The sequence below is a fragment of the Anoplopoma fimbria genome, chromosome 5, assembly GCF_027596085.1.
Source record: "Anoplopoma fimbria isolate UVic2021 breed Golden Eagle Sablefish chromosome 5, Afim_UVic_2022, whole genome shotgun sequence".
In the NCBI taxonomy this organism is placed as follows: Eukaryota; Metazoa; Chordata; class Actinopteri; order Perciformes; family Anoplopomatidae; genus Anoplopoma; species Anoplopoma fimbria.
Genome location: NC_072453.1, coordinates 1,783,115 through 1,912,244, shown reverse-complemented (window position 1 = coordinate 1,912,244; position 129,130 = coordinate 1,783,115). Strand labels below are relative to the sequence as shown.

Here is a 129,130-nt window from a genome sequence, read left to right as displayed (position 1 = left end):
TAATTGTGACTTCAGAGATTAGATTTTCAAAAAACACGTCTCTCCCCAGCCACTTTTAGCCAGACCATTGCTGGTCTGTATCTCCTGTTGCTGCCTTTATAGTATTTATAACCATATCTCATTTTTGATCTCAGAAATAAAGGAGGATTTGGGACTGCACAGATCTTTTTCGAAATAAGATTGCAATGTGAGCAATATGTGATGGTCTTTGCACCCAGATCCCTCTGATAATTTGTTCTGGCATTATGGGGTGATACAGGCTGATATGATAGGACATAGAATAGGGAAAACGATGAAACTCCTTGCAACCGCATTATGACTTTCCCTGACTTCACATTTCAATGGAGCCTCCTGCTGTTTCACACTTTGGAGGAGTAATGAATTGCATTGTGATGAGCTGCAGATGTGCGTTCAAACCCACCAGAGAACAAAACATTTTGTGGTGTGTGACTAAAATCCTTTCACAGCCTGGAGGAATGTTTTATACACACTCAATAAACTCACAGTAGTGCTTTTAATAATAATAATAATAATTAAGCCTTTATTAGTCCCACAATGTGGGGAAATTGCAATTCTCTGCATTTAACCCATCCCAGAGGGAGCAGTGGGCTGCTAAGAAGCGCCAGGGGGTTAGGTGTCTCGCTCAAGGACACCTCGGCATGGTGACTCTAGAGGGGGCTTGAACCACCATCCTTGTGGTTACGGGACAAGCGCTCTATCTTTGTGTGCCAGCTGCCCCCATTTGTGTGTGGAGACTGAGCAGAGACACATCTTTATTGAGACCGATATCTGATGGCGGGCGGCTGTGGCGTAGTGGAGAGCAAGGTTGTTCTCCAATCAGAGGGTCGGTGGTTCAATACCCGGCTTCGGCAGTCGATGTGTCCTTGGCAAGACACTTAACCCAAGTTGCTCCCGAAGGCTTGCCATCGGTGTGGACTGGATGTTGCATGAATGTTAGTTGGAGTCTGATGGTGGCACCTTGCATGGTAGCCTGTCATCAGTGTGTGAATGATATGTAACATACTACTGATTGTAAGTCGCTTTGGATAAAAGCATCTGCTAAATGACTGTAATGTAATGTAATGTAATGGAAGGATTGACTGTGATGGCCTGTCAGCGTAATGAATGAACTGCAACTGCCGGCCTTACTGGCAAACTGACACTTACATAACACCAGCTCTCGTTTTTCTCTGGCATTCTCTTTGCTGTCTCCCTCTGAAAGCAGCTTTGATGTGGCCAATAAGTCAGATCCAGTAATGAAGCGGTTGGCTTCAATCACACTGGCAGAAAGCCTCATTTGGATATGATAACCCACCCACACAGTAAAGCGGTCCAGCCTGAGGTTGAGTAAGGCTTTCCAGCCACCAATTTGTCCTGAGGTTCACACTTTGCATAGAGTATACGAAGAAAGATCAGGTCAAACTGTAAAAATGTGTAGTTTTTATTCTATTACTGAATAACAGTGTTCATTTAGGGTTGGACCTGTGGTTTGACACTTGGTCCATCAAGAAGTTCCAAGTTGTAACACTGCACTCTACAGTATCTTGATCTACTTGGGCTTTGTTTTATCGTATTTTCACTCCACTATATTTATCTGACAGTTAAAGTCCTCTCTGTTAACCCATTCAGCATTAAGACAGTGTGAAAACTCTTAGCCTAAGGTTTTTTTGTGTGTTTTTGTCGTGTGTTACCTTTCTTGTGGGGATATAAATCTGATTATAGTCACGTTGTGAAAACTCGTCTTTTTTTGCCGCAAAATTGAGACAATTACAAGTCTCTATTACCTAAATAATTACATTTCGGGTGGAGACTTGGTTTAAGGTTATGGTATGGATAGGTTAAGGTTAGGGTAAGTCTTCAAAAGATTAATGTCAGTCAATATAACGTTCCCAAAAGTCATGAAAACACATCTTGTGTGTCTTGTGTGTGATTGGGAAATGTACATATAAATACACATATACATATATAAATACAAAAACTTTTACTGAACCAATATTTTGGATCCTGGACTTTTTGTGAAAAGAATATATGAGTAGGCCTAGTACATTGTGAAATTGCTACTCTTACTAAACTCAATTATCTGAACCCCTCCCCAGGAAGGAAGCAAAAGAGCATCCCAAATGTATTAGTTCTTTCGATCAAGGGCGTATGTCCCTGCCAATATTTTGGAAGGACAAAATTGTTCCTACTAATATTGAAGCAAACTTCTCAAATAACGTACGCGTTATCTTTGGAACGGAAAGAGCAGGATCCCTTGTTGACCAGCGTGGAGTAATGTGTTTCTGTTGTCATCAATTTTGCTGTAGCCAGCTATGAGATCACAGAGGTATTTATTTCCTTAAAAGCCCATCCTTCTCTACATCTGTTTGACAATAATTGGTGATCTGTGCACATTATAAGAAGATATTATCAAAAACTGTTTGAGTCACTCTGTTGTGTCTCCAATGCTACATGATGTAATCCTGGATTTCTACAACTAATGACTATAATTTCATCAGATGCTCCCCAGCTGACCACGAGTGTCCGCAGCAGACAATTGGTGTCTAAATGTTAATGTTAAATTGGTGTCTTAATTTCTTTGCACAAATTAAGATAATTCCACCATAAATTGATGTGGAAAAAATCACCAAAATGCAGAACATTGCACATTGTCATTGCACACACACACACACACACACACACACACACACACACACACACACACACACACACACACACACTGAATCACACTCCACCGTGATTGTCGGTGAGTGCACTTTGAAGATGCATTTATGCATTCAGTCAAATTGCTATTTATCACAGGCTTAAGGCTAACAGGATAAAGCGTGTGATTTTCTGAGCGGCCGATTGATGCAGCTGCCCCTCTGCAACTGGCCCGGCATTCAGAATGCTTAAAGAGGATAAACACACATGTGTGCAACAGAGCTGTCAGTGGTAGGGATAATAATCTGCACTCTCTTTCGTTTTTTCCTTCTCTGTTCTCTCTGTGTGTGTGTGTGTGTGTGTGTGTGTGTGTGTGTGTGTGTGTGTGTGTGTGTGTGTGTGTGTGTGTGTGTGTGTGTGTGTGTGTGTGTGTGTGTGTGTGGGATGGCTAATGAGGTGGAGGCGGGTGTCATAAAGTCTGACATGGTTGCAGAGATCTGTGACAGGCAGTTGCACTGCATCATTTGCTGTGCAAGCAGCCGATATTCCGTCCAGATCTGGTTTAACTAGCTGCTAATCAGTGCTCCCTTAATCCCTTTACAAATACTCTCTACTTTTACGAGCATAACCTTCAAAACACATAGGCAGCATGCAGAAGCTATGTGACCCCTGCTGTGATAAGATCCCAAAGACAACCCTTATAAATTCCGTCCACATACCGCGTAAATCCTCAGACACACACACATTCTCCTGCAGAACAGTGTAACATAACAGCCAATGATTTATTTTCAATGGTTTGTAAAGTCTGCAGAGAAGAAGAAGAGATCTGCTTGCTTTTCGACTGACATGTTTACACCTTCTTGACTCTGATAGGAGTTCTTTGACATTTAATAAGGACTTAAAAGCAAATGCAAGCTGTTGGAGAGATTTGTGTCCCTCATATGCATTCCAAGTGTCTCCTTCAACCATTAATCATTTCAATCCTATTTCCAATATGCTGTAGTTTCATGAATACTACATGGGGGATGGTCACTATGTGGTTAAGTGGCTAAGCGTATTGACTTGCAACAAAGAGAAGCTCTATGGTAGATTATGGAATTCTGTGTTCAAGTGGTGACAAAAAACATTCCACAGAAAAGTATATTTTTACCTTTAAAAACTGAGATGTATCTACCACAGTATCTTTGACAACAATTTGGCCATTAAGATAAGTTGTCAAGTAAAATGGAAAATGTGAAAAAGATTGTATTGACTGTGGCTGTGTCCCAATCCAGCGGATTGTAGACCGATTGCATCACAGCAGCCGTGACATTTTGTTTTGTTTTAGGGAGCAAGGAGCAAACTGCTCAGTTTATAAAGCTGAGGGGAGAGAACGATGGCCTCTTCAGCGGGGCCAAACATTCTGCCAGCGTAGGTTGGAAGTAAGTCATTAGCCCATTTGAAATGTTTCCATTTGACCGTCTTGTACCTCATCCTATATAAAGCCTTTACTAATTACACAACAATACCCTTTTCATTTATTTATTGTATTGCTGTCACAGAAATGCAAGTCGTGACTGTCACCTTTTTTATCTTATTTATAAGTAAATGATTTCTATGTGAATTTGTGTGTATCCTGCTGTGTCAAATGTGTCCGTCTTCTAAGGTTGCACCCTTATGTTAACATATTGATAACTGTTTCTCTTTTCATCAATTTCTCAATGTGATTAGGACAATTTTGGGGAAAATGGGCCTGCAGGGGAGTGTGACTCCCTTATGGGATAACCTGAAGAAAAAGTACAAAGTATGTGCATATGTGTTACTACAAGTTATTAAACATGTTTGTCGACATTTGTTCTGCTGCTGTTGTTTTTGATAACTGTCTTGATTTGACTTTTGCCTTAGGATTGCAAGTATCCAGGGTCAGGAGTGAGTGGGAAATCCACTGCTGCAACTTGGCCGTGGTTTGTCCTCATGGATGAGGTGTTGGGACAGAGGCCGTCTATTAACCCCCTGTCCTAATTGCCTCCATCCCTGAGGACAAAACAGGGCCAAGTAGAGCAGTGGGTGACCAGGAGGAGGAGGAGGAGGAGGAAGAGGAGGAGGAGCAGAGGTGGAAAGTAACGAATTACATTACTCGCGTTACTGTAATTGAGTAGCTTTTTTGTGTACTTGTACTTTTTTAACTACTTTTTAAAATGTGTAATTTTACTTTTACTTAAGTACATTTTCTTTGGAGTAATGTACTTCGGTACATTTTACAGCACAAGCGTTACTGAGTAAAAAAAAATCTCACTGAAACAAAAAAACGTGTTCTGGTAATGAATTATGGGATGTAAAAAACTGAACGTTGTGCCCCTGCGCGCCGGCAGCTCTAGAAGCTGCCTGCTTTTCACCCCGAAGCGCGCTAGGATGAACGCAGTGAACTTTGAGAACCAACTCCTGCTCAAACTGAACAGGAAGTTTAGAGATTAATTCATAGTCCATCTAGCGTCTCTCTCTCACACACACACACACACACACACACACACACACACACACACACACACACACACACAGAGCTCCCTCTCTCTCTCTCTCTCTCTCACACACACACACACACACATAGAGCTCCCTCTCTCGCTCTCTCTTTCTCTCACACACACACACACACACACACACACACACACACAGAGCTCTCTCGCGCTCTCTCTCTCACACACAGACAGCCACAACAGCCAACAAGAGTATTTGTTTGTTTTCTATTTCCATTGTTTATTTATGGAATGTTTTGAAACCTGTTCTTTTTTTTAAATGTCTGCACTTTTGATGAGTCTCTTTAGGTTTTTCTATGAAGATGTTCTGTTAAGATGTTAGATGTTTCTGTGGAATGTTTATTGGCGAGTTGAAACTGAAATGAAACCACAGTCAGTGCACAAGCACTTTTTGCTGAATGTAGCACTATGTAGTTTATGTAGCACTTTTTTAAATAAAAAGAAATGTGTTTTGGAAATGATTTTACCGTGAGTAGTCATTTTGCCATTTGCATGGGTGAGGCATGAATGCAATTTTGTTGTGTGCAGTGAGCACTGTGTGCTGTGTCACAATGACAATGGGAATTTGCCAGGTGGGCTTTCGATTTCCCAGGTGGGCTTTTGCACATCACAGTAGAGGCAGAAAACACTGATTGTAAAAAAGTAACTTTTTACTTTTACTCAAAGTACATTTTAAATTATTTACTTTTTACTTTTACTTGAGTAGATTTTTTGACCGGTAAATTTACTCGTACTTGAGTACAATTTCAACAGAGTAACAGTACTTGTACTTGAGTAATATATATTTTAGTACTCTTTCCACCTCTGAGGAGGAGGAAAGCCAGCCAGGGCCAAGCCAGAGAAAGAGAAAGAGAAAGAAAGAGAGAAAGGATGAGCTGCTGGAGCTAATAAAGGAGGATATGAAGTTGCAGAGGGAGTCACAGGAGAGAAGAGCACAGGAGAGCAGGAAGAGGGTGGATAGGCTCTTTTCTGTATTAGAGAAAATGGTTGATGAATAAAGATGTATAAATTATTGAAATAAAATGTTTTTGTTAAATACATTGTTGATTGTATTTACAAGAACTATTATTATTACGATTATTAATTATGAAACAGTATTTATTAAGAAAAATAACTATATAAAATGAATGAATTATTGAACATATGATTAAAAAACAAATTGAAGACCTATACAGTATGTATTTACAAATAAAATTTGGCTGAGCAGGGATTCCCTGGTGGTCCGCTGGACCTGGATGGGGTGCCACAATAAAGACCCTGGTGTTGCTGGTCATAGGAGACGGGAGGGCAAAAGGGTGGGGGCGGGAAAAGCTGGCGGGGGCACGAAAAGCTTGTGATGCAAACAGGAAATCATCTGTGGACCAGACCGTTTCCTTTCGGGGACCGCTCGGTCGAGCCTTCGCGATATTCAAAGGACCCGGCCGACGTAGACCGCAAAGGCTGGGTCCTCCGAAGGATGCTGCCGCTGGATTGGGACACAGCCATAACTGCAAGCTACCCATGGTTATTGTCCATGTTAGCTTCCCATGCTAAAAGAAATTAGGATTTTGGGATTTTTTACTTGTCTGGTGTGAACTGTCTACTGTTTTTTTAAACATTTGCAAACAATAAACCAACAAGCAGTTCAGGATGGTTAAAAAATTGACCTTTTGATATATTGACACCACAGAACAAAATAATAACATTAAAAAGGCTATTATTGAAATAGCTCATGCAACAAAAGGTAGGCAAGCTTTAAAGCCCTTATGGGATAAGATATGAAAATGTCAGACTTTGGTGCCCAGTGGAAGTATCAAAAAGACAGCTGAATGTGTGATGTGTGTCTGTGCATCTGTGCTTTGTTTGATTAAAGCTTTGCCTTTGATTTAAAGGTTAGCAGGAAATCTATCTCTCTCTGTTCTTCGTCCCCAGACTACCCCTGACAGTCTTCAAGTTTATGGAAGCGGAGTCATTAAGCCTTGTAATACACCCTCATTTTTATGATAAGGTCATATAATCCTAACGATTTCAGTTCATTTTGATTCGTCTTAATATTACAAGTTCAAGAGTTCCATTCAAAATGACATAAATGAGATAGATGAAGGAGACCTAAGAGTGCAGCAGGGATGACATATATATTTTTTAGGGCAACCAGAAAGTAAGCATCACACTGGTTCCTTTGACAAAAAAGCCAATGGAATTTTAGATTATTGCAGAAAAAAGTTCTGTGTCAAACATAATTTAGGAAACTTACACATATTGATCAGCAATATAATCATAAATGAACACTCCTTTTATGATATTTGAAGTATAAATTAAATCAACAGAGGTAAAAAGCTAACATTAGGCTATAAACGATCTATACCACGATCGCTTGAGCGTGAGTACGCACAAGGAGGCTGGGAGGGCGGACTGGTCGATTAGATGATTTTGTCTCATTTAGCCACTTCATTTTAGAGCGTAAACGCAATCGGCAGAAGTATGAAGCTAATTTACAAACAAACTATGATCTATAAACAATGTCATAGAACAAAACGTTATAATCTCTATAGCTTGTGTTGACCACAGACCGTATGTCAGCCATCTAACCCAAAATCCATTCAGAAACACCATTGACTTTAAGACAAGGGACTTGAAAGTGCAAAAAGGCTCATCCATCTCTAGGTTTAGGAACTTATTCATGCATTCTATTGAATAGAACTGGATACCACATTCAAAGATGGCGCCTCATTCCTTCCAATAGAAATTACGTATTGAGTGGCCTCCGTACACTTCCTAACTCTTCCTTTTTGGGGCAACATTGAGCATTTGCACTAGAGAACTTCAAAAGCTTGAGGCGATTGAGATCATGCGTCGGTTATTCCACTGGTCCAGCCAGCTGACTCCATGTTGGCTCCCGCACACGTCAGATGGATAAAATAATTATGATACGGCTCTTTTGTATCGTCCAAATGTTATTGAACAGATTGTATCGAATTCAAATAATAAGAAGACTAATTGTGAAGGGTTTGTTGATGCTCACAAAAATGATAAATTGTTTCACAGCTGGTCTTTTCTAATGACTTTGTGTGGAAAAAATGCATACTTGGCCAGTGTGCGTCATACAATGAACACAGAAATTGCAAGCCACTATGCCAAAATCACTTCACAGCACAGCCCTGTGTCTGGGGGATATACTGAAAGAATAACACCTGCCGGTCCTGTTAAGTTGAAAATTTTTCGACTCACGTGGACACATCTTAACTACCTTGCATGAATTTAAATCCATTCACATCCACTAACATCTTTACATTAACTTCATATGCAATCACTTTCCCTCTAAAATTCACTTTACGCTCAGTCTTAACTCAAATACAAATCTGTCATCATAATATTTCAAAGATGCTTTTCTCACATGGATGTATGATTATTTTTCATATAAAATGCCTCTGTCAGTGAGGAGGAACACAAGCGAGAAAAGGCTCCCATACACTTTATAAATGCTCTGTCCCTCTGTGAGTAGCAACAGAAGGCCACACACATTGTTTAGCTTGCCGAGCCCCCCCCCCCCTGCAGCAGATGATGTTTGATGACCAACCTTAGGTGAATTGGTGCAGTGGTAGGTGGCATTGACCCTGGCACTATCCATTTGAAGTAATGGATACTGGATACACCAGGCTGGAACAAATGGGCAGTGTTGGCTTATTGTGTGTGTGCATTTGTGCCAGCAGGGTTGTTCCGTCGGTGCGTAATGTGTCTCAAGTCCCAGTGTTGCATGTCAGTTTTTGGCACACGCCCCCGTTGCATGGAAATAGATGGCACAGAGGTTAGAGAGAGAGAGAGGGAGAGAGAGAGAGAGAGAGCAGAACACATTTCCTGCATAGCTCTCTCTTGCCCCTTCTCTCCGTCTTCTCCCTCCCACTTTGGGCTTCTGAGCGAGAGCGCCTCACTAGCAGTCTCTCTCTCTCTCTCTCGCTCTCTCTCTCTACTGCTACCTCTCTACCTCTGGCACTCTCACTCTCTCGTTCACTCGCTCAGTCCGAAGGGGGATTCTCCGTAACCAGCTGTAGCTTAATGTGATCCTCACTTCTCAACATCCTTTCATTGATGTTCTCTGGTTTATTTGTTTTTACATTCTGTCTTCTATATTAAATTACTTTGCTGCCGATGTAACGGCTGACGGTGTTTGGATGCTCCCAAGGTGCACAAAGAGTAGAGGGAATGGAAAATAACTTTAAAGCTATCAGTGTACCTTTATTTTGAATCCAGACACGTTGGATTGGTTTATTTTCTATTTAGAGACTAGTCAACAATGGATGGATTTTTCTTATTGTAGTGGATGACTCATTGATGTTAATCTACCGCCTTGAGACTACTGGATATAGATTTTTTTCTTTTCCTTTTGTTCTACCTGCGTGTTTAATCCCTCAACGACTCTGAAGAATCAGTTGGGACTTTTATGGAGTGTTAAATTTTTGCAGAAAGTGCGAACTTTGAAAGGAGCCAAGTGAGACAAAGCATGGCTGATCGGAGCACAGCTGAGTGTTGAACACTTCTGTTTTGGGAGGCAGTCCAGGTAAGAATCTAGATTCTAAGACTTTAATTCACTTGCATGGCCAGACATGATCGTCCGTAAAGCTAGATTTACATGCATGCATGCATCACTGTTGTCGCGCTAAGCGGAGCAGACAGGTCTATTAGTGAGGACTGTAATGTAATATCAACCCTGTCATCTCTGTCCCTGGTGCTTTTGGAACAGCATGTGTTGCAAAGGAAGAATACTTCTTGGGTTATCTCTGTCCAGTCTAATCCCAACATCAGACAAAGGGAGATCTCTGTGACTGAGTAAAAAGTTATCTGTGTTCGTTCAACAGTGGCAATAACTGTGTGGCTTTTTTTCAAACAGAAAAAACCCGGGTGTGTGCATCACAAAAGCTTGCATCATAAAGTAAGGATAAAAAGTAAGGATGCATATCCTCATCAGTACTCTAGCGTAAATAAAACTCAGATTGAATAACTCTCATATCTATAAAATGTTATTTTATCTGCATTAAATGTTCAAAATGCAACGAACAGAATAAGTTGCTGTCATGTTATTTCTTAAATGCTTTTCAAACCTATCTTTGAATAAGACTGTGGCACTTTTGTTCACATTTACCCCAGACACTTGCCATCTGAAAACTTGTGTAACCTTACAAGAACATAGGTGTTTTAAAATGCTGTAAATAAAAAATGGAATTTGATGAGCTCAGAGCTATTTTCAGAATGGCTCTCTATGCCACAAGTAAAGTCAGGGATTTCATTTTCCTCTATATGAGTGAGTTGGTCATGGTTGATTTCCACCTCTGCAAACATGCAAGCAGTCAGATTTTGCAAATGACTAGTAGAGATGGAGCCTGAAAAGGAGCTTTGCATTGAAAGCAAGCTCATTAAAGCCTTCCCTAATGACTGCTTCTGTTACTAAAGGAGATTGTGAATGAAATGAAACATGCCAGCATAGTTTCGCTGACTATATTAGCCCTATATAAACCTATACAATACTATAATAATACAATAGTCGGTCATACAACAAGGGTTGATTACCAAAAGTTGATTTTCTGTACAGTTGCCACCCTCAACCCTTACATTTCTGTCCCCAAGCATCCAGATATGACTACAGTGTCCATGGAGCCTGTGGGAGTCCTCGTGGAAAGGGCGCCAACGCCACCGACACTCCTCTGAGCACACATGAGGACACAGCCGCCACCTTTACCATCGGCACCATCCTCTCCATCATGTGCCTCGTTGGAGTCTTGGGCAACATCTACACCCTGGTGGTCATGTGCCACTCCATGAGGACTGCAGCCTCCATGTATATCTACATCATAAACTTAGCTTTGGCAGATCTGATTTATCTTCTCACCATACCCTTTGTGGTCTGCACACACTTCCTGAAGGGGTGGTACTTCGGGGACGCAGGGTGCCGGATTCTGATCAGCATCGACTTCCTGACCATGCACGCCAGTATCTTCACGCTGACAATCATGAGCACAGAGCGCTACTTTGCTGTGCTCAAGCCACTCGACACAGTCAAGCGGTCCAAAAGTTACCGGAAGGCCATCGCTCTGCTGGTCTGGGCCGCATCTCTCATCCTCACCCTGCCAATGATCGTGAGCATTCAGCTAATGACAAAGGACAACAAGGCTATGTGTCTGCCCACGTTGTCGCCACTCTCCTACAAGGTTTACATCTCCTTCCTGTTTTGCACCAGCATTGTGGCTCCTGGACTGATCATTGGCTATCTCTACATCCAGCTTGCACGCACCTATTGGGTCTCACAGACGGAGACATTCAAACAGACGAAGAAACTTCCCAATCAAAAGGTCAGTGTATCACAAGATAGTGTATTCCAAGGGTTACAAGTGTTTGTACTTCACTCAAGATTTATTTCTTATAGTCCTTTTTGGGCTTTACTGCTCGTCTTCAGAGATGTACGCAGTGAATATTTGCATGTATGTGTTCAGTCATGTATAACAACCCTACTCCAAACCAATCAATTCGACGACAACATTATTAAGATTTCCTTAGGTTTGGGCTTTGAAACTACTTGGTTAGGGTTAGGGATAGATTGCATCTGGGTAAAAATAACTACTTGGTTTGGGGAATGATCAACGTCATGTTAAAAAAAAAAATACCTTGACTGTCGGCAGGAGGCAGAAAACAAACCGTAACATATGTGAAAAGGTTTGACCTTTTATTAACCCATCCCACTACTCCAACTTCCTCCCTCTGTGGAGGAAAGACAGTCCCTCTAATCCAATCTGAGGCCCAGTTCTTGGTTCTCCTTTTTTGGTGTGCGGCATCACCCTAGTCCATGTCCCTCATGTTTTACCCAGTCTGCAACTCAGCTGGAGATTAATCCAGACACATTTATCAGGTAGAGTCTGATAAATAGGCAGGCAGTTGGGCAAGACGCTGTGCAAAGTCCCGCCTAAGACATTCCACTCACCAAGGCGGTTGATTTAGTCACTTTTCTCAAAGCTATGACCTTCTGTTTGGGCAAGGGTTTGCCAACCACACAACCGCATTATAAAGGATGAAAAATATTTTAGAGAATATTACTGCAGCAGCATTAGTTTGTTTCACTGCTTAAGGCATTCCTTTATCAATCTTACTTACTGCTGCAGGTTTTCTATTGTCCATTTTCCTCTTGCTCTCAGCTCACACTGGGACAAAACCCGTTCTAATTTACTTCATTGCAGGGCTTAAGACAGGTTCATTTTGTCTTATCAGTGTGTTCAACAATGTGGCAAATGCTGCCATTCACTTGCATTAAAAGCTGTTCATAAGTTCATTAATTTAACCTCAACCTTGGAGCAAGATAGAATGCAGACTGCCTAACTTTCAAAAGTGCTGCTACTTCCCACAAGAAAAGTTAGTAGGCTACGCTCTGTCCCTACCAGTGCTGTGAGTAATTATGGATATCTTGCTGAGATCATGCTGGGGCAAAAAGGTTTGATATTCCGCCCTTGGCTTTCATAGTCATCTGTTACTATTATAATAGTAGGGCATGCTTTTTGCTATATCTCAGCCTATAAACACGCACATTGGATCTTGTGAATTCAAAGGAAAGAGTTTTTGTGTTCATTGCGTAGTTTGGTTAGATACAGTTAATCAAATAATTAATCCATCACTATCTGGTGCATCTCTGATTGTCATTAATGGTTCAACTCTTGTGTTCCTAAAGGTGCTGTACCTGATCTTCACCATCGTGCTCCTCTTCTGGGCATGTTTCCTGCCCTTCTGGATCTGGCAGCTGCTGTGTCAGTTCCACCCCTCACTGCCCCTGTCAACCAAAGCCAAACGCAACATCAACTACTTGACCGCGTGTCTGACCTATTCCAATAGCTGCATCAACCCCTTTCTGTACACGCTGCTCACTAAGAACTACAAGGAGTACCTGAGGAAGCACAAGCGGTCCTGGACAGCTGGCAGCTACTTCAACCGGAGGAGTCGCTTTCAGCGTTCGCCACGCAGGTCGCCATCTTCCAGCAGTCAGCAGTGTACTGAGAGCTTCATGCTCACACACACAGCCTCCCTGCGAGCACATAACAGCAGCTTGTAAGGTAGGAGCAGATTTTTCTGACGAGTAAACCAAAAGTACTAAACCAAAAGTACTAAGCTGTGTTCCCTGAACACAGCTTAGTATTTTCAGTAATTTCCATCTTTCCACTAACAATTATTCGTAAACCGCCTGAGAGCCAGTGGATGATTGAGGCTTTGTGGATTTGTTGGAGTTTTTTCTCAGATGAAAGGCTTCTGATGGGTTATGTGATTACAGATGGCATTGATTTCTGGCCCTCTGAAAACTAGCAATACCACTTGATGTTTATGTATGGAACTGGTTGAGTCGCGAAGCATGTACAGCAACAATAAATTGCAAAGTGATTCTCTCAATAAACTTTTTTTGCCCTTAGAATTGTTAGTGCACAAAGCATGATTGAATCAGACATATATTTCCTTCTAAGGAATGAGATATGAGTCATGAGATAGTTCCACCTTTGCGTATATGGAAAGGAAAAACTATTCCTCCATAAAAGGTAAAGCAATCAATTTTATTCAATTTAAAATATAAACAGATCTTCTATCTTGGTTAATCCTGATTTCTAAATGGAAGTATGATGCCAACCGGCACTTTACTGCTGTGATCTGACCATTTATTACACTGTCAAACTCAGTCTAAGTTAAAAGGTCCACATACTCACATTTTAGTTTAAATTAAATAGTGGTGGGCCATAGCGCTGAAAAATGTATTGTTTATATATCAAAATCCTAATTTTACATGCACTCAGCTGTAGCTAATTAGGATTTATTGTGACTGGTATATCACCAAAAATACAATCTTGATTATTGTATGGTTGTGCTTTTTCTGTATGCTATTTGCATTTGGCTGAAGATGGTTTTGTGGAAGAGAAAAACAATATGCATTTATTATGGTTGGAAAAAAAAAATTGTTCATAAAAGACTAACAGAATGGCTACAAAAAAGAATTAAATCACCCCATGTCAATTTTTATAGAGGAAGCTAGCAGGTGGCTTGGTACTTGTCAAGGGTTTAAATGAGTGAATGCTAGCAGAAGGTATTGTCGGAACATACCTGTTAAACACTTAAACACATCAGAGCATCATTATAGGTTTGTCAAGGTAAAAGCGCTGGGACTTCTGGGATTCAGAGTTGTGAAGCTGGCTGTACTCAGCCTGCGAAGCTAAAGTTAATGCTAACAAGCCTGCTAAGCTTTTAAAGTAAATATTGCACCACTTTTGAATACAATAATGATATTTTGATAATAATTCGTCATGTAAGTTGCATGATTAGTTAGTAATAATTTACACCGTATAACATCACCTCTGCTGAACTACCCATCTCGAACCCGTCACATGAACAATGCTCTGCTTTTCTGAAGTTTTTCAACTCCAAAACCACCTCAATCCATAAGCAGCTTGCCTCTGCCAACATCATGCAGACCGATTTACCGTCTGCAACCACCATGAAACTGTCCCCTTCCACTGTTTTAAATGACTTCTGCCTCCCAACAGAAAATCTCATTTTTGAACTGATTGATAAGTCCAATACCTCCACCTGTCACCTGTATCCAATCCCCACAACCCTAGTTAAGGCATGCTTGCCCTCCATCATCCCCCTGATAACCTCCATTATCAACTCCTCTCTTTCCACTGGTATGGTCCCACCATCACTGAAAGTTGTCATAATCAGACCAACCCTAAAAAACCAGGGCTGGACTCACCATAGCACCTACCGGCCTATCTCAAATCTACCATACAACGCCAAGATTCTGGAGCGGGTAGTTGCATCTCAACTTCAGAACTACCTTGACAAGAATAATCACTTTGAACAATTTCAATCGGGCTTCCACCCTAAACACAGCACAGAAACAGACCTGGTAAAGATCACCAATGACCTCCTCCGTGCAGCTGATTCCAGTCTACTCTCCATCCTCATCCTCCTGGGCCTCACCGCAGCATTTGACACCATATCCCAGCAACTCCTCATTGGCCGTCTGGCAAGCATTGGAGTTGGGGGCACTGTGCATCACTGGTTTTCATCCTACCTTGCGGACAGGACCCATTTTGTACAGATCCAAAAATACAAGTCAGAAAGCTCCACAGTTCATCATGGAGTTCCGCAGGGCTCAGTGTTGGGGCCACTCCTGTTCATTGTCTACCTCCTCCCTCTTGGCAACATCTTCCGGCACTATGGTATTCAATTCCATTGTTACGCAAAAGATACACAGCTGTATGTGTCTTCGAAGCCCACTTCTACTCTCCCCTCCAGTACCCTCACCGCCTGTCTCAATGACCTACAGACATGGATGACAACCAACCACCTCACTTCAACAGCAGTAAAACTGAGCTTCTCATCACTGGCACCAAATCCACACTTGAAAAAAGTAATATCTGTTAACTCACTGGAATCACCGTACCTGTCTCTACAAAGGTTAAGAGTCTTGGTGTCATCCTGGACGAGACTCTTTCGTTCTCCAGTCACATAAATAACATGTCCTTTTTCCATCTGCGAAACATCTCCAGACTACGCCCCGCTCTAACACAACACTCAACAGAGATTCTAGTCAATGCTTTGGTCACATCACGCATTGACTACTGCAAAGGATCCTGGCAGGGATTCCAAACAAACTCACTCAGCGACTACAACTCATCCAGAACTCTGCAGCACGGATTATCACAGGCGCAAAGGCTACTGACCACATCACTCCCATGTTGATTCAACTTCACTGGCTCCCTGTGTCACAAAGGATCAACTTTAAAATCTTATTGTTAACATTCAAAGCTCTTCACAACTTAGCTCCCACTTACCTCACAGACCTCCACCAGACCTACACCCCTTCCCGCGCCCTGCGGTCTTCATCTGCTGGTCTACTGGTTCTACCAACCATCAACCTCAGCACAGTTGGTGCCAGGGCCTTCTCCTACGCTACACCCAAACTCTGGAACTCACTTCCCCTCACATGCGTATACTCAACTCCACTACAGAATTCAAATCTGCTCTTAAAACCCATCTTTTCAAACTAGCATATTCATTTTAACTGCGCCAGCTGCATCTTTTCGCATTCTTCCTTTCGTATATGTGTTTATGTATACATGTATAAATATATATATGTATATATTTTTTAAACTTATTTCCCAGCTATGCTCTGGTGCTGAATGTACAGATATGCTACTGTTGTTTTATTATTGAGATGTTTTTATTAATCTGTTATTTATTGTGCTTTACCACTGAATTTATATGCTGTAAGGTGACCTTGAGTGCCATGAAAGGCGGCAACAAATAAAATGTATTATTATTATTATAATTATTATTAATCCATAGAAAATAATTACGGTTTAAATTGCAAAGACAAATTCGAGAGAAGATTTCGCAATTAGATATTTTCCTCAGTTATATTGTTAAACAAACTTTTTGTGAAGGTAATAAAATGAACTTCAATGCTCATATATTAAACAGTATATCTGTGTTCTTGCTTTTCTGCCATGATGTCATTTCTGAATATTTCTAGTTTAAAAAAAAAAAAAAAAAACATTATTCATGGCACACTTCTAATATAATAATGTCCAACAATGTTGTTATCAAATTAGATAGCTAAACTTTACCTGGAGTTTTTATTGCCTCAAGATTTAAAGTAACTCTATGACTGAAATATTAACTGAACTTGTGGCTTGAAAACGGTAGTCCACAAATCAATGGGGGATGTCAAGATGACTTCATCCACTTCTTATATACAGTCTATGATTGGGAGCTGTATGGAGGCACTAGATATGCTCTTAATTTCATATTGAGCTCATTTTAAGGCACCCTTTATCAAACTGTACTGTGTAACAAAAGTAAATTAAATATAATGAATTCCCTTTGCTGTTGATTAATGAGTAAAGTAACGTCTATAGCCTATTGCTTACCACTTAAGAGTTTGGTTGCAAAGCAGTATATCTATCATCCAGGATAAATGCCAGCTGAAACAAAACACAAAGGATTTTGTTATTTTGCAGATGATGGCATCTGTTAAATAAATAACACAAATGAATATGGATCATAACTCATTCCAGATTGGCACAGCAGGATTTTATATCTGAGTGTTTAACGTTTCTCCCCATAAGCTCTCCATGGAATCTATTTTATGTTCTACAATAATATCACTTTTCATTCCAATTCATCCCATAAGAGGGAAAAGGAAGGAGAAATCCAATATTTACAATCCGGTTCATAAATTTGCACTCAGCTAATAATGCTCTACCCTTGATTACAGTGTGGTGTGTTTTTCCAGGCTGCCTGCAGAAACAGAGTAGCAGTTAGTCATATATTACTGCTCTGCCTTGGAATACAATGTGTTGAATGACACCTACCATAATTCACAAGGGAAGAGAATATGGCCCAGTATTTGTGTCTGCACACAGGGAGACACACACACATGCAAAGTATTTCACCAAAACACTCAGGACAACCGTGATTTTATTCATTAACTAGAAGGGTAAGGGATTATTATTTGAAATTCCGTCATTAAATTACAGTCACCGGGAAGTTGATGGTGGACTAATATTAATTTTGGTCCTTGTGTGTTCAGTTTAAAGACTGGATGCGTTAGCTTAGCGCAAGGGCTGGTAAAGGTGGCTAGCGTTTGGCAAAGGCCATCTTAGCTGGCTTGCTGATGTTAGCAACTAGTTAGCCTACATTTAGAAATCAGCTTCATTGACTGTGGTTACAAGCATTAAATATTAATTTATTTGCCGTTATTCTGAAATAGACAATATGCTGTTAACATGACTAATGAAATTCAATATTACACTAATATAATGTGTACATGCAGCCGTGCAAACACCAATTAACCTAAACAGTTAGTTAATCCGTTGTTAGACCGCGCAAACACAGTCTTCCTCTTTCATTCAGTCGTCCATCTTCTTTAAAAGGTCGGCGCTGCAATATTTGCGCATATCCCAAAAAACCTATTGGTTATAGCTGCTTCTTTAGCCAAGATTTCTGGCTTTCTACTGTGGCCCTCGCCACTTTAAGAGCGGTGTGAAGGTAAAAGATGTGCTCTGAATGTCATATTGAGCACCTTTAAAAGGCACCTCTAATAGATCCATACTGGTCAACAAAAGTCAAAGTAATGTATTGAATTACCTGAGTGATGAGGAAAGTAATGTCATTATTTTTTCAATGAGTAATATGCAATATCTAATTAACCTACTTTAATCAAATTTTCCAACACTGTTGATTTTCTAAAATGGCATTAGTCCCATTTAAACTAAATATGCAGCGGGACATACACGACCTGTCGTGTACAGCTCACAAACAACTCTGAAGGTCGTGGTTCAGCCCAATATCTCCTCTAAGGAATCACAGTCTGGCCTAATGTGTTTTGATTTGAATCAACAAGGGGGGAATCAAATCGCTGTTTTATTTCACTAATTACAATATAGTGTGAGATATTAATTATAATAACATTATACCCTGTGTGTATGTGCCCTGGAGAAATAGCGTGATTTTACAGGTAATGCATGATGACAACCCACTAGCTGGAAAATCCAATGATTTGCTTTCATAGTGAGGGACAATTTGGGCAAAACAAGGAAGCCATGAAATCATACTGAGAGTGTGGATTGATTCACCCTACTGTGGACTGTGGTTAAATGACCTGAGGAGACAGCAGCAAAGATAAGACTGGATTCTGTGTGCATGAAACACATAATATAATTTGCTCTTTCTCTGCGAAGAAAAAAAAATGAATTATTATCTATGTCTGATTTATAAATGTTTAGCTGACTATTACACATCTATAAAACAAAGCAACAAATCTTATCGATTTCCACACTGGCATTGTATTCATTATTCATTTCTTCATCACTGGATAGCAGCAGCTACCCCTCTCTCCCTCAAATGCTCTGCTGACGTTTGGTAACTATTTGGAAAACAGTGCATACGAAGGCAGAATCAGACTTTACCACAGCACCTGGAAAGTCAGTTTTGGAATAAATGAGCTTTTGGAAAACTCATTGGCTCAATTGTATACTTAACATTTAATTGACTCTCTTAAAATAATTTAAAACATACACCTTTCCACAGACGTCTTTCATTGCCCATTTTGGTAAAAGAGGCCATTGACAATGCATCATAGCTGGCTAATACGTCTCAGTGCTAAATTCTGATCCATAAATGTTTCCTCAATGAAAAGTTGCAGACTAGACTCATGACTCCACATGGTGACAGCTGCCTGGCAGGCTATGTGGAAGTGCCCTAAGTCTTAATGAATGCTGATAGCGTTGCATTTTTACTGGAACACAGGACACAACAGGAAGCAGCCAGTGGACGAAGGAAATGGTAGTAACCAGACCTTTTTTTTTTGCAGTTACTGTGGAAAACACATACTGTATAGCCCAGTTTTATAGAGCAGTGGTTTAAAATGCACTGCATCAGCAAGGGCATATGGAATTTACCCTTCAACATGCGTAATTATTCAATACATTTAAAGGACGAATATTACACACAGGTCTGATATTGCCCTGAAATGCGCTTTTAAAAAGTCTCAGGAAATTAACTGGAATAAGAGGGAATGAGGACATTGGTTCAGTTGCTTATATATTGCGTCTTCCCATCCAAGGTTACTTTGTGCACTTCATCAATTATCTGTAAAATAAAAGTCTAAAAGAACTGTGTCTGGATAAAACCCCTAGCCAGGGCTATTATACATGGTAACACACAGAGATATACATTCACATAATCTCTGTCTGAAAGATTATAAATAACCCCTTCCGTACGTAGCGTTTTCTCAAAACACAGTAATATATCACACAATTTAATTGTCATAGTGCCATGTCTAAATATTCACTCTTTTCCCCCCAGACAAGGAGAGGAAATTAGTCAGCAAAGGAAGTAGGACTTTTGATAAAAAAAAACATATTCAGTGTCAGCTGTGTCAGAAAAGAAAAGCTGAATAATTCAAAAGAAACTAAATAAGCTGCTACAGTACATACTCGTATGCGTACGGCATTATCTTTAAGGTATGTCTTTCAGTGTTTTGAAGGGAATAAATGTTTATGGTGCTCCCATTGACAAACAAATAGTTGGTTATCAAAAGGAAAGAAATAAAAAGACTGCCCAAGCAAACCCTCAACAATACTTTTAATGCCAGAGAGAACCTGACTTTGCTTTTTTAAGCCCTGATAGAAGCATAACTATACGAATAGCAATGTGGGTTTTGTTGTTCGGTCCACTACTTTGATCTAGGCTGAAATATCTCAACAATCACAAGATGGATTGCCATGAAATTGAATGTCTGACTGTTGAAATGAATCAAGGCCATCAAATCACACAGCTTTGTATATGTGCATAGCGGTTCCATGCAGCTATGCACAAACCCTGCCCTATGTATTCTACAAAGATCAAACGAGAGAAATTGACCGCTATTAGAGCTGGCTATGCAATAACCATTCCCTCACAGACCAGACATGCGCCATCTTTCATTTTAATTGCTTTAATCCCATGTCTTGAGCTGCACACTTTAAAGTATATTTTGTCACATGCTGTGCAAGGGCATGTTATAGAAATATTAATCGAGGACTCATTAACTTGGTTCATCATCTTACTGCCTTTTTACCATAGAGCTGCCATCTCAGCTGCCCAAATGAAAAGCAGTTGGACTCAGGCTCCTTTTGGCAGGATTGAGCAGAGGTCACCTCTGCAAGGGTCATCCAGAGACACACACTAACTCATTCTATTTCACTCATGATAGTGAAAGGACTATTGATCTCCCAGCCGTATATCTGAAAGCTGATTGCATTGACTCGGCTCATTTTGGGAATTGGAACCGGGAATTGCTGTTGTCCTCTCATCATAGGTGATAGGAAAGCACTACCTGTAACTATAAGCTGTATTGTCTGGGAAAGTCCCCATTGTGATCAATAAGCACCGTGACTCACCCTCCACTGCTGTCCTACAAGATTAGACAGAGACGGGGATTGATCGAGTGCCCCCTTATGTTAGCAGGGTCCACGTTAATGCTCCAACCCTCATTTAGAAAGATCTTAAGCTGATGAAACATGGACCTCTCTGATGATTTGATGCACATAAATGCATAACATACAGTGGGTACGGAAAGTATTCAGACCCCTTTAAATTTTTCACTCTTTGTTTCATTGCAGCCATTTGCTAAAATCGAAAAAGTTCATTTTTTTCGCATTAATGTACACTCAGCAACCCATCTTGACAGAAAAAAACAGAAATGTAGAAATTTTTGCAAATTTATTAAAAAAGAAAACTGAAATATCACATGGTCATAAGTATTCAGACCCTTTGCTCAGTATTGAGTAGAAGCACCCTTTTGAGCTAGTACAGCCATGAGTCTTCTTGGGAATGATGCAACAAGTTTCTCACACCTGGATTTGGGGATCCTCTGCCATTCTTCCTTGCAGATCCTCTCCAGTTCTGTCAGGTTGGATGGTGAACGTTGGTGGACAGCCATTTTCAGGTCTCTCCAGAGATGCTCAATTGGGTTTAGGTCAGGGCTCTGGCTGGGCCAGTCAAGAATGGTCACAGACTTGTTCCAAAGCCACTCCTTTGTTATTTTAGCTGTGTGCTTCGGGTCATTGTCTTGTTGGAAGGTGAACCTTCGGCCCAGTCTGAGGTCCTGAGCACTCTGGAGGAGGTTTTCTTCCAGGATATCTCTGTACTTGGCCGCATTCATCTTTCCTTCAATTGCAACCAGTCGTCCTGTCCCTGCAGCTGAAAAACACCCCCATAGCATGATGCTGCCACCACCATGTTTCACTGTTGGGATTGTATTGGGCAGGTGATGAGCAGTGCCTGGTTTTCTCCACACATACCGCTTAGAATTAACGCCAAACAGTTCAATCTTGGTCTCATCAGACCAGAGAATCTTATTTCTCATAGTTTGGGAGTCCTCCATGTGTTTTTTGGCAAACTCTATGCGGGCTTTCATATGTCTTGCACTGAGGAGAGGCTTCCGTCGGGCCACTCTGCCATAAAGCCCCGACTGGTGGAGGGCTGCAGTGATAGTTGACTTTGTGGAACTTTCTCCCATCTCCCTACTGCATCTCTGGAGCTCAGCCACAGTGATCTTTGGGTTCTTCTTTACCTCTCTCACCAAGGCTCTTCTCCCACGATTGCTCAGTTTGGCTGGACGGCCAGGTCTAGGAAGAGTTCTGGTCATCCCATACTTCTTCCATTTAAGGATTATGGAGGCCACTGTGCTCTTAGGAACCTTGAGTGCTGCAGAAATTCTTTTGTAACCTTGGCCAGATCTGTGCCTTGCCACAATTCTGTCTCTGAGCTCCTTGGGCAGTTCCTTCGACCTCATGATTCTCATTTGTTCTGACATGCACTGTGAGCTGTAAGGTCTTATATAGACAGGTGTGTGCCTTTCCTAATCAAGTCCAATCAGTTTAATTAAACACAGCTGGACTCCAATGAAGGAGTAGAACCATCTCAAGGAGGATCAGAAGAAATGGACAGCATGTGAGTTAAATATGAGTGTCACAGCAAAGGGTCTGAATACTTATGACCATGTGATATTTCAGTTTTTCTTTTTTAATAAATTTGCAAAAATTTCTACATTTCTGTTTTTTTCTGTCAAGATGTTCACCATCCAACCTGACAGAACTGGAGAGGATCTGCAAGGAAGAATGGCAGAGGATCCCCAAATCCAGGTGTGAGACACTTGTTGCATCATTCCCAAGAAGACTCATGGCTGTACTAGCTCAAAAGGGTGCTTCTACTCAATACTGAGCAAAGGGTCTGAATACTTATGACCATGTGACATTTCAGTTTTTCTTTTTTAATAAATTTGCAAAAATTTCTACATTTCTGTTTTTTTCTGTCAAGATGGGTTGCTGAGTGTACATTAATGCGAAAAAAAATGAACTTTTTCGATTTTAGCAAATGGCTGCAATGAAACAAAGAGTGAAAAATTTAAAGGGGTCTGAATACTTTCCGTACCCACTGTATACTTTCTTTTCTATGTCACAATCCCTTATTCTCACTATATTAGAGCACATACATTTCAGCACTTGACTCTTAGGAGCTCATGCATCATTTTTTTTTTCCTTTCCCAGATTTCAGTCAGAAAATTCATTAAAAATTGGGAATGATTGACAGTTTGTGCAAAGTTTAGCAAAGCCCCCCACTGATACCAACAACGTCCCACCCGCTGTAGTTTGTATAAGCACTTCCAGTTCCCATCAAGTATAGGAGTGCACTTAACAGCATCATTGTCAGGTTTTGGTAAAGAGGCAAAAGGAGATGGACCCAAACGCAGACACACGAGAGGAGCAGAGGGATAATTAAACAGGGATTTTAATAAACAAGAGTCCAAAACAAAACTTAGATGGGGTGATGACAAAAGTAATAACAGAAAGTCCTACACGAAAAAAAGACGAGAAACAGGAACCCGGAATATCCACGGGAACATAGACGGAACAAGGCAGGAACACAGCAGACATAACAGACAAACCAACAACTAGCAGACAAAAGACAGGACTATAAATACACAAGAAACTAATCAGACAACAAGACACAGGTGGGTAGACATGAGGGCAGGCTGAAAGCTGATAGGTTGTAGAAACACAAGGGAACAGAGCAAGGCTGACAAGACTAATACATTACAGGTGTATTCAATCAGGGGCGGGGTAGACAATTACAAAAGCTGGAAAACATACAAGGGCAGGAAGTGAAATAAACACAAGACACAAGAGGCAGGGAACTTCAAAATAAAACAGGAAACATACTAAAATAAAAGCAAGATCGTGACAATCATGGGAGCTTAGTTACTTGCCTAAACCAGAAACCAAGTGCTCGTATGCTGAAGTAACCTAATGTTAGTTAGTCATTTTAAATAAACACACATGTATTTAGGAATATGCACCATGTGAGAATAATATGGACTCACTGTTCATTTTCAACATGGGTCTTGTTCTTATAATAGCAGCTATTCTGAATATGTGTCATGCTAACTTTGCTTCTTAATTGTAGAGATTCAGGAGATGCAATTTTGGCTAGTTGACTGATGCAAGCAGAAGGAGCCTTCTTAAGCTTTCTAAATAAACTTTGAATTTAACAAAGGATTTCAAACGCGTCTAACTGAAAGAAAACACAAACATTAGCCACCTAGGTTAGCCATCGTAGCTAACTGCTTTGTGATCTTCCTGGACAATTTGCTGTCTAACCAAACAAAGCTGTCTATCAATTCTAATTACATAACATGTATTACCTTCCATTTCATATACAGTATTCTATTTCAACAGAAGGAAAGCATAGGCTACATTTTGCAAGACGAGAACCAGAATGCTAACATGCTCAAAATTATAATGTTAGCATGCTGATCTTTGGCAGGTTTAACATGTCCACCATATTAGTTAAGCATGTTAGCTTGCTAACATTTAATTAAATATAGCACCAAACACACAGTAATCCAGATGGGAATGGTATTATTGCCGCTGGTATTTGGTTTTCTTGGTCGGCTACGTTGTCTTGCTAACTCAGCCTCAATTTATAGTTCCTCTTCAATTTGATTCAACTCCTTAATGTGAAATCTAAACTTATTTGGAAATCTTCAGAACAGCTGTTGCTCCTTGCCCAATTATACAAACGTTTTGCCAGAGTTGTGTCTTATGCCCTCCAACGGAGGTGGTGAGTACAGCAGAGAATAAGATCAGAGTTGAAAAAATATTGAGTTGATTCTTTAAAACAAAAAAGCACCCCTCTACAAGACAGGCCTCATCAGGAACTAATAGGCGCCTGTCGTAGTTATTGTGATGTTGTAGGCCTACTTTATAGGTGCAAAGTCTTTCTCAAATTTACATTTAATCAAATTACATGCAACTTATTTATTTAGTTATTATTGGGCCCAGGTGCAGCTAGTTGGAAGTACAGCTTTGGTAAACTGTTATCAGTCAGAAAGATAAGGCTGCTGTTTAAAACCACCCTGCCCAGACTTTACTGAACCTTAATGGAAAAACTCACTCCACAAATGCAGAGGGAAAAAGATAGCTAGCTGCTGGCTCTTCAAGAAAAGAAAAATACTTGGGGACACGGTGGCTGTGGTGATAGCGGACCATTTCTTTAGAACCTTAAACTGTGGTTCTCACGTCGCAGGCTAAATGCCCTCAGACACTTTAGGCGTTACACGCTGTTTCTACAAGAATTTTGAGCTCCTGGGCTTTGCACTGAGCCAAATTGAAGGACAACATAGATAAGGGTGAGGAAAGGAATGATAGAGAGGGTCAGAGATTTACACACATTTTAACAGAAAATGAGGACAGATGAGCTCTTTTTTGTTTTGTTATGCTGTTCTCGTGTCATGAAAAAGAACTTTGTAAAGCGAATGGATGGGCAAAAAAAAAATTGATTTATAAAGAAGACACAAAAATCAGCTGGCATGCTTGACAAAGAATGAAACTTTTGAGTGATGGAGCAAAAGAGAAGGTTTACAATTGTTTGAAAGTATTGATGTTTGCGTGTTGAACATTGTGACTGACCCAGGACAGCTGTGTGTGTTTATAGTCCTCAGGTCCTTGGCTGCACACATGCTTGTAAATACTTATCCTCTGACCCTGGACAAAAGTGTCTGGCATCTGCGCGCAATTTGGCATCCCAGTCTGAGAGGGGGTATTAAAAATCAGTCTACTGTGTTTTCTCATAATGGAAATGTTTGTGTGTTTTTTAGCAGAAGAAGAGCAGGATACAGGCCAGTGGAAGGTGTTACAGAATGTTGCAACGCAGAGAACCGTGACTTCAATTTAGCATTTTAACACGTTTCTTTTGCTTTCCACTGCTCCCTCTCACCTATAAACACAATTTGTGTGTTGTACTGTGAAGGTCCCTCGCTGCAGCGGCGTCAATCAATGTGAATTGCTGTTGGACCTCATAACTGAAGTAAATGGAACTGCAGAGCTGTCAATTTTTCATGTTCAGGCCGTCATCCTGGGGTGGATGCTGACCTTGTAAAATGAGTAATATACCTTTTAAAACAACTGAATAGGATTGATTGGGCGGTAAGTTACGAAGCTAATGTCATCCTGACAGAAAGCATGTAGCATCCACTCTCATCTCCCAGCCCATCCGTCAAACAGGAAGTCTGTAGGCCTAATAGATGACTGCAGAATCCCTTGTAGTGAGAAGAGTTACAGTTTTTCTCAGTTGTTAACACACAAAAAGCGAAAATTCGGCACACTTTGCACAACCTTCACTTCATGTACCAATCGCTCGACCCAATTTGGCACTACTTCACACTCCCTTATCTGCATTAGACTCTGACTTTCCTTCTTTACACTCTGATGTCAATTACACATCACCTTGTTGTCAAAACACTACACACAATGTTCAGTTGTTGCACACACTTCTCAAGTAAAATCTCAAAGCATCAACCTACAACACACAAATATTCAAATCTCTAAACATTCAGGTCTGTTGAGCAATTTGCAATCAGGACTGCAGCATAAAAGTGCCTCGAGCCTCTGTTTTGTTTGGTGAACAATGGAGAACTTTGAAGAGATCGACAACCAGAGAAGGAGAGTAAGAGTGAGAGGAGGAGGAGGAGGAGGAAGAGGAGGACAAGAAGGAGGAAGAGGAGGAGAAGGACAAGGAGAAGAAGGAGGAGGAGAAAGAAGAAGGAGAAGGGTCATCTCTAATGAGATTCGGGCCACTGTGGTAGACTATGTGCTCAACCATGGTTTGAGCATGAGGGAGGCTGGCCAGAGGGTCCAACCAAATCTCAGCCGCTTCACAGTTGCTGCCATCATTAGAACCTTCAGGATGGAGAACAGGTACGAAATCTATTTGCCTTGTGTGCTGTAATACTGCATATCAATAGAATACAGTGTGCTCACAGTATTTGTTTTTTTTGCAGGACTGAAAGAGAACCACACCGTGGAGGAAGAACACACACTTTCACAGCCGAACAGGAGACTGAAATTGTAAATATGGTTCGTGAGAACAACGCTATCACACTCCGACAAATACAAACTAGGATCCTGGCTGACCATGCTACATTCAGGAACGTCCAGACCATCAGGCCGGTTTACAGTACTGTACTGTTCTCTGTGTGTACCGAAATAAAACTTTTTTTTTTATCATTTGTGTGCTGTTTTATGTTTGACTATGAAAAAAGTAGGCCTACACTGAGACATTTTACAAAAGGAGAAATGGCTCAGTCTCCAGAGTCGTTGTCATTCATATGGTGTGTTCCATTTCTCTGATTGTGTTTTCAATTTTGCACTTCAGTGTGCTGTAAATGCTTGGTAGTGTGCAGCAAATGCTTAGTTGTGTGTACTCAATGAATGGTATGTGTGTGTCATTTGAAAATATGGCTGTGTGTACCAAATGAAAACAAAGTTCCATTTTGTGAACAGTTAAGAGATTTGATGGCAAAGAGTCATCTTGCAAAGGGAGTGTCAGGTTTAGCATTTTGTGTGTCAGGTTTTCAGTGTTGTGTGTGCAGTTTTGAGAAAGCCGTTATTGTTTTAAGAAACGTGTGTTAACAATTGTGAAAAACTGTAACATCAGGTGATGAAAACTACTTGGTTATGGGTAGAGATTCTGGTTGAAGAACCGAAGACATGGTTATAATAATAATTACAGTTTTTCACAATTGTTAACACACGTTTCTCAAAACAATAACGGCTTTCTCAAAACTGCACACACAAAACTGAAAACCTCACACACAAAATGCTAAACCTGACACTCCCTTTGCAAGATGACTCTTTGCCATCAAATCTCTTAACTGTTCACAAAATGGAACTTTGTTTTCATTTGGTACACACAGCCATATTTTCAAATGACACACACATACCATTCATTGAGTACACACAACTAAGCATTTGCTGCACACTACCAAGCATTTACAGCACACTGAAGTGCAAAATTGAAAACACAATCATAGAAATGGAACACACCATATGAATGACAACGACTCTGGAGAATGAGCCATTTCTCCTTTTGTAAAATGTCTCAGTGTATGCCTACTTTTTTCATAGTCAAACATAAAACAGCACACAAATATGCAGCAAAAAAAGTTTTATTTCGGTACACACAGAGAACAGTACAGTACTGTAAACCGGCCTGACGGTCTGGACGTTCCTGAATGTAGCGTGGTCAGCCAGGATCCTAGTTTGTATTTGTCGGAGTGTGATAGCGTTGTTCTCACGAACCATATTTACAATTTCAGTCTCCTGTTCGGCTGTGAAAGTGTGTGTTCTTCCTCCACGGTGTGGTTCTCTTTCAGTCCTGCAAAACACAAATACTGTGAGCACACTGTATTCTATTGATATGCAGTATTACAGCACACAAGGCAAATAGATTTCGTACCTGTTCTCCATCCTGAAGGTTCTAATGATGGCAGCAACTGTGAAGCGGCTGAGATTTGGTTGGACCCTCTGGCCAGCCTCCCTCATGCTCAAACCATGGTTGAGCACATGGTCTACCACAGTGGCCCGAATCTCATTAGAGATGACCCTTCTCCTTCTTCTTTCTCCTCCTCCTCCTCCTTCTTCTCCTTGTCCTCCTCCTCCTCTCACTCTTACCCCTCTCCTTCTCTGGTTGTCGATCTCTTCAAAGTTCTCCATTGTTTACCAAACAAAACAGAGGCTCGAGGCACTTTTATGCTGCAGTCCTGATTGCAAATTGCTCAACAGACCTGAATGTTTAGAGATTTGAATATTTGTGTGTTGTAGGTTGATGCTTTGAGATTTTACTTGAGAAGTGTGTGCAACAACTGAACATTGTGTGTAGTGTTTTGACAACAAGGTGATGTGTAATTGACATCAGAGTGTAAAGAAGGAAAGTCAGAGTCTAATGCAGATAAGGGAGTGTGAAGTAGTGCCAAATTGGGTCGAGCGATTGGTACATGAAGTGAAGGTTGTGCAAATTGTGCCGAATTTTCGCTTTTTGTGTGTTAACAACTGAGAAAAACTGTATTAAAAAGCAAATATTCTGAAAAAAATAAAAAAATAAAACCAGGGCTCATGAGTATTTGACAGCTGACTCCATGGCAAAATTACATAAATAAATCAAGGCTTTTCTGTTCACATTGTCAACATTCTCATACCGCTGGAACACATTTCCCTCAGCTCTTTTTTTGTCAAGATATTTACTGCTTGATGAAAACCTGCTGGCAAGCAGGCAAAAATCCCAAATAAATTTAATTCCAATATCTGCTTTTTGCCCCGCTGCATTGACAGTACACAACTTCACTCTCATGGTTTGGGGGATAATGATGTTGTTTGCTTATTTATAATACTTATTTTGATCTTGTTTTTTATTTATTTGTATTTACTATGTCTCTTGTTTGCACTATATCTATGCTGCTGTAATCCTGTAAATTTCCCCGCTGCGGGACTAATAAAGGATTATTTTATGTTCTGCTGGTCCCATCATTTCGGGCTTTAAACATGAAGCATAATGTTGCAATGAGTCAGTGAGTCAGCTGTGGGCTTCCACCATTTTTAAGTCCATATTTAGGACAGGATAGTCCACTTTTTGACCTTTTGCCACCATTAAGAGTATGCTCAATAAGCTTTAGCAATTCTTGTCTACAGAGTACTATTGTTGCGATATGAGACAATCGGAGATCTATGCTTACTGAATGATTTCTAAATGAAAAGTTGTTGCTAGAACAGCAGCACGAACGGCCGCAAACAGACCTAGGCCACCTTAGACCTCCTGGGTTCAGATGGGCCAATCACAGCCGTTTACCATCATGCATGAGGAATTGAGGGGGTATCGCTGATATTGGTCGATTTCGAGACTGGTGGGAGGAGAGCTCAAAGATCATTTTTATTTTTGAAACTTTGAACAGCAGCAACAGTGAGTAAAACCACTCTAAGTAACAAAGTCAGAGATATTGTATTCTGTTTCTTGTTAAGCGAAGTGTTTACTGACTAAGTTGTTAGTCTATCAATGTCCCCTTGGACGTTATATTACTGGATTACTATGACACTGACGTGTCCTTTATTCAGTAATTTCTAAAACGGATTAATGTCTATTTATGCACAATGGACATCGGAGATGATATCCCCGGCAAGTGAAAGTCATGATGAAGTCTGAACTTATGAGATCGTGTCTTGACAAGACTTATGACTGTGAGAAAGAGTGCATTTTCCCGCTTATTGTGGCAGTAATTGTGGCTTATTGTGGGAGCTAAGGATTTTAAAGTACCTTAAAACGTCTTTTATATAGTAAACCATTGAGTGTTTATAACGTGTGGAATAGTGAACGAGAGATTGTTTCGGACACAGATCTGGTCTTTTTCATGGGTACATTTTAATGAATACAACCAGCAGTCATGTTATTACCTTCATCTATGCTTTCGAGACTTGACAAGTCAATATGTCTGCAATGCAAAAATCCCTGTGTTGTCCTTGAAAGTGTATCATACTCCAGAAGTAGGAAGCAGACTTGGCTGCTCGTCCCCGAGAAACCACACAGTTGGCATTGGACCAAGATGTGGAAGTCTCTCTGAGATCATGTCAAAATGTTTGCATTATTTATTACGGAAAAAGGATTCATCTAAATCAAGTGCATTCTGCTGCGATGGCTCCTCCCTGAAGGAGCATGTTTGATCATGACACCAGGAAGACTCCAAATGAGCCGGATTCATTATTCAAGCCTACCTGAAACAAAGTGCCCTCCTGATTCCGATCTTCCGAGCTGTTTACCGTTTCGCTGTCTGTTTTCTATCAATCTACATCTCTATCTCTCTTGTGTGTATCCGTCTCCGCGTCCAAACAAGGAAAATCAATCCCTGTGAAGGGCAGGTTGAATAGGGATATCAAGCAGCCCCGTTCACATGTTTGAGCTCTTGCCCTAATCACTAGTGGGGGAGGAAGTGGTATCCATGGGAACAAAGATTTCTGCTATTACAGGAAACCAAAATTAATTGGTTTCTTTATATTTTTCTGCGTGGGGCTGTTTACTGAGGGGCACACAGGTGCAGGCTAATGTGGCGCTTAAAACACCTGTAATCGTAAACTTTCTCTCTCTCTCTCTCAACCGCTCACTCCACATGGCCAAAAGTGTGTGGACACACAAACATGGCAAACTGTAAAAAATTCATAACCTGGAAGTGACTTGGGAGAATCCCCCCGGACCCCCCTAGAGGGTCTGAAACACTGTATTATGTCATCCAGACCTGGTTGCCACCACCACTTCAAAACTCCACCTGTCTTCCTAGTAACTGGTGTTACAGGTGCCTTTGCCAAAGCAATTTATTCAGTATGAAGAAATCTAGTTACTGGCATTAATGAGAAATGAAAACACACTGCGCAAATACCAAAGGTATTTGTCATTAACACACTCTTGTTTGCCCTATTTGACTTGGGAGAAGCCAAAGGTCGAAATCAAAAAGTAATCACACAAGAGGCTGTTGGTGACTGCATTCACTGATGCAATACACCAAAATATCCAAATTAGGGACTGTACAGAATTGATTGTGTGCGGAGGGGGGCTGAGCCTTGTTTTAAACTTTTTAAATACTATAACTACATGATCCGTTACTAGCAGAGGCAAAGATATATGATTGAGGAAGGTCAAAACTGTAACCTTAACATTCAACCTGAAAAAGATTTCATTATTTTTGTATGTCATCCACTTTTTGTACTTTTTATGCCCCTAGGCTCTATCTCTGTCCTTTTTACCCCTTCACATCATGCCGGTATCTACAATCGTTGAATAATGCTCTGGTCCTCTAGCTTCGTGATGTGTTAGATCCTCAGAGACAGAACACAAATATAGCACTGCCCTTGCTATGTCACCTTTAGTCAGCAAACAAAAGGATCAAGTGATCCATCACTCGGAAACATCCAATGTTGTCGGTATACTGAGAGTAAAATGGAAACATTTACACCTTGCCCTGTTTAATCTAGGTTTAAGAAAAGTCCTTTGAGGATTAATCTGATGCTGCTGCATTTACTTAAAGCACTCTAAATGTGTGTTCACAGTCATAGTTTTCAGTTTCCGGTGGAAGTCCATAGTATTTGTCTTGCTGCCGAGCCAAAGCACGGGCAAGCACTAACAAGTTTACCTTGTCTGGGTATCTACTCAATACTTTTAAGGTGTTAACCAAAATAACTCAGTACCAAGTAGTATCAAAATGATACCTGCGTTCCATCCTTTTTGTGCCCAGATCGAGAGAAAAAAAATACTATTTATAGGATTTTGCTCGCAGCTGATTACCGTAACATTTCTCTGATTTAATGCGTTGTGTGATTGGCTCACTACCACAGCAGCTACACTCCATACATCCGGGTCTGCCTGTAGTGCACACCGCTGTTAACATGGGGAAAAAAGTATGAAATTAGGTAGTATTTGTATCTGTATCACTTTAAGGGTACTGTTATGTACTGGTACTGGTATCGTCAATGTTTAAATGATACCCAGCCCTAGTTAATATCATGAAAGAAAGATTTTTACAACATCCTGGACATCTTGAGGCATGCAAATGCTGGAACTTTAACACAGGGCTGTTCTGACTAAATTGCAGCGTGCAGCATTCACAGCCAACATTCTGGTGCTCAACATTGGAAATGCGTTTGTTGTTTTCAAATCTAGGGACAAACCTGAGGTCATGTTTCTGAGCCATCATGAGCACAGTATCCTGCTGAAAGTCTCCATTTGAAAAGCATGGCTAGGAATGATTTCTCTGAGAGTCACTTATGGAGGTAATCAGTTGGTATTAACATGCAAGAAAGAAGTAGAAAAGAAAAATGTAGTTTGATAGCAAAGATTTAAGGAGGTAATGTGAAAATGCAATTTTAATGTGGTGTGAAATTGAAAGCCTGAAATAGAAAACTAAAATGGTTATATTGTCAATCGTAATTAGTAGGTAGGAAAGCGGAAATGGAAAATGGACTGTAAAGTATTGCAGTATAAGTCATCCTTGTTCTTTTTCTTTCCCAATATAAAAATCCAGGCTTCCATCACCAGACCTCCATTCAATAAAGCAATTATGAGTCTTCCCTTGATGTATACATTATGTTCAGTCAGAGTGATTCCCCCACACTTGACGACAGATGATAGAGAGTGATTTCCATCAGCCATAATTTAAAAACCATGGAGATTAAAAAAAATAACCTATAGAAATTGATTTGGTCCATCGCCATTTGAGCCATGCATCGGATCTTTTACATAGTAACATAGTATAGTAATTCATTTTACACAACAGTGTTAAAGGTTAAAACATGAGATGCCATTTTTGCTAAAAAAGAAAGTTAAAAACGAGGGTACGATGAACCCAGGGAACCGGATGTCTCCTTCAGGAGTACTTCCCATGGAATGACTCCACACTGGCAAAAAAAAAAAAAAAGAAATGAGAGCAGTTTTAAATTTTCTTAAAATGATGCCCATCAGATTGCTATCTCAAGCTCAGGCCTGTAACCACATTTTGGTGTTTGATGAAGGTAACACGGTGAACGGCCGTGCGTAACGGCACTGCGCTCTGCCGTCTGGCTCCGGCGTGGCACTTCTTAGAAGCTGCAGAATTTATTAGCGTATAATAGATGCAGTGGGGATGTCATGACTGGAAGGATAAGCTTTTATCCTTCCAGGATTTCATTTTAGATTCACGTAGGGTCAAGAACAGTCAGTCATAAAAAAAAAAAATGTATATTTAAAAAAAAGACGGCAGGTTTGCAGGGCAAGTGTGAGCCCCTTAGAGACGCGAGGCCGACTTAGCAGATCCCAGGTGACTGGTCTAAACTGACCTGAAGGGTGACGGGGGGACTGATAAAGAGAAGGAGGTTCTCCTTTGAACACTCTCTCTCCCTTTCTATGTATGTGTGTGTGTGTGTGTGTGTGTGTAAGCGTGCATATGCCTATATTAGGCGTGAGAGAGATGAATATTTGTATACTTTCTGGTGACGCAATTTCTGTATGGTGTATGAATGCTTCACGTTGGGAATATAGTGATCATATGATTTATGACTTAAAATCAAAATGTAGTCATGAGTGATTGTTGATGTTTTATGCGAATAGTGATAGTCCTGGGGCCCACAGTACTTTTTTGATACCATTTATTGTTGTTTTTCATGCTGTGATCAAGTTGTACTGGTTTTAATATATAACAAATATGGGTCTTTTTTTTATTTTTATTACTGACTTAATTGCCGCTATTGCATATAATTCCATGAATCTACTGGAAGCCTTTTCACAGTTTTTACTGAATTCTGGTTGTCCCTTCCATTTGTAAATCTGCCCGTGTCTCTCTTGTCTGTAGAATCTGAATGATCGTCACCACTCCATTAAAGTAAGATGAAACAGATGAAAGTTTTAGCTCTCAAGTCTTTCAGGCTAAACGGGAACAAATAGAACAGATGGTGAGTTTGATGAGCTTTGTGCTGAACTGCTTATCTGCCTTCCCCTTTGTACCGACATGTCGGCTGTTGAATACTTGTGGTGTCCACATTGGCCTTTTCACACAGTCATCGGCGAGGCATTTTGGCAACGGGGCTGCAGCACAGGGATGTCTGTTTCTCTGTGAGACACCAGCCGAGTCAACGTGACATGCATTTTCCATCTCATTAGTGTTAATGATCAATGCTTTTACATACGTAACATATAGTAATGTATGATAGTATTTTAAATACAAGCTGACTTTGCTGGATTGCATAACATGTGTTCCAACATTCAATTCAATTCAATTCAGTTTATTTTGTATAGCCCAGAATCACAAATTACAAATTTGCCTCAGAGGGCTTTACAATCTGTGCACATGCGACATCCTCTGTCCTTCCCTCACATCGGCACAGGAAAAACTCCCCTAAAAAAAAAAACCTTTAACAGGGAGAAAAAAGGAAGAAACCTCTGGGAGAACGACAGAGGAGGGATCCTTCTCCCAGGATGGACAGAATGCAATAGATGTCATGTGTACAGAATGAGCAGCATAACATGTCCGGATTCAGCAGGATTTGTACACATATGTGCGTATCCTGTTCTTGCCTTAACATCTCATAAGCCATCCGACTGCGATTGTGAACTTATTCCGTGCCAAAACAATGACACTTAGAAGTCTTGTATTGTATCCCCAGCTTCACTGCACTACCTGCACTGCCTTCCTACTCATGCCTTATTTATACATGAGTCACTGTCTGGGCGGTTGAGGTGATTGAATAAATTAGTAGATACGCCTAATTAGCAGATGCTGAGTGTGCAGTACAGTGTTATCCGTACACTTTGGACCAACACAACAACATCAGTGTCACTGAGGTTACAGCGGTGCAGGCAGAGAACGTAAGGACAATATCTTTATTTCTATTGCTCATGATTAGTTCAAGGGCAAATCATTTTTTATGCAGACAAAAACAAAAGTCCATTGTCACCCAACATCAGACATTTGCAGTGTTTTAACTGGAATAATTTCAATAGCCTATGGTTGATGGAATAACAAGACAGAAGTTAATTCATTTCAAAAATGACATTTTGCCATGCAACTTGTTTTGTCGGGTATTACATTCACCATATCTATAATTTTAGTTTAAAATGGTAAGATATAGGAATATCATGTGTTTTAGGTATTTGGTCATGAACCAAAGTAATTTAAAGCTGGATATATTTTTATTTTATTTTTTAAAAGAAATGTGTTTGCTATTTTGTTTAAAGCAGACGAACACATTATTGACATATTACCACCTTGAGAAGTTGATCGGACAAACACGCTAGCAAAGATTGAAAAACAATTCACTTGAAATTGTGATTTCTGTCAATTCCTTCCGTTTGTTGGGGGGAACTGCAGAGTTGAGAAACAATTATCTGTGGGTGCATCTCTACATGTGCCCCTTTTCACATTACACATCTTACACTCTTTTCAGCCGAGTGCAATATGACATTATGGATTAGTGCATCATTAAACCTGATATTAGCACTAGATAAAAAGTCCAAAGTCCTGCGAGGCTTAAAAGTTACCAAGTTCAAACTTCTATCAAGGTTATTGTGAGTCCACTTTGGAAGATAAAGCCAACTCTGTTTAATTTCAAAATTGCATTCCGATTCAATTAAACTGCATTCTGATTCACATTTCATGAGAAACGTCTTTTTCTCCCAGATTACTCTCTTGTAATGTTATAAATTGTGAATTTAATTTATATAATATAATATAATTACCTAGCTCATTGGTTATAATAAGGCAACAAAACTTGTTTAGGTTTCTAAATACAATATGGTTTGTCTTGAAGTAAAGATGTTTTTTGCCCTATCCATCCACCCCAAGCTCAGAAGAAATTTATTAGAAATATATTTGTGATAAGCAAACGTAATCAGGGAGAAAATACTTTTAGACAGAAACGTTATTCACAGCAAAGATTAATAGTATGGAAACCTAATTTGTAAGAGACCAGGCTGATGTAGAAGTGAAAGGTGTATGTATGTCAGGAATACAAGGTCAAGAGAGATGCCAGTATCTTTGGAGGTCTGAGCAGTGAACACGGACTCGGTGCTTTTGACATTAGGGGCTGCTGAAAGACAACAACGACAGATGGAGCTTGAGCCAATCTGGAATGATGTCTGAGGACACTGCAGACCCTCGCATGAACCTTTTGACCTCATAAAACACTCACACACAAGACTAGCAAAGAAGGGGAGATAGAAATACAGATGGGGGAGGCAACGGAGAGAGACTGGACGGAGTAATCGAGATATTTATATTGAAATTCTTCATTAGGAACAACCCCTTAAAACGTTACCAAATAGGACCAAAAAAAAAATGAAACAATAAGACATACAAAATCAGGAGGTCATACTCAAACAGAGCATGTAAATGAGAGAATATTTAAAGTGGTTAGGGATGAAATAGGATATCTGTCCAGAACAACTAACGAAAGCTAAGGGGGAGCGTCCACAGGATTCGATCCGGATGATTAACAATGCTGAATATTTTAATGTTGAGCATCAATCAGAGTCGGAGATTAAATGTCTCTTACTGAAGGTTCTCACAGACTAATTGTGCTGTGACACCCATTTACTCTGAGAAGGCCATAACAGCAATCAGCATGCCGTGTCCATAAATACAAATCGAGGGCTTTCCAGGCCAAGAGTAAATGGCTCTTATAGTCAGACAGGCTTTGTCTACCACAGGCACACACACACACACACACACACACACACACACACACACACACACACACACACACACACACACACACACACACACACACACACACACACATACACATTAAAAAATCACCATTGGACTCATGCAAGCCTTGAATTCCACTATCATTAGCCTATTTGATTAATATGAAAACAAGAAAATGACAATTTAAACTCATGTCCCAGAGGGTGGGAAATTATTCACCTCAACAAGTACATTTTTAGTTGTTTAGCTCCAATTGTTTTTAGTGGTGCCTGCAGGTTCAGATATTTTCATTTATTTCCAGCACAAATAAAACATATCGCCTGGGTCGATTTTCTTTTACCAGAAAAAAAGACTTAAAAGCCTTGAAAAATTGAACAGGATGTTGTCGATCATGATGGGTCTCCCTGGTGGAAATATAAAGCATCCTAATTTGTGAGAATGTGGCCCAGGTTTACTTAAGTCAATGTGGATTCTGGCACGAAGCAAGCAAGCACCATTCCCAGAAGTTTCCAGGACATTCACATGAGTAAAGCTGCATGTTGAGATTTCCTTTTTACCTTTTAAATGCAATCTACCTGTTTCCTTTGAATAATAAGCATTTGGACAACAAAAGTAGCATAACTCATAGTGTTGCCAAATTATATTTCATGCCAGAGACCAAGACTGACTGATTTGTAGTTACTAGTTTGGTTTAAAGAGTAATACAGGTAATATTCATTACAAAAAGATTAAAACCAACAATAAATGTATTCTACTAAAAAGTACTGATATGTCTTATTTGTATAGCCCAAAATAGCTCCTTCCTCTGGACCTCAGAGTTCCATTGTTGTCCAAAATCTATTCAAAATCTATCTATTCAAAACTTATTAATGAGCCACAGACGGAGAAGAGGCGTCAGAAGCTTCAACAATCCCAATCCCCACTGAAGATGTTTTTGACATTCATCACTCCACCTCTCAAGGATCGGAAACTCCTCAATGTATCAGTCCACACTGACTGTGAGACACGCGTCTGACGGAGGCCCCCTTGCATTTTTTTACGCTTGTTTTTAAGCGTCTAGGAAAGTGTAATCTGTATAGACAGCTGCTTGAAATGTTGTTGTTAAATCACACAAACATCCTACTGTATATGTGTTTGGAACTACATTGATTGATTGAGGCTCCCATTTTGCAGGGAAATTAAATCAATTAATCATGTAGGCCTACAAACATTGTTTATTCACATGGATCTGACATGAAGTTGAAGCATTGGTTCAGTCAATGTCCAAGGCTGTTCCCACTCAGCTACCCAGGAGCTGCTTGGGACAGACGGGCAGAGACATCTACAGGAGACAGAGTCAGTGTTGATTGGATGACAGAGCTCTTACGTGCTGCTCACGTCTCGTTTCCAGCAAAGCTAGCAGTACTGTGAAGCTGAGGTTAATGCTAATTTCAGCATTCTAACATGCTCGCAGTGAAAGTGCTAACATGCTGATGTTTAACAAGTTGTATTTACCAGGTTGAACTATCTTGCTTTAGCCTGTTAGCATGCTAACAACTGCTAAACACAGAGTACACCTGAGGCTGCTGCCAGGGCAAATTGAAATTTTGACCCTGCTGATGGCATTAGATGTAAAGTTATGAGATCACTAAAATTATCAGAATCCAATCCTCTAGGAACCTGGAATATCTGTCGCAAATTTCTTATTTCCCTCCAAACCTTCATTTAACTGGGATCATAACATTTGGATGGAAGTTTCTTTTTGATAAACAGCCAACTGTGAATTACAGAAAGGCATCAAGGAGACAGAACACTCATTGCTGTTAACATGCACTTGAGTTATAGGAGCTCTGCAATCCGAGAATTTTAATTGGTCCAAAATTTGATAGTGCAGTTTAATCCCATATTATCCACTTTGAGGCAGTTCTGCTGTTTCATTAGATGCCATAAAGCATCAAGTGAAAGTGAGAGGGAATAACATTCAACACAGAATGTGTGCCATAATTGAAAGGACGTTTCAGGAACATACTGCACATCTTCGCTTGCTGAGCCAGCGGTGTCCTTAAGAGTTCAAGTCCTTTGGAGATTAAAAGTCTTTATGGGGCCTGATTACAGCAATAACTCCCTGACACTGTGGATTACTGGGAATCAGACTCGATGCATGTGCGCCACAAGCTTTGCATATAGATAAACCTGTTGCCATGCAGCTTTTTGCATTTCAATAATGGCAGCACAGATGCTGCATTCCACCGAAATATTCTTGTTGTCAACCCAGGCGTGATGAAATGTCACAAGCCTCCTGCCAGTCTTCAACTCTCGCCCAGGTAAATAGATTATCCATGGGAATTAAGTTGTGAATCGAAGCAGTGTGGCATGATGGGACCATACGCGCGAAGTGGACCGAGCCCATTGAAAGATGAGTGCACAGCAGGAGAGAGAAGGGTAGGTGGGGGAGATGGATATGGTAGCCAGATGCAGGGCTTATTAAAATCAGCTTGCACAGGGTGAAGGTAGGGCGGACATTGCAGTTTGCCTAATGGGAACTTTTCCCAGCTCCCTGCAGAGATTGCTTCAACACAGAGCCAAAACACAAACAGGAACACGGCGCAGATGCATGCCCCACATTCAGGCACACACACACACACACACACACACACACACACACACACACACACACACACACACACACACACACACACACACACACACACACACACACACACACACACACACACACATCAGACGCTTCAAAACTGTACTGGACTTGAAGTGACTGAAGAACTTTAACAGCAGCTCTACCTTGACAGCAGCTCAAAATAGCTTTGCTCAAACCATTTGAAGCTTTTCCACCTTAGGTCATCTGTTCACTCTGTAGCACAGCCTTAAAACATTTAATTCATTCAATATTTGCTCTCTTTCTTTTGATGATTTTTTTCTACAGTGAGACACATATGGGTGTCTAACTGCTTGAATTGCGATCAAAAAGGGAGCGTGAGACCCTTAGATGGGTGCGTTTAAGGCCTGTGGGACCTCTGTGGGTCCTTTTCCTCTCTGGTTGTCCCTGATGCCACCTTAACAAGACTTAACAAAACGCCTCGTCGCCTGTCTAATGCTCAGGGCTGATGAGTCAGTGCTACAAAGGTGAAGGAAATCTTGTGATATAATTGAATGTGGTTCTATTTATACCTATGGAAAGGTGACACGTTATGTGTGGAAGAAATGTGTGGGACAGATATAGAATGCAGATGCCTCCATGCAAGGCACCAATGCTCGATGAAATGTTTTATAATGAAAAAGAGGTGAGTCATATGCTGTAGCCTTCACAGTCACCTGTTTCTGATGATGATGTTGAACCCTTTGAATACAATGACGATCCTGGTCTGTTTTGGAAGGTATTTATTTTAAGGTTACTGTAAAAAAAAATCAAGCTTTAGTCTTTAGTTGCCTTTCCACTGCATAGTACGGTACAGTTTTTACATTAGCAAAAGTTGGTGGAGGTTCCAAGTGAGCTGAGCTGATACTAGAGAGTTAAAACACTACAGACCGCTGGTTGGTCATGGAGTTTAGGTCAACAATGGACATCTTGCACAAACTAGCCAATTTGAATTAGCTAAACCAACGGCAATGGTGACCACAATTTTTTGCAATCACTCAACCCAGATCTTTTGAAAAAAGGCAGTCGTAAAACTAAGTCGTACAAGCTGTCACATCAGTTTTTCTACGGCAATCAGCTAAGAATCCAATCTGCACTTGGGCGTTACTATCAGCAGTGGAAAACGAAATAGAGAAAAGCTCCAGCACATTCAAGTAAGTGGGCCTTGAGTTGAGATTGTTCTTTCAACTGCAGTTTCCAAGGCCAAGAAGGAACTGTCAACTCAACGAATTACATTGGCTTTCTTCATCTGAACATATGAGTTCTGACCCCTCATTCTCATATTGAATCAATTTTATAGTAAACATCAATTCAGTCTTTCTCAATAGAAGCAGAGTAACCTGGCTTCTTCCACCGTGATTTTATTTGTGCAAAAGCTGGATATACATGAGTGACATGACGGATAAAAATTCAACATTATCTTTGCTGGCACAGTCAACAACCGAGCGAGGAAAGGCAGCTTTTGACAGCTATCTGATGGTATTACAGTAGGCTGGTTTAATCCTGTTAACTCTTGAAGTCTACAGTCAACTTTTTCCATACAACTTTGATTGTAGAAAGAATAAAGCAAGTAAAGGGTACACTTTGCACTGCGCTACAGGAAGTGTCAAAGATGCTGAGTTCAATGACAGCAGGCGTTATCTTTTATTAACTAGGTGTGTTAATGATATGTCACTGCCTCTCTTCTCCAGGAATACACAACCCACCCCGACATATATGGATAGAGATTAACTGTCAGCGGTATGGACTGTATTAAAGGCTGTGAGCATGGTTTTAGAGTATTCGTAGTAGTAATAGAAGTAGAAAGAATATAGTAATAGAAATAGTACCTCTACTGCTTGTAAGCAAGAAGCTTTCAAGGTTGATCAGTGATATATTGTTTACACCGTCATGAACACTCATTAACATCCACCGTTCTGACCTTGCACCTCTGCTAGCTTCTCTATGCTAAGGGTAAGCTAGCAGTTCAAATGTTTCAGAGTGTCAGCTTTCATTGAAGGTAGAATCTGGGGTCAGGGGCAGGGCTTGAATTTCATCATTTTAGGGGCAAGACTACAGGGCCTCTTGTGTTTTGGGGGGGATATTTGGATTTTAAGTACTCCAAAATAATGATTTCAACTTAATGGTTAATGGTGGCTTTATTTTTTTAATCCATAACAAAACCATCATTGAAATGAATAAATAAAAAACCTTTTTATTTAACAAAATAATGTATCGATTAACAAAGGTAAAATATTTGTAAGTTGTTTATTATTGTTGTGCTGTAGCCTAAAAAGTTAATTTCGTCAAAAAGTCCATTTGTGAACAACATGGGTCAAAGAGTTTTGTAGTTAAAAAAAACATTCATCCTCATTGCTATTTTAAATCTATATTTAACATACAATGCCTGTTAGCAGGAGTAGAACACTTGCAAGCATCCTATTTGACAGGCTACATGGTGGGGGTTGAAGGTGAAGGAGCCTGTTTTGGGTGAACCCCATCAATCAGCAGAGGAGACACTAAATGTAGACTAGGCATGTATTTTTAACGTGCTGTGGTGCGTCAAAATCACAAGCATTGTCTAGAGGGTCCGCAATCAGCTAAAGCAGTCGCGGCGCAGCCAATACACAGCACAGCTTTGCCTGGTATGAAACGAAGCGTCAAAAATAGGAAAGTTCTCCAGCTGCTCCTAACAAAAATCAATCAAACGTAGCACTGTTTATATGTGCAGGGTTTCACTTGATGTTGCCCAGAAATAATTCAGAATCCCAAGAACAGACACTGGTGTCTAAAAAACGTATTGACAGAAAATAGGCAAAGGAGAAAACTGCGGAATCAGCAGGGGCAGTCCAGGGCGGGACATCAAGACCACTGTGGCCGCATGGCATAAGATTTTCAGAAGGGCATCAAGACCAGACACAGGGGCCATGACTGCCTGGCCATTTAGGCCACCGGTGAAACTCCTGCCCATTGTTGTATTCTATTGTTCAGAAGCTTCCCCTGAGTAGCAACTACCTTACGTGATAGGCAGGAAAGTTTTTGAGGACGAACATTAAATCCATCCCAACGGCAGGATTGGAATTTTATCAGTGAGGAGCATACTGCGGTGTGCCATTTCAGACAAGAGCAAAGTCACCGGTAGAAAAAGACCTCATATTAATTAGGGATACATTCTGCAAACACACCCTGACATGTAGGCTACACACGATATAAACCTTGACATACACACATACCTTGAGGTACCAACATAATTAATTGGAAATGCAATCAGTTCATGGTGGGAAAATGTCATTATTCATATGCACATAGTCCACCACTTTCATTATAGGCTACCCACCAGATACCACAGAAAATGGAAGGCATGTATTTTCTTGTATGACAGCGGATTTATGTAAAAGTTATATACATAATTACCATTATCATGCCAGCAAAGAGGAAAACGCTCCTGTAGAGATAAATAGTAAGGACAGGAAGTGTGTGGAAAAACATACAATTTCTTCTCTCTACTGGTAAGGTGGAGACACAAAGTTTTAATGAAAGGACCCGGTTGATAGGAAGAGTAATGTCCAAAGTAAATATCTGAAGGCTTCAGCGAGAGCAGCCCATACATTATACATCAATTACAACCTGTGCTAGACTGACGAAAGAAAAGGTAAACAAGTGGATGCAATCACTTGTGAAGCTTTTTACAGCTACGCATGTAACTGCAATTAATCGCGTGCTTTGTTGTTCAGTCAAAGCAGGAAGTGGGATGCACAGGATGAGCTCTGTGATTAATGGGTTGACGGTGAGGCTAAAGCCTCAGGAATTTGGAACGTGAAGTTGTTTTCCTTTGGTTACTAATTCAGACGTTGGCTCTGTTCCCTCCGGTGAGGGAGCTGCATCCTCAGAGCTGGATCCTCTGCCGTGTGAGAGAATTTCTACTGATACTCATCCTTTTCAGTTCTGTGGATAAGACGTGATCTCAGTCCGGTATCTGAAGAAACTAGACTGAACAAAATAGTATAGAGGAAATGTCTAGACTTCATAGCCACTAGTCACATCACACTTCATTTTTCCTAATGTCAATATGCATATTTTAGTTGCAGAATTCCGCAAGATCTAACTTTACGCTATCCTATGTCCTCTACCGCAGGAGGAGAAATGTGTGTTCCAAGTGCTGGTTTTCTGAACTTAGGATCTGAAAAGACCAGTGGGAAAATTAGCCAAAGCAAACATGCACAAATCATTTTCAGACAAGAAAAAATTCATAAAAGGGACCCGAGGACAGTCAGAACAGTCATCCAAACTGTGGTTTAATCGGACAGACCCAAATAGGGAGAAACCCCAACATCGACAGCAGGATACGCCACCAATTATCAAGCAACCAGGGTTTTTCATGTTAAAAAAAGATCAACTATGCATATATTCATGTCTTCCCACATACATAGTTATAATGCTATCATATAACTCATTCCGTAACATTTAAAGAGAAATTAACCTCCAAATTTGAATTCTCAGGTTCCAGTACTCTTCAACTTAGAAGAAAACTGCATTGCATTAAAACATACCATGAAAAATATATATCCCATCCTGTTCTTACCGCTAACCGAACTGACCAGGTTATGCTTAATTGATGTTAAGCTTTTAGAGCATATATGGTAGGCTAGTGGAAAATGCTCAGAAAGCTGCAGGCAGCTTTGTTCCATTAGAGGCACCAATGCTACTGTGACACAGACAAGAAATGATGAACACTAAAAGGCAGAATTGGCCCATTGCATTAGAAATATGCTAGAGAGGTCAGAGGAGAGTATAACTCTATAGTGCATAATGGAAGTGAGTTCATTGGCCCAACACTGTTCAGAGATTGTTCCCCAAGGACTCTTCAGTAATAGTTCATATCTCAAAACCGATTACAGCATGAAGCCAGTCAAAATTAAAAGGCAATAAACAGATGGAAAGATTCCCCCTCATAATGGTACTAATGTTAAACATTAAATCTGAATGGGAATTTTCGCAGACCCTATTTCTTGGATTTATCTCCTGCATCCGGTCGTTCTGCTTCCCAATGCTCATGCTGCAAGGAGCTGCTTTGGTCGCCATGACCCATGCACAGTACAGAGTATTACAAACTCAGCTCAATCAGCATCCATTTCCTGAAAATTTGGCCTGTGTTGATCTGAAAGGAGATCAAGGTGTCTGAAGTAGTCGCGCTGCGCACCAAGCCTTTTTTGCATTTAGTCGAGTGAAATGCGACACGGACATATAAAGATATCCATGCTATATTCTTTCACATTGACACGAATAGCCAAAGGGAAAGCCATGAAATGAACATACACACACGCACAAGGGAGAGTGTATGATAGAGCAAAGAGGGAAAGGGGATAAAAGAGAACCAATAAACCCAACGTCTGATCTCCCGAATGTGAAATCGGAACAAAAGAACTAAAGAACTAAAGATTTTTCAAAAACAACAAGGACAAATCACAATCAGGACATGATGGGAGTCACTTTAGAGTCGGCCGCTCACAGTTTGGCAGACCCCGTGGAGACGTGGACGCAGAACTGATAATCTTTAAAAATGCTCACCTACTTTCAAACAAGGTTGTTGAGAGGTCAAGAGCTCCAGTTTGATATTCTATCCGATATTGTAAAGGGAAAGGATAATCTCAGTTTTAGCCCTTCATCACTGACTGCGTGACTTGTGGGTGTGAAGGTGTGGGGGAACTCAGAGGACAGGGCTGAGGTGTGAAGTTGGGGGGGTTTCGGGTTGGAGCACATGTACAATCTAGAGTGAAGGGCAGAGGAGGTGATAAAGTGCGCAAGACTTAGAGCAGTCAGTGATAAAGAACATGTGTTATGATGTCATCATTATAACTATAAAAATTGTCAACGCAGTAATAATTTTTATTATATTATTTTATGAAGACTACCTAAAAGTGCAATAAATAGCATTAATCATTCACTGCCATTTTTCTAATTACAATATTAATCCAGCTCTGACCAAATGACAACTGATGTTATCAGGTGTAAACACAGAAACTTAAAACCGCTACAAAAAAAAATAAAAAATAAAAATATATATATATATATATATATATATACAGCGGGTAAAATAAGTATTGAACACGTCACCATTTTTCTCAGTAATAATATTTCTAAAGGTGCTATTGACATGACATTTTTTACCAGATGTCGGTAATAACCCAAGTAATCCATACATACAAAGAAAATCAAACAAATAAGTTCACAAATTAAGTTATGTGTAATAAAATGGAATGACACAGGGAAAAAGTATTGAACACATGAAGAAAGGGAGGTGCAAAAAGGCGTGGAAAACCAAGACACCAGCTGAGATCTATCAGTAATTAGAAAGCAATCTAATTACTGATAGGTGTCTCATTACCAAGGTGTCACACAAGAAACATCTCATGATGGGTAAAAGCAAAGAGCTCTCTCAAGACCTTCGCAACCTTATTGTTGCAAAACATACTGATGGTATTGGTTACAGAAGGATTTCTAAACTTCTGAATGTTCCAGTGAGCACTGTTGGGGCCATAATCCGGAAGTGGAAAGAACATAATTTCACCATAAACCGGCCACGACCAGGTGCTCCTCACAAGAGGAGTGAAAAGAATTAACAGAAGAGTTGTCCAAGAGCCAAGGACCACTTGTGCAGAGCTTCAGAAAGACCTGGAATTAGCAGGTACAATTGTTTCAAAGAAAACAATAAGTAATGCACTCAACCGCTGTGGCCTGTATGCACGCTCACCACGCAAGACTCCATTGCTGAAGAAAAAGCATGTTGAAGCTCGTTTAAAGTTTGCTGCACAACATTTAGACAAGCCTGTGAAATACTGGGAGAATATAGTCTGGTCAGATGAGACCAAAATTGAACTCTTTGGATGCCGTAATACACACCATGTTTGGAGGTCAAATGGCACTGCACACCACCCCAAAAACACCATACCAACAGTGAAGTTTGGAGGTGGGAACATCATGGTGTGGGGGTGGTTTTCAGCATACGGCACTGGCAAAACTTCATATAATTGAAGGAAGGATGAATGGAAAAATGTCAGCAAGACAATGAAGTATTAAATACATTTCAGTAAGTGTGTTCAATACTTTTTCCCTGTGTCATTCCATTTTATTACAAATAACTTCATTTCTGAACTTATTTGTTTTGTTTTCTTTGTATGTATGGATTACTTTGGTTGTTACTGACAGCTGGTGAACATTTCATGTCAATAGCTATAGAATAGAATATATTTACTGAGAAAAATGGTGACGTGTTCAATACTTATTTTACCCGCTGTATATAAATACAGACTATGTGAAAAGGGTTACTCGTAGTGATAAACCCACAGAGAATCATTACCCAACTTCCCCCATCTCAATGGACCTTTATATTGTCTTTTAGTTCAGTTCCTAGCTTTGGTTCACTATCAACATTCATTAGCCGTTAATGCTCTTAAAAAAAGAGACACTCTATGCCAGTGGTTCTCAAATGGGGGTACGTGAAGGCACTCCAGGGGGTACGTGAGATTTTTTTAAAATATATTTAATATTAGCATCCATTCAAAAATCCTTTAAAAATAGTTATTTAATAAATATTCAATAAAATATAAGTGTAAGTTAAAAAACTGAATTCAATGCAACAATGCAATCTTCAGTGTTGACAGTTTAATAAATCAGACACTGATAAATCAACCAAAAATGCTTTGCGCTGGTTAGGGGGTACTTGGCTGAAAAAATATTTCACAGGAGGTACATCACTGAAAAAAGGTTGAGAACCACTGCTCTATGCTACCGGCCCAGCATGAAACTCCACACAGACAAAGTTTGTGACTTGCTACTGAACATTACATTACAGTCATTTAGCAGATGCTTTTATCCAAAGCGACTTACAATCAGTAGTATATTACATATCATTCACCCATTCACACACTGATGACAGGGCTACCATGCAAGGTGCCACCATCAGACTCTAACTAACATTCATGCAACATCCAGTCCACACCGATGGCAAGCCTTCGGGAGCAACTTGGGGTTAAGTGTCTTGCCAAGGACACATCGACTGCCGAAGCCGGGTATCGAACCATCGATCCTCTGAATGGAGAACTACCTTGCGCTCCACTACGCCACAGCCGCCCACATGTTGGAACATGTTGGAAAATGTAGCAGTGAAATAACCAGATATGCCCCTCAGGGGCTGGTGGAGACCGATACCATTGCTAAAAGAAGAGTGGATAATGGACTACATTCACCAGGTGGCCAAAGAATAAACTCAAAGTGAATGATACTGGATCTCATGGATGTTTAAATAGGCAACAAGTGCTAACATTTTTGCCATATTGTGATGATATGCCCCAAAAATATGGCCCAAAGAAAATTGTGAGCCAATGTTCATTTGAATACACAGTGTCATACAAAAGAAAGGTTGGATTTTCCAAGAACCGTTTACATATTCTGTGCACATAATGCTTCAGCCTTACCCCTACTTATTTAGATAGCTATGATCAGTGGCTAGCATTAATGTTGGCTAGCTTTAGGTAGATATTACTGGCATTTCTTAGTCGTCTAGCTGACATTATGTGCTTCTTAAACACTACTTCTTATCATGTCACATACAAACATTAAATCTTCATCAAGAGATCAAACAATAAGCAAAGAAATGTAGTTCACTAGTAGACGTTTGTGTTTGTGTTTCCTGTTGTTTCAATTTCTCACCGTCCCAAAATTCCTAACTGTGGCCACAATGGGTGCTGTTTAGAGAGAGGAACATAGCCTTGAACAGTGATTGAAATCAAGGCTTTTACATAAACATAATAATAATACCAATGTGCTCAGTTTGTTTTACACTCACACAAAAATGATAAAGGTCTGTAGGGAGCCTCATCCATTGCTTAGCTTGGCTAGTCAAACTTTATTTGACTCCCGGTTCTGCTCTGGGACACATACATTCAAAGCGCGAAAAACAAAGTCTATGAAAACTTTGAATTTATACAGGCAGATGTGTGTTGAGATTCCCTGTTGATGTGCCAGAGATTTGATGATGTGACATTTAAATATGCTACGGAATCAAAGAGTTGCCCTTGCTGCGACATCGAGGGTTTCTCTTTGACGTATCCCTGGAGTGCAACAATACTCGGCTCAGTCCCATCTTCCTGTGATGCTGGCGTCATTACAATTTCCTTTCCATCCTACTTTTAAAGGACGTTTTTCCAGTGGCCTTTCCTTACCTCCCTTTGTTCTCCTATAGAACAAACCGTGTGAAAGCACCCAGGCAGATGTAGACATGTCGACAGGGTTCCTCTGATCTCTACTGCTTTTATAGGAACTCTTCAGGCTCATGGAAGAGACATTATAATGGCCCTCTAGTTAGTGACTTGGAGTCTCATGAGAAAACCTTGGCACACTCAAACGGGCATATGTAGCTGCACAGAGACATTACCTCATTGCATCCATAAGCAAAGACAACCTACTGTGACATCTGCAGTTTATGAATTATTATCCTTTTGATATTTCAGTCCTGGGTGATTTGGCAACGCCCATGGTCACTGTGGTAACGGCAAGTGCAGTTTAATTCCATAGCAAACACTTGCTTCTTGTCAGAAATATAACAGAAGAGCAAGTGGTGTTACAATGCAGCCAAACAAACTCACATTGTTTTAATACAGAAGTCAATCGATAATTGTTTAGTAAGAATGATGTTTCTTGCCAGTCCCTTTCCGGATTAAATTTAATTGCTTGCTGAATGCTTTAATGTGGACTAGAAATCTCTGGTTTGCTTTAGCAGTAACTTCATACAGCTCTGATTTGGTGTTAGGAGAAAGGCTTGAATCTTCTGCAGTTAATGCTGAAGCTGCTCCCCTGGGCCATGTGAACATTTGAATTTCCTACTATTCCTACACAGTATAATGGGGTATTGGGCAGGATGTGCTAAGAGTGAAACATGTTATATTGCTTAAGTTTCTAGTTTATAAAGTTAAAGTTTAAATTACACATATATAATATCTGGTTATATTCAGATAGTATAAAAAGTATTTTAACAAGCTATTTGCAGCGGATTAATTTAATATGACTCAATGAAGGTAATAAAAAAAGATAAATCCCATTCTGAGTAACAGCAGATATGTGTAAACATGTGTCCGCACCCTCACCATTGACATAGTGTCAGTATTAGTGGTCTGTGTGCCTTGGTGTAATTGCATGTGTGGATGAGGCCTGCAGTGCTGCAAGCTGAAGATAAGAACCATCCAGTGTGTTAAACCAGGTGGGATAAGCCAGGTCTGTATGTCCTGCCAGAGAGGGAGTGAGCAAGAGGCTGTAACCGTTGGCACCCAAGGGAACCAGCAACACGCAAGACCTTGTGGTGCAAGAACTGGAACACAAACTTACAACCCAGACACTCAGCCCTTTAAACACCCAGACACACACACACACACACACACAAACAAGATTGAACTCTGCACCAGACATTTTTCATCCAAATGTAATTTATTTCAAATTCAAATTGGCTGCCACCCAGGTTGTTATTTCCCAAACCCTGTAAAACATTACAGGGTTTGGGAAATTCACAGTGGTGTATAAAGTACCCAAAAGCCATACTTGAGTAAAAGTAAAGATACCTTTACTGGAAAATGACTCCAGTAAAAGTGAAAGTCACCTATTAGAATACTACTTGAGTAAAAGTCTTAAAGTATCTGATATTTACTGTACTTAAGTATCAAAAGTAATTTTCTGATATTAAATGTACTTAAGTATTGAAAGTAAAAGTACAAGTAAATGCTGTTAATAAAAAAGCAAAGGGTCAGAATTTTGAGAATCGTGAAGTTTATTCTTTTAAGTGCTGTGGCCACCATGACCAAGGACAAGGAGTTGTGTTGAAAATAATTGGGTTGGCTGTGATCCATCCAGGAGCAACAATGTTCAACATAATATATTGTACATAAGTATACTTTTGTATCTACTATGAACTTATCATCATAATTCTCCGAAAAGCAATATGACACTATGAAGGAGTTGTAACAGTGCGTTTATAAGTATGCTCATTCCGACTAGAGGATGTAGAGGGGATAGAGAGGATGTTCTTCATTCCCTTGGAGGCGTCATCAATCATGGAGCGCAGGGTCATCATTTTTGCATTAGGCTGCAGTTCCTTCACAAAATCTCTAAATGGTTCTTGTTCAACAACACAGAATGGCTGGAGCCCTTGGACCACATACTTCACGACAGCTTTGTCAATGGACCTCTAAGACACAGTCAAGGTGTTCACTAATGTGGTCTGCTTGCTGGTGGAGGGAGTCTCAGGAGCCCTTTTTCTCTTTGTTGATGTCAGCTCTCCATATTTTTTAAGGTGGTGTACATGCTTTCTCTGAAACAGTGAGAGAAAGACATTTTGTAAGCATAACAACTTTAGCTAGCCCCACTTGCTACACACACTTGCATGCATCTCCAACTCCGACGCGGTTCAAATCGTAATGCTGCGCTCTCGCGGCTCCTGTCAATCCTATGGTGTGGTGGTTAGCTAACTTAACGTTAGCTAACGTTTAGCTAACGCACTAGTTAGCCAACTAGTGCTGCAATGATTATAGCTAAGATGACTCAAATCAACAAAATCTCACAACTGTCAACACTTCCTCAGCTCACTAACTCGCTAGCGATCTGTCTACTACACTAATTGTCTCATTTGATTTACGATAGCTAGCAAACGTTAGCCTAACATACACCATGTATAGCTAAATTAGAAGATCAGACACCTGTCTCCCCCCCTCCCCCGCCAAAGATATACTCCAATCCTGTGGGAAACACTGCTAGATATCGTAACAGGTTTATGCTAATTATGATAACTAAACATTAACGTTGCGGTTTATGGGATTAATCTTAATTTACCTCAATGTGTTTCCTGAGGTTGGATGGGGAGTTTTTGAATGCCAATATTTCAGTAGCTTTGGGTAAGCATAAGAGGCACTTCATCCGGTACGAAGAATCTTTCACTCCAACATAAGAAAACATTTCTCGCAAATATGGCCACGGGTGTTGGTCTTTGTCACCACCGTCGTTTGTTGCGGGAGTAGCAGGTGCTTCCGTTTCTGCTTCCATCATGAAATCAGTCATCGTAGAGTGGAATTCTACTCATGTAGTCGCTCGCTAGCTGGCATCCTGGGCATCACTGGGAATCAAAAAACCGCGGCTTTGAGAGCACTTGTTTGCAATTGCGCATTAACGTGATTAACCAATGATTTAACTTGCAAGCTAGGACCACTGATTCGCCAAACCTGCTTGCTTACAGTCTGTGTTCCACCACAGTCCCCGACGTTGGTCTCATGATAAAAAATTTTTCTAAAGATAGATTTGATTTTGTAGCGAGTAACGAAGGTTTCAGGGGAAATGTATCGGAGTCAAAGTATCAGTTTTCTTTGCAAAATGTAGTGAAGTAAAAGTGAAAGTCAACAGAAATATAAATAGTAAAGTACAGATATCCAAAAACGACTTAAGTACAGTAACGAAGTATTTCTACTTCATTACTATACACCGCTGGAAATACATAACAATATCAGCTCCGAGAAACAAAATAATTACCCTGGGGGAGGTTCATACCACTGTCACTTACCTGTTACGAATGCTATCAGCCGACTGAATGGCTGTAGTCAGTGGTTATCACTACCGGACTGGACGACCCGCACCTACCGAGTTGTGTAAGTGAAATTAACATTTGTTAATTGAAACCAAACTATTTTGGGTTAAGGCAACAAAATAACTTGGCAGGGTTTGGGAAAAAAAATCTTGGTTTGGGTTAAAATAACTATGTAAATTACGTTACAAAAGTAAGGTCAAATAATTCAACGTTGGCCTTTGGTTTCACACTAAACATGATCAGAGGCCTTCTGGGGGAGAGTCCCCCCCAACCAGCATACCATATTTTGTTGCTTGTTATTCTCTGCCATTCCTCCTTTGCCCCCGTCATAACAACTACGGCCACCAGATGCCTTCGTAGTCTCCTGGTTTTCCTGTAGGTGACCAACCATGCGAAAAGACGATAACAGCCTTCTGAACTTACTAGTAGGTGTATTTCGCATCTTCTAACCCACATCTTTGAGGCTGATAATCGCCGATGGTGCTTGTTCAATCGGCTAGCAGGCTGCTATAAGGTTTCTACTTTGCAGTCAACTGAATCCCTGGTAGCTAAACGCTCCTCTCAATACTTCAAATACCATAATTCAATTATTTTAGGATGCAGCATGTTGCAGGCAAGCACACTGAATGTTGCTTGTTTTAACATCTGTGGAGTTACAGGAAACGGCAGAGAAAAAAAAACAACAGTCAATGAACCCTCATTTCCCCAGCATATTGAGAACCACTTATGGTCTCTGATGAGCTCTCGATGATGAGGCCTTGGCAAATAAGCACCTGGCCGCATGACGGCTGCTGCCAAGTGGTCCAGAAGGTGTTTTGGCTGCCACTCTGGGAGCAAGGGAGACCTTGACGGAGCAGGACAGAGGCAACGTGAAATGGGGTAATGGAGGAGAGACATTAACAGTATGGCTCACGGCCAAATGCATAGCAATCTCAAGCCAACAGGTGGTCAGTGAACAGCTGGACCGAGGGCAGGGGGGGCATTCAGGAGTCGTTCAGGTTTCTATTTTCTGCCCAACGCTATGCAAAACAGCAAAAGAACAAGGCTCTATTACTGCCAGCATTAGTGAGGATATGTAACTAGCATTGATGATACAGCCTCTAGAGGCAGTATAGAGTTTGTGTTCCCTTGCCAACCCTACGAGCTAGTAAAGCAGTCAATGCAACAGACAGGTAAATTGCTAGGTAGTCAACATTGAATGTTTTATGGCGGTGCCACTCAACCAGCCAACTGAAGAAGCTGTCCATTAGTTTTGCAGGTGTTTGGTGAAAAACCAAAGCGGGAAATTTTTAAAATGTTGACCCAACCATGGCTCTAGATATAAGGTTTAGGCAACAACAACAACAACCGTGACTTCCATCCTGAGGAAGCAGATAGGAAATGCGTTCGGGTGATTTAACCAGCAGGAAGAAATACAGACGCTGTGGAGGGACACGCAGTGCAAAGACGTGCCACGTTAGACACAACTGTCAGAAGCAACTGTGCACCTGCTCAAACTGCTGTAATAGAAAGCGTAAAAAGCGCAAATTTTGAGTACATTAAACTCATTTCGTTCTCCGTTTGCATCTACTTATCTAACACTGGCTTACACAAGCATGAAAGGCAACTCAGTCTAGAAAGTTGCATCAGAGTAGGTGTCGGCGTTACTAACATTTTACATTTCTTGCTATGTCCGATCAGGTGAAACGCGCACAAGGAGCATTTTGTAATGTGCTATTTTGAATGCTATATCAGTGCACATGTGCAGCCCATAACCCTTAAAACCTTATTCAACATTTTTCAATTCAATTCAGTTTATTTTGTATAGCCCAGAATCACAAATTACAAATTTGCCTCAGAGGGCTTTACAATCTGTGCACATGCGACATCCTCTGTCCTTCCCTCACATCGGCACAGGAAAAACTCCCCTAAAAAACCCCTTTAACAGGGAGAAAAAAGGAAGAAACCTCTGGGAGAACGACAGAGGAGGGATCCTTCTCCCAGGATGGACAGAATGCAATAGATGTCATGTGTACAGAATGAACAGCATAACAGGATAAAGGATAAATAACATTGACAATATCTTCATTTTTGTTGTTGCTACAACCACAATCATCCTTAAGCATAACCAAAGTAAAACATTCCTGGATATTCAAAATATATTCATGTATGAATGAATGTAATACAGGGGTTTGCAATATATAAAATGTATGTCTGGCAATATGATTGAGCCATCTGAATCAACACTACTGAATATTTTGTCAATGTTGACTTCTATGTACAAGCCTACGTGATGTGCATTTGGATCACTGCAGAGTCTGCATGGAGTCTGATGTGGTGTGACAAAAATCAATGGTCTCTTTCTATGTTTGTGTGTGTGTGTGTGTGTGTGTGTGTGTGTGTGTGTGTGTGTGTGTGTGTGTGTGTGTGTGTGTGTGTGTCCTGCAGGCTGAACTGTCTGACTGTCAAAACCTCAATCCGATATCGTTATTTGAAATTCTCTAGATAAAACTAATACCAACAAAAGGAGCAAAAATTATTAAATGTGAAATGTATTCATCAGAATAAATGTTATACATTTGAAATTGTGCAGACACCATCCTCCCACTTTCATCCCACTCTCCTCCAGTTCAACTAATTGGAATGTATCAAGTTTTAATTAACCCCTGAAGTGCGGAAAAACTGAAACATCACTTTGGCTCTTGAGTAAGAAGAAATACTGAACAAAACGGATCAACTTAAAACAGGCAGCACATAAAAAAGAAAAACACTGTTCTTAAGAACAATGCAATTAAGAAAAATAGACAAATAGAGTAAGCAGGAAATTAGGGATGAGTGTTAGTAGTATGTCTGTAGCAGAGCTGTGGTGAACAAACCTGTTTAGTATTTACAAGGAGTAGAAATATAACAAACTAACAAATCCAGTAGGCCTTCAAAAACTACTGTGAAGCATGTTACTTCTTTTTTTGTTAAAAATGTGTAAATGAGTCACCAATATAACCCCTTTTCTCTTAGTCTGAGTAACTGGATCTCTCGGAACAACATATAAACAGCAGGATAAACAATACATAGCAGTAACTACATGATACTTGCAGATTATATCTTGTCTAAATGAAAAATCCATATAAAAAAAGGGCAAGAAAAATGTCAGTCTTTTTTTAGTTACATCAGTTGGAAGCACTGGCACTAGCTTGATCCTTTTGACCTCTGACATCCTGGGTCACCTTTTTGAGTAAGATAAGATGAAAATTATTAATACAATGTATGTTTGAAGTACAAGAACATATGCATATCATAGGTAAGTCAACTTTGTAGGTGTTTTGTAATCAACAACTATTTTCCGGGTTCATAATATGCCTTGTTTTTCTCTTCCTGGCTGTCCTGCAGCACCTCTTCTCCCCCTCTCTCTGGCCGTTTCTCAATACCAAGTATGGTCAAGTGTGGACTTGCAAACTTGCAAGTTCAGACTTGGATAGTTCGACTCAGGAGTACAAACTCCCGAGGATGGGAGGACGCAGTACGGTCATTTTGCAATTGGAACAGCAGCGAACTTGATGACGTCACCAACGTCACGACATCACCAACTCAGCTCGTCGGTCCCGCCTACTCCGGTTATCTTCAGTCATATATATTGACAATAAAACGAAATATGATATAAAACACAACCCTGCCTTTTTTCGTTTTCATTTAGAAAATATTAAAATATTAATATGTATATATTTTGTGTTAAATCTGCAACCACAACCACAGAGACACCGGAGCCAGCGGCACATCTGGAGAGGCCTTGCCGAGATCAGGCTGCTGTCAGCGGGCTACATGAGCATCACCGCCCGGTCTCCTCTCTGGTCCTCTCATCTCCGACAAACGTCGGCGCTGTTTTCAAACAGGCTCTATCTTGATAAATTGACCGCATATTTTAAGTCTTAACAACTACATTCTCGCTTAAAAACATCTTAAAACTAAATTCCGTTACACAACAACAGCAGTATTTAGACAATGATAACTGACATTGTCGTCTCTTGTTTGCTGGTGAAATGCATTCTGGGATACTTGGCTGTCCAAAGTCCACACAAGTCTCCTCCGATGCATCCCCGATATAATGGGCGGAGCAAGGACACTTCCGGGTATTTGGACCGTACTTGGCTGAATGCGAACTTGTGTATTGGAACAGTACTTGGGCCGCGCTAGATGACGTTTCACAAGTTCAGGAGGACACAAGTACAGAGAAGTTCACTTATTGAGAAACGGCCTCTGAAATGCTCCATTGCAGCGCTTGCTCCTCCCTTCAGAAAGCAAAGTCTGCCCTGATTGGTCAGCTAGCCCGCTCTGTTGTGATTGGTCAATGTTTCACATTTCAAAAAACTCTTCTTCCAGAGCTCCAGCTCCGTCTCTCTCTTTTGTTGTTTGAGGGCTGGCCAAACTAGCGGCAAGGAGTTTAAGTCACTTCCATAACATAAAGTTACGGAAGTGAAGGAGATAATTCAATGGAGCCGTTTCAGGCAGCTCAGGAGCTTCTGAGGGGGAGGGTAACTCCCTTTAGGAGTGGACTTCAGGTTTTACACTCTACGGACCTTCTCATGTACAAATATATATATAACACACTAAAGAAGAGGGAAAAAGTGGAAAAGCATAATAGGGCCACTTTGAGGTTTGTCATAAATTACACGTAGATTCTTTTCATGCCAACCCTCAAGAGCACTTAATAGTGGAAAAAAGGACTTTAAGTGCCCCTGTCTTGTGCCAAGTTTTGCGTGTGTTGGTGTGTATTGGCTACGATTTAATGACGGAGCTCCCACATTTACAGGGCAGCGGGATACTTGACGTTCCAGTGAAGGAGTCCTGTAAACTGCATGTGGAAAGAGTGATGAGATAGTAGCTTCAAACAGGCAGACTGTCTCTATCGTACACACAAACACACTTTGTGTAAGTTGAAAGATTTGCTACGGCCCAATGCTATCAGCTGGACGTTACAGTGAAATCAGCACTCAAGAACATTTATGTTTGTTTTTTTTCATCATGTTCTAATCTTGTGGATTTCAAGCCATGCCAGTTGATTTCTTCCGGACTGAAATAGCTCAATAACTATTAGACTACCATGAACATTTGTTTGTACATTCATGGTTCCCACAGGATGATTTCTACCAGCCTTGGTGAACGCCCAAACTTTTTCCAAGTGCCAACATCAAGTCAATTGTTAACATAAACAATACTACAAACAAATTAAATTAGTTTTAGTTTAGAGCTAATTAATTTGTGTCAGCATGCAAACATGTTAATTAGGATGTTGGGCATTATTCATAGCTATAAAACCTTCTGTGTTTGAGCTGTTGTCAAATGACTTAGTGCCATCTTTGATATCTTGATCCTATTCTCTATAATACATCCATGTGTCAGGCACATAAAAATTGTTTTTTTGGGCCGTGATGGATGTTTGTTCTGCAGTTCTACCAGTGGAGTGACAACAGCAAGGCTGAGTGGCAGAACGATCTAGCTCTCTCAACACATCCATGGCCATGATGCAAGACTATTTCTCCATCTCTAACAGTAACTTTATGGTTGCCTTACAACTCCCGGAAGAGAAATACTCCAGCACCCCTCGTAAAACTGCAAATTACACTTCAGATTTATTAGAAAATTTTGTCAGCTAAGCTAACCGCTGCTGCCTCCAGCCACTAATTTAAAGCGCAGACACAAGAATGGTTCATGGTAAGGTTAAGCGTACTACCGGAATTATACAAATATGGCTTTAAATGTTTCAGTTTGCGTATACATAATGTTATCTCGTGTTGCTATGGAAATGGTTTTTCAAGTTTGCACATTTGTATGCTCAAAACTCCATTACAGGCATCTTTATTCAACTGGGGAAAGTCCTGACTTGAACCACCCTGGAGGAAGTATAGCCAGAATTGAAATGGGTGCTAAATATAACAAGCAGCAACACCTCAAATGACCGCTTCATTTGCCGTCTCATTTGTACTTTGTACCAAGTTTTCCCATTGATCTTTGCAAACTAATGTTTCATTAATGAAATAAAATCCTTTCTTTCACTCTGCAGTCTAAGTGAGCTAAATTTGAATTGAGTAGTGAAATCAAATGAGTAGTATTTAACTTTTTTATATCAAGGATACAAATATTATTATTCAAATGACATGGTATATATTATGTAATGATTATCAAGTTTTTCCTTAGATTTTTCAGTCCTTTATGATTAAGTATGGATTATGTTCTCTTGTTTTTTGTGCAGATAATTAAAAAAAGAACCTTTTTGAATAATGTATTACCTCATCATAATGCAGCAATCGGCCACTGGATTCATATATCGGTGGTTTCCTTTATTGCATTGAGATTGTATTCAGCCCACACCAGAGGAACAACCCTGGCTCCTACAAAATGATGTACCCACACAACTAAAGTGTATTCTAAATTAATTCAAGGGAAATGTTCTCCTGGGTTACAGTCGCAGTTTTGAACACATGTTTAACTTTGTGTATTGTAACAAAACAAAAGCATAACATAACAACTTGGTGCATTATTTACATTACGGACTAGAAAATATCATACTTTTGGTTTACACAGGACTCAAACAACAGCCTCCCGGGTGAAAGTCCTGTGTTGACACAACTTTAAACCATGACCTGCCCACAAAGGAGACACCAGCAGACAATAATTCTAAACATATTAGTTTAAAAATATGTTTCTCTTGAAACATTATTGATTCCTTGTATGGAAAAGTATTTTTTAGGAGACAAGGCTCAAAAGAAGTAAAACAAGAACAAAGATGAAATTAGAAATGACTTAGCTGTAATGTAAATGAGGTCTCTACCTCGATGTATTTCCAAGTCCAAAGTTGACTGAATGAAAAGATGGGTCATAGATATACCCAGCATTGTTACTCAACATGACCACTGTCACTCGCAATCTCATAGTCTCATCTCAGAACAACTCTTGATTGAAAACTGTTAATTTGTTGTGAGATTAATAATGGCTGGTGGGAAAATGAGGTCTTGTATGCGTGACGTATTGTGTGTTCTATAATAAGACTTTTGTGTCATATCAGATGGAGTTAGTTGTTTATTTAATGCCTGTGCGGTGGGAATAAATCTTGTGAAGCAGATGAGTAGTTACTGAATTAATTAATCTGCGGCTGACCCACTTCCCTTTGATTTGAATAAGCTCAGGGGGAGTTGTAAAATGCAGATACAGTCAGATACACAAGACATTTCGGTGGGAACTGCTAAGCTACTAATGCTGCGACAACCGCTTAGCTTTGCTGCAGCTTAACCGCTTCCAATGAGAAGTAGCTTTTGGAGACACAAACTAAGTGTTGTTTCCCAAATACTGTTATACGCTGTAGTGAGTAGTAGAAAAAAGAAAAGGTAAAGAGAGCTTTAGAGAGGTCTAAACACTGCTTACTTTCTCGCCTCCACCCGCTTGGCCAATCCCTGTGTGAAGTGGTCGTGCTGGTCGGAGAGGTGTGCTTCGTCTTTTTCAATCCAGTCATCCAAAGCCATAAATAGGAGCTGATCTTAGAAAATCAGCCTATGATCCAACCTGTGTGCACAGAGGTAAAATAACTGTGGTTCAGCATTTTAAGTTAAAAGCATAAAATAATTAGTTAAACTTTCTTTTTGTGGTGACCGCGAATAGTTGACAATTCGACTATTGGCTCTAAGCCTGACTGGACATTCGATTCCATTCATACATATTTATCCATCGCAGTCGCAGTAAAAAATAGTTATAAAAAAAGCATCATTCCATTTGGGTTATGTGGAGGTGCTGAACTGACTCACTTTTTATGCATTTACTTGGTTTCTCCCAATAATTCCTGATATATATAGTCTATTTTGGTGTAAATATATGCTTTTCAATAATACAGTTTTCAAAAATCTGACAATAACTCATCAGCTTTCAGTCTTTCGATGAATTTGAGGGACCATCGAACCAGCATCTTGGCTGATATCTTCAGAAAGAGTAAATAATAACAACATATGGTTACTGTATCAAATCAACGAAAACATTTATCAAGCAGAGCACTCACGTCAGAACGTAGCACTATCAGAACTCAAAATATATTTTGATTTTGAATGAAATTGTCTTTCACTCTTGTTGACTGTCGTTTCCTTTCTATCTGTGGATTGCTACAATGAGAGGAAATATAACTAGGGCAGAAAGTTTTATTTACTACCCTAAAAAAAGAAAGCATGCTATACGTGTTCTACCTGTCTCCGTTTCAGTACTTCGGACAGAGCCCTACCTTCACACCGCAAACTTTGCGGTCCTGGAACAACAGCTTACCACATTCACATGTATCTGGGACAATAAACTGTTGTTTTATCAATTTTTCTATAGATATATAAAGCTTAAACAGAGGGAGATCAATTGACAAATAAACAAAATACATGAGTTGAAGTTCAGTCGATGATAGGCAACACTTGACCACTCAGAATACACAATGTAAACTCTCAGTCAGCAAACCTGTAATTTTCTTCTGATAACAAAAAACTTGTGTGGTCACCTCTGAGTTGAATTATGTACAGCTGTGCAAAAACTCCATCCTTGAGAGACCTGCTTCCACCCAAGTGGTTATACGTACATAATGTATGAGGATAAAATGTGTTTTGGTGCGAAAGTGACATAATAATGGCAGCAAAATCAACGACGCCGCCAGCACTGTTCACATTTAATGTGATACTGCCAGCAATCTTGTTAACTACGCTCTCTAAATCATGCTATAATGATTTAATATTTAATTCTGTGTGTGTGTGTGTGTGTGTGTGTGTGTTTTTATATGCGTGTGTGTGTGTGTTAAGGCAACCCAAAAATAGCTGTGCCTACCTTTCTGAATGCACACAGGAACTGATAACTGCTTCTTTGCTATTTTTACACGCGGTTTCCAAAGAGAACATGCTTTGCAAACAGTGGGGGGAGTGTGTGTGTGTCTGTGTGTGTGTGTTTGAAGGATTTACAACCACAGTAATAATAGCCTGTTCTGTGTCTCCCTGTTAGATATGGCTGAGCTGTGCTGGAAGAGGAAGAAAGGACAGGAAGATACTGCTGGAGACACAAACCTAAGCAGAACTCCTTGTCATCACACATACCCGGAAGGGAGGATGCAGATCGAACACACTTTTGTATTTGCAGTTCAATACGTGTGGACCAGCAAGAACTGAACCAAAAGCTGGTTTGCTGCTCGCAAACTAGACACCTTTGCGTCTGCATTTGTCGCTCCCAGAACTTCCTGTGGCATGAGGGACAAGATCAACGTCTCACAGAACAAAAGAGAGGCTTTAACTTTTGTAATTTCTCATATGTTTACCATCTGTCCTCCTCACGGTGCTTTGCGTGACAACTAACAACCGGAGAGTAATGCTGACGCACAAGTGAGTTTAAGGTAACATTTTAGAGGCGTCAGTGATTTGATTTACCCCAAAAAAAGAGGAAATTATATTACGTAAGTGAAAAAAGAATGTGTCTGACACGTGATATTTGAAATCTGTGACTGATGTTAATTGATAAAGGGGCTTCAGCTGTAGCAGAAGATTTGGACGACATCTGGAGTGTTTGTATTTAAACAGTAAGGCGGTATTCAGACAGACAGCAGCACTGAGTCAAAAAAAACACAGCCCCACTCATTCAATTAAATGGGACCACAACGACGCTCTGAGAAAAAAAAAATGAAAGGTTGTCAAAGAAAAAAGTTCAACCTGGCTCAACGTAATGTCAAATCATCAGGCTACGCCATATTTCTACTGTTTACCTTAAGATAGATGGAGATAAAATGATTGTGATTCAATGTGGACTTTTCATGATCGCATTTCATTGTCTGCACTAGCACAGCCCTAACATTTTTTTTTTTTTAAACAGTGTTGTTTCCGGTCTGAATGCCCAGTTAGACTACAGATATTATGGATTTTTCTTCTTCAAATTTCCATTAAAAAAGACCAAACTAACAATGAATGGACCCCACAAGTACTCCACATCTTTTTTTGTTGTGTGCTAGCACGCTAACTATGGCAAGGCTAACATGCTGATTTTTAATATGTTCGTCATCTTAGTTTAGCATTTTAGCATGCTAAACTAGTCTGATTAGCACTTATCCCAAGGTACACTTGGGGCTGTTGGGAATGTCTTTGAGGTATTTGGTGGAAAAACATGAAGGGTGTGGCCGGTATAAAAATGTAAAAAAAAAACAAAAAACAGTTTGATAATAAGCCAAACACCTGACCTGTACACGAATGAATTTTTACCTTTTTTTGTTGCACTTGCTTCAGTCCACTTGGTGGTGGTAATGCACCCCTAAGGTGGTTTGCCACCCACCATTAAACACTAAATAAGAAGACGAAGAAGAGAGTGAGGCAGCACCTCAAACAGCAAGACAATTGACACATTGTGTTATATCTCTTTTGTAGGCTTTAGAGCTAAATATTGGTGCAGTTTAGTTTTCTTCGAGACTAAGTCTGACATTTCTTGTCCCACTTAAAACAAACACATGAACTTTCTAGTAAACAAACACAATGTGCACCTCTTCTTCCCCCTCTCACCTCGCTTGAAATATGACCTCCTTCATGTTGCCGGCCTTGGCTCAGTAGTAAATTGCACACAGCCTGTCGGCTCTGTTAACCCATTTATAAACAAACATAATATTATATTAATTACGTCACATTGCTCAATGCTATCCAAATACCAGCTTGATTTGGAGTTGTGATTTGGAGTTGTGGCTGATGTAGGCTTCTTTCTCTGTTGCCAGAACGTGTCATTATGAACCTCACCAAATGTTTATAATTCACCCTGAGGGGTCTGTCCCAAAAAAAATGTAATCCTTTTTAATACTTGACAATTTTCAGTCTGATCGAAAAAGGTCGATGAGATGATCATCGACCAACTTCGATCAGACTGAAAACTGCAACATTTTCATCCCTCTAATAAAAGCCACACCACTAGCATGGCAAAAACTATTACCAACACAATTTCATTTCTAAATTACCATGAGCCCACACCCCACATTTTTTTTCTCCTTTGAGTCACTACACACAAATATCATGGCGCCAACACATTGTTGGTTTTGGTCTTTTTAAGATGAACAAGAAAAATAAAGAGATGTGGCTGCTTTAGCTAATGTTCAAAACAAGGCGTTGCTTTAATACATGAAAATGTCAGAATCTTGCTTTAAACTTTTTAAAATAAATTGTAAAAATGTCTAATAAAAACTTAATTTATAGTTCAGATAAAACAATCTATTCCCCATATAGATATCATTGCTGATGTATTTTAATCTGTTTACACATATTTGAATTATTTTGCATGCTGCTATTAAATGCTAATGTGCAATCCTCAACAAAACACTGAAAAGCCAAAAGCGCTTTTTGTGTGTGTTTTTTTCAGAACTGTGAGGTTCCGCTGGGGCCTCTATTGTCATCTCAGGCCAGTTTGAACACGTTGTGGCTTCAATTCTGACCGGAGAAAGGATACAAAGAATGTTTGCAGAGTTGAAGGTAGAGACCAAGCTGTTACATCTCTATTGATTTTACTCCCAGAGCAGCAGGAGACAAGCTGCAAACATTGCCTGGCTGATGCATATTTAACCCCTCTATCCTCTGTAATCTTGTTCTTAGATTTGGTAGCTTTTGCATGCAGGAGCTTGAAAAATGGGAGGAATTTACACAGATCTCACCAGGGGTTCTGAAGTTGTTTAATAGCCTATTTTTAGATGTAGCCTGCTGGCTTTGTACTCATGTTCACTGCACATAGACACATGAGAAATCAACACTGGCTATGCTAATTTGCAGTGGAGTAAAGCCAGATTTCATACCCTGTGATTGAGTCTCCCATCCCATGAATAATTTACTGGCCACGGATAGAACTGCCTGTCAGCCGAAAAGCATGACATGGTTTGGTTGCTTTCTATCCTCTTTGACTGAGCAGGAGGTGACTTGGAATACGAATAAAGCAAGTGTTAATCCTAATGGATAGTAGCCTACTAGGCATTGTCCCATATGTTAAACAGTGATGCTTTCCACAATGTGCAAGGTCCACATTATTATTCAAGACGAGGCCTGCTGACCCTGGTTTAATAACAGCCACTTTTGGAGAGAAATCATGAACCATTAATGGCTTCTGTATTCCATGCCTATACTGCAGAACTCACTACTGTCATAGGCACAAAATACTTTTTATTCAACTTCTGTTAGATGTAACTTAATGTCTCCTTTTTCATGAATAATAAATAAAGGGCCACTACAGTGATTATACACATCAAGATTAGTCATGGTTATCATTAGTCAGCTACCATGGAGCCCACACTGTCACTAACTGCACTCCCTAATGAAATAAGCAAATTTTTAGAAATCCGATAAAGCGATTTCAGAGGGAAGAAGACAACATGCATTTGAAGGATATATCCAAAATGAAAAAAAAGATTAGATAGAAGCTAAAGCATGCCGATCACATTGAAAAAAGTGACCCATCACATCATCACCTGTAAAGCCGGATGGTCTTTAGTCATTTATTTCAATCATCAAAAGCAATACCAGCATGTGATTATATTCAGTATATCTTTAGTAGCCAGCGTAGCATAGAAGTGCTAACGCTAGTTACTGATGTGCTAATGTACTCTGCTAATGTTGGCTCGACAGGATTTTACGTAGAAACGTAATGTTTTAGAAAAGTACATCTCCTTTCAACTTTGCCGGGGTAACGAGTATCAGTATAGCAAAACGTTTGACCATGACTAGCTCCAAATCCACAAAACCAGCCTGAAAATAAAGAACATCTGAAACCATTTCATGTGAGTCTATGAAGCAGCGCTAGATAGTCAACATACCCTGGTCGGAGCTGGCCGATGCTACGCCAGTCTGCCATTGTGGGTTGGGACTTAGCCAAATCTTTTTTAATCTTCACCCATTCTGGGTTCTAAAAGGATATATGGGCCTCTGCTGCTTTGATTTTTCATTTCCAACACAACTCTTTTGCACTCTAATAAGTAAAATACCAAATCGCCGGATTACCCTTTAATTGTAAATACGAATTAGTTATTTGATTCAATGTAGCAGAATATGAAGCAGCCTACCTTAATAATGGACCAAAATCAGCACCTGCCTTTGGAAATGTCTTACAGTACTTCATCATAGTTGTTTGCACAAACTTTTCTCAGGTGGATCAATTCATTGTCAAACAACTCCAGAGATCTCCAGTTCAGTAAGTAAAAAATAATCTCAACTAAGATACCGCCAAATGAACAAAATAGACTAAAGAAAGTTCTCAGGTGGAGTGCCTCGATAGTCGAACACTTACAGCGCATGCCACACAGCCACAATGTTCCTCGTTTGATTCCGTTTGGGGACGTTTGTTGCATGTCATGCCCCTCTCTTTTTCTCTCTCTTTTGATTATCTTTTTTTTTTTTAAAGAAGAAGAAGAAATGTGCAAAAAAGAAAGCTCTCAGGCTACAATCTTCAACAAAATACGTCAATGCGTGTTTCTGTGGAATCCCCAGGGACGGAGTGAAAACATGTCAGGGCATTTAACCTCAAGTTGCTAAATGTAAATGTCATCTGTGGTTAAATTAAGATCCACCTCCTGTCAATCCTATCTCTTTCCAGCCTGAAGATATTTACGCTTGATAGTACTGATGGAGATAAAGTAAAACCAGGTTTTCCTGCTGGTCTTTCAGAGAGGGTTCTCATGTTATTTCAACCTGCTCACATGGGTTATATATCTACCACATCAAACTCGGGTTAAATTAATTACAGGGTAAATAACAGACTTCTCCTTGTGTGTTACTGTAGCCACTCAGAACATGAGTTGTTATACTTGTAGCCGTCCACACTTTAGCACCCTGCGTACCTAATCTTCCACCTGCTTAATTAGGCTGTGTTATGATCAAATAAGGGATGATACACACAGTCCAGTCATGAGGGGGTGGTCTGCCCTTGGCTGATGTTGTATTAATATTTAAACACTTTCTCCCTGTGGATAACACAACATCTGGAGCTATGGTGGAAAGCTGATGCTGTTATTCTACGCTGTTCTGTTCTTAACTGAAGACAATGAGTGATGTAAATGATATTATTAAAAAGAACAGTTTGACCTCTCCGACTCTGCATCTCTGTGTCCTTGGTAGAATATACGTTAATCTCTGTAATTAATTGGGCTAATCATACTTCTTATTTCGCATTGTACCACTGAAGGGTTATCTAAAGGCACCCGCTCAACATCCCTAATGATGCGACCGAAAACATCCTATTAAGCGTTCGCCATTATCACACATCCGGCTGAGATGTGCTGATGTCCTCTGACTTGAGGGAAGGAGACAATTCTCAAAGATTAGCCGAGAACGACACAATCACATGTCCCCGAGACAAAGAGAGAGAGTATGAGATACAATAAAAAAAATAAGAAGCAACAAACGATAAAGCATTTATTCTCTATTATCATACAAAATAATTAGCACATCAACAATGGAGCGTTTTTTGTTATGCTGTAACATTGAAGCAAAACCGCAACAAAAGTACTCGGTTAGGTTTCTTTTCTTTTTCTTTTATTTCTCTTATGAGGCTTAACAAAAGCAAACAAAGCAAAATAAACTGCTAAATTCTACATCATCAAAGTGTACTTAACTTTAGGCCAAAAAGTGCTGCATGCACTCTCTCTCTTTGCTGAGCGCAGTCTGGCAACTGGCGTCCCAAGGAATCCTCTGTGGATCAGCATTTCAGGACAATACGTGCTGTCCTTGCCACTTTACAGAAATAAAAAAAAAAACATCTGATGAATGCAAATTGGTCTTCTTTGCTGGTTCTTAGCCTGGTTGAAAACCTTCATATTGAGGGTTATGTTTTCTCTATAAATCTAAAAGTGAAAAAAATGTAAAAAAATAAGTACTCAAGCCTATAATCTATTCCCTCAAATGTGTAACTGCAAGCACATGGATGTTAACTTGCAGGTACACGGGAAAGCCTTGGGGCTGTGTTAGCCTTTGTGGTCAGATTTGGAATAGAATATGTTGGTGGGGAGAATGAATTAATAAATACAAGTCCTCTCCCCTCCTCCAAAATTTTCATAATCGACTTAACAATCGCCTTACAGCTTCAAAAAGACAGGATTCCACATAGGTTATGTTCATAGATGTGTCCTTAAAGGATCCAGTATATTACAACTTGGGCCTTATTTTCATTGCACCCACCAAGTCAATAACTGAGATGAGGGAATGCCAGAAGCCAAAAAGCAAAGAACAGGATCAGCCAAAAGATCAGACAGGTTTTGAATAAATCACAAGGTTGACCAAACTTGGAAAGAAAAAAATAACTTTTGGGAGACAGAACAAAAGCAAGTGATATTCATGAATGTATTTTATTTTTCACTTTTATATGTTGCCAATGGCCTGAAGCTGAAAATAATCAGACTGGCTAATGCTGACACATTTACAGAAATATTGATTATTGTATGTTATCCTTTAAAGCAGATATAATCAGTTTTTATACAATAACAATCAATCAAATGACCATCTGTAATTTGAAATTGGACACTCTTAACCAACAGACACAGTACGCAACTAGCTGTTGAACATTGTGGACCATTTAGCAGCTAAAGAGAAAGAAATCTGCCCTCAGGAGCAGGTGGAGACCAATCTGAAGATAAAAGGAGCGTGAATACTGGACTTGTATAACTAGACAGAGACAACATGTAAATTACATGCAAATGTGTAATAGAACAACTGTATTATAAGTATGACATTTTAATTAAAAAGATGATGTGTTTTAGCAGCTTGATTTTCTGCCGTTAAGTGGCAAAGAAAAATAGTGCTGCAGGTTTTATTCAATAAAAAAAAATAGTACACAAACTACCATTGTACACATCATCAAAGTAAAATAACCTCTTATAATCAGGTATCTTGAAGTTGTTGCGTAATTGGCAGCAGGGAGTCACACATTACATAAGACATGTTACTAGAAGAAAACCCCATGAGTTCATTTGATCTCCAAACTACGTCAAAACACACATGCGATAATGATACAGGAAAATATACAAAACCACAGGGGATACTGGAGTTCTTTCCAAAAATGTATGTCTACACAAGCCAGCGAAGTTGTTTGTGTGCTTTCAATGTGCGGACACAACAGAAATGGGGTTCTTCGAACTATGTTCTCTTCGAACTATGTTCTAAGAACTATGAAAAGGTTCTGTCCATTTCAAAAATGCCTTACGCTGCCCTCCTTCTCAGCACATATTCAAAGAAGGATTTAAATATAATGGGTTTCTCACTCTCCTCTTTCACTATTCTGTGTCTAATGTCTAGTTCCCGGCCACACACACTGTCAAGTTCCTAGGTGTTTTTCAACTCTTGCCCAACTTGAAATGGCCTGGTACATGAACCCCAAAGGACGCACGGGACAACTCTTTCCAACACAGCTCAATTTTTATTTTATTTTTCCTTATTTGTTTCTTGTTGATGAGTGGTTGGTCTATCAGGTTGAAAACCTTCAAAACACAAAAAGCATAAGTTATCCAAACATGCAAATAAATTTTAAACAATTCTCAGTACCAAGTACCAAGGCTTACAACAGGTGGAATTTCTGAAACAATCCCAACTAATGACTAATATATAATATAATATAGACTGTTGAAATGCAAACAGTATGCAGCATTGGTGTTTTTAAGGAAAGCTCATCAAACATTAACCTAAGTTGAACAATCAACAAAATACACTCAACCAAAAAGCCAAACTGATATGCATGCTGTCTGTATAAATGATTACTAAATAATCATCACAATAAAAAGTCTTGTTACCGTACCAGTGGCTCCTTTGGTTGTACCACGAGTTGAATCCTTTGTTTGTTGCTCTCTCTGCTGATATGTTTGCTGAGAGACCTTCCATTCACAGGTGTTCCAACTTAAAAGGGTAATGAGCAGCCTGCACTGGCCTGCCGGTGGTGCATTGTGGGACTTGTAGTTTTTAAGGCAAAGTCATGTGAGCTGATATGAGCTGAAATGAATCTTTACCTCAACACACACACACACACACACACACACACACACACACACACACACACACACACACACACACACACACACACACACACACACACACACACACATGCATGCAGCAAACTGATGCAGATGCAGGTTCTCCCCAGAGCTGCTAATTCTCAAAATGTTAAACTTGCATAGGGGAGAACGGGGTAATGTGAGACACCCCCTGTATCTAGTCAACGGACACATTTGTGGTCATGTGACCATTATGTTTTCAAGCCCCTCCCATTTCCCCTTGGCCATGAAGGAAATGTTAAACTTGCATACACACCTCTACTACTAAAGAGAATCAGCAGGAGGAAGAAGAGGAAGAAGAAGAGAAGGGGGTGAATTTGGATGCATCACAATGTAGTAAAACTACTTCATATATAGACTTGAGTAAGAGTATGTTGATTCTTTCAACCCTTGATTTTCTTTTTTGGGACAACTGTTTGTTATTGTTATGTTTTCTTTTTGACTTGATAGGAAAGCTTGATGTGATGCATTTCCTTGTTCCAGAGGCAATCTCTGTCAGTATTTATTTTTCTAATTGTAAATATTGGTATGCATTTATGTACCATTAATGCATGTTACTAATGTGAGTTTTACAGAGTTTTTGTGCCTTGTCATTTGCAGGTTTCCATGGATCGTGGTTACACCTTGATCGTGGTTGCACCCGCTGCAGTTATTTTTACTGCTCCCATCATAAGTATATTTTATGATGCCATGTCATTGTTCAGACGGACCATAATTCAGACACCCCAATTGTATGAAAAATGTCCCTTTGTGCCGAAAGCGCATTTGTCCGACAGCCTGTCATCTTGCAAACAAACAACTGAGCTGGACCACTTGTGGGTCAGTAGGTTGGTTGGAAAGAAAAAGAACAGTTGACCATGGAGTATTTTTTTCTCCAATGTTGAACATTAGCGACATTAATGTATTAAGCTTGGTAGGAGTTATTTATTTGATCACTGGAGTGACCTAAATCCATGTATAGCTATCCTGCTAATGCTAACTTCCTAACACATTAAGTTAAATATGCTTAAGGTAGCTAAAGTTTGACGGTTTCAGCTGAATGTTTGGGAAAACGCGAGCAAACTGGTTATGACTAAAGTATATTTCTTCTGAAGAATGTGTAGATATTCTTTGATGGAGGAAAATCTTGGATGAACTGCACACTACCATTTTAAAACAGACCTTTGAAAAAGTTAATTTAAACAAAATTTTAACAATAAAATATAAATGAATAAAAATAATGAAAATACTATGAGAATGATGCAATAACATTTCAGAAATAATGTGTTGATTTTTGTATAAACTCCTCACTTATGGCACAGTTGATTGGTTCAGTAGTAAAGCATATAGTTTGTTTATGTGGGAAGTTATTTCATAATGTCTTTTTTATTTATTTAAAATGTGTCTCTGTGTTTTGGGGTGTATACAGGGCATGAACCCTGCTTCAAGACCTCTGCCTTTCTGCACCACCTTAAATCACACCTGTATTGTCAGTCCTGGCCAGATGGCCAGCTGTATTATCTGTACTTAAAAACAGCAGTCTGAAATGAGACTTCTTCACCACTGACGGGAGCCGTCATGGTGGGTCAGTGGGGGTTTTCAAAGAGAAGCACACAGCTGGCAGATTGATGGGAGGAAAAGCAGTCACGGTCCCGTCATCTTCTGTTGTAATTTATTATGTTGTCATACACATCATTGAGATTTACTGACCTCTGTTTAAGGAATTATGCTCATGTCTGGACGAACTGATTATCACATCAACTTCACAGTGGTATAACAGTGAAATTATATATAACCTCCTCTGACAAAATAAGTTTTAATTCTTGACCATTATAAAATAAGTGCCTTTGCTTCTTGTCTTTTTCCACTCTTCCGAAACATTGATCCCATTGATTTGACAGTCATGAAACTTTTTCTTCCTATTACTTTTTCATATATTTCTCGCACTCTTGCACAACTACCCATTCCATCTTTCCACAAACTTAAACCAATCACAACATTCTGTTCTGACTCACCACAGATCATTCTGCAACAACAACTAGCTGCACGGTTTGGGGATTTCCTTTTAGCTATTAGACATTTCATTTAAATATGATCTAAATAAATTTCAGAGCAATTTCCTGACAAGAATCCCCTGAGTCCCTTTTTTCTGTGAAATTCTTTTTTTTTTGTATAAGTTTAAATAATAAAAAGCAGTTAAGCATTCTGTGAACTATCACAATTTTTCCCCACTTCAATAGAGTCTCCAACAGGTCATAGAAGACTGCTATGCATGGAACAAATGTGAATGTTTTAGTGCTTGTGGTGTTCAGGATTCCTTGGGGAGCGTCTCAGTCTGAATGTTTCCTTTCAGCAACAGCAGGAAACTTAATCGCTACCCACCAAATGAGCAAAACTCACAGCTTGAATCACACTCATGCACACATAGATCTTCTTTTAGAGCATCTCATACTTTTCAGATACACTACAGATCCATATTTTTTTATGTGTAACAATAGCTTTAACCTCCACCTTCAAATGCTCTGGGACTTCTTAAAGCTAGCATCCGCTTGACAGGTCTGACATTTTGATGAATTTGCCAGAGAGCAAAGATCATGCCACAGTGGCAGCACATTTCCTTCGGCCAGACCAAAAGTTAAATGACACCTGGGAAATTAAGTCGATAATGAAACCTAACTTTATGATCTTCATGAAATTTCCAACAAACTAAGTTCCCTCTGGGCTTTAATAATGAAGAGTGACAGGACCCATTATCTTTCTTTTCTTTGTGAAGTGCATGAATGTGACAGGCAAACATCAGGCAGCGCATTTCTTCAATTAAACTCACTCTTTCTTATGCAATTCAATTGAGCTCATAAGCCTGTTCAACCCTTGCCCTATCCCTCTGAAAAAAAAAAAAGGAATAGCTCCCCAGTCATAAAGCTTAAATGCATATATCTGGTCTCCTTTGAAAGGTAAGAAGTTGAGAAAAATAAATGCATTGTAATTATACATATTTCTATTACCAATTTAAAGTGCATGTTATACTGTTTTTGAAAATATATTACTTTTCTCTTTAATCTCTATAACACGCTTGGTATCCCTGGAAATTAGAAATGCTGAGCTTTCTAATGCTCCTGAACGCACCTCGCATGGAAACACACAATGGCCAAACTTCACATTTTTCAGTCACACTGACATTTATGTTCTTGTCAAAGTATTTCACCAATAGTATTTACACCTTAAATGGCAGATTTAGTAACCTCCATTTCTGCTGCAATGATAAAGATCCACAATCTAACAGATTGGCTGGGAGAGAAGACAGGCCGCCATATTGGCTAAGACTGCTCTTCTGCTCCTAGCAACCTTTGGCTCTTAGCACTTGGATACATCCACTAGATGATGACCCAAAGCAATGAGTGTGATGTCATTCTAGTGTCCCGATTCAGAGGAATCAAATGATACCTATTTAAGAGAAATGGGCCTTTGCATTCTCCATATATCCGTCTTATAGCATGGAGCTCTTCGGTCATATATGAACATTAATCAATATTCACTGTATTAATTACTTTTTTAATGTTTTTTTGAAGGATTTGTTATTTGTAACAAGGATATATGGAAATAGTGATTTGGTGTTAAACTCCCAGTTAACAGTTGTCATGTAAACAGTAAACATTGCCAAAACACTGTGATAACCTAGATATATGTTTATAAATTGTATCACAAATGTTGTAAATTCATATATTTTCATCAAAGTTGTTGTCCCAGTTGTAGTATCTATATAGAAATGAATAAAATTGTATTCTTCCTTTATTGCACCTCACCTTTCATGCAAGGTGCGTTCAGGAGCATTAGAAAGCTCTGCATTTCTAATTTCTAGGTATACCAAGCATGTTATAGAGACTAAAGACAAAATGTATATATTTTCGAAAACAGTATAACATGCATATCGTCTATTAATAGAGCATCTTCCAACGCAATTTATTTTAATCACGCCACGGTTACTGGATACATCGGAGCAATGTAATGTAATATAATGTAAAAAAACATGAGAAAACAAACCCTAGAAGCTAGGCGTCAAACATGAACCGCTTTCATGGAGCAGGTTGGATATATTATGTTAACTGCAGCAAATTATATTTAACTGAGAAATGAGTTATGAGAGCCTAAGTGACCTTGTTGTTTTGTTTTGCCACATTGGAGGGTTGGCTCTTTTTTACGGATTAAAATATTATTAAACTATTTGAGAGATGACCATGGAATTTTTAACAGACACTCATGGTCCCCAGATGATGCATCCTACTGACTTTTCCTCTGGCAAGTACCGACTTTTTGTCTTCCAAGCACAATAATCTAGCCTCCTATGTCGCACTAGATTTAACCTTACTAAATGAGTTGGCATCCCGGACGAGACCCATTCATTTCGTAATAACCTAAGGTACTGGATGAGTTGGAGGGAAACATTAGGGATCACTTAAGTCAATAGGATCCATATCCTGGGGACCATGAATATCTTAAAAAAAATGTCATGACAATCCATCCTATGGTTGTTGGGATATATCAACAACCCGAAGGCTTGCCATCGGTGTGGACTGGATGTTGCATGAATGTTAGTTAGAGTCTGATGGTGGCACCTTGCATGGTAGCCTGTCATCAGTGTGTGAATGGGTGAATGATATGTAATATACTACTGATTGTAAGTCGCTTTGGATAAAAGCGTCTGCTAAATGACTGTAATGTAATGTAATGTAATATCAGCCTGGACCAAAGTGGTGGATACTGCTATTCCTAGCCATTAGCCTGGCTAAAAACAGTGAAGTTCTCCTTAAGAGGCAGCTTAGCTTGCAGTGTACCAATCAATAGTTTGAAGGACATCAACATATGTTTGAGATAACAATAGCACAGAGATCCAATCACAGACACAAAGACAGAGAGAAAATAAGTTAATGGTTGATGTGGAAGTAGGCACTGTGTCATAATGTTTGGTGTTTTGTTCATTTCAGGAGGTCAAATAAACTTTAGAAAACATGGCTCAGGAAGTTGCAAAGCATCATCTACACTTCATTAACAAGATAAACTGAGCCTTCTGCTAGCAAATCTTTTAGTTTATTTGAAAATATCTGGAAAATATCTGGAAAATCCTAGGAAAAAAGTTTGAGGTCCACATTTTCATGTCCGGTTTGTTTTATATTTTGATCTGTTTTTCAATGTGTAGATGAAGAGAAAAACAATCTCATCCAATCTCGTAATGTGGTGGACCACTGTTACACATTGCCTCACAATTCAAGTTTTAATGATGTATCATAAACTGCTTAACCCTCGGCCAATACTCATTTTTGTTCTTTCGTTGGCCATTAGCAGTGCTGCCATCTTTATTAGCTCTCCTCCCGTCAATTTCTACATGGATTGGTTATTTAAAATGTAACAGTATCAGAGATCGGCAACTAGAAAAGCATAAATGCCATTGTCCTAATGGTACAGTATATCTACTGAATATTGGCGGATAACAATTGTCAGTAATGCTTTATTTTACAATGTTATTGTTAATGTTAAACATGCATGCCGAACCGCGTTAGGGGAACCGTACGGATCACGAATCAACAATGGTCCGTTACAACACTAGAGTATTTCAAGTCAATGACTTGCCGGACACAAACTTATTGAAGCCTGACAAAATGGATCTTTGAGTGATATGTGATCCTGTGATTGTCGCGTGACCTTTGACATTGTGAGAAACCAGGTCCCATGCAAGGTAAGATAAAGCTGTAGCAATAAGCAGAAATCACCCAATAAACAACATTTGGGCGAGTGACACAAGTTAAAGTTCACTTTTTAAGACAAAACACCGTAACGAGAGAAATTACTCTTAGGATGTAGACAAGCTCATGTGTGACAACATGAACGCTTTTTAAGCATTGAAAAAAGCTTGTGAGCTCACAAACCAATGTATTTAAACGTATTTTGGCCTTGGAAGCAAATCTTGGTTACTGTCAATAGTCCTTATACTTTTGCTCTTGTGTTTTTGGTTTCGGTTTGCTTTACTACAGCCTTATGCACACATACCCCGTTGGCATTTGTTAATCCAAAGTATGACGTGTAGTGGCAAACTACAGTTGCTAGCCATCGCTGGACTAGAGACGCTGGACTAGAGACGCACCGGTCGATTGGCTGCTGATTGAAACCAGCCGGTTTACAGCTCATCAGTGATTGCATTGACTTGATTATGACTCGTCAAAACTCAGCTCATTAAAAATGAGAATTGAGTGAATCAATATGTGTTCAAACCTATTGGGTCAAATTTAGTTTTAGAACTTGAGTAAACAGTTGTTTGAAGAAGAAGTTTTCACAGCAATATAAAATTGACATTAGAGAGTAACTATGATCCTTTTAACTTCCAATAACTAGCTCTAAGCAGCTTATAATACATCATTAAACTACTATTTTTATAAAAAGCAAATCAAGTATTTCAAGTTTTTGTGAGGAACTTTTTACTGGTTATTAACCAGACTCAAATTAATAATGATGGCTCTATATGATCTTCACAAGTAAACAAGACCATCACTGAGAAGCTTGGCTATTTCTATGTACTTATTCTAAATGCTTGTCATCTGTGCCACTGGTTCAGATGCCGTGCAAAATCAGAAGAAATCATGCAGGTTCACCAGGAACTCCTTCATCTCAGACTACAGCAGGGCCTCCAAAAGCAATCAGTCCGCCATGGACAGACCCAGAGCCGGCTTTGCTCTGCCCTTCAACCCGCACATGCAAGCTCCGGTTGGAAGAGTAGAACTCCTTATAGTAACTTTATATTCATCATTTGAATATTTTTTTTGTAAAGGATTACATTTCGATTTTTTTACGGTTGACAATGTTATTTTTGTCGACGATTCCAGGACGGTGGTAAACAAAGTAAGAGCAGAGCAATACTGTCAATTAAAGTTCTTAGAAGGAACATGTCAATCGGCAAACACTCAGACTTTAAAAAAGAATTGAATTGACCAGAAAAACTGCAATCGGTGCGTCTTTAGAATGGTCAATTGATTACTGAATGATGACTTATCCAAATTTACTTTACACTTGGAGGGATACATCGCCTCAAACATATGAAGAAACAAAACGCAAATGGAAGAGATAAACATGTGTCTTTGCCTAAGACACAGATTTCTTTTCATGAAATTTTTTTTAATGTCATTTTTAGATTGCCTCTTGAGACCACAGCACAGTGTTTTTTTAAGGCTTCAGGAAAACACCCTGAAGCTGTTTCTGGGAGGTTTCATCTTACAAAATTCCCCTCACAAATTCAAACCATATCAGATCAAACTCCAGATTCTCTGTGCAGGTCCGGCTTCCACATCTCTCAGCCCGTTGTGTCTCGTCCTTGGAGCTGAAAGGAAGGGAGTTGTCAGGTGTAAATTCACATTCTACATCTCCCTGTTTCATGTCCGTCTTTGAGTCCCTTATGAACTCTGGTCTTTTTGAATTGCAAGTGCAAGGCCCTGTCAGGTGGGGCACAGCTCATTAATAACACAGCAGGACTCAACACTTAAAGAAGCACTCGCAGCTGGTCAGAGGCTTTGTGGTGGGGCTTTTTTGGATCTCCTGTGGATGGCAGATTCTTACCGAGGATGGCGTCAGATAAGAGTATTACAGTTTTTCACAATTGTTAACACACTTTTCTCAAAACAATAACGGCTTTCTCAAAACTGCACACACAAAACTGAAAACCTCACGCACAAAATGCCCTGACACTCCCTTTGCAAGATGACTCTTTGCCATCAAATCTCTTAACTGTTCACAAAATGGAACTTGTGTTTTCATTTGGTACACACAGCCATATTTTCAAATGACACACACATACCATTCATTGAGTACACACAACTAAGCATTTGCTGCACACTACCAAGCATTTACAGCACACTGAAGTGCAAAATTGAAAACACAATCATAGAAATGGAACACACCATATGAATGACAACGAATCTGGAGAATGAGCCATTTATCCTTTTGTAAAATGTCTCAGTGTAGGCCTACTTTTTTCATAGTCAAACATAAAACAGCACACAAATATGCAGCAAAAAAGTTTTATTTCGGTACACACAGAGAACAGTACAGTACTGTAAACCGGCCTGACGGTCTGGACGTTCCTGAATGTAGCATGGTCAGCCAGGATCCTAGTTTGTATTTGTCGGAGTGTGATAGCGTTGTTCTCACGAACCATATTTACAATTTCAGTCTCCTGTTCGGCTGTGAAAGTGTGTGTTCTTCCTCCACGTGTGGTTCTCTTTCAGTCCTGCAAAACACAAATACTGTGAGCACACTGTATTCTATTGATATGCAGTATTACAGCACACAAGGCAAATAGATTTCGTACCTGTTCTCCATCCTGAAGGTTCTAATGATGGCAGCAACTGTGAAGCGGCTGAGATTTGGTTGGACCCTCTGGCCAGCCTCCCTCATGCTCAAACCATGGTTGAGCACATGGTCTACTACAGTGGCCCGAATCTCATTAGAGATGACCCTTCTCCTTTAGCATTCTTTCTCCTCCTCCTCCTTTCTTCTCCTTGTCCTTCTCCTCCTCTTCCTCCTCCTTGTCCTCCTCTTCCTCCTCCTCCTCCTCCTCACTCTCACTCTACCCCTCTCCTTCTCTGGTTGTCGATCTCTTCAAAGTTCTCCATTGTTCACCAAACAAAACAGAGGCTCGAGGCACTTTTATGCTGCAGTCCTGATTGCAAATTGCTCAACAGACCTGAATGTTTAGAGATTTGAATATTTGTGTGTTGTAGGTTGATGCTTTGAGATTTTACTTGAGAAGTGTGTGCAACAACTGAACATTGTGTGTAGTGTTTTGACAACAAGGTGATGTGTAATTGACATCAGAGTGTAAAGAAGGAAAGTCAGAGTCTAATGCAGATAAGGGAGTGTGAAGTAGTGCCAAATTGGGTCGAGCGATTGGTACATGAAGTGAAGGTTGTGCAAAGTGTGCCGAATTTTCGCTTTTTGTGTGTTAACAACTGAGAAAAACTGTAATTGTCAGCTGTTGGTGGAGAAGGGCAGACTGGCTTTAGAAACCTTTTCATGGTCTAAACTCATGCTTAAATAGTCAACTTTATCATCTGTAATCACTGGGAAGACACGTTAACACACAGCCCCATAGAAGGTCTTCTAATCAAATAACCAAAATTGGTATCACTACACGCACTGGTGTCAGGAAATTATTTTTAACGGTGGCCCCAAATTAATGCCTGGCTGCTCTATGGTGATCTAATCTACCCTGACATTCGCTTAAAAACCATTAGACCTTGGGCTGGTACATTTGGCTCAGAACAAGAATGAAAGAGCAACCTCATTGTTATTCCATGAGGCTTTGTTCTGACTTAACCGGAAATGTCAGGGACAATTTTTGGGAGCAAAACAGTTTTCATAAACTCAACACAGATCTCTGCTCAAGCAACACTTAGAAGTTCTCTATGTAGCATATATCAACACCATCCCTGTGTTTTAGGAGTTGTAATAAAACATATTTAGCATGGGGACAAAGAATTAAACATCAAGCCCATGCATGGTGGTGTTGCGAATAGTAATAACCGGCCATTAATGATGCACAATTTTACTGTGTGTACTGATGATGGCACTTGTGGAATGCATTGCAATAAACAATGTGTCCACCTTTTTTCTAGTTCCATGATACATTGTGTGTTTTGCAAGCACTTTAGCTTATTTACTTGTGTCTGCTAAAGACTTGTGTCTGCTAAAGGCAGCGGTACTCTCCAGGTTTCTTCTATTTATTTAGAAGTTTTTAGGAAATAAAGTATGTGGGAACACAAGCTGTCACACCTGAAGTGAGATAATGTGATCATACCTCTGCCTTCTACTACTAAGGATGCAAATAAAAGCCTACTTTGATGCACTGCAGTGAACTGAACCAAAGGGGAGAAACAGTTGTGTGTTCAGAGGAAATAATCTGTCAACGCACGTTATATTGAGTATATCTCAAGTGTACGTGTAACATTTTAATATTTCCCAGCAGGGAAAGATGTTCCAACCAGGAGACACTGGACACATTTAATCAATCACTGCATTTATAGACAAGCATACTTTAGTTTTTTAATTTGTTTATATGGTGCCAAAAAACAAATACAATTGATTAGAAAAAAATCAGTGATTATTAAATTCCCTTCCAATTATGAGTTAATGATTTAAAGTAATTTCTCACTTTCTTTCAGGTGGATACATGAATACCTGTGAATTGCTGACTTGACAAATATCTCAGATAATGGGTATTATAATACAATAAATAAATGATTTATTTAATGGTTAAAGTAGGGTTTCTGATATTTAAATATATTGGCTCAGTATCATTCACTGTTCATTAGCACATTTCCTTCTCTGATATGAAAATGTGTTCACGTATGTGTTTAAATCAGTTTTGCATGACATGAGATGAATGACGGAGGCTTTGATGAAAGACGTGGAAGAAAAGTTGAGGACTGCTGCAAAGATGATGGTTCTGAAGGAGAGGGAGTCTTGGAAAAGTGACAGACAGAGCATGCAAGTTAAAGGGACACCCTCCAGAAGACCAAAGAGGAAATTGGACAGAGAGAAGAAGACATCAGCTCTATGAAAACTTATGAAGCAGCCATAGTTGCCTGGTGGAAGGAGCTCAATAAAGATCATGAGAAGGTAGAGGTGGAAATAAAATGAGATGAGATGAGCAGATCGTTTCTCTTCAACAGAGCCTCCATGCGCCAAAAGAGGAAACTGAGAGGGTGACAGACATTTTGATGAGTGGAAAGAGTCCAGTGGGGTGAAGAGTGTGGAAGAGCTGTGGCAGAGAAAATTAAACTTTAAGAGCTCCTCACAATGAGGTGTCTGCTGGAGTGTCCGCCTCAGTCGTGAAGGAATAACTGTTCTTCGCTGACTGTTGTTGAAGTGAAACCGTCTGTTATGTTAAGCTTTATTTACACTGTAGAAAAATGGCAAACATAAATAAATAGCATAAATATTTCGGCCAAATGTTTTAAATTTTGCGTCTTGTAGACCGTCGTTTTGAGGGCTCCGATTCCCTAAATTGTGTGAGGAAACTCAGGTTCAATTCTGGCTTCACCACTGCTGTGAAATAAATGTATTACAGTATTTTAGGGTGACCTAATAACATAGGGGTGCATGAGACACCACCGTTTGTCTGTGAAGGGGCGCAGCAATGATACGTTTAACTATAAAGTAGAACTTTAGGTGCAAAACGTAAACATTGTTTCTGGAGCATCCTCATTACACAAAGAAACAATGGGCATGCGCGAATTGGGGAGATGACGTTTTACATGTCCACACAGATACAAAGTTACAGAAGTTTATAGAGGCGTATTAGGGCATTGTTAGAAATTCAATATTAACACACTTTCCCGACTGTCAAATGGAGGACTGCAAGGCTGACTGTTTAAATGATTAATCATTGGATAAAATATTAAAATTATGGCGAATAAAGTTGATGAACTGTTGAAAAGCGCTGGAGCTCACATATATGTATATGTTGAATATGCTTTACTGAATATGTTCTGTAAAAAACACATCTGACAGTAAAATATTTTTTCATTCTAATTTTGTCATTTTTTTATATTTAAGATATTGAAATATAATTTAGCGGTAGCTCCATCCAGTGACGTTCTGATTGATACAGTTGTGATGAAGTGAAGACGTATTGTTTGAGTTTACTTAAGTGTGAACAGTTTGTTGGTAATGTCAATACTTAATCATTAATTAAGTATGCAGTACATACAGATTAAGTATCTAGTATGCAGTATGTCAGTGCTGTCTGAGTTCAACCCTATTTCCATGCAAGATCTCTTGGATATGGTTTCTCATACGCCTCCATCTTCCATCTTGCTGATATAGTTTGAACTAAATATTTTAAAGAGGTCCTGTCAGTCACTGCCTCCACCCTTCTTCTATTGTCAGTCAATCTCTCTTCTCTGTCTGCATACATGACTATTTCAAGACAGCCAGTGTATTCCCTGTTCCACAGAATTAGTTAGCCACAAGCTAATTTCCAAACGTCCCTTTATTTCTGATATTGTTTGAAAAAGTTGTCCCTCACCAGCTTTTCCAACTGGTTGAGGGACACAATGTCTTTGATGAATCTAAATCTGGCTTCCGTCAAAAACATATTAATCTGAAATAGCATTGCCTTTAGTAACTAACACCATTATTCCTGTCTGCGTTCAGATAAAGGGGACTATTCTATTTCAGATGCTGCATGTGACACAACTGATCATGTCATTTAAATTGATGGATTACTGAACTGGGTTGGTATCTTTGGGTTGTGTTTAATTATTGTCTATGTAGCATGCATGTGTATGTATGTATGTATGCATGCAGGTATATTTTTATACTTTTATACTATATATGAAGCACTTAGTGACGGTATGTTTTAAAAAGAAAGGGGTTACAGCTTTCTTCTGTTTCCTCATCACTCATATTTTAATTGGATGAAGAAAATAGGAAAGAAACTAAAAAACCTAAATAAATTAACAATTTAGTATTGTGTGTTGCTATGGTTATTACACAATAAAAGCCTTTTAATTCCAGTCCATCAACCTTGTTGGTTTTTGAGTAAAAAGAGGAAAATAGCAAAAATCTTGTTTTTAACGTCTATGGAAAGCCTTTGCCTATTTTTTGCGGGTCATTTAAGGTAGAGGATACAGAGGCTAGTAATTCACATTCTCTTCTGTCATGTGGGAGGACAGCAGTAAAATAGAATGATTAATCCTAGCAGTGGTAACTGAGCACCCATCGGAGCAAGTGTGGGTGCTGCAGACCCAGTTAATTTCTGTAGGCCTATTCTTTCACTGCAACGGCAATTAAAATATTTACATATTAATAAAATATGTTTTTATACCGTCTCATATGAACCTCCGTAGGGTGATTGCGCATAGTTAGATCCTTTCTTGTCCCCTGTTTGAAATGGTTGTATTAAAGTGGCCCTATTATGCTTTTCCACTTTGTAGTGTAAAACCTGAAGTCCACTCCTAAAAGGAGTTACCCTCCCCCTCAGAAACACTGCTCCTGAGCTGCCTGAAACGGCTCGATTGAATTCTCTCCTTCACTTTCGTAACATTATGAGGTCATAATGTTATGGAAGTGACGTAAAACTCCTTTCAGCTAGTTTGGCCCTCAAACAACAAAAGAGAGAGACGGAGCTGAAGCTCCGGAGGAAGATTTGACTATCGGGGCTAGCTGACCAATCAGAGCAGACTTTGCCTTCTGGAGCTAGGAGCAAGCGCTACAACGGAGCATTTCAGAGAGAGGGTGAGAAGAGGTGCTGCAGGACAGCCAGGATGAGAAAAACAAAGCGGATTATGAACTAATTATGTAACTGTAACTTGAGATAAACACATTCACCCGGAAAATAGCATAATAGGGCCTGTTTAATATAAACTCTAACCTGGTGGGTCACCCATTCACTGCCTTACTCCCTCTTCCTCTCCCTGCAGTTCTCATGCATTAGCGCTGTGTTGTTGTCTGTGTAGCTGCTTTGATAAACAGTATGTTGATGTTCAAGTTTTCTTTCCTAAAGTAAATTTATTTCTTTGCGTTTTTGTGCTGCGTAACAACAAGGTGGAGAGCATTTAGATGAGCCAGCTCACAGGATGGCGCGTTGTTCAAGGGTTACCTAAAGTAATTACAATGGTCCAAAATTGTGTAAAATGACATAGCTTAAGCTGACTTAAGTCAAGAAAGATCCCAAATTCCCATACCCCGACTGTTGCAAAGCACTTAAGCCCTCTAATATCCAAGAGGGGAACCAAAATAAATTTGTGTAAAACGTTGTTGATAACTATTAAATATTAAGGATCCTGGCCAATCAAATTCACGCAAAAAACATAAATGTCACATTTAGTATGATGACATTAAAGACTTTGTCTCAGCACCCCCAGCTGTGTCTGACTGCCATCAGCCCTGTGAGCACTCTTATTATTTGGACATTCCATCACTTTATCTGTACTAACTCCAAAGCAACAAAAGAGCAGTGCTGTGCACTGACAGCTGATCCAGCTGTGCAGCCATCATTAGTAATCAACTCTGATTCAGATGACACTAACAACGAAAGGTTGTTTCACCTAACTTCATATTTTTTTTCCTTGATTTTTCCTCATAACAATGCATCTCATCAAGTCACCTTTAGACTGAGGGCAACTACAATTTAAATCTTTTGAGGTGACTTAAGCTCAACGTCGTCTGGACCCTCATTTTTGACTTGGTCTTCACTCAAACTGGACTTGTGGTTGGGGCTGGACTTATTTTCAAGCCATCACGTCTACAGCCTCCTTGCAACATTCTGTTAAAGTGAAGCACACACTAAGCACCCTCAAAGACACAAAGCTGAACTGGGATCTTCAAGCCCTCACTCCTAAAATATTGAACACTACTGAAAACAACACATTGTCTGGTCTTTTCATGTACACCTCTGACTCACTATTTCACATTTTCTTCTTTCTAAGGACTTGACTTAGGAGCCGAGGAACTGTCGATGCCCCAGAAAGAATCCCAAAGCCTTCATAATTGGAAAAGTTAAGACTTCTAAAAGGTAACAATCATGGAGTAAATTGAAATGGCTGACTCAAACGCTGTGTAGATTGAGAATAATGTAATTTTTTTTGTCAAAAACTGGTAGATGGCACACGAGAAGTGGTAGTCTTTGATCTACTGGAGCTATTTAAACTGTTTTCTTGTTCACCATGAAATCTGTTCAGTCGTTTTTCTCTTCTTGTGAACACAAGAAAAACCTTCATAACTCCTCAGTATGTTTGACTTCGTCTATAATTGCCCTAATGTTAGACTTTAAGACATTGGTGGGTAAGGTGTAGTAAAGTTAAGTAACAGGCCTGCATTCAGAATTTTACTGAAAGGTGATTTACTGAATGTATTTCCACTCTAATCAACAATTCCTGTTTATAACAAAAATGACAAATGTGAACATTTAAAAGAAAAAGAATGCATCAAACAAGTCCAGTGGCAAACGTGTAGCCATCACAGATCATCATAGAGCACAATAATTTACTAATGGAACAACATCTGGCTTGGTAGAAATTATAAAAATATATTTGTCATTTATGTGGTTTAAACATCTTTAAAATCAGATAAAGGCAAGGTTTTTTTGAGGATGTATGTGGGCACTTAGTATCAGCATCAACAACATCTCGCAGAATGGTGTAATTCTGATGCACGTTATATTAATGGATTATAATTATTTATCCATGAATGTATTCTTCACTGTAATGCTGCAATTTGAGAATCTGGAGTTTATCTTTATAAATTACTTGGTAGCTTGTAAATATTTCCCTGGGGATCAATAAAAGTATTATCTTAACCTACAATAGTGCATGTATTGTACAAATGACTGCTCTTTATTTTTGTTTTTTACGATTAGACACTGTAAGTTTGTAACTTGTAATACTTGTACAGCAATCACCAGCAGAACACTGTTCATTATTTTTGGGTAAATGGTTAATGGTACAAGACTGTTTTACCAAACTAAACTGGTAACAATACCTAACAAAAGAGTTCAACATGAATAACCAGGCTGGTTCCAAACCAGCTCTGTGCTATTTAACTATTATTGAATACACCAAACACATGCTGAATGACAAAACATTTGTTTTTGTTTTTAACTATGGATTATACATTTAAAAAGGGGCTATTTATCAAACAAATATATTAATTATCATACATTGATCATCCGACTGTTTTGTGCAGCAATTATACGAAAGCAGTCAATCTGGCATTCCCTTTGATCGAGAGCAATTATGGAAAGGATTGCACTGGATGCTTCTGCTAGCTAGATATCAAAATGCAAATTTTTATAGCTAATTAATAGGAGATCGCAACTGAGCCCTGAGGCCATTACGCACCCAAATAATTGGGTTTGTGTTCTTTCATGATACTAATTATTGTATGGCGAGATTAGTCGATCTGGCATATGGCCATATCCACATGAATGTGGATGACTTTGTGAAGAAAGATGTTGGGTTTAAAGTTTCAGGGCACTTAAATTGAGATATTAATCTAAAAGAATTACAAAAACAGAACTCTTCTTCCTTCTTTTATCACCACCGTCTGGTAAGGTATCAGGGTGGATGGAAACTACTTTTTAACAAACATGGCTGGTCAGAGAATATAGCACTTATTTTGTAGCAAGATCAATTGCTTTTGTTTCAGTATGTTTCCTCTTCCGATGTCACACAACAACTCACGTTTGGTAATAATTGTGATATGACCAAAAGCATATACATGTCCCCCAAAAAACGTGAAAATGCAGCCCAACTCACTCCCAATGCTTTTTAAAGCTCTAACATCAGCCACAACAGGTTGAAAGTTTATAAGAGGTGGACGCAATCACTGTGGCATCAACCTTTGGTTTGTGAAGTGCCGTCATTCAACTCAGTGATGGGAATTATTCATATACCCATACTTCTCTTTTTTAGTAATTGTTATTGTAATTGGTAGAGGGCAATAATTTGTGCCCAAAATGGTTTCAGGGAGGAGGGAGAGAAAGATATGAAAATGCAATCAACCATGTTTATAATTAAAAGTTGATAAATGGACATCTGAATGAAGCACTGCATAATACTTCTCATGCAAATTACATATTGGTACAGGAAGTAGAAAAAAATACTTTCGTATTAAGTTACAGCAATTTTTTGGTTAAATTGGCGTCGATGGAGGAGGCCTGGAAGCTATAGAGACCCATAATCCCCAAACAAATAAGTGTTCCATTTAGTTTTTTAGTAAAATCAACAGAACTCTTATTAGCTACACCTGCCTGACGGCATGAGCAACGTGGATGCAATGCTGGAAGTGCTCCATAGAGATAATTATCTGTTTTGATTCCACAGCATCATGCGGTTCATGACGAGGTTTTACCCACAAAATGATGGCTTCCTGATACCGAGGAGCTGATTCTTGTTTTTTCACCCTTGCATTGCTCATTAGTCAAGTTTTCACTCCAGATCGATGTGGTTAACAATTAAATCTGTGGATTTGAGTTGTACAAATGTATTTTTCAAAATTGAAAACCACCAGACAAATTCCATTCACCCCTTCTTTATATTTGAGAGAAGAAAGTTTTTGTGATTGGCGTGAAATGTTCCTCACTATGGCTTAAGATCAACATGAATATAAAAAGCCTTTTGCATATGCCAAATTTATGCACATATAAATGAGTTATATAAGCATATACACAAGAATGTTGATGTTGAACTGTTCTGCAAAACCATGTTAGGTGTAAATGTAATAATACAACAGGGGGTCTAATTTGGTCAACAACTCAGGTGTTTATTTCGCTTCAAGCCTCCCATTACTACATCTTTCAATGTGTGTCTTCAGGGGACGAGTTTTGTTGCCTAAAGTGAAAAGACTGGCCACAGCACCCTACTGTGATCTCTGTTTGTTTTGACATTCTTAGCTACCATCTCCAACCATTTCCCCCTCCTCACAGCATACCCAAAATATCATACATGTTGGCGTATGTGGAGTTGAGCCTTCACACACCCCAGACTTCAATGCTTTTTACCCCCTGCAGGTCCGCGGAAGATCCAGTTATCCATGACGTTATGCTGCACGGCTCATATTTCCACATTAGTCTCTCTCTCTCTCTCACTAATAATCAAACTGAGGTTCTGCATCCAGGGTTGTCTGAGGTCAGCGTGGGTGTGTGACAGCTACATGACCCATGTTTGACTCTCACAGCTGGACACAGACCTCTGTGGGTCATGTCTGCTTAAAAATAGCCCAATTGACAACCCCAAAATCTCTCCTGTCTCAAATCCTCTGGTCCTAATAATAGCAGATAACCTTCCAATAGCTTATACAATAAGAGCGTATACGATAAGATGATTAAATAAGTTGTGAAAATAACAAATAGTCATTTTCCTAATTTAGAGGCTCTTTATCTACAATCACAGGTCATGAGTTGAGTTAATTTGCGCATAAATATAGGATAAATAAATACAACTACTGGAATTTCCCCAGCACATTACTGCTATAGCAAGGTTGCACATGAAGTGTCATATTTCAGTGGAGCAAAATGTTTTCACTGAGCAGACCTCAGACCTGGCAGGTCAGGAAGAGTTAGTGTCCCATGCTGGCTGACTGAATAGATGGGTCACTATAATTGAAATGCGAATGTGCTTGATTTGGTACACAGAGGGCTCAAGGACTTCTGGATTTGTTGCCTCTAGAAACTGGCCTATTGTGTAGTGAATTTGTGAATTTGGAGAACCCTCCATTAATATTTTAACACTGATAAAAAAAAACACTGACATGAGTTTTCAACAAAAACAAAGATTTCAATTGCCAGGTTAATAAAACACGAATATGTAAATATTGTTCATTTAAAAAGTTGATTGAATAAAACATGTTTACTAGTTCACTTAAAAGCCAATTCTCAGAGCTACCATGGGGCCCACACTGTCACTGTGTTCAATTGCTCTTCAGCTAACGCTAATAAATGAGATGAGTTTAAACGGTTTTGTTCTTGTTGTGTTTTGTTGACTTGCCTCTCCCCAGGAATCAGGACATAAAGTTAACCTTACAGCTTTGTCAGAACAGACAGGTATTGAGGTTCTTGCTGCTCACCAAACTCCCACGCTGGCTTTCTCTTGTCAGTATAATAGACTGAGATGACTCAATTACAGGAAGGGAAGCTGGCAGACAGCGGACAACAGAGGAAAATATAACTTGTTCAACCATTCTGACAAAGAAGGGAAAAATTACAAACAGGCAGTAGCATTAGCTATGTAAGTGACAGTTATTGGTTGGTTTTGGTTTTTACCTAAATATTTATCTAATGTCCTTCAATTCAAGGAACAATAATGCCCTCTTGCTAAGCCTTAGGGGAGAATATTGATACAATACCCATATCGGTACTCGGAATGTGAAGCTACAGTTGTGAGATGTTTAGCGATTTGAAACGGGGGAAATCCTCATTGGTCCAACAGCACATTATTCTGAAAAATGTCCCATCATTGGTCCAACAGCACATTATTCTGAAAAATGTCCCATTGGAACAATAGCCTATTTGTTCAGCCTGTAATTACATTACATTACAGAAAAAGCAAAATCAGTAGTATATTACATATCATTCACCCATTCACACACTGATGACAGGCTACCATGCAAGGTGCCCATTGTCTCAAGCCTTCAGAAAAAGTACAAACTCACCCTGCAATTTAACAGAAGCATATGGCTAACTGATATTTCTTATCTACTGGTAAAGGCATGACCCACCACTCTGCCTGTTATTACTCATTGCCTTCATTGGTTGGGTTGGTTAGGTTAGGTTTAGGCATGTCAGAGGACATACCTAAATTGAGTGTAAGAATATCAAGTTAAGCCAACCAAAGGCAGAGTATGGTTGGTTATGCCTTCTTGTCTAGCTTTTGCTTTATAATTAACCATGTGCTTCTGTTAGTTAGAGTTTGTATTTTCAGAACAATGGGCCTTCAGAACAATTGCTGTTTGTTTTTTTCCAGATAACAGGTTGTCAAGACAAATTAGCTTCTTGTCTAATGGGACATTTTTTATACTAGAATAATGGGCCGTCGGAACAATGGTATGGCACCTTGAACAGCTAGATGGAGATAGATAGCATTCCTCTGTTTTTTGAAGCAAGCTAGCTAATGTTCCCCTGCTTCAAGTCATTATGCTAATATGTACATGACTTTTCACTCTGTATACTCGTTACTTTACTGCTTTTTGCACTTCTGGTAAGATGTTAAACCCCATTTCATTGTCTCCCTACCTGTACGCTGTGGTATGACAATAAAGTTGAAACCAATCTAAGCCAAGTTTATAATCTCCTGGTTGTAGATTTGTGTTTAAAGCTAGTCTTAAATGCATCATGTCACAAAGAATTATATCAGTGTTTAACAGCAAGCGTGTCATGGAATAACTGTATACGTTCGTTAGGGTTAACTTACCTCAACCTCTATCTATGGTGCATATGCTTTTACAACAGCACTAACTAAACCATAATACACGTCACTCAACATGACAGCTTTAAAGGACGCTAAGATAAAACAGAGGCTTAATGTGGAAAGTCAAACTCCATGATATTCAATCATAGGAACACTTGGTTTTATAGTTAAACAGGCACAGCAGCAATAAAAACAGGTATGAGGAGGATCAGATGTGATCTGGGAGCTGAAATAGAGCGGATAACAGGGCGGGAAAAAGTGATAGGGAAAGGGCAGAGGTAGCGTGTAATGGTGTCAATCTGACACGAGACGAGGACACATTGAAGAAGAGGAGTGTGAGGGATTAGACGGTAAAGTGTGGCAGAAAAGGAGATAACTAAAGGAGGCTGAGGACAGACACAGCAGGAGAGAAGAGAGGGGAGAAGGACTGAGAAGGAGTTTAAATCCTAAACTCCAAAAGTCACAGTACATCACAAAAGTGAATTTACACCAAAACCTTGCTCTAATTCCATTTAAAGGGTAAGTTCACCTAAATGTGTAATGCAATTCATTTTCTCAATTGTCCTAGTTATATCTGTTCCGTGCAAGTAGTTTGAGATTTCCGCCTTCTATGGACGTGACTGCAATTTCCAGACCTCCCTGTGAAAAGGTTTAATAGACAGTTTTTTACTGAATAAATAATCCCTCATAGTCCCTGTGAAAACTGTCCACAGTGAGATCTGTGGAAATTCCATTTAACTTTACTGCACAAATATCTAAAAAGTGGACATTGCAGCCACATAGGTCGACCAATAGTGAAGCCATTAGAGGGCCATGCATATATTCACAGAATTGGAGTTACGTAAGATAATTACATAGGTTTTCCTTTCCTTTTTCTAAATCATTAACCTTTTCCCATTAATCACTGTAACCCCCTCCAAAAGATCATTTCACAGGAGCAAAATTCAATATGGTGTTTTACACATTTAGTGTCTGGGGTGCTGTTAATATGGTTTCAGATTAATGGCGTCTCTTTTATGTTAAAGCTAACCCATTTCTCAACTTAGTTCCTGCGGCTGATGATGAGAAACACCTTTTAATTAAGGGATTTTGCTATCTTGGCTGCACAGACGGACCATTGCGGCAGCATATTATTGAGCCAGTCAATACTAGTGACAGATGTCCGCCAGGTCATTTTGCAACAACATTTTCCTTAACCATTCTAGTGTGAAGAAAATTGCAAGCAGACTTAAATTACTCACACCTTCACTACTGAGTTGAGTTGTTTAACGCCTTATACAGCCATAATGAGCACTGCTTACATTTTGTAATGGATCAGAGAAGACTAGCTAAAGTCAAAGGAAGTTTTACAGTGTTACAAGACAAAAGGTGAACACATCCTTGAATTGGCTTTCCGTACACTGAGTAGTTGTAATAGAACTTTGGCCCACTTTTCTCCTGTCATTAGAGATCCTCATCGCTCCATTGCTAATTTGAAAATGAATGGGTTGATGTCACTTTACCTGCTGTTGTTGCTGCTGCTGGTGTTAGAGTGCACAGTCAGTGACAGAAGATAAATGATGGAGGGAAGTTATCAAACATCATACTCTTCATCCCTGCCTTAAAAAAATAAAAACACATCACACTTTTATATTACATACCTTGTATACTACAGTTAAGCCACAGGTAAAATGAGTGACACGGCAGCTCATATTTGCTCGACATGCTCTCTGGCACAAGTTTTGATGGAATGATGGAAAGGTTTGTGCCTCTGCACTGTGCGATATGAGCAAACCTGAGTCAGCCTAAACTTGTGAATGGTCTTATATGAAATACATTGTTATGTGATTATTGGTTCTTCCAAGAGAGCAATGTCTGCTTGGAGTTCCTTTCACACTGCTGCTGCAACAAAGCAGCTAGAGTTGTAAGGCCTTTATGCTCATCTAAATATATATTTTTTTCAATGAGTACTTTCACACAGAATGAGAATTTATGCAGCTGATAAGCGTCATCATTTCTTTGCGGAACAAGGTACATTACATCTGAGTTTTTGCACCACAAATAAAGACCTTAACATTTATGTGTTTCTTCTGTGTCTTACATAATCCTCGTGGGGTCAAACTGCGGTTTTGGCGATACTGTATGAAGTGTGTTATACGACACACATACGATAGCCCATAGCTTGTATAAAGTTACATTGCCACTTTTGAGTTTGAAGTCTGGTTGTATTAATTTAACCACACAATACAGCAGTGGTCACCTGGCGGAGATCTACTCTTTGCCAAGTGCACCTTGAAAAATAACTCTTAATTGATAGTAGATATTATATATTGCATCAAACTTACATGTAACGAAATGTACATGCAACTGTACAGGGGCCTGATTTGTTTCATCTAAAGCCAGACTTTTCATCACAAATGTAATTGATTTCGTGAGGTTTGTGGGTGTAGTATAGCATAACAATGTATTATTTATAAGTGACGTGTACTCTGCTTCCTCTTCCATGCTCTCCTTACCCTCCCTTCGTCTCTATAGGCTGCAGGTGTGAGAGCAGAGCTGTAATTGAAGGGAGCATGTCGGCTGGCCAAAACGCTGTCCTAGCAGCTGCTCTCCGCCCTCATCACTAGGAATCCCACGTCACCGTCGGATGAATCATCTCTCTGACGCATCATTCCAAACTTTTGGCTTCCCTGAAAACCTGATTTTTGCATTTTCAATTGCCGGAGCACAATAAGAAGTGCGAAGGTGCTTTTGTTTCTTCACATCGTGGATCACTCAGGGGGGACTGCTTTTGCAAATAGCAGGTATATTGCTCGGTTAAAGTTTTATGTAACTTTTCTGTACTGAGGGCAGCACATTTCTGAGAAATGCCTCCTTAATACTGAGAAGCTTGGAGTGGAACATTTTAAACTGTGCTGCTATTGTATTCTATTGTGCTGGCTTACACTCCATCGCCATGATTCATAGGGTCTCTACTGACTTAGTTCTGTTTTCTTGAAAAGTTTCCACATCCCCAGTGGCATTAGTTATAGTCAAATTAGAGAGACTAATTATCATTTTAGGGCATCTTCAAGGCTGCATTAAAGTACCATACGCCCCGAGGTTAAACATTTTTTTAAGGCCCTCACCCACTCCCAAAAACACAAGATGGTCTTACTGGTGCTTGAGCATTAAAACAGCAGTGGCCTCTTCACCCCACTGGATAACATGCCCAATTGATCAGCAAGTGATAATGTATGCTCTGTTGCATGCACTTTTAATTAAAGACACTCAATTTCTTCAATTGTGTTGCCTATTATTCTGATTCATGTGGTTGAATTAAAGAAAAATATGCACATATGCAAATACTTTGAAGAGGTGCAGCCCAATATTAAACAGCTCTTCCTTTTAGAGTTGTTTCCACTGCTGTTAAGTTTAATGGGAAACGTCATTGTGACTCATGTTCTCCAGCAACGCTTAAAAGTTTAAGCACCTGGAAGTTATTCAAAGCAAGTCTGTGAAGATTAGGAAATCAAGACAGGCCTTACTCAAAGAATAACAGCGTTCATTGGTAATTCGTTCAAATGCTTAATCTGTGTTGGATTTTTTTTTCTTTCTTAATATGACCTAAACCGCAAGAGCAGGTGTAGCACAAGGTTGTTGTGACGCGACAAAAAAGCTCAGGTCTTCATGAAATAGTTTGACATTTTCAATATCAATAATAGCTTTCTGGAGAAAAGTTTGTCAGTTACAGCCAGTTAGCTTAGCTTAGCACAAAGACTGGAAACAAGGGGAAACAGATGGCCTGGCTCTGTCTGAAGGTGACCAACCCACCAGCACCTCCAAAGCTCACTAATGAACACATTAGATCTTATTTGTTTAATCTGTACAAAAAAACAAATTGTAAAAAAAAAAAACACTGCCATTTTACATGCAGTTATGTTTGCTAGACTTTTTCCACTACCATTAAATGACTTGCGGTTAGTTGCCTGGCATACATACCAACTGTCCTACCCATGAAGGTGACCTGTCCCTAACTTTAAAGCTGCTATTGTCAATACTTTTTTACAAACAATTGATTGAATAATTTTGTGTAATGTAAAGAGATCACTAATAGTGACAAATCCACAGATAATTACAATCTAATTATACTGTTTTCTTAAGACATACAAAGTGTTTAGGTGTCCTTCGTGCATCGTTCCATTGTTTTATGGCAACATACTGTTTTGATTTGGTCTCACCACTCTCCCCTCATTTTTGGCCACAGCAAGCAGCTGTTTTTGGGCAAATAAAGCATTTTGAAACCAACCTGCCTCCCAGCACCGAAACCAACCAACCAAACAAACAAACAAACAAACAAACAAACAACACACACACACACACACACACACACACACACAAACACACACACACACACACACACACACACACACACACATCCACACACACACACACACACACACAACACACACACACACACACACACACACACACACACACACACACACACACACACAGATCTAGCTGGTGAACATCAGTGAGTCAGATATGTCCAACTTGAGTTAGTGGAAAACAAAACAATGTTTCCACAGATGCACGTGTCTTATAAACACTATAATGTGATGTCGGTGTAGATTTAAGTCCTTCACGTGGTGGAAGATTAGAAAATGTCTTTTATGGAACAACTACAGAGGTTGTTCAGGGAGCACTGGGGAACAACAAGTCTTGAAGACATGATGAGATATTGACGAAATCCCTCACTGAAGAAGGACAAAAGGCCAAGAAAGTGGTTCTGGCATTGAATACTGGTGACTTCACTAACTGCCCTTAAAAATACTTAAACCCTATTTCCTCTGCCAATGTTTTTCAGCTTGGTTTGTTTGTTTGTTTGTTTGTTTGTTAGCAGGATAACGGAAAAAATACCTGCCCGATTGACATAAAACATTGATGGAAGGATGTAGCATGGGCTAAGGACAAACACCTTAAATATTGGAGCATATCCTAATCACAGGGCGGATACACCGATTGGTTTTCACTCTCATTAACATTGCAAGATATAGGGCATGGCCTTGGCGTGGGTCTGCGCTCTCCGAATGCCCCTATAGTTTTTAGTGTAATAAGTGTTGAACTAATAGGTAGACACAGTGTCCCTGACCTTATTTGTCTGTATTATCCCTTTACATCAGTCACTGTTCACAATGACTTGTAATTTAAATTAACCTCATATCCAGTTCATCTTCATTTAGTTCCTGTCGAAGTTGAGCTGTTTTTCTCTGGCCATTACAGGTCACTGTTTAATTGATTTCCTCGTACATTGCTTAATGTGTCCCTGAAATTTCTGCATCCCTACCAGCACCGATTAACTTAATGGGCATTTGCAGCTAGTCCCTCATGTGTCTCTCCAAAATCGATTTCAAACAGATCTGTCTCCCTGCCGGCTGCATCGTCGGTGGCCTTGTTACGAGCTGAAGGCAGGACGTGTTAATTGTAGTTACACTGATTGCATTTCTGTCTGTACTTGTCATTGTACCAACTGCTCGAGGTTGGCAGAGGAAATGTAGCTTTCTTGTACTGCTGGTTAAAAACACGTCTTTTTGTACAGGTTTTTAAATCAGCCAGATCTGCACTGGCACACACCGCTTCTAGGAAATAGCACAGCCTTGAGCCCACAGCTTCTCTTGAATTCTTATTCTGTATTTTATCAATCTCACAGCCAGCAAACAAGATGGATGCCTGACAAACAAAAATATTGATAGGCAATGATCACGTACTATGACAATAGCTGACTGTACTCTAACTACTTCAGTTCACACCTGGCATTAGAATACCTCTCGAGTGACCATTTGTGAATGATTTTCCATGATTAGTCAGCTGGAAATTAAAATAAGAAGAAGAAATCCAAGTCAAACCAAGCCGATTGATTGAGTTATTTGCTTGAGCTGCCTCTCAACGAATTTTTAGCTTTGAGTGAATTTAAGTTCCCTACAGTAAGCAGTGATGTAGTTTATAGGAGATGAGAAAAAGGTGGAACAAAAGGAGAGCCGCAGCTTTGATGACGCATTTTCCTGTTACATCCTCTTCTGGAACAAGCGTTTACACTACCATAAAGATATGAGGTCCAATGCCTACAGGTTCAGTTCGGCAAGTGATTTGAGTAATCTGGTCATGTTAATGCCATGTGTAAACCAGGTCTAAGAAGTGTGGGTGTTGACTGACACCATTAGCTATACAAGATGGTAACATCGGTTGGTTCGTCATTCGATTGGTCTGCCATTATCGCTAGGACTGCCATGAAATTTATTACTGACATTTGCAGTACCCAGTGGATGAATCCTGATAACTTTGCTGATCCCTTTGACTTTTACTTATCACTTTTAGCCTGATGTCTTTGTTGTTGTTCCCCATCTGTTTTTACCCTTCATTTCCCATCATCGCTCTAATTTTGGCTACATATAATGAAGCACACCAGAATAGTATGTCCCATGTGGCTTGCCATAGTTGTACAAACTTTCTGCTGACCAAACCTGGGCTCCTTTCAGCTCCTAACACTTCCTGTACATATCGTGATGCTACCTGTATGCCTAAGAATACCCAAGACACGGCGGCATACTCATTGATTGTTACCCTTGAATATTAGGCCTTGTCTACACTACTTCGTTTTCATTTTAAACCGGGGTTTTAAAACGAAAACGATCTCCGTCCACACGTGTTTCAGCATCGTTTTCAAAATGATTAGTATCCTGAGTTGGTCCCCTGAAAACGAATATCACATGTCTATTCAGGTACACTGAGCATGCGGGTGCTGGTGTAAACAGGAAGTACATTGGTTGCTTGGTTACAGATAATACGACAGAGTACACACACTACTCTTTAATAAAAAAGGTACTTTAAAATAAACAGTTATTTTCCAAAATATACTATATTATGGGTCCATACATTTGGTCAACACACGTCTCTCACTCGTTTCCTCTCGGTTCTGTTGTCCTTTCTCTCACATGTAGATTTGCCGGTGGCTGAAGTCTCTGTCCTACTGGAGAGCATTTATGCCTTTGCTCATTATCGGCTATTTGTGAAGTTCACAATAGTTGTGGAGAACAAAATAAGCATCAATTAGAAAAGGAAAGTCCTCCGTTTTGCGTCCAGCGCCCTCCTCAAAGCCTCAAACCGTGACTTCAGAACTCCGCCCCGGAGAACTGACACGCCGCTCGATAATCGCTCCAATAACAGCTGCTTCCTCCCCATGTCGCTAGTAGTAGAATTATTTAATTCGGAATTTAACTGTGCAACAGCTGCTAGTAAAGACCGCAAGGTCAACAACGCCTATAATCATGTTGAATTAACCTGGTAGTCTATCGGTAATCAAGATTGTTGTTGTTTTCTTCTGGAAAAGGGTCACGTGGGAAGCGCGTGAGGAATCATGGAAGGACACTTCTTAACTCCTAAGACCCAATCAAATAGCGAACGTGGGTGCCTACGTCATCGTTTCCAAACTCATTCGTTTTCTGCCATCCACACTATCAGGAAACCACACGTTTTCAAACTTATCCGTCCTCAGGAGTGTTTTGAAAGTCCTCCGGTTTCGGTGCCCTAAAACTCCGGTATAGTGTGGACACTCAGTGCAAACGAAGCAAAAGATATACATTTTAAAATGAAAACGTTAAAGTGTGGACAGGGCCTTATTTCTGGGTGTCGTCAGGGTTAATTGAGGCTCACAGGATCAGTGCACAACACTTACTCAGGGAGAAAACTGCAGTTAAAAAGTTTCATTTGTATGTACAGACAACCAAAAAACCAACTTTGCAGCACTTCATTCTTGCTAATGCTGCAGCAGATTCCGCTCCTTGACCCTATTCAATAATGTACAAATAAATAAAACACAACCTTACCAGAAAAGCATATTAATAAGCAGGAGCTACTTTCTCTGTCTTTGTGAAGCAGACCTGACTAAGTGGACTATTCAAATAAAAGAGCCCTTTAAGGAATTGTCCAATCAATTTGCGAAATACCTCTACCTATATGCTCCAGTGTAGCGTTGAAGTCTTACACAGACGCAACAAAATTTAAGATAAGATAATCCTTTATAAATCCCGCAGCGGGGAAATTTGCAGGTTTACAGCAGCAAAGAGGATAGTGCAAACAAGAGACATAGTAAAGAACAAGATCAAAACAAGTATTATAAATAAGTAAATAAGTAATTGCACAGTAAAAAATATTAAATAAGTTAAAAAAGTTAAAAATCAACAATAACTAAAATATTTTATATACAGACAGAATAATTTCATGGATACGAGCAAAGGAAGAAGGTCCAGGCTATACACACATGGACTAAAAAGCATATGTGTGTGTCACTGTACAAATTTGCACCTTATGCACAGCGGCTTCTCTTTGACGCTCTTTCCATGCGGACGGAGTAGAGAGCTTAAATCGAGTAAAAGCCACTGCTTTTCTGGTTGTACAGGGTAACGTCTGGTGTTAGGGATTCAGTAGCAAAGGACCCACTAGCAGCCACACAGCTCTTGGTTCAGAGTAGATTTATTAAAGTTCTCAAGCAACAATCCAAAGGGCAAAAACAGTCTCGTAGTCAATAGGCAGGCAGAGGTCAAAAATCCAAAAGTCGGAACAGAGTCCAAGGCAAAGGTATCCAAAACACAGAATCCAAACAGGGCAGGTCAAAAATCAGGCAAAGGTCAAAAATCACAGGCAGACAGAGAAACAGGATTTACGAAACACTGGAAAGGCTCAGGTATTAACTGGCACGATCTGGCAGAGACTCCAAGGCACACCGGGCTTAAATACCCACAAACCAATCACCACAAACAGAAATCAGGTGTGCACACAAAATGGCGGGAAAACAAACAAAGACAGGGTGGAGTCAGGGCCACATGGCTTTTCAAAACAAAAACGGAAAACACATGACAACACCACATGATCAAAATGTAAACAAAAAGCACATGTTGCTGGAAAAACAAAAACTCAAACAGCATGGTTACTAACAGTACCCCTCCTCTTACGGACGCCTCCTGGCGTCTTAACTGGGGGAACGGGATGAGTCTTTAGAAAGTCCTAACCCTCCCAGTTTGAAAGACTTTGCTGCACTTAAGTCCAGCATAAGCTGTCAATGTTTTTAGAAATGTGACACGGGAGCTATGGTTGGACGGTAATAGTTGGGGCTGAGGTGAGAAAGTCAAGACAGAAGTATAAATATAATATTTGCTGTGCATATGGCTCCTAAAGGTTCCCACTCAATTCCTGCTGTTAATTTCCATTCCACACCGACCGGACAGGCGTCAGCCGGAAAGCTGGCGGTACAGGAGGTGCAGGCGTCGGCCAGAAAGCCGACGGGACAAGCGCAGTCTGGAAAGCCGGCGAGACAGGCGCAGTCTGGAAAGCCAGCGAGACAGGCACAGTCTGGAAAGCCGGCGAGACATGCTGAGGGACAGGCTGAGCGAAGGTCTGAGAAATGGTTGTCGTGAGCTGCTGAACCTGGTTAAACAAGGCAGTCAAGGCCTGGTTGCGGCTCGCCAGGGGTGGTGAACGTCTGCGGTGTTGGTGACAACCTGGGTCTTGCGTCTCTGGAGCGCCTCTTTGATGAACACGAACCGGGCCTGTGACGAGGTGTCGTACGCTGGATCCATGTCGTGGCCAGATCGTACTGTCACGGGTGTGGTGTGGACCCAATAGCAGTGCGACTGAGAACGTTTCAGAAGCTTTATTGAAAGCTGAGCACACAGCAGACAGACAGGCAGGATATGACTAACAGCGGATATTCCTATCGGGAGCGCGCCTAGCCGTCAGGGAAACAGGCAGGGGATCAGGCAGACGGAAACCAGAGGAAGCGGAGGCTAAACTCGTGGTCGGGGACAGAAGGCTAAGGTGGCTAACCGAGGCAAAGGCAAGGTAGGAATCCGGTGGTCGGGGACAGAAGGCTGAGTCGTTGACCGGGCCACAGGCAAGGCAGGGAAGTCCAGACAGGCAGGGTCGGCAACGGGAAATCAGTCCACGGGAAATTGCTGGAAGGTCTGGCATAAGATAAGATAAGATAAGATAAAATAATCCTTTATTAGTCCCGCAGCGGGGAAATTTGCAGGCTTACAGCAGCATATGGTAAAGTGCATACAAGAGACATAGTAAAAGAAAGACAAGATAAGAATATAAAATGAAATAAAAAACAAGTATTATAAATAAGCAACAAAAAACAGTAGAAAATCAACAATAACTGAAATATTATATTTACAGACAGAAAAAATTATTATAGCTATAATTGCACAGTGTCATGTGGTCTGCTGGGAGCAGAGTTGGTTGTGCAACCTGACAGCAGCAGGAAGGAAGGACCTGCGGTACCTCTCCTTCACACACCAGGGGTGAAGCAGCCGGTGGCTGAAGGAGCTTTACAGTGCTGCCAGAGCGCCTGCATGAGGTGGGAGGTGTTGTTCATCAGGGATGATAGCTTTGCCATCATCCTCCTGTCTCCCACCACCTCCACCACTCCAAATGACCTTAGTCTCCTCTACAGATACAGTCTGCTCTGACCCTTTTTGTATAGTGCATTTGTATGATTAGTTAAATACAACAAACTCAATTGTGGACAAATTATACATCCAAGGAAGGATCCCTCCTCTGTCGCTCTCCCACCTGTGCTGACGTGCTGACGTACTGCGGTAAGCGTGTTGCCTCACATCCGGTTCTCAGCGTAGTTGATAGCGTAATTTTCGCAGCTCCAGCAAAAACTAGTGAATTGTGTGACATTCCTTATTATAGCGGCTAATCACCTGTTTTACATTTAAATCACTTGAACACTCATATCACATCTTAATTCAGCGACTTTTTCGCTTAAACCAACAGTTTACACGTTGTTCAGTTCTGCTAACGCTAGCTAGCCTCATTTAGCTTAGCAGCTAGCGATGGCGCTCCTCTCTCCTTCTCTCTCTCCTTCCCTCTCTCCTTCTCCCTCCTGCTCAGTGTGTCTCATGTTCAGCCATGCCTCTGCCTCCTTTACTGATAAGGGTACATGTAACAAATGTAGTTTGTTTGTAGGTTGGAGGCGAGGCTCAGTGAGTTAGAGGCCCGGTTCCGCACCATTGAAGCTCAGTCGTTAGCTACTGCAGTTAGCCAGCCCACCCCCGTAGTCGGTGCGGGCCAACCAGACTTAGCTCCTGCTAGCCGTCCCCCGGCAACCCCCGAGCAGCCGGGAGGCTGGGTGACTGTCTGAAGGAAGCATAGTTCTATGTCGAAGCACACGGGTCACCACCAACCGCTTCACGTTTCTAACCGGTTTTCCCCGCTCAGCGACATACCCGCTGAGAAACCAACTCTGGTGATCGGCAGCTCCATTCTGAGAAACGTGAAGTTAGCGAAGACAGGGGCCATAGTTAACTGCATCGCCGGGGCCAGAGCGGGCGACATAGAATCCCATTTGAAATTGCTGGCTAAGGCTAAACGTAAATACAGTACGATTGTTATTCACGTCAGCGGTAATGACACCCGATTACGTCGCTCGGAGGTCACTAAATTGAACGTGGAATCGGTGTGTTCGTACGCAAAGACAATGTCGGACTAGTAGTATTCTCTGGCCCTCTCCCTAATCTGGTCAATGATTAGATGTATAGCCGCATGTCATCATTCCGCCGCTGGCTGTCGAGGTGGTGTCCTGCAAACAATGTGGGCTTCGTAGACAATTGGCATACTTTCTGGGGAAAACCTGGTCTGATTAGGAGAGACGGCATCCATCTTACTTTGGATGGAACGGATCTCATCTCTAGAAATCTGACCCAGTTTATTAGTGGACCTAATCCATGACCCAGAGTTCAGACCAGGAAGCAGAAGCAGAGTCGCAGTCTTTCACACTTCTCTGCACTTCCTTTGGAGCAGTTACCCACCCACTTACCCACCCAAAACCCTATAGAGACTGTGTCTGCCCCAAGGCCACTTCAATTATTTAAAGTCAACAGAAGAGGAGTGATACAAAATAACTTAATAAAAGTTAAGGCAACCAATGCAACAGTGCATCAAAACAGGACAATTAAATGTGGACTCTTAAATATTAGATCTCTGTCATCTAAGGGTGTACTTGTAAATGATTTAATATCAGATAATCATATTGATTTATTTTGTCTTACTGAAACCTGGCTGTGTCATGAAGAGTACGTTAGCCTTAATGAATCAACTCCTCCAAGTTATATTAATACTCATATTCCTCGAGGCACAGGCCGAGGAGGTGGAGTAGCAGCTATCTTTGACTCAAGCCTATTAATAAACCCTAAACCTAAATTAAATTACAACTCATTTGAAAGCCTTGTTCTTAGTCTTTCAAACCCGAGCGGGAAAGCATTAAAGTCAATTTTATTTGTTATAGTGTATCGTGCACCAGGTGCGTATTCTGAATTCCGATCTGAATTCTCAGAGTTTTTATCTAGTTTAGTCCTTAAGACAGATAAAGTTGGGGATTTTAATATTCATGTGGATGTGTATAATGATAGCCTTAGTACTGCGTTTAGTTCATTATTAGATTCTATTGGCTTCTGTCAGTGTGTACATAAACCGACTCACTGTTTTAACCATACCCTCGACCTTGTTCTGGTTTATGGTATTGAAATAGAAAATGTAATTGTCTCTCAACAGAACTCTCTTTTATCGGACCATTATCTAATAACCTTTGAATTTTTTCTACCAGAGTGTACGCCATTAGGCAAAAGTTTCTACACTAGATGTCTATCTGATAATGCTGTAGCTAAATTTAAAGAAGCGATTTCTTCAGGGTTTTATTCAGTACCATTGCTCAATATAACAGAGGACTCCTACGCTAACTTTAGTCCGTCTCAGATTGACCATCTTGTTGATAGTGCTGCATGCTCACTGCGAATGACACTAGACTCTATAGCTCCTCTAAAAAAGAAGCTAATAAAAGAAAGGAGGTTTGCTCCATGGTATAATCCTCAAACCCGCGATTTAAAGCAAATATCACAAAAACTTGAAAGGATATGGCGTTCCACCAATGTGGATGAAGTTAGTCTGGCGAGACAGTCTTAAAATATATAAGAAGGCACTCCGTAATGCTAGAGCAGCCTATTATTCAGCATTAATAGAGAAAAATAAGAACAACCCTAGGGTTCTCTTCAGCACTGTAGCCAGGCTGACAGAGAGTCACAGCTCTGTTGAGCCGTGTATTCCTATAAACCTCAGTAGTAGTGACTTCATGAACTTCTTTAATGATAAGATTCTAACTATTAGAGAAAAAAATGATAATATACTGACCTCAACCAGTACCGATCGATCCACAGCTGTAGAACCTGAAATATATTTAGATGGCTTTTCTCCCATCGACCTTCAACAATTGACTTTAACTATTTCTAAGTCTAAACCTTCCACCTGTCTCTTAGACCCGATTCCGACTAGGCTGCTTAAGGAAGTTTTACCTTTAATTAGCAATTCTTTATTAGAAATTATCAATCTGTCTTTACTAACGGGCCATGTACCACAGGCCTTCAAACTAGCTGTAATTAAACCTCTTCTTAAGAAACCTACTCTTGATCCAGAGGTGTTGGCTAACTATAGACCTATATCTAACCTTCCATTCCTCTCCAAGATCCTTGAGAAAGCAGTAGCAAATCAGCTCTGTGACTTTATGCATAACAATAGTTTATTTGAGGATTTTCAGTCAGGATTTAGAGTGAATCATAGCACAGAGACGGCACTGGTGAAAATTACCAATGACCTTCTAATAGCTTCAGACAAAGGACTTGTCTCTGTACTTGTATTGCTAGACCTTAGTGCTGCATTTGATACCATTGATCACCAAATCCTATTACAGAGATTGGAGCATCTTATAGGCATTAAAGGAACCGCACTTAGCTGGTTTAAGTCGTATTTATCAGACCGATCTCAGTTTGTATATGTAAACAATGAAAGCTCGATGAAAACCAGGGTTAGTCACGGAGTTCCACAGGGGTCTGTTCTTGGACCTATTTTATTTACCTTATATATGCTTCCCTTGGGGAATATTATCAGAAAACACTCAGTAAACTTTCATTGTTATGCAGATGATACCCAGTTATATCTATCAATTAAGCCAGACGAAACTAACCAGTTCTCTAAACTTCAAGCATGTCTTACGGACATAAAAACCTGGATGACCTGTAACTTTTTAATGTTAAACTCTGAAAAAACAGAAGTTATCCTACTAGGCCCAGATCACCTTCGAAATCAATTATCTAACGATATAGTTTCTCTAGATGGCATTGCTCTAGCATCCAGCACTACCGTTAAGAACCTTGGAGTTATCTTTGACCAGGATCTGTCTTTTAACTCTTATATAAAACAGATCTCAAGGACAGCCTTTTTTCATTTACGTAACATTGCGAAAATCAGGCAAATCCTGTCTCAAAGCGATGCAGAAAAACTAGTTCATGCATTTGTTACCTCTAGACTAGATTACTGTAACTCCTTATTATCAGGCTGCTCTAATAGGTCTCTTAGATCTTTACAGTTGATCCAGAATGCTGCAGCACGTGTTCTAACAAAAAACTAAGAAAAGAGATCATATTACTCCAGTATTAGCTTCTCTGCACTGGCTCCCTGTTAAATCAAGAATAGAATTTAAAATTCTTTTACTTACCTACAAAGCTCTAACTGGCCAGGCACCGTCTTATCTTAAGGAACTTATAGTTCCATATTACCCAACTAGAGAGCTGCGCTCAATCAATGCAGGGTTACTTGTGGTTCCTAGAGTATATAAAAGTAGGATGGGAGCCAGAGCCTTCAGTTATCAGGCTCCTCTTCTGTGGAACCAGGTTCCAGTTTCAGTCCGGGGGCAGACACACTCACCACTTTCAAGAGCAGGCTTAAGACCTTCCTTTTTGATAGCGCTTATAGTTAGGGCTGGTTCAGGTTCGCCTTGGTCCAGCCCCTAGATATGCTGCTATATGCCTAGACAGCCGGGGACTACCTAGGATACGCTGAGCTCCTCTCTCCTCTTCTCTCCCTCCATCTTTATGTATTAATCCCCTATTTATGCACATTACTGATTTTGCTTCTTCCCCGGAGTTCTTGTGCTTTCTCGCCTCGCAGGTTCCCAGGAATCGGGGTTATATGTGGACTGTCATCGTGCCACCTACTGAGGCCCTGCTGACACCCACTACTACTACCACTATCATTATTAGTCACATTACTATTATTATTGCCTGTACTATTACGCTTATTGACTTGCTTGTACCCTGGAGTCTTTGTGCTTTCTCGCTTCGCAGGCTTCTATAAATCGTGGCTGTACCTGGACCGTGGTCGTGCATCCTGCTACGGCCCTGCTGACACCGACTGCTACCACCATTATTATTACTAGTCACATTACTATTACTATTACCTGTACCATTAAGCATTTTAGCTTTACTTCCACCCTGAAGCCCTTTTGCTTTCTCGTTCTGCAGGTTTCCATGAATCGTTGTGGTACCTGGACCGTAGTCGTGCCTCCTGCTGTGAGCCGACTGACACCCACTGCTACTTCGATTATTATTATTAATCACATTACTATCCCTATTTTCATAACTATAATTCTACTGTAATAATTGCTGCTGTTATTATAAGTAGTCTTATTATATGAATCATTTATGTCATATACATTGAATGTGTTGTATCTCTGTTATGCTGTTCATTCTGTACACATGACATCTATTGCATTCTGTCCATCCTGGGAGAAGGATCCCTCCTCTGTCGTTCTCCCATAGGTTTCTTCCTTTTTTCTCCCTGTTAAAGGGGTTTTTTAGGGGAGTTTTTCCTGTGCCGATGTGAGGGAAGGACAGAGGATGTCGCATGTGCACAGATTGTAAAGCCCTCTGAGGCAAATTTGTAATTTGTGATTCTGGGCTATACAAAATAAACTGAATTGAATTGAATTGAATTAAAGTCACCAGAGAGGAGGAGGAGGGCATTGGGATGTTGTGTCAGCAGCCTGCTTGTCGCCGAGTGTATGACGTCACAGGCCGCTTCTCCGTTAGCAGAGGGGGGAATATACGCAGCTATCATGATAACGTGCGAATGCACGAACGATCTGGCAGCGAGTGTGTGAATGAGGTGAGTAGTGCAGCAGAGTGAGCAGGTGAGAGGGATTGTGCTGACGAGGTGGGTGTGGCAGACAGGTGCACTGAGTAATACTGATTAGGTGAGGGATGGTGTGGTGAGAGAGAAGGGGCTGGGCTGTGAGCTGGAAGTGGAACTGGGAGTGGCCGGAGTCAACTGAGAGACAGAGTGACAGGCAGGTGAACAGCTAATGACAGGAGTGTATTGAAGAACTGACAGTATGGAGGAAGAACTGTGACAAACCCTAGTGCAGTTCAAATGCAGTGAGAATCTAATTAGACCCAATTGCAGAAAGTGTGTAGGCTCTTAAAATATTTCTTGAGGATATTTTGTGTTTCAGAGCCAATACGTTTGACACCTTATTACATTCATTACAGACAGTTCAGGCAAACTTCAAGCTGCGTGGAGTCATTTTTTTCGACAACTTTTTTTTTTAAAAGCTGTGTTTTTTTTGCATTTGTCTTAGTGACTGCTATAAAAGATTTCTAATCGCAGCAAAGGCCTGCCTGAATGAATAACAGATAAATAAATTCTACAAAAATATCAAATATCAAACTTCAAGTGTTTTGACTGGAGTGAAGGAGAGCAAATGTCAAAATTCTCGTGTCGTAAACTATTTATACTTATATTTTACAATTTTATGTTTTCGTTAAGGCACCCAACATTGGCACCGAATCACCGTTTATAGTCAGTCAGTTTACAGTCAGAGCTCACACATGTACTGGAAAAATTTGGAAAAGAGCTGACCAATTTCGCTGTCATGGAAAATGTGAGGAAAAGGTCGAATGTCCTGGAAAATGACTTCAACATCCTCCTATTTTCTTTTAGCTGAGAAGAACTTCTAGGCTAGCTATCAGAGCTCCCCTAGATGGACTACAATGATAAGTCTCCGGATCTTATTAACGTTCAAATGGTAGTTTATGGACTAGAGTATTGGGGACAGGCTGTTGCTGCTGGCTGGTAACTGTGCTAGTAATTTATTATTATATTATTCTATGATTTGTAATTTGTTCTTATATCTAAGCATTTAAGAGAGGATTTACATTTTAAATCAGACTTCAACAGAGAGGAAACTTTAAGTGTATGGTGCGATCCCCCGTCTGTAATACCAGCTAGATCATTGCTGAAAATATCCAGAAAAGAAGTTCGCTAGAAAAAAGTGGGAACCCTGACGGTAAACTGCTTTGAGTTAGAAGCCATTGTCAGTTCATAATGTTGATGTATGTTGGTGTTGGCATTTAAATCAGCAGTTGAGCAGGATGATGCCAAACCGCACTCCTGAATTTGAAGTGGTAGAGTACAGGCAGTGATGTGCACGCTGTCGGGCCTCTATTTATTGATCCCTGCGAAGGAATGGATGGAGCGGCCTCCAGTCCTAATTGGCTCATCATTATCAAATCATGGAGGCACATACACACTCTTCAATCACCTTTAGTATGTGGGGAAGCCATGGCTCCACGCGCCACTACCAAGATTATCGATCATGTGGAAGGAGTACGGTAATTATTTTTGGATGAAAGCAGAGCTGAAATGACAAGCTCCAGTAACAATCCCTCTAACCTTTCTTCCTTCCTTCTTACCTTTACTCCACCCTCCCCACAGGGCCATTGAATGTCAGATGTGCTATTCCAAGCTACTATGCGGCTGCTATCTAACTCACTAACAAGGATGACATTATGAATATGGACATTGTAATTGTCCTTCCTGCAAGTTTCAGTTCTGTGAAATAGCACCAAGTGAGATCTGTCGTAAATGTCAGCTTCAATCTACAGTCGTGATGAATTGAGTGGGACGTCTTGTGGAATTTATTTTAATTTATCCACGTTTCACGGCTCACGTTGCCTCACTTTCCCCATTTTTCATGTCCATTACCATTTCTTCTCTTTCCACCTTCAACAGTCATCCAGTAGCAGGTGGTTTTATCATTGTGGGCCCATTGGATTTGGATTACTTTCCTGACCGGCAGCAGCACTGTGGAAAAGTCAGGTTGACACGTTGCAGTGTCTATTTGAATTAATTGTACTGTTTCCAATCAGGGTTACACTTTGTACTCTAAAGCCAGATTTCGTGATGAGCTGCTTGGTGTTGCTGATCTTAATTCCTCTAGAAGTATCAAAATGAGGCTCCTTCCTAAAGCCGTCTTTTTCAAAACCATTGCCTCTTGGAAGACAATTGTTTTGGAAGACACGTGCAGAACACACCTGCGTCCACTGGCAAAACCCACTCAGGAATTTGAATCTTGATCTGATTATGGATAAGTCTGCGATTTATAGAGGTGACAACTACTCTCCAAGGAATGCTAGTAAATATCCTTTTATCTTTTCTTGAAAATGTATCCCCAAGAGTAACGACCTATCTTCAAGGAAAACTCCAAGATGGATACTCTGCCTCCAAACTCTGACTCCATGCTCTCACTCAACAGACGTTTGTGTTCCAGAGAAATGATCGGTAGTCAGTGTGACACAGTTCTCAGTCAAGCCTTATCGATTCTCGTATTGGTTCTTTTTGATTATATTATGAGAAAAAAGACAATTAATTAAGAAAATAATCAACATTCGTTCATTATTCTTGTATGTGAACAAATAGTCTTCATGAGCAGCAATACAAGAGGTTCCAAAATCTTTAAAATAATTTGCAGCTAAACAATTAGCTAAGTGATTAGCTTTCATTTATTAACCTATTCTTATTATCAAACTCCTTATGGCATTGCTAACGTTACCTGCAGTGGACGAGGATGGTCGGCTGCTTGCAAACAGTCGAAAACTGTTTTCTGTTTTCCTTGTTCTCGATAGTTTTGATAAATTGCTGGTATTACCTCCATTACTTGTGAGGGTTTTCTTGCATTTGTGACGAGTTATCAGCATCTACTGGAATAAAACGTAGCAACGCTTTGGAACTTTTTGTTCTCTCTGTCATGATGTGTGTCAGGTAAAAAGCACAACTCTACCCCTCATGCAACAAAAGTCACAGAGACAGAGAAAGGAGGTTTGCTTGCGCACTCTGTAACGTACATTACATTTACATTACATTACAGTCATTTTTCCATGAGGTCGCACTCTGTAACTTCTTTAGTACCGCTAGTAGAACTGTTAACTCCAGATTCTCCATAGTCTCATACTTTTGTAAGATGAAGTGTTGCTTGTGTTTCTAACATTAACGGTTGCTTGATTAGTTGTGAATAGTTGATGTAATAGAGAGATGCTAGAGTTTTGTAACCACGTTTTTAGAGGCTTTGATAATAAAATACTGAGACGGACAGCTTTAAGTTCCGATTTTCTTTTACTTTTCTTCGCAAACATCCACGTTTTTGGTCCGTAGGATGATAAAGACATTTAGTTACGAATAGGTTGACATGTCTGAATACCTCTCTTCCTCCTTCTGTGAATAGCAGGAGCTGTTGCAAATTGAGATGCAAATTTGCAAGATTTCAAGTCAATTGGGGGTACCTATACAAATAAGTGTGTATTATGACAGAGCCATATTATCACTACATACTCAGCATTCCATTCAACATTTACATGAAGTGATATTTGATAGCCATCCTGATTATGCACGGCCGAAGACATTAAATGTGCACTGGATCCTTCAATAAAGTAAAGCGGAGAATGACTAAATCATTCCTGGACGGTATATAAGTGGTTTTTCATTAAACTCACGAGCACGATTGTGCATGCATTATGGGTCTTTTAACTCATAACTGTGTTTGTCAGGTTGAGGCTGAGTACAGGGATGATTTAGATATTAAAAAGGATCAAAACAAGTTGATCCAAACAGCCAGTCTGAGAAGGTCATATTTATAAGAAAAAAAGCTCCATATATCATACTATGTAACCTTGAGCGAGCTAACTCAACATTATTGTCATTTTCTGTGAAGAAAGATCTCAAAATAACATACCTAATGTGTTTGTATGAATCACTTCCATTTAACAAAACCAAAAAAGGCCCAGAGTAGAGAGAAGAACTCCAACATATTTGCAACTGGCTGCTTCCTCCTGCAAGGAGTGATGGGAGGAAACTCGGAGTCAGGCGAGTTGCTCTTCAAACTCACTTCTCTCTCTCTCTCTCTGCAACGCATGAACATTTCACAGCTGAGGCCCTCTGGGTTTCCTCTGAAGAACCAACGGAGTGCTCACACTCACAGTCCTGCCTTTAATCTGTGCGGCCTTTTACACTGTTAAACAAGCCGGAAGAACATCTTGGAAATATGAAAAAAGACTGCGTATTAATACAGGAGCAGGCACTGTAATGGCACTCCAGAGTGAGCGCCTCTGAGTGGCCTTGTGTGTGTGTGTGTGTGTGTGTGTGTGTGTGTTTGTGTGTGTGTGTGTGTGTGTGTGTGTGTGTGTGTGTATGATGAGCTGTCTGAGAGAGCCAACGGCATCCTGATATAGGCGCTCAGAATTAGATCTGTAATTGTATCCACTTTTCTTTCCTCCCATGGTCGTTCTCACACTGCTAAATGTGATGCCACCGTTTGAACAATCACTCATCTCCAAATTGTGACAATTTCCACCTGAATTTACTGGAGCATTGAAGCTGTTTCTCATTTCACTTACCTACCCAACTACCTTAAATTTGTCTTTACTGCCTGTTCCGAGATGGGTACTGAGCCGCGACTCTATACAGAGTTCAGATGATTTATCTAGAGAAAGTATAGATTAAGGGTGCGAAGAGGGGGGTTCAAGCATTTATGGAGTAGGTAACTAAAATGTTATCCTTTCACACAGGAAATGGACAAGGACTGCGTTGAAACCCCCTGAAAAATGTGGGGCAGTCAGGCACTGAAGTGAGCACGACCATGCTAACTACAGGAAACAACCCCAAAACAAAGTATTATGGGAGAGAGATGTCGACATCTGGTAGCCAGCAGTTCTCAAGGCTTGGAAAGCCAAGTTAAGAAAATGACCTGAAGGCAGAACCACAGTCTGGACTGATGTTTATTTTCATCTGTCTCTTCACGTGTCCATAGCTAGAATGAACACCAGTGAGTAAATGATGGCAGTACGCACAGGCAACTCAATCTTGCTTAGCTGTAGTGACAGTTATCGGAATCGGCTTTGTTTTGACTCCAGTCCGCTGCTGAACAGATTTTTTACCCAGACAGAACTCAGGGCCAATTATTTCTCTCTGAGGTTTCAGATGAAGTTGATGTTACAATGATACCAGCAGCTCCTGTGTTCAGCAAAGTAAGATTACTGTTTTTGTCCAAAGAGTCGTGTGGCTTCAAAGCGAGCAAAGAGAAAAGCTTAATTTCCACTTTGAAAAGGCAGAAGTAAAGCGGTAAAAATACTCTAAATGTAGCGTATACTTAAACAGATTGAGATTTTTTTTTAGGTGGATTAAATACATTTTGCTGCTCCATCCACAACAGTACATTATTTATTATTTAGTCTACAAAAAGTGTGGTTTAGAGGAAGAATTTGCAAAACTTTGAATTGCTAACTGAAGTCAATTTGCTCAAGGGCAGAGTAAGGGTGATAAAATGAGCTGTCAGTTGAAGTCAGACTAATTGGAGTTTAAAAGAAAGTGTTGGAGTTAGAAGAGCTGAAGAAGTATTTTTTTATTGGTCAAATGTCTGAGACCTTAAAGGCTTTGACGTTTCAGCTGATGTCTATTGTAGAAAGAGAGTTATAGACAAATAAATGAAAGCAGTTGAAAAGTAAAAGATAAAGTTGAAATGTCAGTTGATGTGTTATCACTGAAAGCAGTTGAGTTGTCAGTTGAAAAATGAAGAAATAAGAGTTGGAGTGTCGTTGGCATGAAAGTGATAAAAGTAGTTGAATGTAATTTGAACGGTAGGAGCTGCAGTCACACCGGCATTTCACCTGCTGACAGTCCACACACTTGAACTGTCTTCGGTGCTGCTGAAGACAGTTCCAGTGTGTGCACAGTAAATTGTTGGTTCTGACAGCAGTTCAAAACACATTTTTGAATCCTTTTTTTCCAGAAATGTGCTTTTGGAGAAATCCAGATATTATCTAATAGTGATTGATTACAAAGCACCGGTTTTGTTCATTCCAAAGTTCTTGATAATGATCTCAGATATTTCTTGTGAAACCTTTTCAAATGCAATAAATCATCAAACAGCAAAGTCTGGGTGAGTTTTTGCTGGAACTTTTTGATCTAGTGCCTGGCTTAAATGTTTATGGAACCCCATAAAACATATTTTTCCTTTTACACATGAATCAAATACATTGAGAGCTAAGCAGCCGCTGATCAATACCAAAGGTGCACTGCTGGGTACAACTTTGAGGAACTGTGCCTCAATAGATCTGACAAGTTCACCTCCACACCTCTCGTTTTCCTATACTTCTCCCTCTCAAATCACTCGCCTATCTGCACAAGCACCTCAAAATGACTGGGTGCCACCTACAACTCCACACCTGAGGACATTTTGACCAAATGCCCTTCAAGAGAAAGCTGGAGACATCCATCATAGAAAGTTTGCTGAATATACAGCCAATAATGTTCCAATCAATCACACCTAGTCCTACTTTCATCTGCCACAGAAGCACATCAGGCCAAGATGAACATGTCACAAAATAATTGTTACAAGGCATACCTGCTAATCATCAATCACAGATCCCTATGAAATATTAATGTATCCGTTAATATATGTTTTTCTCTAAGGCTACAAACACCCTTGTGCATCCCTTTTTTTAAAAAGTGACTGAGAGGAAGATAATGTCCCCATCCTAAAATTGATATAAAAATACTATATATTATAATTTTTCAGTTTAACTAGGTCTGATTTTTTTAACCAACATCAGTCCTTATCACATGTCCCAAATATTCATTAATTTTCAGAATTTTAACCCTTTAAATGCCAGTTTGTTCATATAATGGCACTGTTGTTTTGTATAAGAATGTTTTTAATATAATTTTCTGCCTAGTAAATGCCATGGTTTCACAGTCTGGCATATGACAACGATTAGCAACAACATTGATGTCGATGTGTTGTATCAAACACATAATACATCAGCAATGTCCCTAGTAGAAACCAGGAAAACAGCATGTATTTGACTCAAGCTGGTGGAAAATAGTAAAAAATACAATTATGAAGCCAGGGCTCAAGATTGAAAGCCGGATATAATAGAATGCACAATTGTATGCTGTAATGGTCGTGGGATCAAAAATGTTGGTTTTGTCTGAATGTCTCAAATTATCAAAAGACCAAAAAGCCAAAATTGTCCGTAGTGATGCACAAGGGTTAAAACCATTATAAGAGTTGAGTTGTCTTTCTTAGGACATGAAATAAGCTTTAGAGTGATGCAGTAACTTTCCAGAAACACTGAAAGCTTCATTTATAGATTTGTTGTTTTCTTGTGGGTTTTGTTTTTTGTATTTTATGTCCCTTGTCTCCTTTTAACTACTTATTTTATTTCCACCAACTACTGAGACAAATATGTCTGACACTGTTGATGGGCAGGTGGTGCACAAAATGTTAATCTGAGCTGGGTTTTTTTTGCTAAAACAACAAAAAGAAGAAGGTGTATGAGAGCTTGCCGTAAAACCAAAACAAAGAAAGTAAAAAAAAAAGCTCTGTAACTACTGGAAACTGCAGTCAGCTGATTATTCTCTCTGGATTTGTAGACTGAAAGCAACAGAGTTTAAAAACAGACACATGCAAAAAAGACAGCTGGCAATAAATTCTTGCCAGCTAACATAAATTAACAGATTTATACTATCACTGTCTCATCAGACTGTACATGTGTGTATTCTAGATGTATTATTGTGGCATTTATGCGAACATTTTAGCCTGCTGACTGAGGGAGAACCCCGGAGACAGCGGAGAGCCAGCTGAGAGCCACAGGTCCGTGAACCATCAGCTTCACCTTCTTCACCTCCGACAGACCGGAGAGTCCGACGGCAGTGCTGATACCACCGGGACCGCTGAAGCAACGGCAGATACCCGAAAAAGGCATCCGGGCCCCTCGGCACAAAGTAGGAACATCTCAACCGTACTGTGATCCAGAGTTGGTGTAGGAGATATAGAAGCTCTGAATAATATTATAGATTGACCAGATAGAGCAGGGATAGGAGAAAGAGGAGACCTGCAACTTTTCTTCACTATTTGATATAATATTGCCTGATTATCTGAAATCCATTCATTCATGTTTTGTATTGTTCTTTAATTAATAATCCTGTCGTACATTCATTATATTACCTTTTTAATAAATTACCCATATATCGCCAAGTCGTTGTCTGTCATATTGATTCAAAAGGTTGGAACTATAAGGTCACTGAAATCAGGACTTACGCCTGAGATATTAAGTGGATAATTTGTTACCAAATTATTGATCATATTTTTATTTTGTTTCTTCTATTCCGAAGTGGTGCCCCGCAATTTTTACGTAAGCAATATTTTTATTTTAACGTAGTCATAAACAACGCTACAACTGCTTAATCCTTCTTGATGGTTCCTGCTGGCTACTGATCACGGTGACTCCACTGATTGAGTATTTGATAAAAACAAATTGGAGGCTGGATGAACAGAATGACAGACTGGGGCTTAGAGAGTGATTACTGTCAGGGTGTTTGTAAAAGATAAAGACAAGAGTGCTGGTAGGAAATGAGGTTGACGAGGAAGCTGATGTATATAGTTACAATCAGAGATGTCAGCATTGGAAGACTGTCAAGAGTCCTTCAATGGCATGGAAAGAGATCAACAGGTGGAACTATTGGCTTCTCTAAAATTACATCCATAAAGGCAGTGGTGGAAGAAGTACCCAGATCTTTTAATTATGTAAAAGTAGCAAAGGTGCAGTGTAAAAATACTCAGTTACAAGTAAAAGTGCTGCACTCAAGATCTGACTCATGTAAAAGTACCTGAAACTGTATTATTTCAGTAGTATTGTTATATTACTTGATGATAATTATTGATGCATTCAAGTGTACATTTCACTTTAATGTTGCTGCAAATTCAATTACTTTATATAGTGCTGGACAGCTTAACCTATTACATTTTTTTATTGATAACCTAAATTTGCAAAGTGACTTGTAATTAAAGCTGTCCAGCAAATGAAGTGCAGTAAAAAATACAATATTTGCCTCCAAAATGTAGTTTAGTAGAACTATGAAATAACACAGATTGTACTGAACTGATTTGGAGATCGGGACTATATGGCACTCTGTTTGTGGTGCTCAAAGCTCCATTAAAATTAATTTGAAAAAAACGAAATACGACCAGCTGCCAGTGAACTAGCAGCATCGGTTAGCTGTAGAATACAATTACGGGCCTCAAAAGGTTTTCAAAATGTGTTTTTTTTGGCGCTTTGGGCACCACAAGCAGAGTGCAATCAAGTTCCATTATACACTCCGCAACTAACACCAAAATCTAGATTGATAAATATGTTGGGTTTTTTTTTAAGGAGAACTGTCCCTTTAAGTATAGCACTTAAAGTGGCCCTATTATGCTTTTCCACTTTTTCCCTCTTCTTTAGTTTGTTATATATATTTTTGTACATGTAAAAGGTCCGTAGAGTGTAAAACCTGAAGTCCACACCTAAAAGGAGTTACCCTCCCCCTTAGAAGCTCCTGGCTGCCTGAAACGGCTCGATTGAATTCTCTCCTTCACTTCCCTAACTTTATGAGGTCACAATGTTACGGAAGTGACTTAAACTCCTTTCAGCTAGTTTGGCCCGCCCTCAAACAACAAAAGAGAGAGACGGAGCTGAAGATCGTTGACCAATCACAACAGAGCGGGCTAGATGACCAATCAGGGCAGACTTTGCTTTCTGGAGGGAGGAGCAAGCGCTACAACAGAGCGTTTCAGAGAGAGGGTAGGAAAGTGCTGCAGGACAGCCAGGATGAGAGAAACAAGGCGGATTATGAGCATTAACGAATGTAAACATGTTGTAACTATAACTTGAGATACAAATATGAACCCGGAAAATAGCATAATAGGGCCTGTTTAAGTATAAGTACTTAGTTATACCACCACTGCATACACCTTTCATTTTCTCCATGACTCAGTCCTTTGAACTACCTAATACGTTGCACCAAATGCTATTTATGAGCCTGTCCACTATGCATGCCATTATAAGTGGACCTCATTTGAAGTAGATGAGACCAGACTGTGTTGCCGTATGAAAATCCTGCAGCACAGAGCACCGCGGCTCATTTGGCCTGCGCTTTTACTCAGTGTGACTCGGGGATGTAAGATTAGACTTGTCTTCGGTCCAAGAGCCAATATTGTTAACACTGAGCCAGCCAATAGTCTAATATGCTCTATTACTAGTCTCATCTTTCTGATGACAAACACTTGAGATAGTGTTAAGATAGAAGTATAAACACACGAGGGCTGCTGCTGTCACGGATCACTACACAACTAAATATGAAGCGCTGGCACGGACCGAGAGAGATCCAGAGAACCTTATGGTTCCAATCAGTGTTTTCTGCACAAATTGATAGACAGGTGTTCAGGCTTGTGACATTCCAGAGGCCTGGTCTTTAGATTGTTGAAAATTGATTGGATGTGGCATCCGTACATGTATATTGGCCCTGTGTTATGATTGCAATCACACAAAAAGAAAGTGGAAAAAAACACAGCACAAAGTCACAAATCAAAGCAACCCATCATACTTCAGTATGTTGTAATTAGTAATCACCCAACAGCACATCCAGCCAGAGCAGATGTATTTAGTGATAATGCAAAGCTGGACAACTATCGGAGAAATGCATTGGTAACTATGGTAACCATACCACAGAGAGACATGTAAACTCCCCATCAGCTGGATGTGCCAAAGCCATTTTGTTTTCCTCAACACTATCCTAACAGCCTCACAATGTGGGAGGAATATGAGCATACATATGGAAGGACAAAACTTCACAGTCCAGCTGTTTCATTAACAGCTACATAAGTAACTAAAAACAGTCACATTAAAATGTTGAAAGTTGATAGTGAATACTGTTTTACACCCTCTGACTTTTTTATGCACATTAGGGGCATTTTTCAAAATGCAAATATACTTGTGGTTATAAGTTGTTGGCAGTTTCATGTCTCCAGACTCTGAGATTTGAATCATTCAATTATACTGTTACCACCAGCAACCACAGGTTCGCATATCAACTAACACTGAAATCTTGAAAAAAGATTCCAAAGGGTTTCCAAAAAACTTAAAATAATAATCATGACTAAATGATTAACTTCATTATAACTTGGTTGTGTACTTTGTGACTACCATTGTGCACACTGTGCTTACAGTACACACAAGGTCTTATCAGGCAACTCGTCAGTCCTCACTTCCTGGTACGTGATAAAAGAGATATCTTGGAATGATAAAAGCATGGAGGTGGAGAACCTGTTTCTTGTAACGTGTCAATAATGTCCTCACAATACATTGTCGATTTATTTCTCTAACGTGAGCACAGAACATAGTGTTCAGGATGAATAGCCTATAAATTTGCTGAAACACCTCAGTCACGTACCACAAGTGCTGCAGCTCATTTACAGGAACATCTTTTGTCCAACTGATTACAGCAGATATCATCAGTGGCCCATTCAGCTGGTTGGCTTTTGTTGGGAGTGTCAGCACCCCATCTGGCTCCCTAACAGAGGGTCAACAGGTTCTGTTCCCCTGAAACACTGTCTGAGAGAAGCCATTCATATGAGCAAATTAAGCTTAACTGGTCTGAAGCTGGCACTTTATTCTAATTCTTCATGACCAATGTTACAAGTAATTTCAGCCCTCCCAGTGCAGCAATACTGGCATGCATACTTGAGAATTATAGTAAATTGAAGTCGCACAGACCATTATTCTGAAAACCCCAAAAGTTCGGAAAAATGTCTCTTTGGCCAGAAAGCCAATTTGCCGACAGCTGTTGCAAAGGATATTAGATTTCTTTCATGCTACCTTTAACTTCTGCCTGGGTTCCGGACCTCATCGAAACAGCAATGTTTAAGCAGCTGACAAAGTATGACTTATCCAGCCCTGATGTTCCTCAGCAGCTACATCACCACACGCTTCCTCCATTCCTTATAGAATATACATGTCAAAAAAAGTATTTGACGGATGGAAACTAACAAGAATGCACACACGGCCAAGTGTCAGAAATCTCACTGGCACAACATAATGAAAGAAATGACGCGGAAAACAATAAAATGATGTTCACAAAAGTTGATTTGGAACACTAGTTGCCATAGTAGAAATGAAGAGATCAACTCCACTCACATGTCTGTTCCTACTTCTCACTTGAATTCCAGTGAGAAATGGCAGCTTGTAGCAGTGTTCACACTTACCCAGAGTATTTCAGTAAATACGCTCTAGAGTGGAGGACTTCATTTCCAATAGTGTCTCAGAACAGCTTCGCTCTGATGATCCCTGCTGTTCGCCACCAAAATATGCCAGATGTCTGATGCAAACATTAACAATATTTGAGGTCTATAATGAAGACTATACATAGGCAAAGCTTCACTTACAGGAAACTGTGTAAATATACTTAATAATTACAACTATGTATCATCTGCAGGGGAACTTGAAGACAGACTGTGCGCTCTTGCGAATCACTGACATCTGTTATATCATAACAGAGTCAACGTAATGCATTTTCCATCTAAAGCAGTCTGCCACCTCAATCTATAGCAGCTGTCACCAAGTATGAAGAGAATGTCAATTTGTCCAAGTAATGCTTTATTTTAGATTATTTTTTAAGAAATTGAACCTATATTAAGATAAATAAGTTAATGAATTGACTCTCTAAATACTTAAATAGTTACACATGACATCATGAATATGCAAATTAGCATATGGTGTGATGTAGCAACATGCAGCTTTTTGAGCAGTCGCTGCAAGGTTTCAATGTCTAATATCGGAACTCCTGTAGTAGATGCAGGCTTGATATTAAACTCTCTAATAAATGCCATAGCGTTATGAAATCGCATGAAAAATAAATGACAGTGCTTTTCTTGTTTTTCTCACAGTGAGTCAGTCGTACACACATTTCCTACACTTCTACTACAATATGTGTAGTAGTAGCAACATGTGTGGGCATTTTTCAAAATTGATTTCCAAATAATAAAAGAGCTTTGACAGGAATGTCTACTGCGTTCTGATATTCATAACCCTCTCAATGTGTGCCATTATCCAATAAGTCGCCTCTTGTCTCAATAGTCAAGCCATAGAAATGATTGACAGGTTCAACTACCACTTGTGTATAAACCCCCCTTGGAGCACCTGAGTGACAGCTGTCATGGACATGACAAAGACAGACGTGGAATAATAGAGCTGTGCAGGATAATGGAGACGGCACTCATCTATCAGGGTTATCCTTGGGCTTTTTGTGTAATTTCACATGTGTGATGTCTCGGGTCTTCAGTCTGGCACCTGCATTTGTCAAACACAGTGAGAGAATTCGGAAGTGATTCATCCAAAGCTGCTGGGCTTTCTATATAAATAGATAGAAGAGTCTTTTAATAAAACGAGAAGGAGCTGATGAAATGTGATTTGGTTGAGGGAAATGAGAGCAGTGTGGGTCTGAAAGGCACCAACGGGGACCACGGAAGGATTGAGGGGTAACAGAAAACCGAATTGTTGTGAGGCTGCAAAACAATCCAATCGCTTTGATGACTGCATAGAGTGGGGAATAAAGCACATGAACGCAGAGTGAACTGCAATTTTTCCCTCTCACCCATTGACTAAATTCGGATGTTGTCATTGATCAAACTGGGCTGTTAAGTATGGAGGGGCATCAATGCACGACTGTAGAAGGCCTGGATGCAAATGCAAAGCCGTTTTCTCTTTTGACCTCCGCACAATGCCCAGAGATTCGGGTCCAAATGACTTAACGGTCAGACGACTAAGGTGCAAAAAATAATAAATAAATAAAAAGTAAAAAGAATTAGTCCACATAATATAAGGTGTTATTCTGGAGCTATAAGTGATTCTTCAGGTACATTTTTAAGTGCATTTAATACAGAGATGAAACAACAGGTGAATTAAGAAGCGCATTGAAACAGAGTAGAGGAAAAACAGACATAGAAGTGGTAAACAACATAAATAGCAAGAGAAAAAAAAAGTATTGTTCAAGAATAAATATGTACACTGATGCAGCATTCCTCCTGAAACATACACACAGATACACGAACACGCTGTACAAAGGACTTTTAAAAACATGGACGGCTGTACAGGGAAGAAGTGCTTTTATGCAACTCAATCTCGCAAATGTTAAAATAGTAGCTTTAAAAAAAGCTGGAATAGAGTTTAAATGTCGAAAGTGGGTTAAATACAGTAAGTGATATCATATCAAGTGAAAAGAAGTCTACCCAACTACAAATTTAAACAACATTAAATGTCAGTTAGCATAAAGGTCTCTCACAGAGCAAAGTAAAGAGAGGTCAACCTTGTTACTTTAACTAGAACATCAAGCACAAGAGCTGAACCACCTGCATTTATTAAAGAGAATTACCTAAACATCTAAAATGTAATGTTAATTTACTCATAAGCACAGAGAGAAAAAAACAAACATCGAGCCAGGCTAGCTGTTTCCTCGTTTCCAGTGTTTATGCTAAGCTAACCCGTAATGTTTTGTATTACTTAACCGATATAGAGAAAGGTATTGATCCTTTCATCTAAGCAAGAAAGCTAGAAAGCCAAAAAGCTTCAAATCACAACCCTCAAATCACAGCCCTCAACCGTTTGTCCTTCTATAGAAGGACAAACGGTTGAGGGCTAACATAATAACTGTTATCAAGATGCGTTACTGCGCTGGTAAACTTTTTCTACGGCACTATATGTAACGCAAATGGAACGGGCAGGCAAACAATTTAAAGCGCAAGACATCAACCTGCTTTATTAAATTGATGTTTTCTTCTAATCTTAAAGGATTTCTTCCAGCAGTAAATTTTGTAAGTCAGTTGAGAAAGACACCACACGCTGCTCTGTCATTTATAAACCTAACTGTTGGCTTTTGTGTGTGATGCAGCTTTAGCTCTACACCTACCTCCATATTCCTGGACAAATGGGATATTTACTGTACCTCCATTACTGTATAGGAAAATAATAATTAGCTCTTTCATGCACATTCAGAGACAGCAACCTCATCTGTTTTTTGTTTTTTTTGTTCAGTTGGTCGGCAGCTTTCAGCTTCAATGTGATTATCCCTGCGCTTATGCAGCCTAGCAAGGAAATCCCTTTGGTTATGCTCGAAATGTGCATTATAATTTCTACATCCACCCCTTTCTCTTTCCTTGGCAGAGTCATGAAATGAGTGGAATCGTCTGAACTAACAGTCGCAGCACTGCCGAGCTCTGTTCCACCCATCTGTCTGCTGTTAGTACCTGACAGTGTTTTCTTTTTTCTGACTGCCTCTCGCTGTCTTTATACTCCTCGCCGTTCACCTGTTCTCTCTCCTTCAGAGTCAGATGGCTCCCTGTTGTAAGGGCAAACTGCCAGATATGACACACACATGCACCCATAGCAAGATATGCTTCATGCAGATGAGTAACTGCCAGCTGACGCTAAGTTGTTCCCCACTATATAATGACAGCATTTAGCAATTACATTGCGTGTTTGTATTTAGTTTCGTTTGCGAAGAAACCACCTCAGAAACTTGTATATTTCTACTTTTCAAAAGAGCAAACACCTGAAAAAGCCTATTTTCTGCTTGAACGTGCTAATTTCCCTGATGATTTAAATTCTGACATGGTCGTCTTTCTTTGAGATAAACAAGTTCCTCTCAGACAGGCGGTGGATAAATGGGTGCTGAAACAAGACCTACATCCAGTCCTTCAGGGCTTCTACGGTTAGAAGCAAACTAATAGCACATGATCAGTAGGTGAAAATATGGAAATTTAGCTTAATACACAGCAGACATTTTTACTTTTCAAACACAAGATATTAACATTATTATACCTGCATTGTGTTGCACTAACTTCTGGAACGGAGCCCTTGTTAATTTAATTAGATACACTTGTGCTTTTCCTGCTTCGTCAAATCAAAATGAGTGCTGACAAAAAGGCCAATAGTCAGATACATGTACAGCTGGAATGGTAAAAAAAAACAAGAGTTCTCTGCTGCTAGGCAAACAAGGTTCAGGTTCAAGATTTATTCAGACAGCAAAACACCATGTAAAACACAAAGAAATATATAAAAATATATTTTTTTCAGTCCTTCAGAAGTGGGTACACGCTGTAGTTGAATAGGAATCAAACCAAAATTGAATTTCCCTCATCATCCATCAAAGGCAATGGGCCTATCTGAGGTTTCATCAAGAACAAGATTCATCAGTGATGAAGCCAGAACAAAGAGTCAGGGCTGCGTGGTACAGCATGTACCATCTAGGCTGAGCAGTTACACAAAGCTGCACGGTAAACAATCCAGAAGGAGGGGATGTGCATCTGTGCTTCTGCACCCACGTAACACTTCGTTTGTGCCTCACATTGCAGAATGTACCGTACACGGCATGTTTTTGTTTTTTGTTGTCTGCTGTGTTTTTTCCTCCTATAGGCAGATGCAGCCCCTTTGCTACAGTATGGAAGCAGACAAACAGGAAAATAATAAACACATGGAAGAAAGACAACATGTCGTCCTTCAGGAAAAAGTGTACACCGAACGCCCCCGGGGAAATATTTGCACATTGTTTAAGTGCAGATTCACAGAATTGATTTTGTAGCAGTAAACAAATCACCACTGTCACTCTGGAAGCAGGCAGCGGTATGCAGCAAAGTGAGAAAACAAGAGACATAGTAAAAACAAGATCAAAACAAGTATTATAAATAAAAATCCACAATAACTAAAAAGATTATATATACAGACAGAATAATTCATACTTTCACATTTGAGTTTTACCAGACAGACATCCAATCAGATGTGATTGCAGAGTGGGAAGAGAATCAAATGAGGAACGTGTGAAACGTTGACGCTGACCTCAACTGAACGACAGCTGGGTTATCATTACATGTCGCCCACACCTCATTAAAGTGTCACATTTTGCCGCGATGAGACTTGACATGTGCTGTAATTAGTATATCGTGAGCACACTGATTTGGGAACATTGTGTCCGAGAAGTCAAATGAGGCGGAAACGTCTCCCTGACAGCAGACACATGTTGCACTAAACACTAGTTTGTTTGTTTTTGTCATAAAAGCTGCAGTTTTTAACAGCTGGGGTTGCCTTGCAGGCTGAGCATTGAATCTTTTGGTAATCTTGTAGAGAACGAGAGAAATTCAAGAGCTTCTTAACCTTGTTGTATTAATTGTAAACTACGCAAAAAGTGAGTGTATTGATTTGTGAAAGGATGCATTCTTCTTTTCACAAATGAAGGCCTAAAAAGGTGCATCGTGTAAGATCTGGCCAGAATTTTTGTTTTAAAATGTCCAAAATATTAACCGACATCAAAAGAATGTGTTACAGTTTTAAATGTATGCCAAATACAATGCATTGTGCTGTGGAGATATCTACTGCCAACCAGCAAGGTCCGGCCCAAACTTTGTAATACCTCAGTGTCCAGTATGCCCTCATTTCAGAGGACGAAGAGTAGAGCTGCTTCCAGGGCTTATCAATATTTTGTTCAGCAGGCAACCATCTGGTCTGAAAAGTGAAGCCGATGCTGAAGTGCCTTAAACTTGTATTCTCTCTACTGGCCATCAGGGAGCGACTCTATGAGAAAATGACCCTACTGCTCTCTTGATTTATTTCCTCAGAAAACTTTGTAACATGAGTTTATGGTCTCAATCGCTAGTTTCAAGTCTTCTTCAACACAGCATGATGTTCATTTTGTTAATTATGATTCCATTTAGAGTCAAATAGACGAAAAAGTACAGTATGTTTTTGGGCTACCTTGGCGCTAACCAGAGCCGTATACGTCTTCTCTACCACGGCATCACTCCTCTGCCGCAAAATCACTTATGTTCACTCATTGCAAAAAACAAGATCGCGACTGCCAAAGTGCCAAACTCGGGGCAGCAAAACCGCGGTCCACAAACTAATGGATGAACACGGTCAAGATCATTATGTCCACTTCTTTTATATAGTTTATGCATGTTACACATTGGACCTGTCCAGTTGAAGTGAAATAAAAAATATGTTTTTGCTAAGAGATCACTGTAAATATACTCTGTCTTTATTTTTACTTGTGTTCTTACTTAGTCAAATTATATATTTATTTTTAAGTTCTATTATTTGTCATTCTGCCATTATAGTAAATGGCAATAATAGTAAACAAAATAATAACAAAATACAAGTAAACGTCTGCAAGCTAAGTCAACTAGCTTAAACTTTCGGAGGGGACGCCTGTTAGCCTAACTGGCTTGCTAACTCAACAGCATGATTGGTCCTCTCAAATGTTTATGTCGCTTACACACAAAAAGTGAGAATTCAAATTTAATTTTGATTTTTTTATTCACTTAAATTAATCTCAATACACTCAGGGAATTCACTGGTAATGGTGTTCTCATTTGTTGGCAACAAAATTAAGTCAGATTTTAATCAACTGACTAAATGAATGTTCATCAGCTCCTGTTTTGTCTGCTTTGTCTTAAACTAAGGACCCATTAAAAAAATAAAGGAATTATCATGAATTTCAAATAGGAAAATTGACATGGTGATTATTGTGAAATGCATACATTCTGTGCTAAACTGGAAAGCTTGACAGATGTAGGAACAGTAGGTGCTCACAAAGGGTCACTTTATAAACTCTGAAAGGGCTCTGGTTAAGAAGGTCTAAACAGATCAAATAAAGTACTTACTGTTGTCAAATATAAAGTGTTGGGCAGCCTTTGCCCAGGTATACACGTAAATGCTTTCTAGTTTTTCATTTTACATTGAAAAGGACACGCCGTATGTCTGCATTTATCTGTGACAATACATTTATAGTATGGTATATTATTAGTATAGTAGAACCCTATTAATTCCTCTTACATTCAGGAGTAATATGGTGAAAGACAGGAAGCCTGTGCTCTATTATTCTGCCATGTGCTCTATTATTCTGGCAATGCTCGTGTGAGTGAGTGAATGTATGGGTGTCCATCCCAGAGGTGTCCATCCCAGAGTGACACATGCACAACACACACACACACACACACACACACACACACACACACACACACACACACACACACACACACACACACACACACACACACACACACACACACACACACACACACAGATATCCTACCAGCAGAAACTGTGTGAATTTTTGATGAAGGAATATAAACAGACACATACTGAGAGAGGCAGAAATGTATATAGAATATTCTCCAAATTCCTCAATGAAAAGAATCATATATATGGTACAGTATTTTCTATAAAAACACAAACCACAAAAGCTAAAATCAATACATTAGTACCCTTTGTAACCTTCTATGGTGATATTAGATCATTTAAATGATTGTTAAACTGCAATATATGCCGAATTTGGCAACGTAACAAAAGAAGAAACAGCATCTCAATGGCGACTGTTTATCGAAGTCACGTTAAATATATAGGCGTGAAGGAAAATAGTCCCACACTCGTAACCATGATGCAAAAAATTCCGTAATCATTTTTTATTAAAGTGGCCATTTGCTGCCTTCACTTTGCCTAATTTTCTTATTTTTTTCCATCAGTCATTCTGTCATGTCAGCGTTGATAGAAACTCACTATATTTGTTTGTAAAAAAAAAAAAAAAAAAAGCATACAATCTATCAAAATCCCTCTCTTTATCCTTATTATATATATGATGACTCAAAAAAACGTATTACGGTTTGAGATTGCAAACCAGCTCAGCTATCTTAAAACATCATAGTACTACATCAGAGATAAAGCAGGAGTGAGTGGTATAGTGGGGAATATCTTTATAACTCTAATGTGGTGGTTCTCCAGAGACTCCACGCTTCTTTATTCACACCGATTTGAAGCGTCCGAATCAATCACTAAATTATTTATTTAAATTGGTCTTGAAATTACAACACTTTATTCCATTTAGCTTGGAACTATGTCACATTAGAGAAGCCAAAGAGGTTCTAATGTGCTTATATGTTACTCAAAAAGTGACAGCAATTCAGCTTTCATTTACTTTGTATAATCACTGATGGCCATGCGAGCATGGGAACTGTAGCCAACGACCCATTAAAACACAGCGACGTGTGTCAAAATGTGATGAGTGGTTTCGTTGCGAGTTGATCTGACGGCCTGTCAAAGAGCGCAGCGTGTCAAACTTTTGATCTGACACTAAGAGTGGAACTAATTGATTAATGGCTGGTAATATGTGAAGCAGAAGTCAGACTCCGTCAAAACATGTCAGCCGCTGTTTTAGTCAGAGTGAAGTAACTGTGATGTAATATTACCTTTAAGTGTGCGCAGACTATTTCCTTTCCTTACTCCACACACACGCACACACAAACATAATGGGAATAAATGCTCAGACTACATTTGCAATTAGTGACTTAATCCGTCGCCTTGCTCTGGTATTAACTGGTATTATGAGTGTGCTGGAGAGGTCGCCAAGCTCTTCTTTGATATGATAAATATAATTTGTCCGATTTGTGTAATTGCTCATGCTCATTGGTCCCACGGCCCCGACTGGGATTATTCTACTTACTTTTAGGAGTGTTGACCGTTTTATCGACCTCCGGCAGCTTCAGTCTGGTCATGGCTGGATGATAATGAGTGCCGGTCTTTTCAGTGTTCTCTGGAGGTCAGAGTCGAAGAAGAGAAGATGAAGCAGTCAGTGACAGGGAAGACCTTGGTTCAAGACCCCAATTTCCCCCATCGAGAGGCCAAGCTGGAAGTTCTGAGAGTCCATTTTCTGGCTGTACTCTGGGCTATTGAGACGAAGAAATTCTTCCTTCTGAACATTTCAAATGTTTGTCTAGTTCGAAGTTGTTTGAGGACATGTTTCATTAGTTTAACACAGAGAGTACAGAAGCTGTATTTGGACAAAAAAAAGCACAAGGTAAGGGTGAGGAGATAAAGAGGAGGGACATATTCAAGTAGTTTTCTTTTATTGGAGCGTTTTACCAAAGGATTGGTCCATCCCAATAAAGCTATCAACAACTATGATATCCTGCTGTAAATAAGACAAAATACGAGCAAATTTGTTTGATAGAGTTACATAAAAGGGATTTTGGAACTTGCAGACTTCACCATTTTTGCAAATGAAACTTGTCTACAACTGGAGCAGACCAGGTTCACTTCTGTAGCAATTTTGGGGTGTTGATCCCCACCAATACTTGAGCAAACGGTCCCATTATCTTTTATTGCACAGCACAGAGAGAAAGAGAGAGGAGTACTCAGGCCGTTGTCGACCGCTGCAGAGAAATGCGCTTCTGATGCGATCATCATGAACATAGTCTGTTGTGAGGTCACCAGGGTCCAGACCTCAGTTATTATTTCCTAAACAGCCCACCGTCTTCCTTGCATCTGAATGAAGTCAAACCGTTTGAAACTGACAGGCATCAATAAGAGCGCTATCAGTGGTGGTGAAGAGACTGGAGAAGACAGAGAGTGGTGCACACCGCGGAGTCTCTGTTGCACTCTGTGAGCCTGACAGCACATCTATAGTCACTGCAGCGACGTTACACACAAAAAAATAGATAAAAACTAAAACTGTACTTGGTTATAATACTTCGCACAGTATTATAAGATATTATGGAAAACTATTGGCACTCTGTTGTGCCATTATTTATGGTGAGACAGTACTGATGAAACATTGAGCGTAATCTGATTCAGGATTTGAGTGGGCTTATATCTTTTTACAATTGAAAGGGTCTTATGAAATAGTTATGGCTCAATTGTACAAATAACACTGCTGCTTTAAATGTGTATGATCAAGTGGATCTAAAGCCTGCAATTCATCAATGTTGGGGAAGTTAACAGTTGTTTGAACCACAAGACACACAATAGTGAGATTTATGCATTTTAGAAAGTGTTTTCTGTTAGTTTCAGATTTATAGAGCAGGTTGATTTTTTTCTTGAAGTGTTATGACTTTATTGTTGTAATATTACAATGTTTTTCTCTAAATATTTAAAACTATTTCTCGACTCAGAGAACACAGACATATGGGATATGGTTTGATTGGGATGAATGTTTTGAACATGAGCAGAATCCCTGCTGAAAAAAAATTACTCAGCAGAGACACCATTAAATTAGAAAAAAAAAATCTACAGGACATTAAATATTTGAAAGCAAGACAGAATGTTTGAGAGCCTTGCTGCATTATGTTTAATTTATTGTTTTCCTTTACATAAATACCAACTTTTCCACCATAAATTGAAAATCACCAGATTGCAGGAAATGAAGTATTTGACACTCAAAATTGGTTGATCATGTAAATGATCATTTCTCGCAAATAGCAACTTCACATGAAAACCAAGAGTCTTTTGGGGGGAAAAAAGTTTAGGGTAAGAATACAAAAATAAATCAAAATTTTTCTACAAAAACACACTAAATGCTTTGACTTCAGGTGAAACTCCAGTCAAGTCCACTGTATCAGAGTAATGACTGAAGTTTTAGGGACAGTCTGTAAAAGTCTCTGGAACTTTACAGGAGGGATGGATATCATTCCTCCAAAAGATATTCCCTTATTTGGTGTCCTGATAATTAATGGTGGAGTGCGCTGTCTGACGCATTATCTAAAATCTGTCCTGGGCTGAGATCTGTGAAGGCGCTTGCATATTATTAACATCACTTTCATTAAACCATTCAGGGACCTCTTATGACTGTATAGAATCATCTGTATTCATAATGTTTCTCAATTAATTTATTCAGGTTTTTCTTCAATGGTAACCCGTCTGTATCTACATGGCCTTAAACCACTAAGGGTAAATGGAACACTGTTTCTTCGTCATTTGGGTGAACTGACCATTTAATTGTTAGAGCCTGTTCTAAATATAAAATTGCATTTCTGCTGTGATTTAGTCATTTGTAAAAAATTGCAGGGGTCGTGTGTGATCTTTATCCTGTGCGAGTCTGCCATGTCAGCATTTAGTCAAGTAATCGTTCCACTTCAAATTACCAACCATATGATCCAAACACAGAGGTCATGTGATGATATTAGCCCCTTGCAAATTGGCATCTCTGTGATTTAAGGGTGTTTTCTTTTTAAATGTATCGATTTTTCCTCGCGCTTTTTTCCCAATGATTGAAGCAAGATGAACCGAGTGAAAACTTAATCCCATTAGATAACACAGATAGAGAAAAACTGCATACTTTGCAGTCAAAAAAAGGTAGTAAATCGCAATGTATGTTACCACAACACTCAGCACATTGCAAAATGTTTAAAATCGCAATAAGAGCTGATGACATAAGTATCGTGATAATAAATTAATGTAAGACCTCTGGAGATTTCCGCCTCCTAAAAAATATCATATAGTTAAACATTTTGAATATTTATTTAATTAATTATTTAATTTGAGTAAAATACAGACTTCCCTATCCAGAGAAACAGAGACGTGTGGAGTGAGGTCGACTGGTAATACTTGTCCTCTAAAAATAGGGCTTTAATTTTCATATTAATGTCAGAAACAATTAATTAAATCATATCCTATTAAATACCTAACACTTGTACACAAGAGCCCGGTCCTCAAAGTGTCCTTTACAGCTTAAGTGTCCTTACACTGCACTCAGCATAATGCCAAACATGAGCTACATTTCTTCATCAGAAGTACCGAGTTGTCAGTTGGTCTGTTAATTAGCGATGTCTGGAAGCTAAGGAAACACTCACATGCATTAAAGAACTAAATTAGCGACACCAAACACTG

General features: G+C 39.8%; 1 protein-coding gene across 1 annotated transcript; it reads left to right on the top strand.

Annotated features, from left to right (window-relative positions):
• The first annotated feature begins 10,763 nt into the window (after positions 1 to 10,763).
• On the top strand, positions 10,764 to 61,539 carry LOC129091509 (urotensin-2 receptor). Its single transcript, XM_054599165.1, is given in 4 exon segments — positions 10,764 to 10,803; positions 10,806 to 11,476; positions 12,841 to 13,219; positions 61,467 to 61,539. Coding segments are annotated over 3 exon segments (1,089 nt in total). The 3' UTR covers position 13,219; positions 61,467 to 61,539.
• Positions 61,540 to 129,130: the final 67,591 nt, after the last annotated feature.